Consider the following 118,371-nt stretch of genomic DNA (forward strand, 5'->3'; position numbering starts at 1 on the left):
GCTCCTGGGCCCTAGTGCTCATCTGTCAGGACTCAGGATGTCCATCCCAAGAGACTTGTGAGCAGGATGCAGGGGAAAAACGCCAGCAAGCAGCAGGGCCCCGAAGGGCTGCTCTGGGGGCGCTTATTGCCTCACTGTGCTGGCTCACTGGGCTCCCACCCACTCACTGGGGGGGGCACAGCAGCTCCCTCACCCTCGTGTGGCCCCCACTTTGAGTTGGTTATGGGGTGAGGTGGGAGGGCTTGTGACTCAGCTGGAGCTAATCAGGGCAAAACTGTGTCCTTCAGCCACCAGCATGGCCTGGGATTGCCTGCATGGCCTCAACACTGCCATCCTCCTCCTCACCCCATGAGTAGGGCATCATCTGGGAGTATTTTAAGGATGGGGCAAAAAGCGAACGAGTCTTGGACAGGCATTGGAGAGCAATGGTTGAGGGGCATGTGGCTGCTTGGGTGGACATGAGATATGAACGTGGGGCCATCTCCTTCCCTTCCAGTCTTGGAGTCCCAAGGGCTGTTGAGGGGTTTCCCAGAGCGTCCTTCTCCAAAGCCACTCACATGGAATGAGTCCAACTGGCTCATGGGCAGCACTAGGGCTGTGGGCAGGAGGTGCTGCAGTCCCTGCCCGAGGCTGTGCCTGCATTTGGGGTTACCCATGGAGGACCTGCTGGATGTGTGGTGATGGGAGTCCCAGGTGTGAATGGCAGGATTCCTGCCCCGGGGCCTGTGCCTACCCTAATAGCTCTCAATACGGACAAGCTGTAAACACTTAGTGTCTTCTCCCTCAGCTAAAATCACCCTCAATGATGTCCTTCTCTGGAGAACGGCCGCAGGCTTTCTGCTCTAGCTCATCCATGGCTCCCCATCTTGAAAGATAACCCCTGCCCCCCCCCACCCCCAGCGGCTGGCCCCAAGGGCCACCGCTCTCCTGATATGTCTGTTTAGAGGAGGAGACCAATACCTTTTAATTTTCAGGAGAAATCCCGTGGCATGGTGGCACCTGCTCAACCAAAAGCCCTTCACTTCTCATCACCTTCCCTGTTCCTGGTGGTGATGGTCTCCCACCTGGAATAAGGTGGGGGATTCTGCTTTCCTGGGTGTGTTCCTCTGTGTGCTTGGAAGTGATGAGAACTCGGACACAGACAATTGTTGGGAGATATCAAAACAAAACACTTAGAAACCCAAGCAATCCCCTGCCTTGCAAAAAACATCCCATCAACCATCCAACCACCAACCAACAAAGTAGTCCTTCAAACCAAACTCCGTCTCTTTCTCTAAAATCCATGATTAAAACCTGGTACAAACAGGTGAATATAGATATATATATATATATTTTTAGTAGATGTAGTATTGTGGGTTTTTTTCTCCTCTCTCTTTCTCATTATACAGCAAACATTGCAAATATAGAAATTTTCTCTGTACAATTAACGACTTCGGTTTACAATGCAATGTGTGGTAAAACCTCTCAGTGAGTGAAAATGTGAACGGGCCTTCAACCGGGTGAAAGTCTAAACTGGAAGACTCCGTTTGCAAAAACAGCCCAAAGGATGGATCTCCTTCTGGTCTCTTTTTGGGTTTTGTTGCTGTTTTTGTTGCTGTTGATTTTGGAAGGGAAGGAAGGAAGAACACAAACTGTTCACAAAGAATCCACAAAATCACGGAATAGGGACTCATGCAATGTAATATTGGGAAACGCCAGACCTCAGCTCTCTGCCCGCTCTTTCACTTTCTTTTTATATTCAATTTTTTCTTTTTTTCTTATTTTTTTAAAAAATCAAAATGAAACAAAACTTTTTTTTTCACTCCACAGTTTGTTTGTTTTGTAAAGTTTGTGTTCAAATTTGGTGCGTGTCTCACCAAAGTGAGGACATTTTAATATCTCGCTTTATATATTATCTAGAATATTTATAGATTTTCATAATTTGTTCTCTTTTTATTTTTATTGATTCTTTTTTTTAAATTTTATTTTGTTTCAAAGATAGTCTGAATAAAAATAGCTGCTGCGGATTTCTTTTGGTCCAGTTAGTGTGTTAAGTCACGAGTAGTGTGAGGACTCAGGACTTTTGCTGGGCAGAGACGCCCTTCCAGTAGTCTAAGATGTCGTGAAGATCCTCATCTTTGGCAAACTGGACCTTTTTGCGTAGGGCATGGCCGGCTGCCATATACTCCTCCTCATCTTTGTGCCGCTTGCGATTGAGTTTGAAGCGCTCCCAGATGCTGTGCGATGGTTTGCAGGTGTACTCTGGGCTGGAGGTGTAGCTCAGGTTGTGATACTGAGGCGAGAGCTGGGAATAGGCCAGGTCTCTGGGGCGAGGACGGGTCAGAGGCTCCAGGATGGAGGGCTTTCGCCCAGCCATGCTGTCGTGCTGCTCGCCTTGGTGCGAGCTGGGATATGAGTGCCGGTGTTCGCTGTACTGCCGGATCTTCTCTGCCTCTGCCCGCAGGATGGCCGCAGCCGGTGTCACAGTGAGGATGGTGTCGGTGGTGGGGGACGTCTTCTCGATGTATTTGGCTTCTGATTTGTGGCCCGATCCCTCAGAGCGGTAGGACCTGGGGCTCCGTATGGAGCCACTGGAAGAGGTGCTGGAGCGTTTGGGGGCTGCCTCCATGCTGTGGTGTCGCTGGAGAGGGTGGTTGTAGCTTTCCTTGTAGACGGGGGAGAGGAATCCATGCTTGCTGGGGATCTGCTCTGATAAGAGCACCAGCTGAGGCTCCACCGTGGAGACTGCCCCCGATTTCACCCCTTGGAAAGAGGTGGACTCAGATTTCAAGGCATCGATGCAGTTGTTGATGATCTGGTTCACCTTGTCCACCTCCTTGGCAATGGTGGAGATCTCAGCCACAGAGCTCTGGGTGTCCGGTGGCAGGGACAGCTCGCAGTCTCGCCTCTCAGGCTGCTCGCCCGTCCTCACCTCCATGTAGTTGCCCTTAGTGGCCTTGGGGGTCTCGCTGCTGTCAATCAGCTTGTACTGCTCGACCTCACCAGCAGAAGGCAGGTAGGGGATGCGGGTGACCGTCTCCCCACCCAGCATCTGTCCCTGGGACAACTGGGTGATGCTGGTTGTCTCCATTTCTGGCCCGTATTTCAGCTCGATGATGGTCTTCTTCATGCTGCTGGCAGCCTTTTTGTGCTTCTCCTCCTGCTGGCGCCTTTTCCGGAGACAGTAATACACAACGCCCAGGACAATCACCATGCCAAAGAGACAGCCCAGGATTGTCATGATATAATGAGTGGCAGTGGAAGGGGTGGGGACCGGCTCCTTGCGGCTGGGTCTGGTGGGTGTGATGGTGACGCAGGTGTGGTTGTACTTGGAGTATTGGTGGACAGAGACTACACAGTAGGTGTAATCTCTTTGTGCTACTAGGTTGCTCACGGTGATGTTCTCCTCCTTCTTCCTGAGCTTGGTGATCATGGAGGAGAAGCCGTTTTCAAACTGGGAGAGGATGTACATCTTGCTGAAGGGGTAGGGGATCTGCACGGTGAGGACAGCTGAGTTGTGGTTGAGGTGCTTCACCTGGATGTTGGGGCGCACCTCCATTTCGCTGATGGGCGTGAAGAGGGAGAACTGCGGAGTCGTGCCGTCACCAGAGGAGCACTCCTCCTCGGAGCAGGGGCTTTCGGAGGGCACGGTGGTCACCTGGTACCTGGGAGGGATAAAACGAGGGATCACAGTGTAGGAGCCACCAGTGCAAAGGGAAGAGAGCATGCTCAGAGCATTGCGGTAGCCAGTCCGGCCTTGGCCTAGCAAATAGTAGCCCGTGTAGTCAGGTGGGGAGTCGCACTGCATCCGGTCATACGTGCGTGTCATGTTGGTGAAAGCCTCCAGCCATTGCAGGAAGCCGAGGAGCTCGCAGGAGCAGTAGAAGGGGTTACTGTAGAGTTCACAGACAGAGAGCTTGTTTAGGCCCCGAAAAGTGTTGCTGTCGAGTCTCTGGATCCTGTTCATGGACAGGTCAATGTTCACTATGTTGGGGCACTCCCAGAAGGCATTGGGGGTGACGGACTCAATGAGGTTGGCCTGGAGATAGAGGTACTCCAGCTTCCCCAGGCCCCGGAGGATGCCCTCGGTGAGGTTCCTCAGTCGGTTGTAACCCAGCTGCAGCACCTGGAGGTTGAACTGTCCTGAAAAGGCACCGTCCTCGATGTAGGAGATCTCGTTCTTTGTCAGGTTGAGGTATGTCAGGTTGCCGAAGCGGCTGAGCGAGGCGTACTGCACGCTCTTGATCTTGTTGTCATTCAGCCGCAAGTCCACGATGGTGCTGTTGATCTGCTGGGGGATGGACTCATAGGGGGGCTGGTTCTGGCTGCAGATGGCCAACCAGACAAAGCCCTTGTCCCCCTCGATGAGCCAGCAGTCTGCTCGCACCCCGCTGGCGTGCAGGAGGGAGACGGCTGCCACGCACATGCAGAGGGCTGACGTCGCGGCCCACCGGCGACCTGCCATCTGGAAGGGCGGCGCGGAGAAGGGGTTCCTGGTCTGCTGGAAGCGGGGAGCGGGACGGGGGCCGGGAAGACGTGGGCTAGTGCTTCTTCGGCAGCTTCGCTCGCCTCTCCCTTCTCCTCATGGCTTGGAGACGGGGGGGAAGCGTCTGTGGAGAGAAAGGACCTCGGTGCCCACGGTACTCGGCAGCCACCGGCCAGGGGCTACTACCAAGGCCTGGGTGGCTGAGGCTGGTCCCACATCACCAGGGCTCTGGCATCTCGGGGAGGGAGTCATGAAGTTCGGTGCCTGTGTGGAGGAGTCCCTCTGGCTTAGAGACAAGCCTTCCTCTCACTTCTTATAGTACATCTCCTCGTTTTCTTTTTGCTGCCCATCGTGACACTGGTCCCCATCTCCACACGCTTCCGTGGGCCTGTCCCTTCTCAGTCCCTTGGCTCACCTGCTTAAAACAAAACACAAGCACAAACTGAACACCACAGAAAGGCACTTAGCACTTAGGGGCGTTGGAGATGCATCCAACTGCCCTCTTAATGTTAGGTGTTCGCCTTCTAGCTCTGGCCACCAGCTCTCAAGGAGCCAATTAAACCTCAACTTTAATTGGGTGCTGCCACCAGTGGCACTTGGCAGCACAAGGGAAGGTGGTCATTGACTGCGGAGGTCATTGACTGCGGAGGTCATCCTCTGAGTTTGTTGTCCAGCATCACGTTATACGCAGATGAGAGACCAACGCACATCCAAGGCATCATTTGTCTGACCTATTTACGTGTCTACCTTAGCAGGGGAGGAGTGATGCCCCAGAAGTGTCTGTTCCTCTCTGCTGAGAGCAGATGAAGTCTAGACAACTCACTCTGATGTAGATTTGATGCTGCAGTGTTTTGCTGAGGGGAATCCTAACTGTCTCCTGTGCTGGTGTGCACAGCAGCAGTGCCCACAGAAGGGGATGCAGGTTGAGGACACCGTGTCTCTCTGACTGCATTGCTGCCTGGCATCTAGGATAAAGCCCAGCATCGAGCTCTCATCCTGTTTCTGGGAACCTGAGCAGCAGTTCCAGGGCACTCTCTGACTGCAAAACACGCTAGCATGACTGTCCACCATCTGACGTCCTTGTCTGGGGCTGGGTCTTGCTGCTTGTCTCCAAGACCTCTCTCTCCCTCTTGGGTGAAATGATGCAGAGGTGGGGAAGAACCTCCAACCTTTCAGTGGTGTAACAAGAGTATTTGCAGAAGATGGGACAAGATCTTCCCTCCACAGCCAGAAGCAACTGTTTGAACACCAGGAAGTCTTCACCAGACACAAACCTATGGTGCTGCCAGCAACCTCACTTCCCGCAGAAAAATTCTCATTCCTGGTTTACATTTTCCATTATTTTTCCTGCATTTTTGACTTAATATAAATATCCATGGACAGCCCTTCTACTTCTTTTGTAATTTCTCAGGGAAACAGGAAGGCGAACATAGAGAGGAGGGAACTGCATGAGCCTCAGCATCTCCTGGGTCATACTTTTTCACAAGATGTTGCAAATATCATCCATGGACATCTCTGCTGCAAAACAGCTCTCTGGGCTGGTAGGACAGATGCAGTGAGGTGTTGTAGCAGAGATGGAGTTGCCGACAAATGGGGAAAAAACATCATGGCCTACCTAGAAAAATCCTTCTTGGGATTTTGTTGGGAACAGGAGCTCTGATTGTCTCCCTTGTCCCAGGGCAGACTGTAGGAGGCAGGGAAGACACCACCAGTACTCCTTGAAAACACAACTGGTAGGAACTGGAGGTTTCTTGGGCATCCATGAAGGAGACAGGGGCACATCTTACATCTAAATTGCCTTTCATTGGATCTGCAAAATAGTATAAATCCAGAAATTGGTTTCCAAACCATTCCCCAGTGCCCAGGCAGTGAAGGGACTGTGCTTGGTGCTGCATGCCCGAAAATTGTGTGAGGCTGATTGTCAAGGGGTGTTTAGATGCAGATGCCATACCCTCACCCTGTCCTGAAGAAACCATGTTCTTTTCCACCCACAGTACCAGGCAATGAAGCAGACCATGTTTCACTGCAGAGATTGCTGTTAACCATCCACAGTTTATACCTCAGTAAACAGGCCAGTAATAATCAGCAGCAAAACAGTTTATTTGTTCTTCCTGCATTGTGTACAATGAGTCTATTCCCTGGTGGTCTAGCTGGGTTTCTATTACATGAATAACAAGATCTGCTCTCACGTCAGCTCCCTGCACATGAGACTCTCCAGCCACCTTGTCCTCCAGCAGACACCCCACCAGCTGCTCGGGGAGGTGAGGCTGTGGGGGAAAACAACAGGCAGACACTCAGTGCCCCCCCAGAAGGCAGGGTGTGCACTACACCCTTCTGGAAGACTGTACTGCCTGCAGCAGCTGTGCAGTCACACATGGTGGGATGTTCTGGCCCTAAGGCGATGCTTCTGTCGAGCCCTGCCTGGTACTTGCAGGTCTTTGCCTCCCCAGCGAATGGTGCTGTCCTAGCCCAGCTACGTATGGCAGAAAGCTCAACAAAACCAGATTTTCAAAAGTTTAGTCTAGAAGTGGAGCTTGGTGGAAGAGATGCTGAGGGTAAGGCAGCTGAATCTCACCTCTCCTCTTTCCTGGGGGTAGAAACCTGGACTTTAGCATGCTTTTACGTTGCTGTTCCAGCTGAAGCCCTCATAGCACCACAGTGATACTGATACTGTAGGTAACCCTGTTGTGGGGAACTGTACCTGCTGCACTGGCAGGAGCACATTTATAAGGATGTGCTGTCCCTGCCCTGGGATGCTTTGCCAGGACCTGGCAGCCCATTTTGGCGTAGCTGAATCCTTGGAGCCAGTGAGGAAGGGAAGAGGGACTGTGCTCCCTGGGGCACTGCATATGAATGTCCCCCCTTACCATCCCCCCAGCTGGTGGGGAGGCACGGGCTGCAGTGCCATGCTGAAAGACGTCTGTCTGCTGCTACATCCCTCCTGGCACTGGGCAACTCAATTAACCTCGCTGTGCTCCAGCCTCCTCTCCAGTACCATGAGATAATGATAGTGCTTCAGAGGGCTGTGGGAGACAAGGAAAATGCCCTGAGCACCTCTTGTTAGGATGAAAATCCCAGCACACGCGTTGTGCTGCAGGTGGGGACTTTCTCCCCTTCCAGCTGCAGGCTGGGCTCTAGATGTGCCTGCTTTCCTCTGCCACAGGGACCAGCCTGGTCTCCAGCCCGGTCTCCAGCCCTCAGCCTGCCTCCCGTGGAGGTGCACATGGCCTCTAAGGGTGTGGGAGAAGGGTCGTCCTGGCCTGCAGAGCCATAAGCAATGGCTTGCCCCGGTTGTCCCTTTGGGATGGCACAGAGGGTGCTTTCCTTGCCTGCTGCCCTGCAGTGCCTGCCCTTGGTGTGACCATCTCCCCGTCTTCTTCCATGGGCTTGTGCATTATGGGGACCTCCCACAGGCAGGGGAAGCCCTGCCAAACTGAGACAGCACAGGCAGCAGGGAGTGATGCATCTTGGCATACTCTCTTTAGCAGGCACTTATTCTGTCTCCTCTAACTCCCATTTTGACCTAACTATCCTCTCTGGGCAAACCTGTGGTTGGGATTGCTCTGCAGAGTCAAACTAGCCTTTTTCTGGCACAGGAAGGTTTCTTGTCACTCCTCCCTGGGGAGGCTGTGGGCTGCAGCCTATGTCAAAGGGTGTTAGCTAGGGGAGTGGGACCATCCATGTGAGCAAAGAGCAGAGACAGACTCTCCACGGACCTTGCCAGGTTGATATCTGATAGCCTTCTCATCACCTGTGTCCCTCTCTCATCTAATTGGAGGTGTCAGGGATGAAGAAGAGCAATGGTAACTACTCAAACACGTTCAATAAGGCTCCTGCTGTGTGTTTTCTCTTTTTTCCTGTACATTGCCTATCAGATGAGTCCTTCCCAACAACAGAAAGGAGAAAAAGCATTTTATCAGCAGCCTGAGTTTAATTTCAGCTCATTAAAGCAAGCAATTTGCTGGTTTATTTGCTTTGCAAAGTGTGAATAAAATGACAGCATTAAAGAGACGTAAGAGAGGAAAGAGGGGCTAATCTCCCTCTTTATTAGATTGCCAGGACATGACTGCGGAGTGGAGGAGTGGGTCTTGTTTCTTTGCACAGTAGGCATAATTGTTCGTCTTGTTGGCTTCTGAAAGTCTTCTTCCCAGCATCACTCCGACACGGGTGCGCATGGGTGCGTGCCTGCGTGTGTGTGCTGCGACATCAGCCAAGCGCTGAGCATCCCACAAGGAAGGACATGAGCGGGGGCACTCACAGCAGCTCCCGACTCATCTCCCTGTAACGGCAGATAACAGACATGCAGGAGGTTTCTCCTCCCTCCCTTTTCTACCTTTTACCTCACCTCTAGTCTCCCTTTTCTGTTTGTTTCTGCTTCTGAAATCCCAGGTTTATTCTTGCGTGTTAGAAATAGAGCAGCCGGTCGGCCAAGGAGCCTTTGCTGTCCCTGACCTGCTGCAGCTGGGACGTGGCTCTGGAGGGGAGGGGAGAGACCTCCCTACCTCTTCCCCACAGGCTGAATAAAAATCAGTAAGAAAAGCTAGTGTTTTAACCCTCCTGCCTGACTGATTTGTCCTTACCCAGCTGTCCTGGCTTTATTTTCCTGGTAACCCACTGGCACACCACTTTTCCCAGTCCTCTGACCCTCCAGGGCTGCCTGGGGAAACCTGGGAACAAACCAGCTACAACTCCAATGTGAAAAACCACCAGGAAAGTGGAGATTTGGGGTTCTCCTTCGCTGGTTGAGAAAGAAGCTGAAGAGAGGCATGAAGATGGTGTGGAATAACAATAGCAACAATTTGAAATGATGAATTTAATCTCAATCAGAGGTGTCTTGAACCATAGCATCATGCTGAAGATGACAACAGGCCACGTCCATGGGGAGCCCATGGTACACACTGAGCACCTTGCAGGAAATATCATTCCTGCACAGTTACCTGTGCACTGCAGACGCTGCTGTACGTCCCTTTACTTCTGCTTTCACAAAGCAGCATGGTTTGAGATGTCAGGCTCATGTGGCTCACAGAGGCCAGCAAATGGGCAGCGGCAGCTCCCTCACTCCTTGATGCTCCTATGCATTACCTCTGATCTCCAGTATCCCTGCTGGAGCCCGGATCCATGCTTCGCCCTGCTAATCCTCAACCCTGACCTGTGATGTCCTCCCCTCCTACCTGTCCCCTCTTCACCAGCTCTGGTCCCCAGCAACAACCCAGCGGCAAAGAGGGACTGCTGTGATTTTGTGATGTGCACAAGGCTGCAGCTGGGTTTTGGAGCCCCACTTTGTCTTTTTCTTTCCACCTCCCTTGCTGTGGTTTTTCAGCCAGGACGAGGTTGCTGCTGCTCATCCAGTGCAGGCTGGCTGGGAAGTTTTTGCTTCTATCTCCCAACTAATGGCATCTCGGTAAATTAAACCAGAGCAGCAGATGCAAGAAAGCAAACAAAGCAGCCATGGGGGCTGGGTAGGTAAAGGGAGGGCAAGCTGGCCAGCACATGTAATAATATGCTGTCCTGGCACTCAATGCCTGATTTTGTTATTCTACTGAATGAGTTATTTCAAACTGTGGATTAGATTTACTGAGTGAAGGCAAGGAGCCAGATTAACATGCGCGTGTGTGTGTGCGTGCGTATACATGCACACACACTAGTGCTCCTCTCCTTGGCATTTCTGCATCTCCGTAACTTCATTCTCCCTAGCTGCTCCATCTCCTGCTGGCTGCACTTCAGCTTCTCTTAGACCCCTTTCACAGTTGCTTGGGCCATTTTACCAGTAAATGAAGGAGCCCCACTACACAGAGAGCCATACTGAGACGGGAGCAATACATTACAAATCAGAAATGTCTAGTCACCCAAAGAGGTGGGGAGATAAAACTTGGCTAACAGCCACCAAATTTTAAAATGAACCTCGGCTCTTCATTATATGTAAAATAATCCAAGGAGGCAGCTCCAAGATGGCAGAGAAAACATTTATCAGTGATGAAGTCTCCCCTAAATGGCTTGACGTCCATCCTGTATATGTCAGGTGGGGAAAGGAGGCTTCCAGGCAGGTTTTTTCTGCTCATTCGTATTCCTGGTGTTTGCTACATGCCTCCTGCCGGGTGATGTTGGTCAGAATCACAACCACGCTGAATAATAAAGATGCCCAGGCCTGTAAAATTCAAATTCATTTTGTATCCAGAGGTCCTGGTACTAATATTGCCTGCACAGACGGGGTTTAGGCAGCTTTATCTACATCCCAACCTTATTCCCAAATGCTTCACAGTGTTAGATAATAGAGTTCTCCAGCCAATTCTACTCTCTCTCCTGCTATTATTTATTATTTAAGAAAAATAGGCAAGGGAGAAGAGATACATTTTACCACTGAGGTTTGAAGAGAGATGAAGAATGAATGAAGCAGAGCGGTAAAAGGGGCTGAGCGAGAAGTGCCCAGTATCGCATACAGGATAGCTTTTACTGAGACCTTGGGACCAGGTGACAAGTAGCCATATGGGAGGGATGGGGAGGATATCACTTTTCTGGGGTAGGCTGGGAGAAAACAAACAGAAATTACACGCTTGGTCTCTATACAGGGGCATTACTATTACTGGCGTAATGACACTTGGGGGCTCTATGCAGAGCTAGGGCCAATGTTTCTCTCCTTGGGTTGTTCCTATCAAGGGGAATGCAAGTCAGCAGAGATCAAGACACTGATGGCTCTGCAGTGTCCACAGACTGGCTGATGGATCATTTTGCAGCCTCTTTGCAGGAGGCATGGGCCTGTCTGCAGACCAGTGGCTGGATGAATGTCAGTCTGAGGAGCCTAAAATGCACCTGGTTGCCAAGACCCTGAAGACACTAATGACCCTGATCAGCCTCACCTGGGGCCTCCATTCACACCCTCTGCCCACAGGCTCCAGAACTCCATATAAGCTCAGCCCTGAGTCTCCAGCCTCCTTCCTGAGCTTTGTTGTTGGGGTCCTGCCTTCAGGATAGACCTCAGACCTCTGTGGTAGGTGGCTTATCTTCTGGATGGATCCCTCAGACATGACCTGTAACTTGTGTCTGGTGCTGCTCCTGGCCCCATCTCCTTTTGCTCCTGGCTGGGCTCCTTGGATGGACCCTGGCTATGGCTCACCTCTTGCCTTGCCTGGGGCTGTCAATGGACCCTGTTGCCAGCACCTTGCCTGCTGCGTTCCTGTGCTGGGAGACCACCACCCTTGGTGGGGAGGGACCCCCCTGAGCTGAGGTCACCCCTGGCTCCTGCATGCCTTCCCTTTGAGCAGCCAGCCCCTGCTGCTGCCTGACATGGACTGCCAGAGGAGGCAGCTTACTCTGCGGCTGGTCACGTGGGGAGTTCACCAGTAAAATGGTTTTCTAATGTAAAATGCACTTTCTGGAAAATTAGTCCTTTAGCTGGAAAGCTGTCATCTTTCTTGGAAGTTGAGATTCAGGCTAGTTTAGTTGTGAACTTGCGGGTGCTGTAGTGAACGGCTGGAACAAACACATTTGCACCAACATTTTTAAGAACATTTTTGTTCTATGGCAAAATAAATTCTGGGTTAAAATGACAATATTTTCCAGACAGGTTACCTCTTGGGATTTCAGGAAATATAGATATTCTGCTTTTCACTTGGCTGCAGTCTGAAGTCATTTACATCCATCTCGTGCTGCTTAGCTTCCAGGGTCTATCGAGATGACAACCCTATTGCACACTGCTGTGGGCCACTGAGCAAAATTCTCCACTGAGTTTAAGTAAATGCATAAATGATCTTCCTGGTGAAGAACCCCTTAAGCTCAGCTGGGTTATCTGTGCATTAAACGGCCCCCTGAAATATCATCATGGGCAGATAGGAAATGTCAGCTCCAGCCCAGGACAGTGCAGCTGAGCCCTCAAAGAGCCAAGGAGAGCAATTAGAGGGGCAGTCAGAGCAAGGTGAAAAGGAAAAAGATTTTAGGGGATGTAGAGAGCGAAGAGCTCTGATCAGGTACAATACTAGTAATAAGAAAAGCGTGTTTCTGTGGGAGAAAGCCTCTCTAATATTTACTTGATGGGGTTCTTAGAAATAATCAGCCTGAATCACAGCTCCATTATGGATGGTTATACTGACGTTAGGCTGGGGGAAAGCAGAGGTCTGGTGTGGAAGCAGGACTCCCATTTTCCCCCTGCAAATAGTGCTGAAGATCAAAGCATGTTTTTCCAGCACTGATACAATGGAGGAAGCCAGCGCCATGCTGGGAAGCAAAGCTGCCGGTGTTCCTCAGCATTGACAATCTGAACTGTGCCTTCTCTCTGCTGCATTGTCATCCTCCCTCAGATCTTTGCTGCTATTTGGAAGAGAGTTTTACTGCTTTCATTCATTAATTTATTTTTGCAGGAGGCCTGCATAACCCTTTGCTTCCCAGATGGGAAAATCCGCTTCTATGGAGAATGAAACCTGGGGGTGGATCCATGAAATGGTAAGCTTTGTTAAAAATTACTTTGAGGTGCAAGTGTTTTGTTGGGATTTTTTATGGTCCTGTTTTCGAAAGGACTCTTCCCTCTCTGCCCCACTCTTTCCCGGTGGAGGGGTCTCAAGTTAGAAGGTGTGGGGGTCTCCAGTACCTCAGTTGCAGTTTCCATGTAGGCTGTACTGGCGAGTGTCGGCAGACAAGAAAATACATTGCACACGTAGGACCTCGTGGTAATGGTCTGCTGTGATCTCCAGGTAGGCAAAAATGAATTCACCTTTTTGTCAGAAGTGTCCTGCACACAGGACTTGCTGTGGCTGTGCTGTAGGCAAATACCTTTGCTAACCTCTTACTGACTCATTCACCTTCAAAGGTGGTCCTGCTTCCCTGGCTGGAGGTGACTTCCAGGTATTTCTTCCAACCTAAATTATTTTGTGAATTTTAATGATCTAGCTCTTCTCCTCTGGAGCTAAGCAGCCCCTTTCAGGCTGAACCCTCTGGCTCTCCACTTTTTGAAGGGGGTTTCAGCCCAGACACAGCATGTCTGGCAAGCCCCAGTGCCCTACAGGCCTAATTTTAGCTCAGTGCTGCAGGCTGGCTTCTTGTCATGGGTCAGGAGAAGGTTAATGATCGTCTGGGCAGCTCTCCAAAACCAATCTAATGTTTATTCAGGATAACAGCATTGCAGAGGAAACCAAGCATGACCACCTTCCATGCACAGCTTACCCAGCATGGCCCTGCTCTTGCACGCAGCTCTGCTGGAGGAGCTCAGCTCTGTGTGCTCCTGGAGGAGGGACCCTCTTCTCCTTCCCTAGGTCAAGGCAGATCCTCTGCCACACTTCCAACCCTGCCCATGCCCTGACCTCTTAACCTGAACAGATGCTGTATTTCTACAGGGAAACACTTTAGAAGTCTGTGGGTCTGTTGCTTCAGCAGGAGAAATAAATGCTCGGCTTTCCTGCTAAAATTTTATAGGACACCCATGGGCCAAATACCCATACTCCAAATAAATGTCCATCCCACAAGTACCCTTGTTGGCCTCTGTGAAGGGAGGGTGCTCAGCCTCACTGCACCCTCCAGGTCCCTGCAGTGCTAGGAGGAGCTGAGGGGGGTGGGATGGTGGTGGCTTGGTGGGCTTGGATGTTGCAGGTCTATGCTTCAGCTGGGTCTGGGATGGGAGTGAGAGGATGAAGGGCTGGTGCAGATTAGCATGTGAGGCTGCAGAGGGACGCAAGATAGCGGTGACTGTACCCTCTGGCAGAGGGCAGAGCCCATAAGATGGTTGTGGTAGGTGTTTATTCACCTCAGCTCCTTTCAACAGCTTAATTTCAGCCATGAACTTACAGCCTGTTCCTCCCATCAGCGCAGCCCCTGCCATGCCTTTGACACCACATGAATGGCCATGCAGTGGACTCATCCCAAGGATACCCTGCACCTGTAGGGAGGCGAGTACACTGCTTGCTTGGGGCTCCCCTTGGGGTCCCACAGGGCTCCATGAAGAGTTTGGCTCCAAGAAGAGCCTGAAAGTCTGAGACGTGTTGTGCTGAGGGAAATTACTCTCCTTCAGCAACAAGTACTCACAGACATACATGGCCAGCAGCAGAGCTTTTGCTGCTTCCCTTGGGGTCCAGAAAAATTGTACTGATAGCAAAAAGTGCTGTCTGAGAGAGCCCTGAGATGCTGGTACTGGCTTCACCAGCAACAATCCCAAAATAGCTGGTACTTGCTGGCTTCACAGGCATGCTCTGCGAGGCGTCATGAGAACACCTATTTAGTAGGGTATCTGGAGAGTCTGGGGAAGTGCTTTCTCCTAGCTGAAATGGTCAGGGAGTTGGCTGGGAAGCCAGGTAGTCATATTTGGGTGGAGCTGATATTAGTCTTATTTGATTGTTTACAGCATGGTTAATGTGGCTTCTAGATTTCTGAGCAGGTATCTTTACTATGTTAAATCCAAATGGAATAAAGATATGGCTCTGCTGCAGGCTTGGCTGGTTAAAGTGGGTGCCAGTCAGTGTTCCTCTCAAGGCTAGCTGATTTCCCACTGAAAATTGGGTGAAAAAATGCACTCGTGGGAATAAGCAAAGCCCATTCTTGCCCATAGAGGATGCTCAGCCACGGTTATGAGGGACCATTGGCTCTCTCCTCAATGGTGCCGGCAAGCCTAAAGCCCAACTAAATGGCCTTCCACCCAAAAAATGTGTGGGTGGAAGCAGAGAAGCTTGGAAAAATGGATCATGTACCTGCTAAGCTCTGTCCAAGATAAATTAGTTTTGTTTTGACACATGGTTAATGCTGAATTGCTGGTGGAAAAGCAGCTGTAGGAGCTACTGGTGTGTTAGCGAGGACTTGCCGCATGTCAAAGCCCTTCTTTAACATCATATCTGCTCCTCAGCAGAGTCTGTGGCCACTCTCCGGGCCAGTGTATTACCCTGCTTGTCCAGAGACCTCCAAAAGATATGGAGAGTGGCAAGAAAAACTTGCAAGTCCAAGACAAAAGCAGCAGGGAGCTATGCCAGGATTTGGATTGTCTGTCCTTTTCATAAACATTTCCTGTGGAGGTTACCCAAGTTGAAAAAGCAAGTGAACCCAGAACACCTACCCTCTCTGGAGGAATGGAGTTTATCGTTAATAATCTACTGCTAAAAGAGTAACATCTGTTTTGGACAAACTGTAATGAGATTTAAACCCCAGGTGGAGGGAGGACTTCACAGTAATAAATGACTTTCTGTATGTCTAAATAGTTTTAATTTTTTTCTGGCAGAAATAGCTGCTTTTCACCTCAGGCTTCTTTTTGCCAGCTCTTTTTGTTTAATGATTGCTATTAATTTCCAAGGTGGCAGATGGATTCTAGCCTGGTGTAGTCTGAAATGAGGAAAAACAGCCCATGAAGGTGCAAGCTTGCTGTGAAAGTGCACAGGTCACACGTGCTGGTGGGATGCCATGTGTGGGTGTTTGCTTTCCAGGGGAACTATTGCTTCTTGGTAGCTGCTCCCCACTCCTGGGATGTTTGAGCATCTCTCCCTCCAGTAGGAAAGAGAATTAACTTTTCTGGTCACTGCTAGTAGCTCTGCCTGTTCAGACCTTGATTTGACAAAGCTGCCGATTTTGGCAAGGCTTTGGGAGGAATTCAAAGCAGCACTTAAGTGCTTTGCTAAATCTAAGCTGAAGTGAGCTAGAGAGCAGCATGTGGTCTCCAGAACATGGGAAGGAGCTCCCTGCCCTGTCTGGCCAATGCCTGTGGCTGGGTGCTTGGGCATGAGACACAGACATATTTTCAGTGTTTTCCCTGTGTATTGTGGTTCTTTTTTTTCATAGTGTGGGATACTCCAAATAAGCAATCCTTCCCTATCATCTGGCTGTGGAGCAAGTGGCTGCTGTTGAACCCAGCACACCCTGCCACAAGCTCCTAGTGCCCAAAGCAGGACTTGATCCTGTCTGCCACCACCTCCTTCTCAAGTAGAAGCCCACTGAACAGCTAATCCCAATTAATGCTACAGTGTGCTGGGGTGCCCTCCTTTCTCCTTGCCCTGCCATGGAGCTTCTCTGGACTTTGCTCAGGATGCAGGTGTGAAGGTTACGTGGGTGGCCAGGTGAGAAGCTGGGTCCAGGAAATGAGGCTGATGGACCAGCATCACCAGCAGCGGTGCCCTGGCTGCCCCAAGACACGAGCATGGAAGAGGACAGGGGAAGGACGGAGAGTTTTTGTTGCCTGGGACTGAGTGAGCCCTGGGGATGGGAGGGAAGGGGGTAGAGATAGAAAGTGCAGCATCTCAGGTGATGCAGATAATCTCCTTTAATCTCCTGCTCAAAATAACCCAAAGTCAAGTAAAGGAGGGATTATATGGCCTAAGCCACTGTTATCGCTAGGGTGTAACAGACTTAGGTTGCATCCGAAGGGCTGCTGAGGAGGAAGAGGAGCTGCAGCAAATACTGGTCTGCTGGAAATGCCTCCCCAGTAAGGGTGGCTGGGTGGGCTGCGGACCCTCCTGGGGTAGCCCAAGGAGAGTAGGTGCTACAGGGTGGGCAGCTGCCGGCAGACTCAGGAGCCTGCACAGGGACCTGGTCCCAGGGGAGAGACTGTCTTAGATGCCCACTTGTCACCTTGGCATTACTGATGGGTTTATTCTTAGTGCAGGATCCAAAGTGCTTTATAGCCATTAATTATCCTAATGGGGAAGCAGTGACCATCAAACTCACTTTACAGATGAGAAACAGAGCCCACGAGGAGGTAAATGACACATCAGGGGCTGGGGCAGGGCTAGAGTGAGGTGGTCGGTCCCTGCCCTCCCAGCTCCCTCCAGTTTTACTGGGCCTCTTGCATCCTCTGGAATGCATGTTCGCAGCAGCCATGAGGCATGATGCTGAAGGCATCAGCTACCCTTTTCCAAAAAGCCGTACCAAGGCTTGGCTGCTGTGCTGCTGCCAGAGAAAACTGAATTGCAGAGCCCTATTCATCAGCTCTTGGCGATGCCCACAAGATAGCAGCAGCACGGAGATGATGCGAGGCGGGCTTGCAACAGGGAGGGAGCAGAGCATGTTCATTTTAATGAGCTTGTCCCTGCCTAAAGGAGAGAGAAAGCGAGAGGCCAACCTGGTTTAATAAACTCTAGCATGCAGATTTAATCAGATGGATCATTGTTCCCCTGCACAGGGATGAATATATTAAAAAAAATGATTCAAACTTTTTCCCTTTGTTTTTCATTTGTATTATGTACTATGGTGTGATAAAACATCCTGGGGCCAACTTGCAAGGCAACAAAAGAGGCTGTGAAGGAGAGCAAGATGTGAGTGAGTGCAGGCGCAGTGGGGAGGGAGGCTGCTGGTGGGCAGGGCTCGAAGTGAGGGCTGCGGCATCCTCAGCCCCACACCAAAACCCTGGGGAAGATGCAGCTCTGGGGTCTGACCTGCTGTCAGCTCCTTTTCAGGCCTCCAGCACCAAGCCTTGACAGTGCAGGAAGGTTGTGATCTGGGATGACTAATAGGAGTTGAAGTCCAGTGCACTAAAAGCTGTCCCTGGTCAAACTAGAGACCTCCGTCTCACTACAGGAATGTCTGTGCATGAGTGTATCCCTGTGCTCCTGCCCCATGGGGTAAGTGGGACTCACCCAGTCCCCTACATTCTGCAGGGACACCAGCTAGGGTGGCGTGTTGGTGGTGGTTTGGGGTTAGATGGCACTTGCCTTCAAGGGAATCATGCAACAGGACAAAGTTTCCTCTGGATTCTCTCCTCCTCACCAGGAGTCACTTCACCGCTGCCTCTCCATTGCACCATGTGCCAGGCAACTAGGAGTGGGGTCTCAGGTGCTGCTTGGTGGAGAATTATGTACAGAGAAATTAAATGTCTCTGGCTGCAAACTGTTGCGTGCACAGCAGCAAGGCAAGGGCTGTATGACATGAGGGAGCAGGGCTCTGCCACTGCTCACTGGCTGAGTGCCACATCAGTGTGCTACTGCCTGTCCCTGGGGGCAGTGGACACTGCAGCGAGGCATGGGAAGATGTTAATCCAGCACAGCGCGAAATGGGTCTACAGGCAGGATTGTATGAGTGCGTAACTCGGCAGCGCATGGCTCTGGGCTTGAAAGTCTCTTGCTATGTGGGTGTGAATAAAGCCAGCTTAGGCAAAACAGTCTCTTGTGCTAAGTCCTGGACAGACCACCTGGAGCTATGGTCAAGGACAGCCTTTAGGGGCCTCCGAGCTGCCTCTGTGAAATTCACCTCCTTTGCCCTGCCCAAGCTCATTGTCCTTGGCTTAGGCACAGGCTTAAGAACCTCCAGCCCTTGCTTTGCTCACTCTTTTCTGGCCCCTCAGGCTGCGTGCCACCCTGAGACGTGAGGAATTGGCTCTCCAAGGCTGGGACAGGGCAATCAGCTGGATTTTAATTGCTTTCCTCTAATATTAAAGCCAGAGCTGCCTAGCTGCATTGATGTATGGTGAGAAAGCCATCGGGAGGAGAGACAGCCTCCCTGGCAGGTTACAGGGTGACATTTGGCTAACGGCAGCCCAGAGGCATTTTTAGTGGGGGCTACAGGTCTTCCTGCCACGGAACAAGGCTGTGCCTGGCAGTTTGCAGCCCAGCCCTAGGACACAGGCTGGGTTTGTGGTGAGAACCCAGGAATTGCTCTCAGCTTGGTCCCCACCTTCCTTCAGGACTGATCACCCCCACCAGTGACCGTGGGGCAATGGTAGTGTTGGAGGAGGGGGAAACGGTGTGTCCTTCCTTTGGAAAGATTGCTCTAAATTGTGTCATTGACTCGTTCACGGAAAAGTCACTTATGGCCACTTGGTGTTAAACATCACAGACTTCGGCTTCTAACACACCCCCATGCTACTGCTTCATTACTTTATCCATTACTGTTCATAAACACTAATAAATAATTCTATTTTCATTCCTACCATGGTTTAAGTGGTCATTAATTGTGGTTTATATGCTGTCTTTGTGTATTTGTGTACGATAGCTTCTTCATGATTCCTTGATTAACTGTGATTGATTGTGTATTTTAAAATCAATTAAAAGTTTCAACACTAAAAGGTAGAGTCTTTAGCAGTAATGCTCCAAGACATTGGCATTTATAATGGAGCTATTATAGTGCTGGGATGCATTAGTGTGGCACGCTGTGATCTTTATTTTCCAGATCTATGCGGATACGTACGCACATGTGAGTGTGCATATGTCTGTGTCTCTTTTGTGTGATTTATATGGCTGGGAGAGGGTGTATGGTATGGGAAAGAAAGCTAGCTTCTCACAGGGTTGTTGGACCACATAGCGGGGCTGGCTTTTGTGAGCAGCCAGGTATCACCCGCTCCCTTCCCTAAGACACAAATGCAAGGGCTGGGTCCCAGGACCCCACAATTTCCTTGCTGGCCTGATAACACTCCGTATTAGTTTTCTGTTTGAAAAGAGGAGCTGGCTGCCAATACCCTCAGCTGAACGGGGCCACAAAGAGGGATGTGCGTCTTTCTGTGCTGCTGTTTTACCGAGTGTATCTGTGCCTTGGTGGGGTGGAGGTGGGGGATACATGGGAGGATAGAGGGGACTGTGAAGGCGTACGTTCATAGCGGTGCTGATACAATGCTGATATGATGCAGGAGGAGGGAGCAGGATGGCCACCACCTGGGCACAAGGGCATGTGCTGGAGCACATCTCTCTGCCCTACAGCATCATGCCTGTATTATATCAGTCCTCAGCTCCTCATGTTGCTGTTGTGCCGGGAAAATGTCTGTGACCAGCACCAGAACAGGAGGAAATGGGGTTAACGCAACTCTCTGTGCTTCTTGCCTTCCCTGTAAATCTGAACTCTGCATACCTCTGTGCACACCAGAGCATCTCTGCCCAAGCAACTTCTCCAGGCCCATGCAGTGGATTAGGGGTGAGAACACCACAGAACAGATTTTGTGCAGGTGCTCTGAGGGGGAGCAAAATCCCCAAGGAGCCAGTGGGAAATCGGGCCCTTGTAATCAATCCCCTGCTTGTCCCCGCATCCTCCTGGATATCTGGCTGCTGCAACAAGCAGGGCCCTCCCAGCCATCTGCCAGCTCGGACAGAGCATTCCTGCACGTTAATCTGCTCAGAGACGTCACCCAACCTTCACCTAGCTGCATGCTGCAAAAAATGCCTCGGTACCCCCAGTACAGCTGCTGGGAGCACCCGTTAGGGGAAATCACCAGTCTTGTTAGATGATGGGGGGACCATTTTGTGCAAGCCCTGGAATGGGATCACTCTGTCGTATTAACTCGCCTACTTGCATTGATGTTAATGAAATAAAGAAATATAATGGTTCCAGACTTTTAAACTTCTTATAGCTCGATTTGCATAATGGCCACTGCTACCCTGAACAGGAACCGATCTGTCGAAAAATATTGTTCTAGTACTCTATCATTCAGCTCAATGGAAGGCGCAGATTGGCCCACAGGGGCAGTTTTTTGCTGATGGAGTGGAGTTTGCCTAGTGCCGAACATAAAAAGCTAAAATTAGGATGCAATCCAATATTGTAAAAAAGAAATTGGTTAAAAGTTATAGATCAATAACTGTTAACGTGACTCTATTTTTCAGACAGATCATGTTTACTGCTGCTGGTGACGTGGAGGCAGGCGCCTTTGTGCTGGCTGAAGCAACTCCGTGGTTCCCCCTTGGAGGAGCCTGCAGCTGCCAGTCAAGGCTCAGCTGTCCTGAAGAACCCTGTGAACTTACTATGGTGCATGGAATTTCTTGTGGAAGTTTGTCCCCCTTTTCCCTGGACTATGAAGAGGTTGGTGAGAGCTGTACCCAGCACCTAGGGCTGGCTGCCAGCCCCGTCTCTGCCTTCCTGCATGACCCTTGCCACCAGGCTGTGAGCCCAAGGAGTGATGCCAGTGCTCTGGGAGCATCCCTGGAAGATAGATCATGTCTCACTCTTCAGTGTCCTGATCTCCACTCCTCGATGCCCTAGAGCAACCCTACTTGATGCCTACTTGATTACCTAGACCTCTGCTCTTCCATGCCCTAGATCGCTGTTCCTTGATTATCTAGATCTCTGCTCCTTGATTACTCACATCTTTTCTCCTCCATACCCTAGATCTCTCCTCCTTGATTACTCACATCTCGGCTCCTCTGTGCCCTAGATCTCTTCTCCTTGATTATCCAGATGTCTGTTCTTTGATGCCCTAGATTTCCACTCATCAGTGCCCTAGATCTCTGCCTGCCGCCAAGACTGCCTCTCCCAGCAGATGATTCCTGCAGTGCTTCCAGCTCTTCGAGAGCAACTGGATGCTTTCACCCCTGTGGGGAGCAAGGACTCAGCCTTGGCATGTGACTATCATATCTATAAAGTGAGGTAAGCATCCTTCCCCTTCACTGGGTGTATTTAAACCATGACGCCCACACGGCAGGGACTGTCTCTCTCCATCAGAGTGTGTTTGGGTGTACAGACCCGAATGCTCAGCTACGGTGAGGGGAACAGGGGAGCATGCAGGAGCGGGGAGCCAGCCGAGCATCACAAGCCAGCGTGACGATGGCCCTTCTGCCCCAGTGACCTTGGGCTCGCCTCCGACAGCTCATTACAGTCTGCCTTTGATCACTTGCCTCTCCCCTTCTCTGTACTTGGAATGCTGGAGAGCTTTCCTGACCGATATCATCAAAAAGGACATTTTTATTTCCAAAATATACAATGTAATTAGAACTGCGAAGGGAGAGAGCAGCCAGTCCATAAAAACACCCGCTCTGCGACAGTCTCTGTCCTGACTCTGCGGGAACTGGGGACAAAAGACTCCTGGTTTTCATGAGAACAGGGTGGTTTCCAAATATTGGAAATACCCCTCAGGTCCTAGCTAAAAAGAGGCTCTTCCACTGCGTGAGAAGGGTTTGGTGTGGAAATGCCCTCACCTGCAGTCAAATGTGCTTTGCTGAATTGGGACCCGTTGCAAGCATGGACTGAATAGCTGCAGCCAGCAACAGAGACCCTCATATCCCACCATCACCCACAGTCTTGCTAACACTCTCCCTGAATGGGGACCATTTACAGCTTTCCAGGGTCCTCTCCCTGCAGGAAGCTGGGCAGGTCCATCTCATGGCACGGGAGGCGCGGGTTTGCATCCAGCTGCGGGCTGTGGAGGGGGCTGCCTAACATGCCAAGGTCCAGCCGTTCCTCTCTCTGCAGCTGCCTCATGAAACAGCTGACGTCTTAAAAATTGATGGGGTTCATTTCCTGCCTCCGTGCACTTACTCGAAGCACCCGCTCTGCCATTACTAGAGATGTCCACATTAATTACTATCACAACCCAAGTACCTTTGCGTGCGCGCCCTTGCCTGGAGAGTCTGTCCCAGCAGTGACCTGCATTTCTCTCCCCTCGAGACCTTTCCCATAACTGGGATTTCCAATGCTGCTGCCTGCAGGAGAATATAGCTGATGCTGAGTTAGCCCCGGGGGAGGAGGACAGGCAATCAGATAGGTCTGCTGACAGGTTGTCTCTAGCCCAGGCTCAGAGGCTCACCTGGAGCATGGGGGTTTCCTTCTCCTCTTTCTCCCCTTGCCTCATTGAGCAGCAGAATTGGTCCTGCCCCATCTCTGGGGCTTGGGCTTTTCCACATTGCATCAGTGATTTAAATGTTCATGGGGAGCAAAAGGCTGATGCTATGGCTAGGTGGTGGAAGTGCTTCCCTGGGACTGTATGGAGTCCTTGCACTGAGTCCCTATAGGTCTGAGCCCCAGGGACCACCTTCAGGTTTCCACTAGTGAGCCTTTCTGAACAGAAACCTCTAGTTTCTAAGGAAAATAATCAAGTAATGGAAAAAAGCCCAGCTCACTCTAAACATAGCTTCTGGGGGGTGGGGACAGGCCATTCTGGTCTGCTTTTCAGTGCCCTGTGGAGTGCAGAAAATTAAAAATCTCATCTTTTTTGCATAAAATGCTGATTATCCAGTGTTAACTTAGACCGTGAAAGAACATGCATGAAAGAGATAAAGCACTAGAAATTACGAGGGAATGGGAGCCAGAAACTTAAAGGATCATCAGTAAAGCACCTTCAGCATGGACTGAATAGCACCCAACCTAGATATTGCACAGTCTAGTCAAAAGCCTGACCAAAAGTGTACTTCGAATGCATGAACACACCAAAATCAGGACCTGGACGAGATCAACAAGTACAAGAGAACACAACCTTCCTTCAGGATACTTCATTCCTGCCTTTTGCTGTTCACTTCAGAACCTCTTGGGAAACACCAAGCCTACAAAACAATCAGCAGCAGTTCTCTGGAAAAAAGTCTACAAATTATAGCGGGTCATGAGCTGAACATGAGGTATCAGTGTTGCATCAAGAGGCAGACAGTGCCCTGGGATATACAAGCTGCATTGTGGCCTAAAGACTCACAAAATCATCTTTCTTGTTCATTCATGGCTGGTGAGGTCTATGCTGGAGTAGATTCTGGTACTGGCAGCTTGTATCAAAAAGGAGGTGGCACTGCTGCAGGCAGCGCAGAGGAAACAGAATGATCAGAGGTCTACAAGACATGACCTACAAAGAAAGATTGAAAGAACTGGGTTATTTAGCCTAAAAGAGATGATGGAAGAAGAGATGTGATAACAGTCTTCAAGTGCTTAAAAGGCTGCTGCCACGGGGAAGAGAATAATCTGTTCTTTATGTCCATAGTGGACAGGACAAGAAATAATCGGCTTAAATTACAGCAAGAGAAATCAGGTTAGACATCAGGACAAAAACAGCTCGTGGAGCATGGCAGTGAGTTACCTGGGAGGTGGAGGGGCTCTGTCACTACAAACACACGAACGCTGTTTGGGGGCAGGTTGGAAAACATCCATGGGGGGGTGATGTGCTGGGGCAGGACTGCACCCTCTCCATGTCCCTGTGGTGCCTTCAATGTGATGCCTGCTGCTCTGGATGGTCCAAAGCGACACTGTCCCACAGCAATTGCTGCAGCGGGCTGGCTAACTCCCAGGCACCTCACTTTTTGATAGGAAAATCTGATTTTGTGGCAGACTGGGGACACAAAATTTTGGGTTATTTTTCTTGCAGCAAAGAAATTCTTCCAAATGGATATCCCCTCCCCGCCTCATCTCTTCCAGCCACTCTATTGCAACACAAAGTGAGGCATCCCAGCCACTCTGCACGGGCAAACTGAAATGACACCATCCAAATGAAACCTGTTTGATAATGTCCTTGCTGAAAACATCAATGAAATCAATCTCTCCCCTCCAAACAATTAGGTGGAACTGAATCACCAGTTTCTGAGTGAATAGACCTGCCTTGAGATGTTTTTCAGCCAGCTCAGACGATTGTTGCTACCTGAGAGGCAAAAAGAAAACACAAAAGGGCTCCTTCCAACCCAGGTGTGTCCCGGCTGGGCAGCAGCCAGTGTGCCAGCAGTGAGCATGGAGCATCCACCAGGATGTCCACGAGCAGCTCAATCCACTTCCACTCAGCAGCGCCTCCGCCACGCTGCTAAACATGCACCTATGGGCTAAAGGTTAAGAGATTCTGCATTCTCATGAGAAATTGTTATTTCCCCTGGATTCCAAGAGCAATCCTTTATTTTAAAACCTGCCTCCTAATTAATTTTATATTTACCCATAAAATCTTGGCCACGCTTTCTGAGAGTTGCAGTCTTTTGGAAAGGCCAAGTTTTAAATAGAGCTGACTCAGCAGAAGCTAGCTTGATTGAAGCAGTGCCTGTTGGAGTTTATACCACTCCTGGGCAGAACTGAAAACAAAGCAGCTGCAACTGGGCTCTCGCTGGTTTGGTTTTTTTTTCTCCACAGGCTCTTGGCTATGTGCAGCAAACCTTGCTGCTGAATTGCAGGGCTGGGGCTGGTCAAGTGGAGGAGAGCAGAAGGGAGCTGGAAGACTCCCTGCTGTGCACCCCATATTCTGTTGACTTAAAGTTTAATACAGCTGAGATGAAAATATATTAAAAAAAAAAAAAAAAGAAGAAAAAGGAAGAAATAATGAAAAAAAATTAAAACTCTGCAAGCAATTAATTTTCAGCCTCACTACCCAGCATCAGTCTCAAAGACAGGAGTGGGGATGCAACTAATACTTAGCTTATTAAAATATCACTCTGATTCCCCCCAGGATGCTCTGGGACAGGCAAGCCCTGCCCAAGGAAAGATTGTCCCAGCTCCCTCCCACACAGCAGGGGCATACTGGGACTTGGACTCATTTTAACACAGCCCACAGTGCTAAGCCTGCTTCTGCCTTTCTTTTCCTGTGTTGTGATCGCCTTAGTTGTTGTGCCTGTGGCGCAGCTTGGCTTCTGGACACGATGGCAGCATATCTTGTTTGTTCGTGTTCACAGGGCAGTGCTGCCCCAAGCAGCTCTTGCCTGGCAGATCAGTGTCTCCTCCACAGCACTAGAGCCTAGCCTTCATCCTCAGGCTCTCATCCTCATCCAAGAGCTGGAGCTGGATGGAGATGGGTCATGGAGGATGGCCAAGCTGTCCTGCCAATGTAGCATGGGGGGACTGCAGTGGGATCCTGTCCCGGGTGGACCAAGATTCCTTTATTTCAAGGAAAAAATCATTTTAGGCTCAAGGGAAAAACAGAAGAGTGCTGGAAGTTGACCATCTTCTCATACCCTGGAGAGTGTCTGCTTCTGATGTCCTCACTGTTATGAGGCGTTTGAGTGACTGCTGGGCTATGAAATATGACTTTTTGAATTGACAGCTCATGCCATGTACAAACAAAGCCCAAAAGACAGTCCAGAGCTGCTTAGCAGGAGCAGGCTGATAGCTAAGTACACAGCAGAAACCTAACGAGAACACCAGCACCTCCTAACTCCAGCTTCGTTCAGAAAGCCAAGAATACAGAAGTGAGTCAATTTGTGTCCGATGTCATAGTCAACATGCCAGTGGAGATGCCTAGAAGGAATAATACCATCAACTGGCAAGGTGGCAGCTGCATTCATCAGTGCAAACAAGAGCTGGTCATCCATAATCCAGCAGTATCGAAGACCAGTACTTCAGCTCCAATGTTATTTCCACCATTAAAGTATGGATAGGAACGCTTGAAATTTGTCAGCAGCCCCAACAGATGTGTCACTGCTGAGGGCCAACGCCAGACAGTGATCCTGGGGTATGAAATGCTATGAATTTATCTTAGCAAATGCTGAGAATCATCAGGGGATTCAAACCTCCTCAACCCCCAAGTCCTCTGGAGAAGGCAGCAAGCATGTTCCTGGGACGTGCATCAGTAACGATGATCAATGACCTGTTGAAGTGGAGCAGCCCCAAACCTGCACGTTGGGCACCCTCCCCCCGGGCTGGAGGTGGGGACCAGCCTGCACTAGGCAGCGATTTGGGGCCACCTCTAACACAAGCCGAAACGTGGTGCCTGGTGGGTTTGTGCCACAGAGACAACACACGGGACCCTGCTGTCTTCTCCTCTATGTGTGGGGTTTGCCTCCAACCCGCCGGCACGAGCATAAAACCACAAGGCAACCTGCCAGCTCCTGTCCTTCCCTTGGGAGCTGGGAAGGAGGGTGGGAAACATGCTGCAGGTCCCCAGTAACTCATGCCTGCTGCCGCCTTCTTGCGAGAGCACTCCATCAGCCGTGCCTGTCATTTGCCGATGGGGGTTCACCGCCACCGTGCCGATCCCTGCGAGAGATAGCATTATCTTCACCCTGCCACTCGCGCCGCTGCTGCTCTGTTTGCCAGGGAGTGATTTGTGCAGGGAGATAACTTCCCTCCAGGGTCACATCCTGCCTTCCCCTGTGCAAAGTGATGGGATTCCTGACTGTCACAGGGCTGTGATACCCAGGGAGAAGCACCGGGTGCAGGGTGGGGGGGTTGCCAGCCTCAGGGTGGTCCACAGTGCAGTGGCTGCAAGGAGAGAAGCAGTGAGTCCCCAGCAAGGACCCTCCTCTTATTTTCCCCTTCTCAGGGGGAAAAGGGTGATTTGAACCCCATAGGCCTCCGAGAGTTGCGCGGTGTTATTCATGTAGCAGCTAATGGAGCTCATTCAATCCGTAAAGATTTTAAGTCAGGGGTTTGATGTTAATTATGGACCAAAACATTTAATAGCCCGCTACACTTCCACGAGGCATTTTTTTAATTAAAAAATGATATATTGCACAAAAGGGGGAAAAAAGGGAGAGGAATAATTGAAGATTGTTTTATTCCAGAATGAGCCGAGGCAGGGAAGGCAGCGAGGAGCCGGCATGTCGGGGAACGTGATGGCAATGCCACAAGCCAGGAGCTGGTGGTGCAGGAAGCTGGGGAGGGAGCAGCCTCATCCTGCCAGGAGAAGGTGCCCAGGAAGGGGAGAACAGCCTGGACAGAGGCAGGTAGGTGGCCATCCAGGTTGGGCTTTTGGCCACTGCGTTGGCTTACCTCTACCTGTGGAATCATTTGCTTGTGCTGCAGAAGACTGTTTCACATCCCTTTCTGAATCTCTATCAGCTGTCTCTCAAGAAAAACGTCTAAACCCCCAGGGTGGAAATTAGTCTGGAATAGGTCAGGGATGAAAAAAACCCTGACATGTCTCGCTCTGATGCTACTCCATTTTTCATTCAATATTTAAAGACGTGTTTGAGCACGGGCAGGCCTGAGATGCATTCAAATAGCTGTGCAAAATGAAAGATCTTCAGCAGAGCAAACCAACACTTCCCCTGCCTTGGGCAGTGCCAGGCTGCTGGTGGTCCACAGGGCAGGGGGCAGCAAGAGAGAGCCCAGGAGGGAGCAGCTCCAGGTAGGAGGTTGTTATTTAGCTAACTCAAGACAGGAGGAAGAGAAGTGGGATGGAAACATGGCCCAAGGCTGCCCAGGTAAAGTTAGTGACTGCTTAAAATTAGAAGTAGCAGCAGTATGACCCCCAAGTCCCTGGCCATGGACGGACTTGTCCAAGTCCTCCTGCATCTCCAGCTCTGCGCCTTGCTGTTGTTCACTTCCCCCAACTCTACAATGGGAATAATGTTATTCTCTCCTCACAGGGTTTTGAGATGCTCAGTTACTATGGTGATGGGGCCATAAAAGTACCAAAGATAGCAAGAACAATAATAATATCAGACATGGTAGGAGCCAAATAATTGCATTTAGGGCACGCACACAACACAGAAGAGAGCCACCTCCATGCACCGCAGCTCTCAAACCCTGAAGACAAAACTTTTTGTTGTATCAGTGGGTTCACAGCCTACTTAAAGGGCTAATTTCCAATTCCTGCAACATCCACCCAAATGCGAGGAGAGGCCGCCAACAGCCACAGCTCCAGGACTGGTCCTATCTCTCCCCCATGCCAGCCAGGAAGAGGGGGGCCAACAGGACTGACGGCCCCTCGCCAATGCAGACATCAAATGTTCCTCGCACCAGTGCTGTAACACAAAGTCCCCACAGATGTTTGGCCACCGCATTGTTTGGCCAGCTGAGCGTTTTGCCGCCCAGAGAGGCGAGTGTGCCCAGCACAATGCTGCTGATGGCTTGCCTCTTTGTCTCTGCTGAGTGGAGTGCTCGCCTCATTATTTTTTTTAATTTATGGGGTTTTAATTGAAAAATGTATAACATCTGTGGCTGCTTAATAACACCTGTGTGCGACAAGGCTGCTTTTCAGCAGTGATTGTCACAGCGTTCTCATCTGGGCAACGCTGAGCCAGTGCTACGTGGCCTCCTCTGAACTGCTCAGGCAAGTATGATCCTTGGAGGGCACGTAATTAACAGGTGATGCACAGTAAGATGCTGTGAAAGAAATACGAGAAACATCCCTTCTTACAAGGGGAAAGCTTGGAGATGAGCAGGTGATGAGTTTGTAATGCCTTTTCTGTAGAAGTATGAAGAAATGCCTGCTGGCACGCACACGGAGAGCTGGGCTGCCGACTGAACTCTGGTGTTACGGCCAGAGGATGTGCAGAGGGGACAGCACTGTGGGCTGTGTTTGCACCCCAGTCCTTGCCAGGTCCCCAGCTGGTGGCTGCCCCCAGCTCTAGCCCAGGAGGTGCCTGCTTCCTGATGAGGGCACGGGCAAGGCTCACCCCCCCACGCCACACCAGCCCTTCCCGTGCCACCGGCAGTGACTTACTGCTCTGGTATTTGCTGAGCCCAGGGGGGCTGTTGGCAACAGGAATATAAACTGCCCTTCTGCCATTTACACAGCAGCTCTGTGACAGCTGCGGGGGCCCGCCGTGCGCACTCGTGCTCTAACAAACATTTGCATGTTTGCAGCATCCCAGCTGCGGGCTGGGAGGTGTCACCACTCGTGCTGCTGCACGAAGCACGGGGAGCACTGGCGTCGCAAGCCTGGGAGCTGTGGACCTTGCCACAACAAATGCAGAAGGCAGCAGGTACCCCTGGATGGCCGAAAGCCCAGAATCCTTCTCCATCATCATGAGGTCTGGTGCCCCAGCACTGCCCAGGTAATTTTTACCATGAGTAAGAGGATCCTTAAGCTCATTGCTGGTGTTGCCACCCAAATCCTCATGGTTTTGTCAGCCTTGAGTGCTGAGGCAGCTCCTAACAAAAGCTGCCTCCTTGCAGCATCTCCTGGGGCTTGCTGGTGCTGGCTGTAGCAGTTTGCCTGTTCAGAAAGCAGCCTGGGAGGCTTACAGCTCACAGCAGAGCTGGTGGTAGCGTGAGCGAGTGGGGGGCAGTGGGGCCACAGCTCCGGCTGTGCCCAGGCTGAGGTTTCTTACTTGCAGGAGCCTCCCTGCACAAAGCTGGAGGAGGTTTTATCCACTCCTCACAGCTCTGGGAAGCTCAGGCTGCTCTGAAATCCCTCTTCCCGCTGTGACTTGGTAAATAAATAAAATCCTGTTCCCTGCTGAGCTCAGTAGTGGAAACAGGGCTGCCAGGGCAGCAGACAACCAGCCTTCTCTGGGCTTCACCAGGGCTGGCGGGTAGAAAGCAGGGGCCAGCAGAATGGTTTGGCCAGGGAATAATGGAAACATTTCCATGTCCAGCCCTTTGTCACTGCAGCTTAGTAACACCCTCCATGTAACAGGGGGTATTTGAGCAGATCTCCTCCTTGCACATCTCCAGTGCAGCCCCTGCTGCTCTCCCCTTCAGCACAGTGAGCTTCAGCATCACACCCCCTCCCTCACTCAGGCGTTCAGGCTATGAATTCCCCTCATCTCTCAGAGTACATAAAAAAATCAATGTAATTATGCAGCAAATATTAATTATGGTAAAAAAATGCAATTGAGAAGGATTGATCTGGAGGAGGGCTGCAGCTAGCCACCAAATTACTGAAAACAAAGTCAGCGGGGCTGGTCCAAACAGCAAAGCAACCTTGGAGACACCTGGCTTCGCCATTTTAGTCTCTGGTTTCTTTTATTGTCTTTTCCAGCCTGTGGTAAGGCAAATAGAGGAGTGGATGAATTTGAATGTGTGTGTAGATGTACCCTGGTGCCCCTGGTCATGCTAGCCAAACCCTAAAGGTTTCGGCATGATCAGGCATGGAGTCACTGCAGAGACATCGGAGGGGTGGGTGGTGCAGACCCTTCTCAGATGGTACTGTAAGATACAGGAACAACTCAACCTGGTAATTTGCTCACTGCAAAGTCATGCTTGTCTCCATCTTCTTCCCCAGTCTTAGACCCTGAATAGGCTCTTTAGATATCTCCACGATGGACAGAAATGAAATTGTGGTTTGACAGCAGAAGAAACTCGGAGCAGAAGTGTGGCTGGGAGCATCTTGCCCAGGTATGTGAGGGACACAGCCAGCAGGACCCTGGGTGGGTGGTATGAACTTGGGACACTGGGGATGTAACCCCTGTGGGCCCCGGGAGGTTGGCCAAGACCTGGTATGGCTGGTAAGAGGACATGAAACAACAGGAAGCAAATTGCTTGTCTGAGCCTGGTAATCCCAAGAACATGGCTAATCCTGCTTGGGGTGCTGGTGAAACCTCATCCCTGCGGTGTGGGAGAAAGTGGGACAGATGCTTCTTCATTTGGTTTTGGAAGCCCTCCAGGGGACAGGGCTCCCACAGACCCTTTACAGCCTGCACCAGCTCTCAGCCAACCTTGCTTTTAGGAAGCTTCTCCTGAGCATTTAACCCGAGGCCTCTTGGCTGCAGTTTAAACCTATTACAGCTTGTCCAACCCTCAACCAATTGATGACTGTCATTTTTATAACTGCACGCTGGATGAATGCTACGCATCCCCTCACCTTCAGTCATCTCTATCCTTGGGCCCCAAACCAGCTCCTTCAGTCTATCTTCCCAGGACATGTTTTCCAAACTCTCCAAACCCCCTCAATTTGTCTGAATCTCTTAAAGTCTGATGCCGAAAACTGGAGAAATATATCTCCGGCTGATGCCTCGCTGCCACTAAACAAAGCCAAATAAATTACCTCGCTGTCTTCCATCTGAAACTGTTACTACATCTGCGGGCAAGATGTGCCTTTTCTTTCCCTTCCTAAAGCATCAGGTTATTGCCTGCTGCTGAGTTTTAGGGCTACTCTGCTGCTCCAGCCTTGGCCGCTCTCCTGCTGGCTTGCCAGTTCTTCCTCCTCTTATATCTGCGATTTTGATATTGCCTTCCTAAGTGAAACACTTTGCACTTGACTTTATTGAATTTCAGTATATTGATTTTGGGCCATTTCTCCAATTTATCAAGATCATTTTTCTCTGAGGAATCTTGCAGCAGCTTGTCTTGTGTCTACTCTGTTGACAAAAGGTCTTTAGTCCTCAGGGCTACCAAGCCAGGACTTTGCATTAGTCCTTAAAATAGTCGGAAAGAACCACATGGGAGGCATGGGGACAGTGGAGGATGGAGGTGGCAGGCTGGCCCACACAGAAATGGCCCCATGCTGCCATCTCAGCCAGGCAAGGTGCAGAAATGACAGAAGGTGACAGAATATGATGGAAATGTTAACGGGTCCCCCTGAGGGTGAGAGCAAGGATACCTGCTGAGAGATGCTGGGACCCTGCTGCAGCCCCAAGGTCAGCCCTGGAGCCGGGGGGTTGGAGGGGAGGTGAAAACAGGGATTTAATGCTCCCTCTTTCTTTTTAGGCCAGCGCATGATGAGCTGCCCTGTTCCCACCTGGGGGCTCGCCAGCAGACCAGGAGAAGCCCTGCAGCATCAGACATTGATGGCACTATTTGGGGACAACAAAAGCTGGACTGTGACGAAGACAGAAATCCACCCTGGTGTGTACAAATCAGGTCAGATGGTTTTGTTGTTATTATTGTTGCCCAAAGGTTGAGTGCTCCCCTGTTTAAGGCAGAGAAAGAGGCTTGAGCCACTGCTTGTCCCAGGGTGGAAGGAGCAGAAGCACAAGGCTTTGGAGGAGCCTTATGGACCTACACCTATTCTCCCATGGCACTTTTCTCCCTTTGCTTCTCCCATGAGCTTGCCAGCAGCACCTTCCCCTGTCTCCTCCTCCTGCCCCCTAGGGCAAGCTGACATTCAGGCAACAATTACCCAGGAATTTCCTAGAAAACTTTGCAAAAAAACCACCTCCTGCAGAACTGCCTCCTGCTAAGTCCCCATTCTTCCACAGGGAGCTGGGGAAACAGCTGAGCTTCACCTGCAGGCATAGCAGGAAGGCTGGGGAAAGCCTTAGGAAAGAGAGATGCAAACAAACCTGGGGAGGGGGCAAAGCAGAGGCATAATGGAGAAGCTGGAGCAGCTTGAGAGATGGCAGTGAAAACAGTTTCCTTGGGAAAAGGCTGGCAAGCCTCTACTGGTAAAAGGACAGCAAGGGAGAGATGGGAGAGCTCCTCTGGGTGTGGAGACCATGGGGAGAGAAGAGCAAGGTTCAGGTGAAGCTCTGGCAGCCATAGGGGCTCACCTTGGTCCTTGACATGGTAATGATGCAGACATACACGTGTGATGAGCCCCGATCTGCACACACTTTAAAATCTAAGTAGCTTATGAATAAGTCATAATGTCTTATTCCCAGTGCCATAATCTATATTTAATTAAGAAAATAACTAAACGGTGGCAGTAAATGGGGTTGTGTGGAGAAATGGAGACAGAAACACTATCAGATAAGCTGCAGTAAGGAGAACAAATGGCAGCCTCAGCATGGCAGAGGCAGCAGAGCCGTGGGCTCCAGCTTGGCTGTGAACTCAAGGCAACCTGGCCTGCAGAAGACCTGTCTATAGCAAAGTCTGCCACAGGCAGCTTCTTTGGTCAACAGATGAGCTGCAAGTTGGCCAACAGTGACTGGTTCATTCACATGCAAGTGTGAATTTTCCCTCCTGTTCAGTCCTGGTGGTGATGCTGGACTGTGCATAGAAAGCAATGCACCAACGTGCCAAAGCCGCCCATGCCCTACATGGGAAAATTCAACAGCACCCAAAGCAGCACCTTCAACACTGCTACAAGCTGTCTGGTGCCTGCTTCTTATGACATTTCTGTGCTAAAGCATCTTTGGCTGGGATGCTCCAAATGTCTTGCAATGGCAAATCAAAGCAAGCCCTGCAGCTGACTAGCACTCAGGGCTGGCACGCCAGAGCAATCCACGCTGTCAGACTGGAAGGTGCCATGCCAAGCCAGCACCCAAAGCATGTAGAGGCGTTCATATTACATATGCAAGAGTTTGTCAGACCAGGCCAGAACCCATGGCAGTCCTCTGATGGATCCCTTAATGTACCCCTGGGACCACTGTCCTTTTCACCATCACCTCGGTGCCCATGGGCACTAGCTACTTTTCAGAGGTCTTCGCCAACTTGCAGCCAGTGCCAGGCCAGAGACTGGAGTTTGGCTTTTCTCCTGGTCTCTGTGCTGAGAGCACTGTGGATGGTGCTGATGTCAGCTCTGATCAGCTCCTCTTTGGAGAAGAGAGAAGAGAGACAGCAGTGTGGCCATAGATAGCCCAAGGGCTCTGCACCTGTGTCCAGAGCCCTTCCAACACCACCAAAAGCACTTCCAGCTACAGCCTTTCCCACCTGGCATCTTCCATGAGTTCCCCAAAGCATTGCTGTAGCCTTGCTCCGTTAACCGTGTTTTGCTTATCATTTCATTCGTGGGGTCTGCAAGTGACAGATACCTCTCTGCTTCCTTGGATTGTCAGTAGTGGAACTTAGAACAAGTTTTAAAGGCTGGGTTAAGAAAAACAAAAAAAGTCTCAGTCCACATACTATATATTATAAAGAGACCATCTGGTTTTTAAATTGAAAAACAACAATAATCACTGCTAAGAGCCTGCTGAACAAAAGCAGCCTTATTACTACTGGGACAGATTCATTTTTACGAAAAGAACACAAATATTTTTCAAGCTGCTCCTGAGCTCCTGAAGTTGCTAACGTCCTGCTGCTTCCCCTCCTCTCTGTCCCAGGGAGCCCCAGGAGGCACAGAGCTGTGGCAGGGATGGGGAGCATCGGGTGGGCAGTGCAAAGCAGGGACAATCCCTTTGGCTGTGGGCAAGAGAGAGGGAAGTCCTGTGGGGGAGACCCAGCTAAGCCAGGCTGCAAAGCGTGAGAGGTGCTGTCTGGTTTTAATTGCTCTCTTTTCCTCTGACTGCTGTTTTATGGCAGGGTGACAGGAGGTCTGCAGAAGCCCATGGATTAGCCTGGGTGTAGCTGAGGAGTGGGGATGGGACAGGCTGTGTTGCAAGGGGCACAGCCATTCAGGTAAGCTTGTCTTTCAATTCCTATTAAGCAAAAGAAAAGCACAATTTCCAGAGAGGCCCTGGTGTGCACAGAGCCCACAGTGGGCACCTGCCACTGTGAAGGTACTGTGCTGAGCAGTATGGTCCGTGGGGGGCAGGTGTATGAGCTGCAGGGACTTCTTGGATTTGGATTATCACGGGGAGATAGCTAACTCCACCTCGCTGTCCCATCAGAGCTGACACACTGCCAATAACAAGGTCCAGAGATAGGCAATGGATGTGCTGGTAGCCCTGCAAAGCCTGGAAGTAGAGGGATGGGATCCCCAAAACTGCCTGCCTGCCACTCCTTGACCAGAACATGCAGGGAGATGGGTCTGCAGCAATTGCCATTGGGAGCAGGGTGCACCTCAGCAAGAGCATTGCCACCAGGTACCAGGGCTGGGAGAGTGCACAGCAGCGAAGCATGGGAATGGGATAACCATCACTCCTGCAGGGTGCTGCCCCTGAGGCAGGTTGCACTTAAGAGTGGTGGCCCTGCAGGAGCATCATCCTGGGCACCACAGGGAGTCCAAGGGCTGTCCGGGGGGTGCAGAGCAGGCTGAGTTCTTATACAGCACAAACATGGGAATGGAAAATGAAAGCAGCCCCATGCCAAGGTCCTGAGATCTTTATTTCCTCTCTTCCCAGGCCATAGTATGGTGAAATGCCCACAAGCCAAGTGCTGGCTGCTAAATCCAGTCTGCCACGTACTTTGGGAACAGCATGGCACCATGGAAATCACCAACAGGGTGCAAAGGTGGCCACCAACCCAGAGCCAGGAGCATGGCTTGAGCCGGTGGGAGACTGGAGCCAGTGGAGCTAACACTATCTTATCTGGGTTTCAGTCCCTGAATCCGAGGGCTGGACAGCATTACCCAGTACTGATGCAGAGCCAGCATCTGAGTGACTGCAGAAGAAACTCACACGTGCTGGATCTCTGCCTGGGCGCCGTTTCAGGCACGGCTGCCAGCAGGCTCATACAATTGGCCTGTCCTGTGTTATGATCAGAACAAGTGACGTGGGATTGACAGTGTCCCACAGCCCTGGTCACACCAGCAGTTACCCCGAGCACAGGGCTGGAGCAGCCATGCCTTGGAGATGGGGCTAAGATGGTCCTTCTCGCTGCCAGAGTCTGAGTGTGGCTGCAGGGGAGGAAGCACGGACTTGTAAGGTCAGTCTACCAAGTGCTGCTGGCTTCTCCATGTGGGAAGCTGTCTTTCTGAGTGCAAGTTCAAAAGATACAGGCAGCTAAGAAAGGTGCAACCTTGGAGAGGGAGGAGAAAGGAAAGGTACAAAAACAATTTAATAATGAATATATTATGTACACATGTCATGCCGCTTGCCTGCTGGCATGGATTAATATCCATAAATCAAAGAGGAAGGGACTGTTTTTAATGCTGGGGATGGATGCTGGTCCTCAGAAAATTGCTAAGGGGGCATTAATGAGGAGAGACATCTGGGAATGGCTCCAGGTGCATTGGCTGCATGCACGGGAAATTCTGCAGAACTGTTATCAGAATTTATTCCTGTGCTGTGGACGCATGCGGTCCATGATGAAAAAAGTGTGGGGGCCATGGGTCCCCATGTGAAGGCGTTGGTCAAGCTCAGGAGGAAGGTGTACAGTCCCTTGGTTCTCTGCTCCACATCTTCCTTTCTCCAAGCCTGGGCTTGCACATCAGGAAAGCTGCCCTCGACTTTTGACTTTGTTCAGCAAGAAGATCCACAACGGGCTAAGTGACCGGACAGTCTTGGCCCGTGAAAGCCAGGAGCCAAAACTAAGGTGGGGCATGCTGTAACATCCATGCTGCCTCTGCTGGGCATGCAGTCACCAGAGACAGGAGTCAGGGACAGTGTTATCTCACAGCCACCAGGATTGCCATGACACAGAGGATAGGGAGCCTCTTCCCACCGTTTAAATAAGCATTGGATCGGGCAGAGATAAGGCTAGCCCCTTGGTACTAGAAGGAGCCCTCCAGATGCAAAAGAAGGAGCTCTGATGTTACTTGGAAGGGACAGAGGCTGAAAGCGTGGAGCATCCCTCTGCAGCATTCCTGGAGCCCACCCTGAGGGTGGCTGGTGGGTATCTGAGCAAGGGGCAATTGCCCTGCTGAACAGGCACAAGCCCCAGCACATTAATCAGTTTGCCCTCCTCAGCATGATTCCCCTGCAGCAGCCCAAGGCCCCTGCCAGGATACCAGAGGGACGTTAAACTCAGTGGAGATGGCACAATGCAACCCCTCACATCCCGGGGAAGGCTCCGCATGGCGGGGGCTGCTGTTGGGAAGGGGTGGGGGGGTCACTTCTGCTGTCAGGATTTTTTCCAAAGGAGAGGGAATTGAGTGCCAGGATTTCATTAATCACATTTCATGTGCATTTTAAAAACCCATACAATCTTCACTTTTTAAGAACATCGCCCTCGCCTTCTCCTCTCCCACCCGCCCTGTAATCTGGCATTGGTGGCCTCTTGTGCCTGATCTCCCTCTGCCCTTCTCGGGACCACCTCCTTCCACTCACACTGACCCATTTTAGCCATCAGATTTACAGCCAAGTGGCTCACCCGTGGGAAGAGGCTGGATTCACAGAATAAATTTGCAGAGCCAGGGAGGCAGACGGGGACAAGTGAGCAGAAACAGTCTCTCCAGGAGAGAGATACCCACACCCGGTTGCGTGGGGAGTGATGAGAAACCTGTCAGGGAGACAACTGGGAGCAAAGGATGCTAAGAAAGCATACATTCACAGTGTGAATGGATTAGAGGGGAAAAGAAAACAGAGCATGGAAGAGGGGAGCACAGGGCAGCAGGAGGGAAGCCCACCAGTCAGCCAAGGAAACAAACCCCATCATGGCACGGCTGCTATTTTTCAGGTTGCACTGCAAAGAAAACGTGATTTAGGAGAAAGCTTGGTCCTAGCAGGGGGAAATGTGCTGCCAGGAGCGTGACAACGGACATGGGTAGGGCAGGACAGGGAGCAGGTGAGTTGCTGGCTTGGAGGACGGAAGGGGGAAGCTTGGAGGCTCTCAAAGGCTGCAGGGACTGAGCCGTGCAGAAGGAAAGGAGGACTGGAGGAGGCTGAGCATTTGGAGACGCCCCAGCATTTCAGGGCTTACTTGAAGTGAACAGCCAGCTCCTTCAAGGTTCACATCTCATCTGATGGAACAGCCTCAGCTCCTGAGAGTGGAGCAGAAGTAACTGCTGTCCCAGGGTCCCGGTGGAGGAATGGAAACCCCAAGCAAGAGATCCAGAGGGTTGCTACAAGCAAACCCATGTGGTAACACAAGAAAGCCATGCTGGGGCTGAGCTCACAGGCAGACAAGCTTAGCCCTCGGAGAGCAGGGAATTGCTGTCTGTCTGTGTCTCTCCCTGTTTTCCCTGATTTTATTGTGTTTTGTTTAATTGAATCACACACACACATGCACACAAAGCACTTGTGGTGTAAAGTCTGTAAGGAAATGAGCAGCAAATTAACGTTCCAGGAGGAGTGATGCCGAGCAAACACATGACACTCGGCACAAGCCGCAAGCAGGAGGGGAGTGAAGCAGCAGGAGGAAAGGGAGAAAGAGGAGAAACCTGCAGAGAGGGAAGAAGGAGCTGCATGAGGGTTTTCCAGGGGGGAAATGCAGCTCAAAAGAAGCAGAACAAGGGAAAGAGGAAAACCAGAGAGAAGGGAGACAGCAGCAGAGATGATGCTGGTGTTACCTGTGAGGTCACTGTGCCCAAACTCCCTGGTCCCTGTGCAGAGCAGTTCAGAGCAGGGGAAGAGGAAGCTCCCACAGCTCAGGGCTGGGGGACAGCTGCGCTGAAGGGACAAAGTCCCAGGGGTCCTTCTCTGCTCCAGGGTTCTGCTGCCCAAATACAAACAAAACACCCCTCTGGACACAGCACATTAGTCCACCCAGGCCTCAGTCGTGAGCTGCTCAGCCTCTCTTGGCATGGCAGTTGTGCCCCTCTCTCAGCCCACAGCCCAGCTAGGACCCCTGCTCCCCTTCCTCTTGTGATGACTGGTGTACCTGCAACTCTATGCAAGATGCTTGTCCTCAGGAAAATATCAGATACTGAGGAATGATGGACATAGAGGGTGAGACCGTGATGTGCTGGGGGATGTGCTCCAGCACTCCTCATCCCCAAGGAGCAGCACCCCAATGCACCATCCAAACCCTGGATGACCGGTGCAGCCCTCAGCCGAGGCAGAGGTGGAAGACCAGCAATCTCCTCCACTGTGACCGCAGTGCAGAGGGCAGGGATGCCAGAGGGGAAGGAGCATCTCCAGGACAGAGGGCTGACTGTGCGGAAAGGCAGCTCTCTGGCCTCTCCTCACCTCGCAGCTCACCCCACGCAGGAGATGCTGGGAGGTCGTGCAACACTGGTCAGCCACTCCAGGAGATGAGATGCTCTTCAGCGCTGGAGAAGTGCAGTTAAAGGACGTAAGCATCCTGCCCAGGCTTGCTGTGACAGGCCTCACATGTGTTTAGTCACATCCAGGTATGAAGCCACTCTGGAAACCAAGACATTTATTCAAAGGAGCAGTAGCATTGCACACACATCTCCCTGTGTGAAGGAGAACTTCAAAACAGCTGACAGTCACAGAGCCCAGCAGTAACCTTTGGCTAATTAGCTGTCTTTATTTCCTTGCAGTTTATTTTTACACTTCTTGGGCTCTGAAATGCATTTGCTGTAATGTCATAAAGGTTGTGGTAAATATAAAGCTTCCTAGCAATAACTATATCCACCCCGCTGGGCTTTTGGGACTGATAGCTACAGCTTGCCTTGGGACAGGCGGGCTGACAACGCGCTGCTGAGGTTTTTGTCTTGCACAGGACTTATGGAGACTGCACTGGTGGCAATGACAAAGGCTCCTGGGGCAAAGCAGGTACCTCTATCTCCTAAGGTCAAATCACAGATGAACAGGAAAGACGGAGGGACAAGGAAGCCTGCAGGATGCAAAGCCATGATCCAGCTCAGGAAGCAAGAGGTAAGGTCAGGGAAAGTGGGCAACTAGAAAGGTGGGAGTGATGCTGAACTCGCAGAGGAGCAGGTGGGCTCCATTCTAAGCATTAATTAAATCTTCAGCTGGAGCTGCTGTCCAGAGAGCCTCCCTGCTCCTGGGCAGAGGAAAAGGGAGCTGGGAAAGATGCTGTTGTCAGATCTCAACCAAGAAGGGATGCGATAGCCCCAGGCCCCGTTGGGGTAGATGACTGTGCTTATGGAAGTGGGTCACTCTGCTCTCCACCCCACCTACGCTTGAAACAAGCCTGTGTTTCATGCACCACTGCACAGCGCCACAGCCTCCCAGTGACCCTTGTCAGATGGTGGGGACTGTCACTGGCTGGGACCTGACCTCCCAGGGCTCCCCTAGCAAAACTGACCCCACAGCTGCTGGAGGAGCTCACAGCCCCCGCTGACACCCCCTCCTTGGTCCCAGGAGCTTCCCACTTTTCACACACTAGAGCAGGTTTGCATGTCAGCGCTGACGACTTCCATTTGGGCAAGGTGTTGGGGTTAAGCTGAGGGTGACCACAGCCTGAGCTATTCCTGCTTCTCTCCATAGAGGCACACAGCCCACGCTGCCGGCAGCTTGCAGAGCATCTGCCTCCCACTGCCTCCTGCGGGTCCAGACCCAGCGCTGGGCAGAGGCGTGAGACCAGGCTGAGCGGCACTGTCAGGAAACGCAAAGGGTAAGAAAACAGCTTCATTATCTCTGAGCTGTGATCTCCAGCACAAACCACTCAATATGTGGCTCCCCCTGGACTGTGCACAGAGATCAGTGAAACCAGAGAAGACACCATTGCATTAATGATCAGAAATGAAGCAACACTCCTCTGTCCCCAGATCAGTGCTACACTGGTGAGGAGACCTCTGAGTACCTGCAGATGGGTGACTGGCACCCAGTGCTTCAAACAGCCTTCACCCCTTGGCTGCTGCTCCACCTGCCTGGCTGGGTGTAAGTCTTAGGACTGCCCCGGGTACCAGTCGGGAGAACTCGGTGCCAATTAAAATCCAGGCTGCCGTATCCTTTGAACTGCAGGGAAACAAAGCCTGTGAATTCAACCCTTCTCTTTTTTTTTTCTCCCAAATGATGTCAGGAGTTGAAGAGACAGAACAGCACTGAGTGCAATTGTTAAAAGCTGCTGGCTATTTCAGCGTGCTGCTTGAACTCCACCAGCGCAGGCTGTGCAGAGTTGGTAGCCCAGCCGCTTAGCTCCAGATCTTTAATTTTAAGGGTCAAATCATTAAGAATGGTCTCAGTGAATTTAATAGGAAGTTAACCTTTGCCTCAGCTATGTAAAATCAACAAGAAATTCCCAGCTGACCATAGTGATATGCTGTCCCACCTCCAAGCCAAAGCATCCCTTCCTATAAGTCAAACTCATGTATTTTCATTTTTAAACCCACTCTTACAATTAAAGCTTACGCTGCCTGATCAGAACCAAAATGCCTCAGATGACTGGCAAGAAGACAAAAGGCTTGATCTGGGGCCTGACATCAGCCTGAGCCCCCCCACTTCTGCTGAGTCTCAGGTATTTCAGGACCGAGCTCTCTGCTGGGATGATACACCTGCATCTTTGCAGCGCAAGGCACAGCACGGCTCCGTTCAGCCCCTCGGTGTGCAGCCAGTGGGGCCCTGACCGCACCAGCACATCTCTTTGGCTAACACGCAAGCACCTTCAAAGCCCTTTGCAGCTCCCTGTACCCACAACCTGCACCTGAGTTGTTTTAAAACACAAATAGCACGGGCACAGTTTCAAAGCATCTTACCAACCATAAGGCTTGTGAGCGGAGCAAGGCACTTCGTTACTTAGTCTTAAAACCACACACAGAGATGATGGTGAGCGATAAGCAGTAAAGGTTTCAGTGACAAGGAAGGAGTTATAGTTCCAAGCAGGTAAGGAGGGACCTGCAGCACTGAGCCCTCACCTCTACCAGCTCTTTTATTCCCCATCCCCATACACCTCAGACACCTGTGGGGGACAGCTGTGTAATCATCTGAGCTCTCTGGCTTGGCCAGAGCCATGGCATGATGCAGGGATCCTTTAAAGGAGTTGGTACCATTCAGGAAGGAAAGGTCCTGAGCTCATAGGTCATGCATATATACGTGCGTATACATTATTTATACCCTCCACATGACAGCTGCTGGCTGTATCTACAGACTCTTTCCACTGACGCCTCTCTCTGAGTCATGGCTGCGTAAAGCTCCTTGACAGACCTGGAGGATGAGAGATGTGGTAAAATCCCAAACATGAGTATTGCATCAAAGGTACAGTGATTATCAGAGTGCAGATAAATAACAGCTTCCTCACAATTCTGGGGGCGGAGGGAGAGCTAGGGCTGTCTAACCAGCCTCTTGGAGCTTTCATCCCAGGGGGTGGTAGTAGCACGGGACCCAGACCCAGGGACAGAGTGTGTCTGTGCTTGTGGCTCCAGGGCCAGTCCCAGCTGCTCCACTGAGGTGTGCCGAGGGTGTCTGTCCATGCTGTTGGCAAAGGAGCTGGGAAGCTCGATGAGGAGCTGGCAGGTAGACTTGAGTGGGATTTCTTCTGCATGGAGAGCTCTGACAGTCCTCCACATGTGCCTGGCTGCGTAAGTGTCTTCATTTGGCTGATACTCAGGAGAAAGCCTCATGTGAGACTTTCAGAGGATGTTGCACACAAATGGTGGGAGATTGCCCCACATAACCTTATGGATGGGCTGTGGTGAGCCAAAGCCCATGGCCCTGTGCAGTGCAAAGTGAAGAGGGGTGGCTGGGACAGTACCAGCAACCTGTCCTGCCACTGCATCTCCCCTCTCCTGATGGTTTTCATTCTCTCATTATCATCTTCTTTATTTTCCCCAGGACTTTCCCCTGCTCTGAAACTGCTGCTGTGTCAGCTGCGCAAGATGCGGGAAGGATACGTGAGCATCCTAATGGATACAACAGACACTTTCCAACAGCAGGTACCCTGTGCTGCAATCGGCATTCACATTTACAGCCACTATTTCAACCAGTCCTTGAGGCCGGACAGGAGGTTTTCCACCCATACGATGCTGGAGCCCAGCTCTGGGGGATAGCTGCAACCCCAAAGAACCAGCGCCCATGTACAACCCTGCCCAGCACCATTAGGCTCCGAGGCCTTGGCAGCAGCACGGGGTAAAAGCTGCCCCATCCTACCCCCCCTCCACTCTGTGAATAGCTGCAGAAGCAAGACATTGGGGAAGATCGTTACTTTCAGAGTGGGTTCACTAGCAGGGAAATGTGCTCCTTCCAACCCCACCTCTCTACATTGTCAGTGACTCCCCACCACCACCCCGTATTACATTTTATTCTAAAAGTGCAAAGCAATTTCCATTGAGGGTAGGGACACTGAAGCACAGAGAAAGAGGAGAATAATATCTTATCTTTCTTTAATCCCTACTATCCCAAAGGATCCCGGTGCCATTTGCTTTACTTTCTATATGTATGCACAGTTAATTAGCATTACCACAGAACTGCAGGTATTCAGACTTAGTAGAGGGAATATCTTGTAATAGGAGGGTAAGCAAATTGTTTCTGCTGTTTCTATTACAGCCAACTTTGATTATCCAGGGTAATGGGATAACAGGGACAAAGCAAAAACATGGATAACATGAAACCTATGCAAATTAAGCTAGAAAAAAAGTGATGCTGAGAGTAATGGAGGAAAGAAAGGTCAGCGATACTGATTTAAGGAGCATGGGAGATCCCTGTGCTAGCACTGCCCTAAGCTCATAAATTCATACATGCCGGTACCTGGGCATAGTAGTTACAGAGCAAATCTATAGGGTCTGTCACTATGCAGGGGAAGCGGAGACATCCCCTGCACAGCAAAGCCAAGCTGCAGCAAAGGGAGGCGAATTGCATTAAAGCCGAGCATTTCCAAGCCTCCATGTGAGGGATTTGTCATTAAAATGAGTAAGATTTGGGCACTCAACCCACCTCCTCCCTACATGAACAGGAAGGAGCCCAATTTAAAGGTCAGAGTCTTAATGGCTTTCATTGTGTATATACCAGGATAAATCCTCTCCAAACAGAAATCCAGCACCTGCTTGGTGAGCCACAGCCACTGAAGGAGCACGACAAGAGCATCCATAGCTGAGGAGGTATAGGTATACAGATAGGTATAGCTTCTCCAAAGGGGAAGCTGAGAGTAGAGCTGACTCCAACCGCATCTCCTGATAATTATGGCCCAAGCTGAGGAAGGAAAGAGCACTTGAGTTCCTCTGTAGTCCCCCGTCTCGGCAAAGACCGGATTCACTCTGCTCTGCCAAAGGGGATTTTCAAATCCTCAGCACCAATATCGTGGAGGCAGCTCTGAAAAATCACTGGTGGTGGGTGGATAAAAAGGGCACCAGTGGAGATGAGACAGAAAGAAGACAGGGAGGAATCTTTGAGGAAGACGAACCTTCTTAATAGGTTTTATTGATTTAACCCAAAGAGAGAACAGTAGGGGGAAATTTATGCCATTTAAATGCAAACCAGCAATAAAAATAATCATTAGAGTCATAATCTCAATCTGTTAGCATTTTATGTAGAAATGAGCTTAATGGGAAATATTTTCCATGTAAACTATTTGCATTTACTTAATACGAGTGAGCCTCTTAAATATAACTCAATCATTATCACAGACTTTTTTTTAAGGGGTTGTTTGCAGCCCCTGGTTCTTTGAAATGCCTGATGATTTCACAGCCTGACTTGGAGAAGCTGCTGACCCACCCCAGCTGTGGCCCGGTACCCATATCCCTGTGGATATTCCTGTTTCCATACTGGAAATACATGCAGATTTCGATGGCAGTTAGAAACCATCACTCTTCGCCCAAATGGTGCTGAGATTTCATGACCAGCCATGAGGGCTGCATCGCCCACTCAGATCTTGGGGCCTTTAATTCAGGAAAAGTAACTTTAAAGCGTGTTTCCAGGCCCTTCATCTTCCAAAAGAAGTGCGAACCACCTGACAATCTTTCTTAGCTTTCCCTCTTGTAAAAGAGGAGGAAAATGTGGGCTTTTCCCTTTGTGGAGGAGCTGCAGGGCTGGCAGTGAAGACGCCAAACCTGCAGCCTGGGCAGGATGCCCTTGCCCAGCGCAGGAGGGGGAACTGGACCTGTCCGCCGGCTTCCCAGAAGGAGCTTTTCTGGCCAGGATCAGCCCCCATGGGGACACGGCACTGCCCACGTGCAGGTGGTCAGGGGAGGTCACCGTCCCTGTGACTCCCACGCCACGCACATCTCGGCCACAAAGAAAGAAATAAATACCCTCATCTGCCTGGGGGCACCTTTTAATCTTCTTGCTAGATTTTCATACACTAGTCCGGAGTCTCAGCTGGGCCAGGAGTGATCTCATTTAGCATTCCATTCACAGGGCTCTGCTAAACCCAAGCTGCTATTTCATGCCACGTGCTGATAGGGGCTAGAGCCACCCTCCTTCATGGCACCAGGGGGGTCCCACCACCCTGCAGCAGCCCATACCCAGCCCCAGCGGGGAAAACACCCCATGGAGGTGGCCACCCACACCAGCATCCCCAGTGCTGGGAAGCTCCCAAGCCCCTTGCAGACCCGCTGGTGGCTGGATGCTTGCAGGTGGTGGTTGCTGGAGCAGCGGCTCTCCAGGAGCCAGGCAGCTGCCAGGGTCCCCTGCCAGGGGCTGCATTGGCTGAAGCCACCGCAGCTCCTGGAGCGGGTCTGGCCCTGCATCCACAGCCTGAGGAGCTGATCCAGCCCCCAGATCATCGCCAGGTCTCCAAATGCGCACGGAACCTCATGCTGGGTGGGTAATTCAGGCTCGCAAGGGGGTTATTAAAATCCGTTCAAAGCTAATGTCAGCCATTTCAGTGTTAATGTCAGTGGCTGAGAGGCACAGCAGGAGCCGGGGGAGAAGGACTTTGATTTCCCCACTTTAATTTCCAGGCGGGGTGGGCTTGGCGGGCAGTGGTGGGAGATGGGGAACAGCAGCAGCAGGTGGGAGCGTGTGGTGCCACATCTCACGCCACAGATGTGTGGGATCCACAGTTTGATCCCATCATCCAAACATCTCACTCTGTGTTTTACTTGACAGCATCTATCTCTTGCTGAGTGTTTCAGAGGCACGTTAGCTGCCAGGATCCCAGCAGGTGAGTCTGGCTGGAGCACTCAGCTCCAGCGCAGCAGCTGGAAAGGGGATGACGGTGCTGCTCTGCACTGGGCTTCATCGCGTCTGGCAGGTGGGACCGGGCATCACACCCAGGCACTTCCCATCAGCTGCATTTTGGAGTTCAAACCTCTTCCCCCAACTTCAGCCTTGGGTCTGTGCTGACTCACAACCCCTTGGAGCCGCTGGGGATGAAAGCAGGGCTGGAATTTGCTCATGTTGGTCAGGTGAGTCCAAACCAGCTCCTGGATTTTGAAAAAAGCCAGGTAATTTCAGGATGTGGTTACCATCATGCAGGCTAAGTTAAGAGTAATCAGAGCTTCGGGCTATAAGCCGATTCTCTGCGAGTCTCAGGAAGGAATTAGCCCCATCTCCTTCGCCCTGTGCCACCCAGCAGCGTTTGCACACATGGACACACACCTGGCAAGAGGCTGAGCCATGGGGACACGCGCGTCCCAATGCTTGCTGGAGACAGGGTGACAAGGACCCTGTGCAGGCACTGCAGAGGTCCCATGGGCAGAAGAAGAGGCATGCAGAACAAAGAAAATCTGCTCTGACCATGGGCTGCAGGGCAGTTATTGCCCTACCTCCTTGCACAGGCACGGCAGTGCTGGGACTTTTGAGGTGTCTTTCCCTGGGAGGTTCCCACCCTGTTTCTCCCCTGGTTTTGGCATGTTTGCAGCAGGGATTCCTCCACACTGGCTGAGAAATGCATCATTGCAGTCTCTTAATAACTCGTCCTGGCTGAAAGCTTCTCCTTGTCTGCAAATACTATGTGTATAACAGTGGCCTCATTTCATACTATGGAAGAGCATCAGATGCAGCCAAACTTACTGAAGATGGCTTAAATGATCCAGTTTTGACATGTCGTTATGTAGTCTAAAGATTTCATTGAGTTTTTAGGTTAGAAGGCACTGTAACTGTAGTCTGACCTCCTAGACAGGGAATTTTACCCAGTGATTTAAAGCAAATCTGACCATTAAGCTCCATCCTTCTGACAGGCAAAAATTAGCCTGGTTCATAAGCAAGAGGGGTGGCTGCTGAAGGCAGATTGGTCACAAGTCACAAGGCCAAAATATTGACCAGCATCTCTGAAGGGCAGCAGGTCCTGGCTGATGATACTGCCACAAACTGGGTTGTTTTGCTTTAGTTTGTCTGATTTGTGAAATGAAGTAACAAAACAGTTCTGAGGTCAAAGCTAGCATTCAAAAGCAATACTGGTACTGCTGTTGGCACCTATAAAAGTGCTGCTACTCAAAAATCAACAGTATCAGAGAAAAATGAAAGTCTAGTGGTTGCTAGCGCTGGGCCAGATGGGTCGCTGAGGATGACAGGAGATGTGTCCCATGACAGGAGATGTCCCCCATCCCATGTCCCTGCCCTGCTGCCCCGGTGCTGGGGTGGCTGGGGGAGAGGGACCAGGGAGGTGGGAAGGAGCTGCGTCTCCCTGTGGCCAGCATCTCTTGCCATGTGGCAGGTTACCAAGCAGCTGAGAGTGGGCAACGATTTCTTTCGCCAATTTTCTAATTTATGAAATAAGCAAGAAAATAAATCAAGCTGACAGTCACCCAGGTGGTTTTGAGCCTGGGCTCCTCACAATCGCCTTGTTCTTCCAGCCCATTTTATAACAGGGTTATAACCTGAGGACACGGCAATAACTCCTGCTATAATCTTTTCTTTACTAACGACACTTAGCAGATGGAGTCATTTAGAGGTGCTCACGTTTAAATGAGTGGCTTGCCCTGAAAGGGACAGAGCTGGGGCTGCTGGCAAGGTTTTCGGGATCATTAGCCTAGAAAATGCTTAGCAGGGGAAGCAGTTGGCAGGCAGATTTCACGGACATGGCACCGTTGTCCTCTGCCAGCAAAATTACAAGGCTGAAATCCTGGAGCTGGATGGGGCCAAACTGTTCACAGCAAACAGTTTAATTGATGAATGAAGTGAATTGCCCAGGAGATGATTTTTAGTCATCTGCTTATTGCATGAAGCCGCTTGGAGAAGGGTTCATACAGTCAGGTGTAACCAGCGACCTGCCCACAGCAGGGATGGCTGGCCAGGGCTCCCCATCATGTGGACCTTCACCAGAGTCACCTGGGCATCTGCTGCCTGTATGAGCAAGACAGTGCCGCGAGCACAGCTAGCTCCAGGCTTGCCAATCCAAAGATGTTATGCTTCCCTACAAATGTTACTGCTCTTAAGCCTTCATGGGTAGACCAGTGACGGGACCACACAGAAGATCTCAGCACTGGCTGTTTGAGAGGAAGCCTACACAACGTAAAGGACGGCACCAAACTGAACAGCAACACCTACTTTTCAGCTTCTGCAAGAAATTCAGCAGCAATCTCAGAGGACTCTCCTCCCTAGCTCCCTGACCCCTGCACAATGTTGCACAGGCCACCTTCATAAGCTCCTTTCATTTAGTCTAATAAAGTAAATTAGCTCTGCAGCTCTTCCAAGGAGAATAGCCATGAAAATGTACATTGAGAAGAATGCCTGTAACCCTTGAAAATAACTCTTGCTTGTGAAAAGGCTTCTGAGAAATTAATAGAAGGGACAATAATTACCAAAGAAAGGGGAAATATTGTTCATGCTGTCTGGGCAGCATTTGACCCAGCCCTTGCAGAGGCTGGGGAGAAGAAGGAGGAAGGAGGCAGGGAGCTGAGACATTAATGGCAATCTTTGTTCTGTGGGGAGCAATATCTCACAGTGTCCACAGCGACCAATCCCAAATTATTCAGCCTAATAGTTGTCAAAACAAACTCTTATTCCACTCCTTTGTGGCAGGCATGAAGCTTTCTCTGCAAGTCCCATTTTACATCTTTGGTAACTCAGTGCTGGATGGTATAACACTCAATTGTGAAAACCCTGCAGGAGCCTTTGATGCAAGCGTCTTCGAGAGGAAGGGCTTATCAGCTCAAATAACACGACTGTCTTTTATCCTTTGTGTCCCAAGCCTGCTGTTTTGGCACTTATATTTGTAATTCATTGCCTAGCTCTGGGTCTGGATCCATCAGGACAGGCAACACTGTCTATCTATCTGTCTGCATTGCTGAGATATTTGTGCCTGCCCCGAGGGACCTGAGCATCTAAGCTCTGCTTATCTTCAATGATGCTTAGGTTCCTAATTGGTTAAAAGTCACTTTGGAAAGGGGGTCTTAAGAGCTGTAGACTTGTAGATGCTTTCAAAATGACTACCCCCAGGCCAGGCTGTCCATCTTTCCCTCCCTCAAATCAAGGACTGTATCCTCTTGGTCCCATCTGGCCTCCAGAGATGCCTGTGTAGCTCCAGCACCTCTGTCCCTCCCTTCCAGACCAACGCCAGCCTGCAGAGCTGCACTCCTTTCACCAGCACTACATTTTCTTCAAAAATGGACAAATGAGGTGGAAGAAGAAAAGGTGAAAACATGATAATAGCTGTGGGAAAAGGCCGCTGAGGTAGACTTGACAATGCTGGAAATGGAGGCTTGGAGAAAAGTTTTTCTCCAAAAATTACTCTTTTCAATCTCAACAGCACACTGAAGAGAAGTTTAAGCACACTTTTTAACACCTTTTGTACTCAAATTCCAAATTCACCTGTCTACCCAAGCAATAACAGAAATAATCTTTTTTTATCCAGCTGCACATTTTGCTATAGAAATTTGTTTCCATTAAACTATTCCCTTTTGTCCTCTTAAAAAGCATATTTTAAATAATAACAGTGTAAAAAAAAATTATATACTACCCAAAAAACTCAGCCCTGTCGACTGTGCACTTTTATACAAAAGTTATCTCTTTCTTTTGAAGGATTGATGAAAACCCTTTTCATAATGTCAAGGTGGAGATGAGAAAGAGGGAGAAAATTCCTGAGTGCCCAGCACAGCTAGCCATTTCAACAGGAAACACAGGGCAAGCTCTGGTCTTAGAAAACTAAGTCACAGCACCAACATGAACCTGATGTTCTCTTTCTGCTTTGTAAAATACAATTTTGTAGAAGCTGAGGTGGAGGCACACATTGTGCTTCTCATCTGGGGGGAAAAAAAGAAGCATTTTTTCCATATTCCTTAAACCTTAACAGGGGATATTCCTTAAAACTTAACAGAAGGTATTCCCTAAATCTTAACAGAAGAATGGGAATTCAATCTTAAAAAAATAAAATTAAAAATTATAACCATGATATCTTTCACTGCTACCACACTTCCAGGAGTGCAGCAGCCCCAGCTCAGCCATTCAGGGCTTCCCCAGGAAGGTCCACACTTGGCCAGTGCTAGAGAAGAGGTCCACCAGTAAATCACCCCAGGAGCAGCAATGTGAGAAACACAACCCTGGATCGCTGTCCATGTCCGCACCAGCCTCTTCCCTCTTGGAAATGAATGCCATGAGGCTCCCCTTCGCAATCAACTCCTGGGGAAGATGCCCAGGTACTTAAACCCTCCCCGGAGAGTTTCCATCCACACCATCCCTGCTGGCTCTCTCCCGTGGCCAGCTGTCTCACACCAGCTACTTGTCTCACTCTGGAGATGCAATCGCTAAGGTCACTCCTTACCTTTGTGCCTGTGTGTCACTGCTGGTTCTTGCTACGGTCATGAATGTCTCCTAGCAGTTGTCTGCAGGGGCTGGGAGGCACACGGGGCGCAGCATTCAGGATCCCGCAAGGTGGTCACCAAGCCCAGTATTTGAACTGCAAGGGAAAAAAGAACACATGAGAGATCAGGGGGTGTGAAAGATGGACGGCTTGATTAACGTGAAACCATCCCAGGGACAGTGCAGCTACTCAAGTCACGGATCAGGCACAGAGATGTAGGGACAGACATAAACGAGAAGAAGTCCAAGGGGAGGTCCAAATGAGATCAGCTGCTCGGCATAGTAACTAAAAGGGAAAAGAAATCCACCCGCCAGCAGCGGAGGGACCATAAGAAATGCTGGAAGGAGACCTGGGACTGAAGTAAGAAGAATGGGACAAATGCCAGATGGGGCCTGAAGGAGATGCAGGGAAGATGGATAGCTCTGGGCACGCACGGGGCAGGCGGTACCAGACAGACACTAACGCAGAGCTCCTGGAGGAGTGTCACCCAGCACGGACAGATTTTAATGAGCTTAATAATCATCCTTACTCCTGGGGACTGGTCTCATAAATGTGGATTTAAATCTTCAGTGTGATTTTATTGTCCTATATATATATTCCAACCCCCTCTCTGTTTTCCTTTTACTTTGGGATGCCTGGCTGGCCAGGGCTCTCTGTGCTTACCACTGCTGTCAAGCTCCTGCTCACCTGTGATGCAAGACAACCAGTATAGCAAGAAGAAGTGACACTGAACGTAACAGTACTCATCTTTGTGATATTCAGTGTCTTGTTTTATTATCATCAACATAATAACAATAATAACAATAGTAGTGACAACAATTTTATTATTCCTCCTGCTGGTAATATTCAGACGTGACTGAAGAGGTATTTCAGAAAGACGACACAAATCCAGTGCAAGATCCAGGACAACAGGGCAGTTAATTAAATGTCAGAGTGATGGACAGAGCTGAGACAAGCCTGGAACAGTATCAGAGAGCTGGACAACCTGTGACAAGTGCAGGGAGATGGATGGATCTAGGACACATCCCAGACCTCTCCCTCAGCGGAGGCAGAACCCTCCTACCTACACGCATCTTTAAACACAACATTGCTCCCTGCTCTGTCGCTGTTTCATTGACTTATGCAGGTGAGGAAATTTTCTGGAGAAAGCTGCCTTCCAAGCCGTATCACCGATCACAGTCTGATCCAGTGACATTTTATTACCTCCAAATGGTGCAAAGGAAATAAAGAGCCCCATTGAAAATGACAGCATCTTAAATGTGGTTTTAAACCAGCGTATGCGTGAACTCACAGCAGGTAGGATTTTTTTTCGAAAAAGATTTCTTCTCCTTTTTCCAAACTAGACATACACAAGAGAGGCAAGCAGAGGACAGTGAACAGGGAGAGAGAATGGCAGCTGGAGGGTGTTGCAAAACTCTTAAGAATAAATATTACAGAACGAAAGCAAGCCTGTGACACACTGGGCAATCTGTACGTCATCGGGAGAGCGGAGAGCATAATAGAGTAATCAATCAGGTAGACGAGGGTGAGAAGTGTCACGGGGAGGCAATAGGTAGTTGGAGGTCAGTTATGAAATATAATCTCTAAATTGGAAGAAGGACAGTAGCACAAGAACAATGACAGGTATTTGAATGCAGGTAGGCGAACATCAGATTGGTGATTTCCAGGAGAGCGAATGTCAGATGAGAATATTATGGGGGTAAGAAAAAATAACCTGGTATTTTAGAGATGGGCACATATTCTGTAAAGTGAAAGGCTGAACTGGCAAGACTTTAAAGTGTAGCTCCATTTCAGAAAATGCTGTTGAAAGTCAGACAGTGGGGCTCCCTGTTGCTTGTTCCTCTGAGTTTCCAGACAAAGTTTGTCAGGTTAGAAGCAAAACAAGTGATGCTTTTCCTAAGCGTAAGTCCTGCAAATACCACTTGGGATCTGAAAGCCAAGCCAGATCCTTTCCAGTTTGTGCTTTCTCATCAGTGATCCTGGCACACGTAATCTCTAATCTAGTTAGTTAAAATGCAGGGAAGTTGCACGTTGCTATGCATGATAAGATGGGGATTCTGCAGGTGAATTTAATTATTCCTTCTACAGGGAAAGTGGGAGTCAATAACGCACAACTCACTCTTCATTAGCTATCTGGGCTGCACAGTGACAAGAAGCCAGGCAGCATCATTTACTTCTCTTGCTAAGCTAAGCAGGTATAGTACTATTACACCCAAAGAAAAGCTTGACTTAACATCAGGTTGTTTCTACTGACACTTTTCTGACCTTAACTGCATATTACAAAGGATCACACAGTCCCTCTAACAACAGCTAGACCCAAGCAATTAGAGCTGAATGAACAATTTGTAATGAATAATCGGTTTGGCAAACTTCACCTCATTTTATGCTCAGGAAATGTTCACACGCAGATTGCAAAGTTCTCACATTTCTTTGTTAATGGAAATAACTTGCCATTTTTTCCCCTGAGCAAACAGCACCGTAACAGTTCATTGAAAACAATCTATATTCCAAACATAGGCTGCGCTGATGGGTTATGCCGGCCACGTGGTGCTGTTTCAGCTTCTCCATTGGGTGAGGGACCGGAGCAGCTCTAAGAATTGCAAATCATGACTGTTACTTCTCTCATTTGAAATCCCCTTTTGCCGAACCTATCAGCGTTAGAGCACATTCACTGGACCGAATATCAGCCATGGATACGGGCAATGTGGGAACAGAGTCAGCTGTGGCCCCTCTGCAGCTGATGGAGAGGGCCAGGTATGTTCAGAGGCCACTGGGAAGGTGGACACCAAGGACATGCTGGAGAACCTGGAGACCTTAGGATGAAAAGCCTGACTCCCTTAAACCTTGTGCTTAACAGTCCATGTCCTGCACTGGCTGGGGCGGGCCAGATCCTGCAGAGAAAGGGGCACCCATCTGTACCCCAGCCAAGGGGACTCTGCCTGCGTGGGGCTGGACCAAGGGCCAGCAGCTGCCCTGCCTGGCTGCTAATGAAGCCCAGAACAATGTGTGCTCTAACGGGCTGAGACACGCAGGGAGATAAGTGAGCACAGGACAATAAATCAGGTTTTCAAAAGAGAGCATATTAGGAGATCAATGGGACAGATATTAGACCAAAGGAGCAAGCACCAGAGACAGGAGCGATTCTGTTCCTCCTCCTTCCCCTCGTTGCTAAGGTGTTGGGTGGTTTTTTTCCCATTTAATAACATCCTCGTTGTTTTTAAATGAGCAGCAAAGCCAGTGGGTTCCACGTGGCATTAGCAATGTGTTTGTAAAAGGGAAAGTGACTGGCTCCTAGCAGGATTTGATAAAAGCCTCTCCAAGCTCTGAGTGATTTACAGCTCGGGAAAACAAACACGGACTGATACAAATGCAGCAAGAGGCAAAGACGGCACCGACATCCAGGTACACTCAATTACCAATTCATCAGCCCGAGTGAACTTGAAGGGCTTTTCAAACTCTACACGGCTCTAAATTAAAGGAAATCCTTAGATGGATAGCATTCTGCGATAGGGGGAGAAGAAGACTAATTTGTTCATCTCCAGCTCAGGAGCCCTTGTCTTTTGTGGGCAAAGGGGGCGGCTGGCAGCTCCCACTCCCCACGTGAGACCAGGGAAAGGACCAAATGTCAAGATGAGTTTTGCGTGCAGCTGCAAAGCTGCCGGCACACACCTTTCCCTCCCCACCATGCCATGCCCCAGTCCCCAGACAGCCTTTCTTTCCTGTCTCTACTAGAAACTCCACTTTTGCCTGCCCTGGAGGTATTTATGGCAAAGCTGTGAAAATAACCGATTTTTTGGATCATTGGCTGAAATTAAAAAAATGGACAGAAAAAAATCACTGCACAGTGACCCCAAATTGGAATTGCCCAGGCTCTCCACGGCAAAATATATATAGAAAAAAAATATATATCTACAGTCAACCAATTGTTTAATTCAATCTGAAACTAACTCATGGGGAATGTCATTTTTCCCTCCATCCCCTGCCTAGAAACCCATTTTTTCACAAGAAGAGATGATTTACAGCTTCCCAGCTCCACGCTCCAGCAGCACTGACACCGATGTAGTGTTTGATATCTTCCCCCATCGCATGAAGCTCTTCAGCGGCTGGGGATGGGGCCCTTCAGTGCTATTGTGATAAAACCTCAGAGGCAGCTGGGGGTAGCAGCAGCATCACAGGAACAGAGGGAGTCCAGCCGCCAAAAGACTGCGAGAAACTCTTTGTTAATTGTTCATGCAGAAAGTGTTTTCATTTCAGTGTCTAATTGATATCTTGGGGAAAAAGCATCTTTGGAAAAGACAGCACATCCTCCCCAGCCGCTGCCTGTGCATGCTCAGGCGAGGCACCCCACGCTGCCTGTGCTGGTGGAGTGATTTGCTGTCCCCAGCGCTGCAGTGCTGCCCCCGTCCCCCTGCCCCATGTCCTCATCCCACAGGTCTGGAAAGCTGAACCAGCAGGAGAGCCCTGGGGCGGCTGGGAGGGAGGGTGCTGAGCTCAGCCACCTCTCAGACCTTTGCTAGAGAGGAAACTTTGGAGAGTTTTGCACTGAAAGATGCCCGTTCATCAGCACGGAGAAATGTGTCAGCCTCCAGTCTTCACTCAGGGGTAGGGACTGCCCACATCCCTACAGGAGCTTCCAGCACCATCCCCCCTCCTGCCAGGAGCATCAAGCCCTTAATTTTCCACTGGATATCAGTCCTCCTCCCTCCTCTTTCCTTAGGCCTCCTCCAAAGACAGCAGCCATCGCTCACACATACAGCTCCAAGGCTAGCTCTGAACTATTTAAAAGCACAGCAGGTATTTTAATTTTTCACGTCAAGCACACCTTGCTTGCTAACAACTTGCTGAAGCAGTCACAGCCAGCACAGGGCAGGGAAGAGCCCTGCCAATGGCCTGGCCTCGGGGCAAAGCTTGGGGCTGCAAAAACAGCCATGACCAGCTGTTGTCACCAAGGGCATGGGGACACTTGGGTGACGAGCACCCTGGCAGATCTGCCTAGCTCCATGCACAACCACTTGCGCACCCCATCCATCATCCAGCCACCTGCCCAGCATACCCTGCCGCCACCGGTACAGCACCTCGTGTGCTCCAGGCCTGGGGTATCTGCCGAATGGTCTGTTATTACTGCGGGCTGCTGTGGCCTGTGCTGATAGATTAGCTCTCATAATATTTTAAGGGCGCTGGAATTACCAAGATGCAAGGAAATAGAGGGATGCTCATACAGCGCAGCTGGGCAGCTTCAGACCAAGACAATAGCAGGGATGGCGCAATTCTTTACTGCCTTGAGCTGCTCCCAGGGTTATGTGCGAAGAGCTGCTTTGGAAATCAAGTCCTTGCCACCATGCAGCAATGTCTCTGCTTGCTTCTTCCTTCCCAGTACCATCAGAAATATTTGCTGCAATAGCATCTGCTCGTCTGACCCACATCCCTCCCTGAGGCCTGGCACTGGGGGCTTGAGGCAGAACAAGCTCATCTTTTGCAAGGGGAAATAGGTGCAGAAAGAAGGATGGTGTCCCACCTTCACGGCTGGAAGAAAACCAGCTTGTTTTCAAGGGAGCCAGGCTCGCACCAGGCTCACAGAGGCTGTTCTCAGCTCCAGAGCGCAGGCGTGGGGCAAAGACAGGCATCCCACCTGCAGAAGAATCAGGCTGTGGGGTCCTTCACTTTGACCCCACTGAGTCCCAATTAAATGAGAGCTCAGGATTTCTAGCTGAGGTTGTTCCTTTCCCTTGGAGGTTGCTCTTGGTTATTTCTGACATTAAGTGGCTCTTCTTCCCTGCCTTTGCTCACCATTGCCTCACTGTAAATTTGGAGGAATTCCAAGAATATTCAGGATCTGCTTTCCCCCACCTCTATGCGAGCAAGAGCCTCATCACGCGTAACCCTGAGCTACAGGGCTCTTCTCTAGCAGTAACACCCCATGGGCAAAGCCTGCGAGCAGAGAGTGCCCCGCAAAAACACGTCCCCTGGTTGCAGAGCTGGGGTCCTCAAGCCTCCTGGACCGTCAGAGTCAGTCCCTCTCTTTTTAACCTATGTGCTTTTTAATGCTAATTTCCACCACATGCCCAGTTCGAAGCCCTAATAATGAACAACTGCTTTCTTCCTTTCCTTCTGATTTCATATTCATGAGTCAGGGTTTCCTGGCACTAAACATAAATGCTAAACGGAAATCGCTGCACAGTGACATGTCTGTGTAGCTTCACTGTCCATTTATTTGCCTTTTCAAAGAGCTGCTGTGTTAAGCAAACATCTCTGCCTGGATCCTATCTGGAGGAGTTTGTCTGGTACGGCATGGTGCCTGCCGGGGTGGGGGAAGCGACTCCGTGTGATGGTGTTTCATAGCTCTGATTTCGCTTCAGGGTATTTCTTGTACAATAGCTTGAGCTTGGTGAATACCTCAACCTTTTCTTAAACATTTGCTTGAATCTTGGCAGGCTGCATTCAGAGCTGACACAGGGAGGACCGAAGCAGGGAAGTCCCAGAGAGAAATACATCCAGTGCTTTGGCTTGGACCCCACCGAGGGCTCCTGCAGGCAACTGGGGGCAGGTGTCTTGGCAGGGGAGCCAAAGAGACACCTGTAACAGCACTGGGCAAATCATTTTTTCTGGCAACTAGGCAATTCACACACATATGCAAAAAAACCCAAAAAAATTTCTAGATTCATCTAAACTTACTGTCTTCTCCCAAAAAAGAGGGACAAAAGAAATCTTAAAAAAATGAATGTTTTCTGTTACCCATAATGGTCAAAATGTTTCAGTTTTTTCCTTGAAGACTCTGCTTCCATGTTGAACTGAATTTTGTAAAACAGCAAGGGCAAAAAGTAATCTCAAAGCAAAAATCAAAGGAATTAAATCTTCATGTATTCCAAGGTAAACAGAGAAGTTCTCTGCAGAGCCACTGAAGATGAGTAGTCTCTCCTTCTTCTATCTTGCCTGGGATGGAAACTTTAGACACACAAACTGTCACCCTGAAGTCCCCTCTCCAACAGCCCATCCCGCCCGTAGAGCAACACATCTGCTCACCTCTGCTGATGAACCATGTTGTCCTATTGGAGACATCATCATCCTCACCTATCTGCTCTGCAATCAAACAGGGACAGATATCACCACCCTGGGAGCAAAGATAACTACCTGGGGCTGAAGCTGGGGTTTGGTGGCCTCCACTCACTGTCTGGTCTCTTCAAGGAAACACCAGCTGAAGGTGGCTTTGCTCTAAGACATGCACTGGAAAGGGGAACAGCTGATGTTCAAGCGCCCTGGGCTGCTCTGCAGGTTTTGCTCCTCCAGTGGTCATCTCTATGGGGCAAGGTGAGCAGCGAGGAGCTGCAATGGTGGATACAGCAGCTCTTTGCTTGTCCAATGTGAGCGGCTTTACCACCTCTCAGCTGCCTCCACTGCAGCCTCCTTCAGGGCTCCACGGATGCACTGCAGCTCTTCATGGTCTTGTTACTCTTGCCTTCTCCCATTCCTCCTGCAGTCACCCATCGCCTTTCCCTGCCTGCCTTTCCCCAAATGCTTTAACAAATAAGCTCATAGGGAAGGCAAGAGAGGCGTCAGAGATGAATTTCAGACCATTGGAAATGAACTCACTAACGTGAGTGCCTGCAACTACCAGCTGAAGAGTTGTGCTCTTGCTCGTGGAGGACATGCTGCATGGCATGTGTTCAATCAAAGTAATCAATGGGGACCACACTTTTAATATTATCTACATGGAACAGACTTATTGTGAGGAAATTATGCAGCAATATTTAATGGTGCCAATGATTCAGCAAGTAATAGAAAGAAATATTCCTCAAACCATCACCAGCTTCTCATGGATAACTCCCAGATGGGACTGAGGGTAAAAACCCTTTCACTAAAAAGCTATTCAGTTATGGTAAAACTGCCATATGTGTCTCACTGAGACAGAAGAAGACTGATTGTCAAAAGTGACTTCAGCTTGAAAGCTGCAGGGAAATCAGAAAGCTACTTCGCATTTGAACAGGAGCTTTGAAATCTGTCTTTAGGGACCTGAAAGCATAGCTAGATCTCACACAGCTGAAGGTGTCTTGCAGCTGGGTGTCTAGGTTTAGGTAATTGTCTAGACTCCTTTTATCATCAGTGAACAGAGAGATGCACACCAACCCCCAGAGAGTGATTCATTCTTCCTGTCTTAGACATCTATTTTTGGATGGGATGAATTACATTCTGGAGGTGTTGAACTTTCTCTACCGACTACGGAGGAGTCTAGATGATGAACTTAACCTAGACACTCAACCTTTATATTGCTAAAACAGGCAGTGCTTGACTGGTGAGAGCAACCAACGTTGTGGCAATCCACTGTCATAGCAATGGTAAACTGGGAGCTCTTGGCCAACACCTACAGCCATCAGACACAAGGGCAGCAGTTCTCTCTGCAGGAAGGAGATGGAGGAGGAGAAACCCTCTCTCCTCATCACAAGCACACACTGTGGTAATCTCAATATTTAACTAAGACCTGAGGACACTCTGGTGCCTGCTCATCTCACCTAATACACTTAAGACTCGCAAAAGGTACAGATTACATCCAATCCCTTCCAAAGCGTGGCATGAAAGTTGTAATTTTGCAAGCAGGGACTGGTGTCTCAGCTGAGGGTAGCCTTTCAAAAAGATCAAGCCTTTTATTGAGCTGGGGGCTTCCCGAGATTAGCAATCCCAAACTTCCAAAAATCAACAATTTACTTCCGAAAAATCAGCTGTATCCTTGTACCCATCCTCCTGGTTTTGAGCAGCCATGTTTTGCAGTTTTAAGGGTCGGTTGCAACCTTGGGAGCTATTTTTATACAAAAGGCTCCACGTCTTGGTTTTGCCATAGTCCAGGGTCAATGCTACTAACCTACACTGCAAAAATAATCCTCCTGTCTTCTGGGGGGCTTCTCTTCCAGAAACCAAGGAGATTATTACTGCCATGACTTCAGTGGGGGCCAATTTCAGTCCTCTCAGAAGAGCAAGATCCACACACCTCTTGGAGCCATCACGCCCAAACCCCTCCAGCTTCCACTCCTGCAAAATCCCATGGGCCAGGTTATCTGTGCAAAACCCGGGACTGGAGATCCAGGAACTCTATGGGAAAGCCAGAGACTGAAACTTCAATGATCAACATGAGTAAACCAAAGAGAAATAGGGAAATAAATGGAAGGAGAAGTTACCAGAGGAAGGCCAGGTTGCCATCTATAAACAGCCTTCCAAGGGAGATGTTTGCAACCGGTTCTGAGTGGGGCAGCTAAATCACGAATAGCGTGTCAGGACCCTTACCCAAAGCCAACAAACATGCAGGAAGAGTGGGAATATAATTCCTGAGGCTAAAGACAAATATGGAGGATTTTTTAACTACCCAGAGCTGTGAGCTTTAATTCACAAGGAGAAAGACTCGTGCTCTTTCCTGGGGCGTACTACTGCCAGAAGCAAAATGCAGCTGACAACAAAAAGCCGATGGCTGGAAGCCAAGGGGTTCCTTAGCAGGCAGGGAAACGCCTTAGAGACCTTGGTTCTCCATACCAATTGGCTTAAGGCCTCTCAAAAAAAAACCTAACAGTGGGGTTTTTTTTCCTGACTCAACTGGAAAATCAAAGACGGATCATACTTATTTAAGGGGATGTTCACGGTGCTCATGGGAATGTGTTCAAGATGAGGTTGAGCAAGACCTTCCGTTCATGGCGTGATACCAAAGGTATTGTAGATACATGAGGTGTGCATCTATCTGTCTAGGAACATACACACATGCATGACGCATGGCTTCTTAGAGCCTAGTGATATAAATTAAGACTCCTGTGAATGAAACAGATTTGCTTCATGGTATGACAGTCCAGCAGGACGGGTACAGCACTGACGGCTTGCTTTCTCCTTTTTGGCTTGGTTTCTCTTTTTCTGCCTGCTTCAGCCACTGAGTTACCTGGGACAAGTTTCTACAGCTGTGCCTCAATTTTCCTGTATTTAAAAGCAGGCTATTGTGACTGTGAGGTGTTGGAGATGTCTGAAGGAAAGACACCGCATGAGAGATTTTTCTATTTTAAACCATCAAAAGTGCTAGCCAAATGCTAGTTCTTAAATACAGCTGGTGAGTATATAAGGAAAATTGATTTCTGCAGGAGACTACATCATTTAACTGAAAAGTCAATAATCATCTTCCATACTAGCGTTTAAATATTTGATCGAAAACATTCAGATAACAGTATATTTTTGGTTCAGACTGTTCACTGGAAAGCAGGGAAAACACAGCATTAGACTCAGGATTAAATACTATGTTGACAGAGAACACAAATGTCAGTATGACCATCTTAGAAAAGATATTTTAGAATATGTAAAATTAAATGACTCAGGATTACTCATGATAACTTACAAGAAGCAGTGAAAGCTCTTATTTCAGGAAAATTATTCTAATTGCTAGCAATGTAAAGAAATAGAGTGATAGAAAAAAATGCCTCCCTTGATAAAGAAACACAAAGACCTCAGGCTCCAAAGATGAACACTGTAAACCAAAAGTAAGACAGAACACTAAGAAGTCCAACAGAAATCTCAATACATAATCAAAGGAAAAGGCAAAATCACAAATAAAAATGTCCAAAGGAGACTTCCATGAAAAGGGCAGTAAGATACAAGAGTTTGGCTTGCCTTCTTACAAGGGAGTCCATATATATGAACAAAAATATGGAATTTTTTCATAACAAACGCAAAATTATTTTGATAAGATGATGAAGCTCAGTCAGGGAAAAAGATAAAAAACCAAAAAGCCCAACACTACAGTATCAAACCAATAGTCAAAGGCCTAAAATAACATTTCATTCCTAGCAAAGAGAATCACCAGCTAGCTCTACAGTCAGGCACTCCTGGTCAGACGGTTTTCCACTTTCCTACCAGAAAGTTGCATTTCAGCAAAACTGAAATTTCTCCTGGCATGAAGTAACTCTGGTAAAATCACATTTTAAAAGAATTAGGAATGTTTTGATAAATCAAGCATTTAATTTTGAAGACTTCAGGAGAATTTTGCATTTCTGTTTTAATCACATAATACAATCTTCAAACAGTCATATCTAAATGACGTTAAATTAACGTGAAATATATTTTAATATAACTTCATATTCCATCCAGAATCTAAATGAACGTCAAAGTCTTATAATTTCCTGCAAGACACAAATTCTTCTATCACCTCATTGCTAAATTTTCAGGTTTTCCAGGCATCTATTCCAGAACTTGTTCTGAAACATAAGGAAAAGGTAAGACTCTTGAAAACCATGAGGTACATTGTTGTTTTCTAACATGAACCAAAGGGAATTCTACAAGGAACCATAACTGCAGCCCAAATATCAGACCAAAATACGCGCATAAGGACTGTAGTCTGTTAAAACACCCTCGCTGCACAGTGAACTGCATTCACCCAACCTAGGTGAAGAAATAGGAATTTAAAAATACTTCTGGGTACAGAAAAAGCATCTGACTGTGTAGAGTGGCCATTCCTTGTGAACCTTCCTTTTTTTGTCTGTTTGATTTATATTTAGAAATGCTATAAATATCTCCTATGTAATCAAATGAAATAATGTTTTGATAGATGATTCATTCATTTAATCTCCCCAAAAGAAAGGCTGCAGATAAGACTGTTTTCACTGCATCTGTTCATCTGGCAGAAGAAAATAATTTCAATGAAAATGTTGCAAAACCCAACCCCTTCTACCCAGATGCTATATTTCCATGTTTCTGATGCCATCCTGCCTGCAACCATTTTTTTAGATTTACATGAATTAACTAGTGTAGGACAGATACCAGACTACAAAGTAAGTATTCAAAAAAGTAATGGTTGCTTTTGATGATGACTTTGGAAGCTCAAACAAAAGCTGTAATCTCTTGTCCATATATAAAAATAAACATTATGGGATGGGTTTAATACACCTAAAAGTTTCATCCCATAGGGTGCTTTTATCTAAGTTTCAGAACAAAACTGCAATCTAGAACAAAGTATGCAGGTTCCAACTAGGCAGATAATGCAGCATGTGGATGAACATATTTCTTGCTGATTTCTACTAATTCTGTGGGTTACTTCTGCAACTATCCAAAATCTCTTTGGCAGTTAGAAAAAAGTGCAACCATAACTTTACGGGCTTTTTTTTAATAATAAAACTCATTGAGCCAAGCATAGTTCTTCACAGCTGTTTTTAGAGCAAACTAGCATTAAGCTTCAAGTAAAAGTACTGACCAGAAGAAAAATAGATATATGGGATGGAAGTTAGGAATAATTTGCATTGAATCCAAACTGGAGACTCTTTCAACCTCCATAGGTCTTTTCACAACTGAGTTTAAAGAATCAACCACCAAGAAAAATCTGTAGTGTAAGATAACACCATAAGGTAATGCCCTATTCTGTGCTCACCTGCACCAAATTGAGTTAATTGTAGTGATGCAAAGTTTGTACAATGTATAGAGCAAGGGAAAACTAACCCTTTTGGTCTCAGGGAACGGGTGAAAGATGCAACATAATAAAATTTTCCACAATTATGACCCTCCTGTTTTTTTCTAAAGCACCTGACTATTAGGAAAACAGCCTAGAAGATTACACAAAGTACTTGGGATTTATATGGTAATAACAATTGTATGGTGTAGCCAGGGAGTAGGATTACCTATGATCTAATGAGCTGAAAAGGCAGGTTCTAACTCTGCAAAAGTCTGATGGCAAATTTAAAGTCTCCTGGAGCATGGTGGCAAGCAGGAGAGCAAAAGAAAAAAATATTTGTCAGTGGTTTCAGCATGACTGTTTTACAGCATCAAGTCCTTACTGCTCTCAAGATTTTTATAGGCTTCACATCAAGAAACAGATAATAAAAGACAAAAATCAGGAAAACGATTAAAATTAGTTACAGTGAGAGGGTCCTTTTTGCCTGTGCCCCTTGTAATGCAACTATACACCAAACAAAATTATATTGCACTAAAACAGATGAACAGGAGAATTCTGCTGCCATCAGGCAAAAGCCATAGGTAAAGTCCTGGCAAGGTCTGAATTTAAAAACAAGCCATCAAGATAAAAGCAATTGCTTTTCAAACGGACAGGCGAAAAGGGATTGATATAATATGATCAAGTAGCTATTGCATGTAATTTGATGGCAAGTCTGTATAAAATTTAATATAGCGTCTATTGTGCCTCTTCCAGATTCTGGTCTTGATGTGACTGGCACGTGAGTAGTGCTGGAGAAACTGCAGTGGGTAAAGGAGCTTCCAACGTGTAATTTGGTTTAGTCCTAAAATACAGACATATTGTCAGGAAATAGTAACTGTTACCAAAATACTGCTGGAATGAAAAATGCTGTGTTCTTTCCACTGGAAATAATCTTGGGACAAGAAGATACCAAAATAGCCAACAGTAAAACACAAAGTCCTTGTCAGGAGAACATGCCCTGACTCGGCAAAACAGGTAAATAGGTGCTTGTGTTAAGGGAGTTCTGCCCAGTTGAAATCACTTGTGTGTTACAATTTTAGGCATGTTTATGCCCCCTTGAAATCAGTTGGATGCTAAACTGGGTTGTGGTAGGGATCCTCCACGTTCCCATGGTAGGCTGGAAGCTATGGCACCAAGTATGGGGAAAACAGAGAGCTGAGAGGGTAATTCATCTGAAAAAAAAAGGCTGAAGAGCTGTAAAACTCTGCAACGCCTTTTTGCTGCAAAATACACAGCAAGACAGGAGTGGAGAAATGGATCATTTAAGATGGGACTGAACAGACTTGTATTCTGCTAGTCTGCAGAGTTGATAACCCATGGGATGCTTTGGGTCTTTGCCTTGTCCTGGTGCCAGCAGAAGGGACCAGTTCCTCTCTGGGCTCTCCTAAACACAGCAAACCCAAGTGTAGGGGCAGGATTTAAGGAATCAATTCCACTCCAACCCATGAGCATGTGTAGCCTTGACATAACTTAAAGGTCCCCTGTCTTGTGTCGTTCAGATCTCAACTTCCACTGATGGCCTCCCTAAGAAGACCATGGATGGAGGCCAGTGCGAGGTGTGTAGCAACCCTCATGCCTGAAGGCAGCGGTTTGTGACCCTTCCCCACACAAACGGAGAACTGCTCCCACCGTGAGTCTTAGATCCAAGGACAGGTCATTAAATATTTACTTCAAAATCTAGATTTTCATTTTCAGCTGTTTGATCTTTTCTTTTTTTTCCTCTTTACTCATTCTTGAGTATTTAGTCCCATCCCACAGCTCCTGAGTAGATGTGTTAAAAATAAAATAACAACCAGGGGTGGGATTTTCCAAAGCACTCAGCATTGCCTGACTCTGTTCTCTTTGAAGTCAGCAGGAGTTTTATTATCAACTTCAATGGGAGCGGTTAAGCCCATGCTACACATTGTGAACGTGCATATTCATGAAGCAAGCAGAATTTGCTAATGGAACATGGATTCAAAGGGCTGATAAGATTTTAGTGAAAAAGCTACTTGAAAAGAAAAAAAAAACCCAAAACAAACAAAAAAACCCCAAACCAACAAGTAGTTCCAGAGCACTTGAATGATGAAATCCTGCTTTTCTTGAGCTTGATTGACTTGGGTGCCCGAGAAGGTGCGTGTGCTGATTGAAGTCCTTCCTGTGGGTGGGGTGCTGAGATGTGAGCTCTCTCCCAGATGGATTCGCCGGCATCAAATAAAAGCTCAGCACAACATGGCAGCTTTTTCCTCAGTAGAAGTAGGGCAGCTCTCTTCTACCTCTGCCTGTCTGCTCAAACCTTGAGGGAACTTGCTATTTTTGAGACTGTTACCCTCCATCAAATTTGGCTGGAGTTGGATAATACACTTAAAAGTTGCCAGGCATATACACGCAGGTATGCACCCGCTCCACGTGAGCATGAAATCCACGTTTTTGCAGGCAGTCATGTTAAGGCCTCTCAGAATCAAGTTTTGAGGGAGTGAAAAAGATGGATTCAGAGCAGCTGATCAGAGAGATGAACCACGATCCTCTGAGAATCTCAGCTACAGAGAAGGTGCTAAGAGAAGGGCTACTCTTGAGGAAAGAGGATGAAGACAAGAATATGGTCCTTGAGAGTATTTAGGAAAATGGCTGCTGAGATAAGTGTACATTCCAGCTAAGAAATTGCCATATATAAATGTGACAAATTTGCCCAAAGTACTCAAAATGCCTAAAAAAATACAGCATTTTAAGGATGCAGAGTTTTTGAGGAACAGAGGCACTGTACTTCTGGAAAGCCAGGCCACTTCCATTCTGGAAAGCCAAAGCATCTTTGCCTGCACAAAGAAAACGAAGGGAAGCTGCAACAGCGACTGGTCCCTTTGGCATCTGGGCTAAAGCAGCCCAAGAGGAAGACAGAGCGAGCTGGATCGGTCCCCAGACCCCTTTCATATGAGAATCCAGACTCTCAGGAACAAAGCCTGGCAACGGACCTTCCCTGCCAAGAGCAGCCCACTGCCAGCCCAGGTGCTCACATGCACTGTCACTGCCTTTGGCACCAGGGATGTCCAGAGAAGAGGTTCAATTCTCTTTCCACTCTACAATTTCCACACCGCTGACAACTCAGAAAACAATTCAAGAGGGAATTCAAAGGATCTGTTGAAATTTCAACGAGGAAATCTGAGTGAGTGAGCATATGTAAATAGAAAGAATGAGTAGCACATAATTACATCAAATTGTTACTTAGCAAGGGAAGTAAATAACCCAAAATATGCAGAGCAAAAAATGGCGATGAATTAGAACTAATTACTTAAGGCTAATTAAAATAAGAATGGCTTGAATTGAAATATGTTAATAGCATTGAACCTGCCACCTATGAGGGAATTTAAATAAAAATTGTAATGCTTCAACCTTCACCTGATGGGAGTGGGAAGTTGGGATTTGGAGCTCATGGCCGCTTTGAGGGTATTGACCACAGCAATGCGTTATTTATCGTTAAGCTTGGAATGGACTGGAATTTTCTGGTGGGTGCAGGTCTCCTGGTCACAGGCATAAAGAGGTTTTCTTGGATGATGGATATGAAGTGGAGAAAATACTGCAACGGGCAAAACCTAAATCCCTCAAAGACAGCTAGATCTGGGGTACCTCCCCATGCCAGGAAGCACTATGGTTGAAGAGAGTGAAAGAGAGGCACAAAATAATGAGATCATGAAGAAAGAAGGAGGGAATAAGAGAGACTGAAGGAGCAAGTGGGAATGAAGTAGATACAGAAAGTCTAGAGCCATGACAAATCATAACCAGATTCAATTACACAAGCCCACTGGGCTACGACATCTGCCAAAGGTCACTGGATTCCTGTCTTTGCAATTAAGAAACAAGCGGCTTCGTTGGTTGCACCCCATGGCCCAGCTGTCTGGTGCAGGTGTCCAGGGGCCAGCGGCATCACTCGCGGCTGTAAGTACCTGCACCAAGAGCAGGGCACTAACAAGCAAGTCCAGAGAGCATGGACAGCCCCATTTAGGAGACGAATGTGTCTGAGCCATGCACCAACTCCTAGCATTTAACTAGCACACCAAAGTGCTCCCATGCCAGCAACTCCTGCCCTGCCAGTGGGCAGAGGGGAAACCTCAAAAAGCAGGAAAGCCTGGTTCAGCATCTTCTTGCCATACAGCAGCCAGGTCACAGGGCCCAGCTTGGGCTTCACCACCACCCTGTGTAGGCTTGTGCTCCAACCCATCCTCAGCTGCAACCACTAATCCCAGTAGACTCAGATCCATGCTGCGCATGGACTCACCCGGTTCCATGGCAGCATCTGCATGTGGAGAAATCCTGGACTCCTACTTGCCACAAGGAGTGAGTTCCCTGGCTGTCCACCATGCTCTGGGGCTCACCTCTGAGCGCTGAGCTGGGCATGAGGCTCTCCCTGCTCCTCCAGGAGCTGAGCTCTTAGCTGTGTTTACCACCTCACTCTTTTCAGTTCACCTGGGCCACACTGGAGGTGAAAACCTCTTACCCCTTTGCCACCCTGAGATTCACATGAAACCCATAAGCTCCATGTCCCAGCATACTGTGTGGACACAGGGACCATGAAGGGGATGGAAGATGAGATACAGGAGAGATGCAGCCTTTCTAATTTCATGCCAATTCCTGGGCTGGCTTTTGAGCCAACTGAACGGAAAGCTGGTGCCAGGCTTGCTGCCGGCTGATGAATCCAATTGGATTCATCTTGGAGCTGTGCATCTGAGAAAGCACTTAAGCCCAAGCAGGGCTGGGCTCTCCCCAGAGGGTATGGGATGCTGTGAAACATCAGCAGAGGTGCTGCAGTCACAGATGCCCTGCCCTGTCTGTAACAGCCTTCTCAGCATGGACCAGGGGCCAAGACTGGGGCTGCAAAAGCCACCTGACAGCATCCACAGACTGACTGCCTAAGTCCTGCACTGGTGATGGTAGCAAGCCTGGGATTGATTTCCTGAACTATAGGTGGTGATCTACCGGTGACCACCTCCTCAGAGCATAATTTGTACCAAATGCCAGCCAGGACAGGTGACAGTGGGACACACCTTTGGAACACATCACGGTACTGAGTAGCAGGGCTCTGCTCTGAGCACGCCAGCAGGGCAGATCCATACCAGGGTTTCTCCAGCCTCCCGCAGAGATAAAAATTTACCTCCTAGAAAAACAGAGTTCAGACTCGCCACTCCTCCTGTCCATGGAGGAGCTGTGGCAAACTGGGAACAGGTCCCTGTGAGCCTGCTGCCAAGGTCCCAACATCCCCATGGCTGCCCTGCCTGACCCTTCACCTTCCAAGGAGGGAAGCCCTGACATGGTGAGGATGCTGCCTCGGCAGACACAAGCAGTCAGCTGAAAGACATTTCCTCTTTGTTTCTCTACTCGGTGTAATGAATCCTGCCTCCCACTCAGATCTGCGAAGTAAGAGGAGTTATTGTGAGTAATCCCCACTTCGGCATCTTCTGCTGTAATCGCACAGAAAGCACATTAGTGATTTTTTTTTTTCTAGGACAAGGAGAAATTCATCAAACTGCAATCCAGGGAGAGCACACACAAGAGAGAGAAAGCCAACAACAACACACACGTACCCTGCAAAAATCCCAAAGTTGACATTTACATTTCAAACACTTGTAACAGCTAAACAAATAACAGTAATTATATTATTTGCATACTTTGTTAAATAATTGTTTGTTAGGTAAAGGGAGCCTCTGTGTGTGTGCACCAGGAGTGGATGCTCGAAGTCTGGGCAGGCAGAAGAGCTGCTTCTTCCCTTCCCAGGTGCCCTGTTTGCTTCACAAAATGGTGACAAGTGACCCAAAGCACAGGCCAGTACGTGGGGTGTGCTGATATACAGGACACGGAGGTATGGGGGCAGGAGGCCCTTGGCTCTAAGGATGACTGTGAGAGGCACTCGTGCTGCCCAGGAGCTGCATCACCTCCCTGAGTGCACCAGCAAGCTTATCGCTCCAGACATGAACACCAGCACTTGCCAAGGTGAAGCTCCCGTGCTCTGAGCAAGAATTTGGGACTGCAGAATGGGCCGTCCCCAAAGAGAGCTGCAGAAGAAAGCAGGGGAAGGCAGAAAAGCTGGATGGAGCCTTTTGGCAGCTCTCAGAGGGAAGGTCCCCCCTTGCAGCACCACAGGCTGAACACCCCTCTGACAACGACGCCTGACTCAGAGCCCACTGACAGCCTCGTGGCTGGCAATTTCCCTTTGCTCCTGCAAAAGCATCTCAGCTTTTATCCCTTCCTGCTCAGCTCCTTCGGCAGACAGCTAATTGAAGGGTTTTTCTTTCATTTCTAGTACAGAAAGCCCAGTAAATGCCTTTTAATCTGCCCAGCTTTCCCCGTGATTGGCTCTGTTTATCCTCTTGCCACTCCTATCCCTTTTTTTTTTTTTTTTTAAATAGACTTGAAGTACGCAAACTGATGGAGAGAGGAGAAGCCTTCTGCCTTGCCTCACATGGTCAGAAAAGGTGGAGCAGAGCCAGAGCCACTGCATCTTTTCACACCTGGCTGGAACCAGGTCAGGCAGCTAATGCGTTTCTCAGGCTCAGTGGCTACTTGTTGGAGACACACGAATGCTGCTCGGCTGTTTGAATGCTGGAGGCTGGGAGAAGAAATTCCAGCAAGAGACATATGTGTCAGAAGGCAGAGAGGGATGTGATGCCAGGAAAACAAAAAATGACATGCGCATGGAGAGCACTGCTTTGTGCCATGAAAGGAGACATAGATTTAATAAAGGCTTTATGACTTTCAAACTGTCCCTCACAGCCTCAGTTAAGGGAGGAGATTTCATTAACCCTGAGAGCGAGTGCTCGTGCCCTGCCAATGGATGAAATTCCAGCTCCAGACGTTAAAACTGTCCATGTGGGTCCATTAGCCTGGGAGCAGAACCGTGCTAATTCTGCATCCCACATCCCAAGTTTGTTTCCCCAACCAACAGCAGGAAAGTCACAGTCCCAAGGAGGAACCCAGACACGCGCTGGCTGTGATCTGTGCAGCTCGCATTTTCACGTGTACAACTAAGGGCATCCCATGGGGCTGGGGAAGAGAAATCCTCCAAAATAACATTTCTCCCCTCAGAACATTTTCACTGGAAACATTTATATTTACCCTTCAGCCAAAACTTATTCCTGATATTTTATTTTTTTCCTGTAAGTTGAAAGAACATTTTCCAGTTCAACTCTAGTTCTTTCAAGTAGAAAGTAGAAATGTTCGGTGTTCTTTAATGACTCCTTTCTCCTTTCTCTCCCACTACCCTGCTTTTTACTTAGAGTTAAAAAAAAAAGGAAATGAAGGAAGGAAAACTAAGAAAATCAGAGAGAACTTTTTTTCCATTAGTTTCAAATAACTTGAAACAACTTTTTTTTCTTTTTCTTTTTTTTCAAAAAAAGTGATTTTGAAGGATGCAAAAGCTTTATGCAAACCTTTTTATGTAGGTCCAAAGATCTTTTTCCCAGGATAAAAAAAAAAAGAAAAAGCCACAACCAAACAAAAAACCTTAATGTGTGCAAAACAATGTAGACCAGCTCTAAAAATAAGTTTTGCCCCAACTGACCATGCCTTGGTGTCACCTTCTCCTGCCTCGAGCACCCTGCTTTCCTCTCCTGCCTTTCCAGCCTGCAGCTGAAGCGTGCACAAGGCACACTGTGTGTACTGCACAACCAGGGCTACGCTAAGGTCCACAAAGGTTTACACTCACTTTGCACAAGTGCAAACGCCTTCTCTCCACGAATACATCCTCCATCATGCAGTCCTGCTGCCCTGCATCTCTTAATGAAGGCAGGACTCCGGGGCCAGGTGAGAAATCTCAGCATCCTACCCACATGCTGATACATCACCCCTGGCTTGCAGGAAAAAAATGATCCTTTGTGCTAGACACCGATCCAATTTAGCCAGTCAAATGAGAGACGCTCATTAAAAAAGTAATGAGCAACCGAGGCAATTTTTTTTTTAAAGCTTTTTGATTAGGTAGACTTGCTGGGGAATGCTGCACACAGCATGAGGTAACGTTCCCGTGAAGGCAGCAGTGGTTAGGGAGGAGGTGGGCTGCCAGGGAGAGGGAGTCAGAGCCTAGTTCCTCGGGATGGCTGAGCGCTTTGCTGACCGAAGGGGAGCGAGATGCAGCCACGGTGTGACAGCATGACCATGTCTGTGCCTGCACACCGCCTCGAGTCAGAGCTCTGGGATGCCGTCATCCCAGTTCGGTGCAGCAAGGGAGCCTGAGCTGACAAAAACACGTGTAGCAGCTCCAGGAGCTGAGAAGGGACGCGCCTGCAGGTCACCACAGCAGCTCCGACGCTGCAAAGAGCGGTGTCAGCTTCAAGCAGGGCTAAAAGGGTTCTCCCCTCCACTCTGCTCCAGCACCATCACCTCGAGGGAGGTTTGACAATGTGAGCAGGGTCAAGGCAGGAGTCAGAGCTGTCCCCACAGCATCGTGGGAGAGGCTGGCACGTGTCAGCCAGGGCAGAGCTGGAAGCCTCAGAAAGTATGCTTGGTTTAGGAGAAAAAGGCAAAAAATCAGAGAGAAAAGAAGTGCAATCCCTGCCTGCCTTTAAATAAAATAAAAAAAAGTTCATGGAAATGGACAAATTTTGCTTCAAAAGATATTTAACACTTCATTTTGCTTCATCCCTTTTGAATACTTCTTATAAAACACAAAGGCTTTAAACAAAAGGTCATTAAGAGATAAAGAATTGAAGTCCTTGTGAGAATGAAAAGAGAAGGGATCTTGACATTTTTAACTGGGTTTTTTTTCCCCTTTTTTCCAAAATGAAAATTAATCAACATTGATTTGATTTCACACACAAAAGCCCATTTTGTGGAAGTGGCATTTGCTGACAGAGAGCTGTTTGGACAAGAAAATTCCAGCCAGAGGAGCACAGAATACACTGCACACCATTAGGGTACACAAGCTGCAAGGGCACCAGTCTCCCAGGGTTCGTAATAAATCCTGTCCTTTTTCTGGGTCAAGAAACTCATAGCTGTCTGGAGGTTATGCTAACATGCCAGGGCCTGGGGACTGATGTCGAGATCTGAGGAATTCCTGTTGCCTGGAATAGAAACAATGAAATTGTTCCAAGACACCATTTATTCCCAGGTGCCTGTGAGCTGTCATTTCTGGGGAAGATGAACAATTTGAGAGGATCTAATACCTTCAGAAATAATTCAGGAAGACAGAATTCATTCAGCTCCCCTGGCCAATAATCAATGGGACTCATGAGAGTCAGAGGAGGACAGAGGGGATCCGACCACCAGCTCTCCCAAACCAGGTGAGCTTGTGCAGTCATGCAGGGGGCGAAGATAAAGGTTTTGAGCAGCTCTGCCTGGAAGAACACGCGTGGTCCTTAGGGGCTGGGTGGGAGCAGTGAGGACCAAGGGATACAGTCACCAGGGGGCTGGCAGCTGCAGGCTGGCAGCAGGATGCTGCTCTGCCAGCGTATTAAGGACCAGCCTAGTCCTCTTGCCTTGAGCCTTGTGCTACTCTAGCATCCCAGTTCTCCCAACAAATGCCCGTTTTATCATGCCTCCTTTCACCTGTCCGTCAGTTCTAGTCTAAGGACTTGATAAGGACTAACAGAGACTGCTCTATCTGGGAACAAGCAAGCGATGCTATGAACAGCAGAGGTGCAGAGAATGGCCCCTTAGATATTTGTCAAATAGCTGTGAGTCATCCTGAATGTGCCACAGCCTTTACGTGTGATGAAGGGTCAGAGGTGGGACAGGGAAGGGACAGCACGGAAAGAAGCTACCTGCTTCCCAATGTGACATGACGACACATTAAGCCCAGGTACCAGAACCAGTCCTGCACCCCTACAGCACTGCCCTGGCTGTGCGCAGCATCCCTCCTGGCTTGCATTCACTTCCCTACATATAGCACTGCAAAGCACCTCAGGTCCCTCTGTGTATGTCAGGGAGCAGAGAAAATGGCAAGGGAAAGGCAAACAAAGTGAACAGGAAAAGCATAACAAAAACAGGGGAAAGTCTTCCCACACTACTCCGTGCTTTCAAGTAAATGAGGCTAATTAACTAACTGCCTAAATTATTAGGGCTATTTTTACCCTTGTATGAAGGCTTGGCATTACTGCCAATTCCTTAAAACTCAGCACCGAACTCTCAACTTATCAGAAGGTTAATGAAGCAAAGCCCCTGGCGTGGGGAGCCGGAGGGCAGAGCAGCTGCTGGGCCAGGGCTGGGGCTCAGGTGGGTGCTGCTGCTGCAGGGAAGGAGTATCTGCAGCAGAACAGCCCCGGCCGGGTGATGCTGTTTAACACAGAAGTTCAGTTTTATTTGCTGAAACCTCACCTGCAGCTGAATCTGACTCCCAGTAAAAGATTTCTTCTACAGCTAAGCACCCCCCTCTGCTCCACCAGCTTCCCACTGTAGCCAAGGTGATAGAAGCTGATTTGGAGGAAGAATTTCACACCCAGGCAAGAGAAGGGGAAGAGTGATGCTAACGGTGTGTCAACACGCCAGTCCTGGCAGTGACTGCCGCTCTCATGGGCAGACCCAGAGTAACCTTGGACAACCAGGCAGGAAGCACAGATAGTGCACAACTCAGTATCAGCAGCAAAACCTGCTTGAAAATGCTTTTTGGCCACCAGGGATGTGCAACTAAGCCACCATTGACCCATCTAGCTTGGGGCAAGCTGGTAAAGGTGGGGATGTGGCTGCAAGTGGGGACTTTGGGTCTGCACCTGAAGGAGGATGGAGCTTGCTGGGGATGGTTTTAACAGCTGGTTTGGGAGTTGGCTGGGATTTTAATCTACAGAGTTCGCTATCATTGACAGCACTGCAGTGGAGTTCTCACACCTCAGCACTGTCAGCTCCGGTCTCCTGAACCAGCTAGTAGTAAAGAACCCCCCTCCCAGGGCTGGCTGGAGCCCCTGCTCCTCCTGGAGAAGCCACAGGGCTCTGCGAGCCCCAGCACCGGGCACCCACGTCTGCCCAAGGAAACAAGCACTTTTCAAGCCTGGTTTCCCCGCTGCTGCCTTGGGGAGCAAGTTCAACCCTGCGTGTGCTGCTTCCAGAACTAATTGGGCTTTGCTGTGCTAGTGACGCCTGGTGTCTCCATGCTTATGAAATGGGCTGCAGCCAACTAACCAAAGCATGTGTGTCTTTCTCCCAGTGGGGAGTTAAAAGCAATGTTGTTTCTGACAGAGCAGCTAGTGGGACTCTCCAGATGTATTTACCAAGATGCACCTGTTGCTCCTTCCACTGGGGACACCAGTCACTGTAGAACAGTCACCGCCGCTTTGTACACCAGCCCTGAAAATCTCTGGAATGAGATACATTCTTTGCAAATAGGGAACTGATGCTACATGACCTATACATACAAAGTCATCTCTTCATCACACGCACACAAGTGTCTCCTTCCCAAATTATCCAGACCGTCCTCCACAAATGGAAAGTGCTAATCCATCTGCTGTAACCTCCCAACTGACCACACACACCATCCCAGGCACGCAGCCTCCATTCAGGCAGGAATCCAAGGCGGCAGAAGCTCCCTTGGTTTTCTTGGGTTTTGAGGGATTTTTTTCCCAAAAGAAAATTAGATGTTTTCTCCTCTTCAGCTACATGCCAACATCTTAGGTCCCTAGTGGAAATTTCAGTTAACTCCATTAAAATCCCCCAGTCATTCCTGCTGAAGAGTAAGTCCCCTCAGGAGCAAGAAGATTGATAGACTCCTTTTCTGTAATAAACCTCACTTATCAGCTGTAATGAGCTGACTGACATTTCAAGCCTGGCTCTTCTCTCAACACACAAGTACACAACAGTTTGGGGTGGCAAGTCTCTTCCAGGCACGTCACTGAGGAGCTGGGCAAGTGACAGTCCTCTGTCCTTTGGATGCACGAATGAGCTCTCCTCTGAGTTATGTCTAAGAATCTCTGTACCATTGGACCAGCCATGGCTTAGTGGGGCTGAGTCCTGGAGATCTCCTCACAGCCTCTCTGGCCACCTGTTCTGGTGCTGTATCACACTCTTGGTGTACATCTCTTTCCAAATTCCTGACCTGAACCTCCCAAGCTGCTTTTGTGCCCATTGCCCCCATTAGGCTGCTGCCACTATTGAGAAGAGTTTGGCTCTATCAACTTTGCAAGCTCTGTCCAAGCAGCTGTAGTTATTTGATGCTGCCCTTCAAACGTGGATCCTGCTGGCCATCAGGATGCAGAGTCTTTGGATGCCCTGAAACACTGGTCTGAAACTGCTGGTGAAGGGAATATCAGCACCACATTAAACTATAAAGTAAGCCACAGACTTCTTCAGGCCAGTTTCTGCCCAGGCACTCGTCCCTCCAACGGGGTTCCTTGACCCTTCACAACTGTTTTGGTAGGGATCAGTAAGATGATGAAGGTGGACCAGATGGCAACCACTGCTGTACTTAGCAATGCTTGAAGGACACCTCACAACTCAGCTAGCAAGGTAATATGTCTTACCACAACCTTTTGATATCTTTCTTTTCTATCCACAGACTCTTTTCCCCACACGCTGGCCATCTTATTTGCTGAAGACCCTGTCTCGTGGGGGGCTGGCCAGCTTTTGCTGATGAAAAATGTCATTTTTTGAGGTTTCTCTAATCCAAAGTGGAATCTCTGCTAGATCAGGCTCTTTTCTCTTAAAAAAGACGAATAATTTCAACTATTTTGCCAGTGGAGCACAGGGAACCACTGTCCCAAAGTTTTGTGAATAAGAAACAGAGATTAGGGTCCCTGGGGTGATTTGGCAGGAATCTCCACCACTATTCAGGGGCCTTCCTGTGTGTGAAACGGAAAGAGCAATGCTGCCCTGTAGCTCCCTGTTTGCAACGTACTTAGAAATTCTTGAATACCTGGCACTAGACATGCTGTATTATCTCCTACCTCACCTCCTGCATCTAAAGCTGGCGGCCTGGCAAAGGGAATCATTCCAGATTTGTGCTGTCCAGAAAACAGCCTGGCAGGAAGATCTGCAAGTCATGTCTCCCCACTCCATGCCATCTCCTACCCCATTGCTCAGTAACCCACTAGAGATGATGAAACCTGGGCTCTCCATCCTAGGATTAGTTGGCAGCCCCAGTCCAGGAACTCACTGCCTGCTGCCAGCTCCAAGGGCTGCTCACTGCCTACTGCCATCACATTCGATGTCCCCCCCAAGACACCACGACCTCAGCCACTACTGCAGAGAAACCACACCCAGTGCTGCCCATTCCCCACATGCCTAGGGACCAGCAGGGAGACTGGGTGACTCTGGGGACACAAGAGAAATCACTCCTTCTGCAATATTTGCAATATAGGAGAATAACCTGGTTTCTTTATCCCTCCCATCCCCAAGCCCACATCGCAGTGGAGACAGAGAGGACTTCAGGACACTGCTCTTTCCTTGTTGCCCTATGGCAGGTCCTGATGGAGGTGTTGGAGCAAAAGGAGGAAAGGTCTGATTCCATTTACCAAGTGCCTCTCCCCAGCACAGATGCAAGTCAGATGCAATTTCCCAGTGTTGCCTTCTGCATATTTCACCCACTGACAGATTTGCATATATTTGAATACAATACAAAGCTGCAGACACTATCAAAAGAGTTTAGAGAGGAAAGGGCAGGAGAACTTTGTCCTTTTTCTTTAGGCTTATGAAAGATGGCACTCTGAGAGCTCAGAGAAGGGGCATTGCCAGGCAGGAGCTGTGCCAGACCCTCAGCTGAGCAAGCACTGCTTGGTGGGACAGACAGGAGGCAAGGGAGGCTTCAGCAGCTGAGTCCAAGCATCTGAGATGCTCAGGGCAGCCACTGGCACCGGTGATGCTGGGGTACAGCATTTAGTAACCTCAACCCCTGCCAGTACCACCTGAGAGAGCAGGCTGTCAGCTCCAAACTTACACACAGCATCTCTCCAGAGATAGGAAAAACCCCTTGGATAATGCAACGCTTTCATGGGAATGCCCCACTGGTGAAAGAGGGCATTCCCCAGGAGGTCCCTGCACAGACACAGGTAGGTAACACAAACCTTTAACACACGCTCAATAAAAAGCAGCACTGTGCTAGATGATTCAATCCCCCATGTACCTGTGGGAAGTGGGGAATACATCCTGCTCACCAGAGCTGTGAAACGTATTCACCTGTTGCAGGAATTAATCCTTCTTTTACTAACAGAGAGTGGCAGAGCTGTGCACACAGAAATCCTGTCTGAAATGAATCCCTGATAAAGAGGAAGCCAAGTTAAAAGGTGAGTTTTACTGCCTGCCAAGGCTTTAGGTTTTTAAAGGGTTTCTTGTAGAATTACTGTATTAGCAGGCTATTATGGGCATAGATATCAAACTGCTATGCACAGCAAGAAAAAGCATGGAATTTTTGAGATGGGCAAGAAACGCATGGAAAAAATGAGGCAGAAGAGGGCAAGAGGGGGAGAGAGAAGAAGCAGTGATGTGCAGAGGGGAGGGAGGCAGATAAATTATGGAGGAGATAGTGGAAAGGGGGTGAAGAAGAAAGCAACGAGCAGTAGGGTAAGGAGAAAAGAGAAAGATAAAAAGAGGAGGAGAAAGGGAAAGAAGAGATAAATGAGGGCAAAGACCAACTCATCATTTCGCAATTCCACCCCGGTGGAGAGGAAAATTGATGTCTGGAGCTTTTTTATGGCCAACCTCCTGGGCACGGGACAAAAGACAAGTTATTACCCAACCCCAGGTCAGGTCTGTAGCCTGCCAACTGCTTAGACACATTCAGAGAGCCCATGAGAGCTGTAAATCAAGGGGGCCAAAGAGATCACAGAGAGGCTGGGACCAGGCACAGAGCAGCAGCGAGCTCAGCAAATGCAATATAATCACAGGAGAGGTGCGAGCCCCGGAGCAACACAGGCTGACAAAGAGCGCCCAGCCCTAAAGGGCTCTGCTCATCTCTCCTTCACACCATTCCTAAGGACAGCGCTCCCCCAGAGATGCAAGTCCCCCTGCACTTCCTCCTGATTTCTCTTCCCATTGATTTTGAGGCTCTGAATACCATTTATTTTTGCTTGCTTGATTCACTCATTCATTGAATAAAGGCATCATCACTATTATTATTATTATCCCCGTCATCGGGCTCCTCATCACACATTATATTATTTGCATTGCAGAGCTGGAAGATTTCAGGTTGAGGCAGGAAATTTGTGTGAGTTGTTATTACTGCAATCAGATGAAGTGAGAATTGGATCGGCAAAGGCTGCCAGAGCGCAGCTCTCCCAGCAGGACACAGCGGCTCTGCCCAATCCGGGGAAGCTGCCATTTTACTGCGCGGGGCCCGCCAGCAATTTCAGACTTGCCTTCGCTGTCCCATCCCTCCCTTCCATCCCACCACCCCACTCCGCTGGCTACCAGCAGAGAACGAGGAAACGCATCGGTACAGGAGGGCAAGGAATCAGAAAAGACTTGGCGAGATTGCACATTTTCTGCCTTGCTGATGGTATTTATTAGACAACAGAAAATAGCTATTTTACCATCTGCCTTGTAAAAAAAAAAAAAATCCTCATTAAATTAATGGAATGTGCAGCTGCCGAACAGAGTGTTCCTCTCCCTGCTGCCTCCCCAGCAGCCCAGCACTTGCTGGAGCAGGGAATCAGGCTGCCAAAAGTAGCTGAGGCTAACTCAGGCTGGTGCGGTGGGAGAGGACGGACAGATGGACGGCCAGCCTCCTGCTCCTCCCCGTCCCCAGGCTCTGGCCAGGGGACCTATGGGTGCCCTCACACGGGGCGCAAGGGCTGCCTTGCTCGCTGTGTTACGGAGCAGAGGGCTCATCCCCTCCCTGCATGGTCTCTGCTTGTGAAGGGCACTGGACAAGTCTGCTCAGCAGGGTGTAAATGTCTCCTTTTGCCTAAGCAGAACGTGATCCAGACATCAGGTTGCGGAGGTCAGAGCTGCCCAGTGCCCTATGCTGAGCATGGTGGGATTTGGCAGCAAGTCAAGTCCTAATTTCCATGTCTCTGCCACCTCAATCAACATGAGCTAGTCAATGCACCTCTATCATCCCCCTCTACATGCCAAAGTTTGATCTGAGCTGGTGCTTGCCCTGTGGAGGTGTTCAGCTGACATCTCAAAACTAAGAAAGTCTCAAGACTGGCTGACTGCATAGCCCAGAGCAGCTCCTACACACAAGTCTTTATTTTGGCTGAGAACAGACCAAAAATCATGAACAGAATCCTTTCTCAATCCCAGCAAGACAGGAACATCATAAACCAAAGGTCCTGGATGATTTTAATGATGTTAATGGAGCCAGGAAAACAGCAGCAGTTTAATACCAGTGTTACCAATTCATTTCTACTTGGCACTGAAGAGGACTTAAGGGTTTTAAGTGAACCTTTTCTTCTGACATCTGGTGGAGCATGAGTATTTGATGGAGGAATAGTTGCCAAAGTCCCGTATTACCTGTGGCTTTGGGGAGCCGGTCCACCAGTTTGCATCACCAAGGTCTCCCAGAGGTACCAGATACCACAACACACTGCCTTAGCTAATATACTCATTGCCTTACCACCTCATCACACCTGAAAAGTGATGTCTAGGACTGCTTTGGGTCCAGCAGTTTTCCTAAGGAAATTAAGCCCTTTGTTAGATGTCTCAGCACTGACGATGCTTCAGCATCTCTGCAATATAATCCACATCTAATCCCTACTTGCATTTTCTGCTGCTAACCCCTCTGCTAATGCCAGGGAGTTCCCAGTGCCTGCATTGCTCCCCTGAAGCAATGGTCCTCTCCTCCTATTCCTAGGAGGCTTTTCTATATATATACTTTTCACCTAAACTAGTTTTTACCTATCTTTTGCAGGAAACTTGCTCGTTTAGCAGCTACAAAGCAGTTGGGGAAAGCTGACCCTGGGAGACAGGTCTGGCTGCAGGGAAATTGTTTCCATTGTGTCCGTGGGGGAAGCAGGAGATGGCCTCTTAAATTCCAGCCCGCAAAGGAAAGTTACAGGACTACAGCATGTCGAATCACTTCATGCCGAAATAAATCCTGACATAATAAGTCCTAATACAGCCAAAGAAACTATTACAGTCAGTCACAAGAATAATCCACGCTGAGAATCGGTGAAAATGCCTCTCCCCAGTGGAATAACATGGCTCCAGAGGCTCAGTTCCAGTCAAAGACGATAATTTCATGTTTACCCAACAGATGAGGGCAGCTCCAAAAGGCAAACGTTTGTTGCCAAAAACACTCCGCTGAAGTGGGATTTTGCCACCTCCCATCAAAGACTTGCTTTTTAAACCAATGAGCAGGAAGAAAAGGGAAGACCATGAAAGACAGAGATCAAATCAAAGTCCAGAAGGATGTCAAGGCTGTCTCTTACACCATTGCCTTCAGTCCTATCAATCCTTCATTAGCGGCAGTAAGGGCATAACGCCAACCTAAATGCTTCACAAGCACAGATTTCCCAGGTTTCAGAGGTTAATGGCAAAACGTCTCCCAGACTTTGCCTCCACTGCCAGATCTGTAGGCAGAACTGTGTCTGCAAGTCACTGACCTCCTCTGCGGCACCAGCTGTTGTCTGTACAGGGCTGTGGGGGTGCTTGCACGCGTGGATCCCAGCCACGCGGTGCACACACGCTGCCTCGGCCACTCTCGGTGGTGCCACTCTCCCAGCAGACCTGCTGGACAGGGCCACGGGGCTGCTGACCCTCCTCGTGGAGTGGCTCACAGGGTCATCTTAGAAAGCAAGTTAGCCAAAAAGATGTGGCAGAGTAGCAAAAACACAGGGACAGGCATTTTTTTTCCTTGAAAAACCATTTGCTTTCTTAGAGAAAAAATCTATCGTCCATTTAAAAAAAAAAAAAACAAAACAAAACCCAAACAGTTCCTTTAATTAAACCTTGAAGAGAATTTTGATAAAAACACTGACATTTTGCAAAGTTGCCCTTGGACAAATCATAAGCATTGAAAGCTCTGAGACACGGACACGGTGGAAGCACCTCTGCGCATGCCAGGGCGTTCGGGAAGGACATCCATCTTCCTGCAGTCAGGTGTGCCAGCAGTTCTGTGATGGTCCTCATGCGTCTGTCCTTCCCATACCCACGTGAGATGTACGTGGCACGTGGGGCTGTGGCAGGCCGGGGAGACAGCCAAGAGAAGGTCGCAGGGTTGCACAGAGTTAGAAGAAAACACTGCGTGCGTGTCGCAGCACTGTGCATGCTCGGCTCGGCAGTCAGCGAGGAGGGACTTTGTGCCTGTATGTCTCCTGGTGCTTGCACCTGATCTTCATCTCCTGATGCAGACACAGAACTGCATCACTTCACAAAACTCAGGACACACTTTTACAGCTGGCTGGGGTCAGGGTCGCTGGCTGGGACAGCGAGAGGTGAAGCACTGCTCTGAAATTTCATGTAACTCATTCATTCCAGGGGGATCTGTGGAGCCACAGGTTGATGCAGTGCCCACAGTTCTCTGACACCTCCAACGCTCAGGTCCTTGCACAAAGGGATGCTTCCACCTCGTGAGCCAGAAATGCTGGTGTTCAGGCTTTCTCCTGCTAATGAACATTTTTATACATCACCTCTCACTCAAGGTCTCAGCTGCAGACAGCAGCCCTTCTGTAGGCCCGTGGCCACCTGCAATCATCCATGGAGGAAAATGGAAGAGACAGTTGGTGAAGGACCTCATCACCCCGGTCTGCACAGGGCTGATGCACAGGTGAGAAGACATCATTTTTTAACACCATGGGTCTCATCTCAGCATCATCTTCCTGTCACTCCATGCCCCTGCTTCTCCGGTATGTAGGGGAGCACTGGGTTCACACTAACAAATCTGAGCGTCCCCAGATGATTAAAGGAAGCACTGCCTTTTACATCGCTCTGACTGGGGTTGATAGCTCTGTAGAGTTGGACACTTGGCTCTAATGAGGTGTGAAAATCTCCCTGCTGTGGCCAGTCATTGCCAGCTGTGGAAAATAAGGAGAAAGGTGGAGAGGGAAAAAAAAAAAGAAAAAAACACCACCAAAACTAAAAAGCAACCTTCTCCAGCAGGAGTCCCTGGTCCTTCCAGGGCTTCGCTGACTGCCTCCATGTGGCTGGGAGAGGCAGCCCTGCTTCACAGTGCCAGCAGGGATGCGGGTGTGTGGCACTGGTGGCTTTTCAGTGGCAGCAGATGAATCAGGGTCCCGCTCCAGTGCGGGTCAGCATGACCAAAGCAGCCGAGCAGTGTTGGAAGCTTGCTCCCGGACAGGGAACACCTGCAGGTTTCACGATGGGCTCCATCCTGGCTCTGTCTGGTCCCACCAATATTGTTGTGTTGGTGTTGGAGGGGTATTATCCGAGACCGGGGTGTTGCAGTGTGCACAGTCTGCCCGGCACAGCCGTGCTCCTGGAGCATCGCTCAAGGCCACGACTCCTCCAAGCGAGACACCTGCAGTGAGCTGGGTGGCAGACCCAGCCCCGGGGTGGCGCAGAACACACCAGCACCCCCAGCACAGCAGCTTCACTGCAAGTCCTGTGGGCACGGGAAGAAGGATCTGAGCAAGCAAACCATGCTGCCCCTGATGCACAGGGACCGCTGGCTGACACCTCTTCAGATTAGTCCCCATGGCTGTCGCTGACAGGGGACCAGCCGTCAGCCCTCTGCACAGTGGCGATGTGAGCCCAGCCAGCTCGTTCACTGCCACCTTTCCCCGCCACCTTCCCCCGCTGCTAACCTCCTAATGAGACCCAAATTCAAAGCAAATCTCGGCATGCACAGTCCAGTCCTTCCCCTCCGGAGAAGTTTGCTTTTCAGAGGCTCTGCTGGCTGAGGTTCGCTGTTCTGCGGCAGAGGGGAATGGCCGGGTGGGCTTCGAGATGAAGGATGCGTTTCCTCACGCTCGGATGGGGCTGAACAGATGCACAGGGGGAGGCCAGGCACTGGCCGGAGGCATCCTGCAGTGAGTGACCCTCAATGTGACATTGATGGCTCTTAATTCTTAAGCCTGCTTTGGAAGGATTTCAGTAGATCCTATTTAATCACTGCAGCCTCTTCATCTCCCCTGTCTCAGCTCGGGGTAGCATTACGTGTTCTCCTCCACCAGCTACCTCCAAGAACTGGCCACCCTCCTCTTCCTCCACAGGTCCCCGATACAGCAACCACCACCCAGCCCTTCAGCCGCCGAAGCCACAGCCGCCCTCGGCTTGTTTATTAATGCACAGCTCAAACAGCATCTGCTTAATTTCCCCTGCCCTGGTCCACAGGAGGACTCCATCTCTCGCTAACAAAGGGCACAGCTTCCTGCAGGTGTGCTCCCAGCTCCCCACAACCGGGCTGTGCCATGCATAGCATTAAATATTTAAGCACTTGTCAAAATGTTGTAACGATTTTTTTGTCTTGTTCCATTAGCTCCATTTCCAAAGGCCACCACTGGAACTACTGAACATTTATTTCTATTGAATCCAGCTTAGAAGTTATGATCTGAGAAACAGGGAGACAGGACAGTATGTTCTGCGGTGCCTGCTTTTCCCCACCACCGCTCAGCTGAGACACGTCGGCCTTTGAAATATCATTTTTATTCCTACCTTAGAAAACCTAAAATAAAAAGATTGATTCTTCCACCTGCTTGATTTGCTTCTGCTGGCTAAATAAGGTACATAAATATCAGTCAGATGGCTTCCCCATGTAAGTTTTGGGGCCGTTGGTTTAAATGCCTTGCGCAGTTTGTGGTACCAGCCGTGTGAGCTGGATTTCCTCCCCAGGTGCAAAATAGTGTGTTGTTATTACGTGATTTTCCTGTTGCTAGAGAGGTGCACACATTCATCTTCCTCCCTCGCTGTCTGTGCATGAACAGCATCTTATTATGCTAATACTATGAGTATTAGACAAAAGGCACTGAAGAAAGCCAATGGAGACAGCAGTTTGGACTGGGGGTAAAGCATGGGGGGGTGGGCTGCAGGGGCTTATGTCCCCCAGATTTGCTTTAGGTTCACAGTTATCACTGAGAGGTGCAGAGCCAGAGGGAGTTGCATGGGGTAGGGGACAGCCATGGCCCCCAGGGACACTGGGGACATGCCCAATGCACCAGCCCTTGGCCACGGGATCCCGCAGCAGGGCCACTGCAGGATCCCACAGCAGGGCCCCGCAAGCAAACCCCAAGTTTGCACAAGGGAGCTGGGCTTGCTACGGGCCGGGGGATGGGACTGCTGGTGGCAGCCCCATGGTCACACCAGGCTTCCTTCCTTTGGGATAAAAAAAGGGAAATCTAAAGCATTCTTAAAGACTTCCCCGCGTTTTAATTCCTCTCTATTTAAAGGCATGTGAAAGCCCAAGAGTTCCAGCTCTGCCGCCTGCGCCTGGATGCTCCAAAGTTGTAATCCCCACTAGTGACATCACGGGCTGTTGCCATGGGGATGTCACAAACTCAGCGCTGTGGCTTCACCATGGCGGGGATGGGCAGCAAGGGAGGCAGCGCTTCCCAACCACCAGTGTCTCCGGTAATTAGCAAACTGGCACGGAAAACGAGGATGAAGCACAAGATAGGAACATAAAACCATTTTGTAAGTATGATCTATTGGAAAGTATTCCCTCATGAGAAAGTGCCTCCTTAATGGATCCTGCACTCTTAAGTAAACCACGAAAGGCACAGAATAAAATAGAAATTATAGTGATTTGTTTTATTGGGCATTTCATTGAGTAATTAAGAGGATAATTAGGAGAAGGAACATTAAAAGGCGTTACGCTCAGCCCTTGTCTTGCTCCAGGGGAGCAAGCTACTGAATGTGCAGCATCATCCCATGTTTCCCTGTGCTAACACAGGGTTCCCTGGGGTGAAGGAGGCACACATGGACATGCTGCAGCACAATGGGTCACACGTAGGACGGGAGGGGATGAAAAAGCATCTCCCCCGTGGGCTGGCAGGACGCCGGAGCTCTCCCAAGAAATGCAGGGTGGGAATGGCAGGTTGCAGGGAGCAAACCCCATCTTCACAGCATCTCTTGGCATGTGATGTCAGGCATTGATGCTTGTGCATCCTGTGTTTCAGTGCAAGGCAGGCTAAAGGGAGAAACGTAAACCAGCCCTAGCTGCAGAGGAGCTCTGGGGAGAGCTCACCACTGTGAAATGTGCTGATGAAGCACCACGGCCAAGGCAGAAGTGGCAAAAAGCTCAGCACGATGGTTACCCTGTGCCAAGAGAGTCACTCTGTCATCTGCCCCCCTTTTAACACCTATGCCCCATTTTGCCTCCTGACCTTTTTCTGGGCAAAATATGTATAAAAGCACCTGTATAACTAATCCAGATCCAGACAGGACGCAACACGTCTCCCAGAGCCCTCAGCAGTCACAACTCTAAGCCACTTCTCTGAGATACCCAGCATCTCCCATAGGCAAGGAAACCTCACTGCTGGCCGACACATCCATGAAACAAAGACCCACTCAAGCAACAAAAGCTGCAGCTCCTTTCCAACCATCAGCACATCTCACTCCACCCCATTTACCCACGGCATGGCCATGCTCCAGCACAGATGTCAGGATACCAGGTCCCACTACTGCAGCCCACACGACATGCTGGGGACCTCAGTGCTCACACACTGCCATCCCCTAAGAGACCCCAGGTGAAAGCCAGCCCCAGTGAGAGCAATCTGCCCACTGCAAGCCCCAGATGGTTGCTGCAGGGAGCAAACACAAGCACGGCGATGGGGAAACGCAAACTGGAGTGATGGACACCATGAAAAGAAAGGACTTTACTGAAAGCAGTCCCGTTGGACTTGCTTTTGTAAACACTGACATGATAGATTGGCTAATTCACATTATGGCCTCAAACCACTCGCTCAGGGGACAAAATAAGCAACCAACCAACCCAGATAAATGAGAAACCCCAACCTGCAGCATGGCAGTGCTGACCAGTTGCCAAGAATTAAGTAGCTCTTAGGTCCTTGCTTGCTCCAGGACCACATATTTAGGAAAGCACATCATCTTACATGCAGGAAAAGGCTGGCTTGTTTTAAACTGGCCTCTGTGGATAGAAAACCTTTTTTTCTCCCTAGGGTAATGGATGTGATGGCTATAATCCAGTTGCCATGCTGGGCCAGTGTTTCAGGGACAGTGGCTTGTCAGCGTTGAGCCCAAAGTGTCCGGCAACTATCAGAAAATCCATGTTCAGAAAGTCAGCAGCCTTCCCTTTCCCTGTCCTGGGAACCACTGCTCCTCTCCATCCTCCCCTGACCGGGCGAAGCAACCCCCATCCCCTTCAAAGCAAAGTAAAACTGGCTTTTTGTCTCATTGCTGGCCCTTTTTTTATTGCATTTTGCATATTGCAACAAGAGCAGCTTGTTGTGAGACCCGAGCGCTCGGCACAGCCCTAAAACAAGGCTCCTGTTTGAAGTGCACGGATTGAGGCTGGACTAAGAAAGCCCAGGAGTGTCTAGCTCTGCCCCTACACTAAAAAGGCTGCTCAGCAGCAGCAGCCAACACAGCTTCATGCTGCTCAGCCCTTCGCACAATCCCTAAGAAACCAGTACAGTGGAGGGGAAGCGGTGATTTCATATGCAATGTTGGACTTGACCCGGGGAGTGGGTAATCGCCAAGCATGTGCTCTGCTTTCCGATGCCGCTGCAGGGAGGAGAGCAGAGCTGCCTCGTCACCAGAGCACCCAGCGCTGCCCTAACCCTGCCATCATCGAGAGGAGCTGGACAATTAACTTCCACAGGAGCAGCTTAAAACCAACACCAAATGCAAGCCAAAAAACCACTGTTAACCACCTCTACCCTGTCAGGCAGAGCAGATGGAGCCCAGAGCTGCCTGGGTGCAGGTCCCAGGTAGACAACTTATCTGTGCCTTGAGACAAGTTTAGAGAATCGCTTCTGAATTTCCTGCTTGCAGACACCTTATTCACCCCCTCTAGTCAATGCAACAAGCAGGTTTAGTGCAACGCAAACGGGGAACAGAGGATAAAACAAAATACCAGCCCATACCTGAAGGTGCATCCTTCCTTTCTCACCAAGCAGTGGGGAGGACGTTGCTGTCTCTCGGTAATTTTCCAACATCCTGTGTTGCAGGTAGATTTATGCACTGATCAGAGTTGGAGCTGTTAATAAAAAAGCGCAAAGAAAAGGGATTTTACTGTGAAGGCTGCTTTTCTTACAGCTTTTCATTATCATGACTTTCTCTTTTTTTAATCTGTTCTTTCTGTGATTGACCATGTTTGGGGTTCAAAGCTTTAAAAATAAACCGCGGATCTTCTTTCATCTACTATGCATGAGAGAGTCAGAATCGTTATGTGGCTTAAATGGGTATTTTGGGAGGGACCCCAGACCAAGCCGTTCCTACTTGAACCAGGAGCCAGAGGGATGAAGCTAATTTGCAAATAATGTTACATGCTGGTTTTACTTGAACTCAAGGGAAAAGGCTGCAGTGGCTACTTGTCATTCTTTGTGAGAAATTGAAAAAAATGGAAATTGAGTTCACTAGTAAAAAAAATACATCTATATTTAAAAAAAAAAAAAAAAAAAAGTGTTCTGCAGCAAACCAATTTCTCCTGCACCAGGGGAATGTCCCAGAACTGCAATGAAGCCATGCCTCAGCATGTACCACTGCTGCTGCCTGGGTGCTGGGGACAAACAGCCTGGCTGCCCTTTTCCCGAGAGCAGATCTTTAACTCGGAAAGCTGCGAGCATTTCTCCAGCTCAACTTGAACCATTTCTTCCTTACGCAGTTCACAAGACAACTTTCCCCTTCAGCATCGCAAATGCCTTCCCCCAGGAGGGGGCAGCTCCGGTATCTGCAGCGCGGCATCTTTACAGTGAATTGCCTATCGATGACTTTGTGGCTAATACATACAATGAGAAGCAGAGGAGCTAATATAATGTAATTTTCCATGTTTACTGCATTATTACAGTGGTTGAATCTGCTGATTAGTTCCTATTTTTCTTGCCATCTCTTCCTGAGCATCCCTTTCATTTTTGCCCTGCTTATCTGCATACAGAGTCATTTATCCGTACGGCTGGTGTAACAGCAAGCAGGGCCAAAGCTATCATTCCTCCTCCCTTTCAAATTTAATCTTGCAGACCTCAATCTTTGTGATACCGCTATTATTTTGTCCATATCTGATCTAACAGGAACCAGCCATTATTTTTTGCCTTAAAAAAAAAGAAAAACAGAGAAAACTAATCCGAGCAAAAGATAATGATGGCTGTGGCACTAATGATCCCTGGCGTACCTCCTCGCAATGAATCTGGTGCTAAAACAGGCCGTTTGTTTCCCTTCCCTCTACATAACTGCAGGACTGACCCCTCACGCACAGGCAGCTCCCCACCAATAAACAGCATTGCCCTCATCTCCCGGGGGATTCATTGCACTGCCAACTATCTCAGCAGTCCTCCTTATTGTCTTAACTTATTTACCCAAATAGTGGAAAAACAACTCAAGTGGAGCCGGACGCTCTCCAACAACATGACTGCAACCGGCTTCTTCAGTTTTGTTTCCCTACAAGCTAGAAAAGCCTCTTCCTCCCATGGTTATTAATTGAAAAGGGCGGGGGGGAGATTTCCTGCAATCTGAACAGAAAGTCCTCCTCATTACTGTTCCTTGAAGATCACGGCAAGACATTTTGCCCCCTGGCTTCCCTAATGCTCCCCATCTCCCAGCTCTGAGCAGAATATCGCACCGGCTGGAGACCATCACTGAAGCATCAAGCCAAGCCGTTCTGCATGTGCCAACCACATCAGCCAGTAGGGATTTACTTGGGAGAGATGAGGAGACAAATTGAGGAATCCCTCTCCTCCCTTTCCCTGCACCCCAAACAGCCAGAAGTTTTTCAAGCAGCAGATGTGCCTGCCCAGCCTCCTCACTGCACATCCCCAGTCTGCACCATCACTCTGTGGTTTCCATCTGCGCTGTGCTCTTCACCCCTGCCTGCAGCCCAGAGACCTTCACATGCCCTCTCCTTCCCCCAGGAATATTACAAATAAATCACGGGGCCACATCCAGCTCTTGGTCGGTGCTGCAGGTGGGGACTTGGAGATGCTTCAAAGGCAGACAGCACCAGCAGGGCACAGGACCCTGCCTGTCCCCTGCACCAGGAAGGATTTACACAGGCAAGACCTGTGGAAACCAAACCGAGCCCTTCCCCACATCCCCTGCCGAATGGATCTGGTTTGGGGAACGCCTTGCTCACAGCGACATGGAGCTCCCAGCTGCCCAAGCTGTAGCACTGCAGAAACCTGAGCATTTCTTGGTCTAGATACAACATAGCATGTATTATAGTTATTATTAATGAAAGATTAAATGTTATAAAAAGCATTATTAAATTTAAAGCTAATAATCATCAGCTGTCCCTCACTTCACCCTGCAAGCCTGAGAGCTATAATGAAAGAGCAAATTCCAGTTCAGAGCATCTTTAACAGAGGCTGCCGTGATCCAGAGCCCAGCTCCGCAGCTCAGAGCCACAGGCATTTTCTAGGACGAGTGAGGAACCTCAAAGATCTTCTAATGTGAATGACCATAAAAAGCCAGAAATGGCAGAAAAATAACTCTCTGTTACTCTTGCCTTTGGAAAGGACTCACGTCAGTCTCCCAGCTCCGCAACAACAAGTTGTTTTCTTGTGTCCCAGCCTGCACTCATATCATCACCCCAAGAGCTCAGGTTTGCACAGTGACCTGTGTCACAGCAGTCATTAGATGGTGATAACCCACTTTATTACCAAGAAAAAGTCCACATTTCCAGAAGTGTTCTTTGCCCTCGTCCTCCTTGGGAAAATGCAGCTCTTTACAGTCTCATGGGAGCACGAGCCAAACAAAACGGACCCTTCACAAAGGAGTTCTCATGGGACAGGACTGTGACCCTGTGACCAGGTAACACTCATCTCACCTCCCAAAAGCAGCATCTGCTCCCATCAGAGGCGCTCGATCAGCACCAGGGGAGACCAGGAGCAGGGCTGTTTCTGCCCTGAATCCTCCAGCATCTCAGCAGGACAAGCAGAACAGGCAGCCACCCGCCCGGAGCACAATTCTGATATCTGGGACCAACAACCAGGACCAAGACCTGTGTTTAAAGACTGTACCAGCCTCAGGACCGAGACCTGTGCTTCAGCACCTGCCTGCCCACCGATACTGCTGTGAGCCACACCAATACGAGATGCTGCAGAGCAAGAAGGCGACAAGGAGCACTTTCTTTGCTTCCCCAGGTCTTTCTGAGCATGCAAAGACCTGGATCTTCACCTGAAGGCTAATTCTCACCCTCCTTCGGCCCAGTTTTTTGTAGTTTTTCTACAATCCAGAATACATTTGAGCAATCAGCACAACATTTAGTGAGAAAATCGTATGCTACATTTCCACTTGGCACAACTTTGAAATGGTTAAGCCGTTAAGCCCTGAAAGGGAAGTTTGAAGAATACAGTGGAAAAAAAAGAAGCCAAAACCAAAAATAAACCAACAGTGGCAAAATTAGAGCATGACATAAAGGAACTGTTTGAATGGATCCCTTCTCCCAGAGAAACGGTGCATGCTGGCTGCTGCTTCCCCGTGTCAGGATCTCCACAGTTGTGTAGTGCTTGGACTTTCATTACGACAGCAGGGAAAATAACAAACTCAAAGTCAACATTAGCACTAGCACACAAGAGAGGGAGAAAGTTTTCCTAAGATGGCATCAAACCTCTTACAAGCTTGTCTAAACCACAGCCACATTGCCCCCGAGGCCCCCTTTGCCCATCTCATTCTCCCCCAGCAAGGGGGATGCTACCAGGGCAGGAAGGTGTTGCTTGTGCAAGGACTGGCAACGGTCCAGGCTGGGGAGAGGCCATGGCAGGCACCACAGAAATGCTTGTGTATCCACATTTTCCAGATAAACCCTTCCAAAGAGAAGCAAATCCTGCCTCAGTCTGCAGCTTAGCTTCACGCAACACAACCCCAGGGATGCTGGTCCCTCTAAGGACAGCCAGGCTCTGCCCAGGGCATTCAGCGGGACACGGAGGACTCCCCACCTTCACTCCAACCGACCTGCTTTGTACAATGCAGTGACAGCTGTGCAGCCCCTACGTCCCCTGTGTCACTCAAAGATCCCTCTTGAATTATGCATTGCTTTGCTGCTGCGCGCGCTGACTTGGTGACTTACTTACACCGCCAGCTACTGGGCTGAAGGACACCGCTCCAATGACAACCATTTTATATTGATTTTTGTCATAAAATGCGATGCAATGCTGAATCAAAAGACCTCCCAGAATCCATACATGTGACAATGTCCCACTACAACTGTGACACAAAACATTAAGGTAATGACAGTGCCAATGGCATTCCTACCTGCTGCTTTTAGGTCCACCCAACCCAGTGCAGCTGAGAGAAACAAGGGCTCTTTTCCTCCCACTCCAGCCTTCCCTGGGTGGCTGCAGAGCGTTTGCTATTCTTGCAACAGGGTGCTCTCTCCTGGGAGGGCTTGGATCAGAGATACCCAGGTTAGGTCACCCACAGAGGTAACAGTGGGAAAAACCTTGTTCCCCAGCATACTCGCATCTGTGCACATCTCTGCAGAGGTCAAACACACTCCTGATCAGGGCATCTCCTGTCCAGTTCTGTACATTAACCCAGCTTCAGCTGGGCATGATAAAGACAAATAAACAGCCAGAGACAGCCTTTCCTCCATCCCCTAAAACTTCTCCAGCTCAGGTCCTCCCCCTGTCTTTCTGAAGTGCCAGAGGATCTTGCACTGGGTCCACATAGCCACAGGATGAAACCCGTGACCTGTACCCCCAAATACCTCCAATCCCCCAGGGAGGCAGAGACCTAAGCACCCAACCCATCATCTACATTCATCCTAGGAGCAGTTTTAAGACTCACCTAGACAAAGTCAACACCAGCCTGATACACCACTGGCAAAAGTCCTGCTTCAAGAAGAAAACTGGACTGAGGAATTTCAGAGCTCCCTTGTGCCAGCATTTCCGAGTCCCACCTTGTGATCTCCCCTCCTGGATTCACCCTCCTCCACAATCTTGAAATTGCAATTCCTCTGAAAAGCTCTAAGTGGCTATAAGGGAAGAATCTCATATCTGAAGCATTGACAAAACCCTGGGATTTAATTTTTATTGCAAAACCAAAGCCCCCCACCCCCCGCCCATGGCCCTTCCCTAACGACAAACAGCATCTCTGTAGCTGCCGATTGCTCCTGAATTGCAGCAGAGTTACAAACAGGTTGCGAGATGAGGTAGAGCACGCGGTGACCTGCAGAGGACTTGGGCTAAGAAAACAGCATGATAAATAATTACTTTATTGCAAGTCAAGGGGCAGCATTTCCACAATGAGAAGAACTTTGTGCTGGTTTTTATATCGCAAATCCCTTCCACAGTGCTGTCTCAAGGAGCCCTTGCTCCTCATCCCTCAGGGATGAAGACATTCAGGCACCCCCAGCCTCCATTGAGGAACCAGGCTGGCAGGATACAGCTCAGCAGCCTCATCCCAGGGCACTATTTCTACTTCAGGCAGGGGGAATAATTCTTCTGGATAACGTGGGTAACAGCGCAGTCCTGCTCATTGTCAGGGATGCACCCAGCCTCCACTGACTAGTGTGCACTCCAAAATCCCTTTTGTTATTTCAACCTTCCTCCATCCCATTTCCAAGTAAGCTACTGGGGTTCATGGGAGGCTGGAGCTGGATCTTTAGATGTCGTACAGCTCACAGAATAATGCCTAAACAAGCACACACCTCCTCCTTCCTTCATCCGAAGTGCCATGTTATCAAGCACTGAGTCTCTTTAAAGAAATTACTGTGCAAGTGTCCCTACTGCAGCACAGCAAAATAAATGAACACAGGGTGGAAATAAATCAGTATCTATGGAGGAGGTCTCCTGCCCATGGGCACTTCAGGGAGAGTATGGATATTTTTCCACATTGGCAGCCTGATGACTTTCGATGCAATACATGACTTCATGACAAAAGATGCCGAGAAGGTGCCGGAGGAAGAAGGGAAACTGTTTTTCCCTTCCTTTTGATTTACACATGGTTCTGCTGGCACTGGCTCCTGGACATGTATTTCTCCATGCTCAGCTACTGCTGAGCATGATAATACAGAAGCACAGGCCCAGGAATTCACTGTCTGCGGGCTGTACTGTAGATCAGCAGCGTGATGAGAAAAAGGCTTATTAGCATTGCCATCATTTGGTATTTGCAGCGGGATGCCAAGAGTACAGAACGGCCATGGTAAAAAGCATCCCATTTAACCTTCACACCACACACCATCCTGAAAACATTACCCATCACAGGCCTGGCGTCAAACCCTCCCCACCAGCCCCCCATGCCAACCCACGATGGAGAGGCAATTGAAAGCGGCTCTCAGGTGCCCGGAGCATGGGGCCAGGGCAAGCTCACAGCACCCAGCACTGTGCCCAAGGTTGCTGACACTGCTCAAGCCACCATTAGCCAAAAGCAGCCCTTTGGCTGCTCTCAAGCACATCAAGTGTTCAGTCCTCAGCTAAGGAGCTGGGGAACACCAGGAGAGGCTGGAAGACAAGCAGTTGTGTTATCACGCATTCACCATCAGGAATGAGAGCACAACTCAACACATGTGTCCTCCCTTGGCTTCAAGGCCACCAATGCATTGACATTCCCAGCTGATTCAGGGCTCTTACTTGCACTTTGATCCCAGCCATGGCCAGGAGCTCTGTGAAGGCTTTCCAAGCAAACCCAGGAGTTCCTCTAGGACTGGCAGCATTGGTTTTCATCTGTGCAATCCTTTGTGGATGCTCCTAGAGCAGAGCATGGGAGAGTGATGGAGAGATTTTAGCTATTTATGAATTAGAAGAGTGGTTTACATTTTAAACGGGAAGATAGAGGAGATTTTGCTCAGAATAAGGGCTTTTTTTCCTTTAGTTTTTTCTAAATTGCTTTCCTAATCATTAGTACTTCTTGCCACGATGAACAACCAGGCAATTCCATCATGTTACCTTGGACATATGATGGCAGGCAGCTAATGCAATTGGTCATAAATCATGTCCCTTTCAATCTCCATTATATAGGAAGAGCAAATTTATTATGATGCATGTGTCATTACACACCAATGCTTTTCCATTATCATATAACTAGATACCCCCAAGGTTCATAATTTGCAGTATAATAGTAATTTTTAAAGAACCATTGGTAATCAATAGCCCTCAGCATCCCTGTCAGGATCATTTGCAAAACAAATAACAACACTGATCTCAAACAACTTTACAGGAGGGATATTTAATCCCAATGAACTGCATTATATGATGGATAAGCGAGGAATCCTAGACTATGTATCATGTATTTTCCTTGGATTAAATATCACTTCAATCAATGTTGCTACCAGCTGTACAATGCCACCTGTGTTTTCACTAAGTAATGCTGAAGTATTGTCTTACAAATAGACATCAGCTACGTGCCAGGCACCAGAACCACGTGGCAGCTCCATGGGGTGCGAGGAGGAGGACAAGGCAGAGGGCAGAGCAGCAAGTTAGCCGGCAGGATGCTGCACGCGGAGCACACAGCAGCAGGTGAAGCTGGGGGCAGAGGGCTGCCAGGGACCCCATGAACTGCGGTAGCAGGCATTTACCGCAGCCACGACAGTGGCCCGTGGGTGGGCGAGCAGGGGCGGCGCTCAGCCCCATGCTTGTGGGGCTCGAGCCCCAGCGGGCTGGGCACAGCAGAGGTGATGCTCTCTCCTGGACTGGGTTTGCTCGGCAGAGCTCACTGAGGCAGGGCCCTGCCCTCGTTACCAAAACATCCAGTTCAGCCTCCACAACGAAATCAAATCACCAGCAGAAGGAGGTGCTGGTTTCAGCCGCCTGTCGATACAGAGCTTGGGTTTAACCGAGTTACCGTTTATAACTCTACAAAAGCGCTAGGTAGTATCATTTAAAAAGAGGTTCAGCCGTCTGCCTCATTAGCTAACAGACAGACCTTACAGACAACAAACAGAAGCTCGATTTACTTATTGCTTCTCCTTTTCCTGCAGCATGCACTGCCCCAGGCTGTAATTGGAAAGGCAGCTTTGTCCCGACCATCCCTGCCCTGGCTGCGGTCAGCCTGTCTCACGTCCATCTGCATCCCAGGCTGTGACAACTTTTAATGGAGCTTTTACATGCAAAAACTGAGACAGAAGCAGCTGACCCAGCAGGATCCCGTGCAACCAGCGCATGGAGAGGCACTGATGGGGACAGCGCCGACCCCAGACGCTGGCACGTCCCCACGCTCACCTGGCTGTGCTGCAGCCTGCAAGACACGGCAGGCGGCATCCAGCCCAGGGCTCCCTAACGAACACCTCCAAAGTCAGATTAAAGACAGGCACGACGTCTGTGCTTCAGCAACCTCGTTATCGGGGAGCCTGAGTTACCTGTTGCATGGCTGAGAGCCGGCCAGCACCTGCCTCTCTCCTTATGGATGGCTTTCCAAGGCATGAAATCCACATTTAAATTTTCTACACAAGTTTCTGCCTCTTCGGAGCTCTCCGGCAGAACCGTATCTCACTACTTGCAGCTGGAGGCACCTTTAGCAAAATCTTCAGCTCCCAGTGATGTGGAAAAATTCATGCATTTCTCTCCTCAAGTAAGCGCAGATCTGGCATTCACAGCACTTCCCAGCGATAAGCCCTGAATCACTCATCACTAGAAACCCCGCACTTTGGTACCGACGGACAGATCGGGATAAAAAAAAAAACCACAACACACACCCTTGGACCTTAACTAAACATTTTAGCTGCTGGAGATTACAGAATCCTATTTAGCGATATCAGAGAGCATTTTCCACAGAGGAAACATCTTCAACCTGGTTACAGGAAACCAGGAAAATTAAATATTTGGGGAGGAAGAAGAAACTCCACAGAGTTTTGCTTCCTTCGGTTCATTTTTAGAGACAAACATGTTTTAGAAATGGGATTAGTTGAGGCACCCTGGCACCCCTTCCCACTCGGTGGCAACTCAACTGGTCTGCACACTCCTGCAAGCTCCTGGGCTGCCCCAAGGAAAATGCCATTAAAGAAAATACAGCTATTTTTAAAGTAGAAGGACAAATTCTCCTCCCAGTTACACCAGTGACCTCGTGACTCTCCACAAGGCTGGGCAGGCACAGCTCTCACTTGGGGTTATTTTGAGCATCCTCCAGGGTCACCAAGCACCCAGCAGATAGTAAGTGCAGAGAAGCAGAATGAGACCCTCACCCTTAGATAGTCAGACCCAACCTGTTAAAACGCTGACAATTTTCACCGACTAGAGGGTGAAATGAATCCCCTGTTAAAATAAAACACTTTTAATCAAAACCCTTCAGCCAGCCTGGATCTGGAGGGGGCACAGCCACCTCCCCCCGTACAAGCCCACGCCGAGCAGGGGTGGCACCCCTGTTGCCATGCCTGCTCAAGCACTACAACACAACGCATGCAGTACAAGCTCGTTCAGGGCTCTTCCACAGATGAAATATTTAAATATTTTATATATTGCAATCCCTTTTAGTTTAAATCAGATGGAATTGCTATAAACTGACTTGCTCTCCCCATCACTTTTTTTTTTTTTACCTTCTACCTGCAGTTTCATCAGGCTGTCATCCAGCACGAGCTTAGAGCTTCATGAGTACAACCCATGCTGGCAAATAGATGGAGACCTCTCAGAAAGCTCAGATGCTGCACAGTGATGAGGAAGCACCTTTTGCTCCCTCTTGAACAAGCATCAGGGCTGCGGCGTGGCTGAAGGGATATCACAAATCAAAAGCGATGCAGAGCCTGGACTTTCCCCAGCTGGATTTGCCCGGCTGGGATGAGCACTGCCTGCCTTGCCATGCCACCCAACCTGTCGGCATCACCCGCTTTGGGAGCTGCTGCTCTCACCCCCAAGGCAGCAGCCGCATTTTAGCTGCCATTAACACCAGTAAAAGCAAGACACAGGGCAAGTTCTGGAAGATAGGATGTGTCTGAGCATATGGGCAGAGAATTACACGTTGGTCACAACACAAAACCTCCCAGAGCATCAGGCTGGGAGGAATTTCCCAGCTCATGTGGTCCAGGGGAGATGCTACTGCAACACTCAGGCTTTCACCCAACTGCCATGCCCAGCTCTAGAGCATCCCAAGAGGCTGCACACAGGCAGCAGCTTCATTAGCAAACTCAACGGACAATGAATGATCAAAGCAACCAGCAATTCCACCCAAATTCACCCCCATGTTCTCACCCTGGAGGCCAGCAGACCCAACACTACTACCCGTGGTGCAAGGGAAGAGAGGACACATCCGCAGGCAGGGAGGGAAGGTCTGTCCCTTGGACTGCAGAAGCCTAAAGATGGAAAACGCTTACAGCTGCGTATGCATCCATATGCATAAGAGAACAGGCCCTGATCCAGCACACGCTTACGTCAATCTGCCGTCACCAAGATTTAGGAGAACATTTAAAATTAAGCAAAAATTTCCTTGCGCTGCAAAACTAAGGACAAAGAAGGGAAATAAGTCTCATGGTGGAAGCAGAAGCAGGTGTCACAGCACTTGGTCCCAGCACAGGCTCCAGCACCAACACCCCAGGTAACCCTGGGCATGTCACTTCACCTCCGAGTTTTACCCACCAAATGCTGCTGCTGGCTCTCCAGGCACAGCTCCCCTTACAGCTGTAAAAGGCTCTCCGATGGTCACAAAAAACCTCATCAGCTTTGAAGGCTGTTTCCCATCTGGTCCCCATTGCCAGCCCTTTACACACTGTTTGCAGAAGAGCAGGTCACCTGTTACTCAGCAGCTCCAAGGAACCCCACAAGCCCTGGCTCTGAGGAGCTGCTTATAATCTAAATCACAGAAGATAGTCAGGATTTACAACAACACTTCCGATTTTGCCTGCTGAAAATAAAGACACCAGCACTTCAAAATAAATGGGGAGAAGAGCAAGATCAATGAGTGAAACACTTATTTCCCAACCCAGTCTAATTAAAATGCAGTATATTACTCCGTTCACCATCACAAGTAAGACTTCCAGTGCTAAAGGGAGTGCATTATCCTAAAGGCTATACTATATAACATGATCATGGTTTATGGCTGTTTTGTTAGTAAGATAGGGACTGGAAAGGACAAAAAAAAAAAAAAAAAAATCAGAGCAGGAACTAGTAATTCTTCATTGAAAGAGGGTAGGGAAAGCCATGCAGAAAGTTTCAGGCTTTTACTTTAAGCCAACGTGGAATTAGAACCGAGTTCACAACTGGAAAGGATTTTCATAGAGAAGAGGACTTCTCTGTGAAAGTGAAGTATGGGAAGCTCAAGATTAAAAAACTGACCCACGGAGCAAACACGGCAAACTTCTCTGAACTTTGATGGGGTAGTGGTGTTTGCTTTGCTTGTAAGCATTACGGTTGGACTTGATCTTAAGGGTCTTTCCCAGCCTAAATGATTCTATGATTTCTTGGGGAGCTTTAAGAATTGCATCCCACAGATTTATTTCCCCTCCTCTCTTTAAAGGTAAAGCAGTGACACAAACTCCACAGCCCAATCTCTGCACCTTTGTGAACTGGGACAGCTGTTGAAATATGTTGATTTATTGAAGTTTTCCATTTACTCCTCTGCGGTGGATGTTCTCCAGAAGCAGCTGCATTACTCCTGTGCCTACACTTCGGCATTTCCCTAGACAAGTAGGAGCCAGACCAAGTGAGCAACACGGGGTGGGCTCAGCCAGGTGCCCATCCCCACCATGCACCCACCCAGCCCGTTTGCACCCTGCAGTTACAGTCCTGCCTGCCTAGCAGAGCTGGGTGACGCACAGCTCAGCCCCACTGCCACCTCAGCATCCAGCTCTGCTGCACACTTTGCAAAGCAGTCTCTTCCTGACATGGGCCAGGTCCTTGCAGCTTCTACGGACAGGGGCTCAAACCCAGCCAGCACAGAAGATCAATGGTGCCTTAAAACACCAGAGGTAGGTTTGAACTCCTGGATTTTAAACAGAAAGCCGCTTCCAGCAGCTCTCCATCCCCTTGGGCCACACGCCAGACCTTGCAATTCACTGCTCAGCATTGCCTTCCCAGGAGAAGGCAGCTGGAAGTGACATTACTGCAGTGCCTCCCTCCATCCCCAGGAGTTAATCGGTTCAGTGACACCAGCAGTCACATCCTTGGTCCTGCAGGCCCTGATGGATGCCCTGTCTGCCACACTCACTACATCTACTCACAGCATTTGTACCTGCTGCACCCTGAGCAGGGGCAGAACCAGCATGAGGGTTACAGGGTTTATTTCCAAGCCACTTCCTGGGGCAGGAGTAAAGCAGAAGCAGGTATTTTTCAGATGTTCAAAACCTTTTTTTAAAAAAAAAAATTAATCATTGCCTTCTTTTGCACTGCTTTAACAACTTGACTCTTTTTGCACTGAGAGCTCAGAAGGGTGGGTGGGAAATGCCTCTTCAGTGCTGCTCCACACACTACTACTTCTATTCAAGCAGGGCTGGGCACAAACTTCTCAGCACAGTGATGAAAAGAAACTGCTTCAATTCCTCAGCTGTCCCAGGATTTTTTCTTGTGATCAGACTGACCAGCCACCCAGCCTGGAGAGGGAAGAGTTAATAGTGTCACAAGATAAGCACTTGGGCCATGCAATTACCATCTCTGGCTAGAATACCTTGGTGAACCACCAGCAATAACGGGTCTAGCACTGAGCTGAAGTCAAGACATTTATCCCTTGACAATGCTCTATTGCAACAACTTTATTTTGATGATACCAGATGATTAACGCTTACAGCTGCTGTCATTTCCTTTGATAGATTTTGGGGCTGTGGAGTGACATTTGCTCAATGCATCGTTCTTGAAAAGCTGCACTCATCGTAGCGGAGAGAGCGCTGCTCCATGCGCCCAGCCATCAGCAACCAGGCTTTCCGCAAGCTGCGGGTGACCAGGAGAGTGACTCTGTGGATGCTCACGGAAAGCCTTGCCTGGCAAAGGCTGCGGGGCAAGAGCAATGTGCCAACGTTGTAAGAAATGGCAAGAGTTCATCTTATCCAGTGGAAAGGGAAGAGACTGTTGGTTACAAACTCACACCGCGAGCCACAGCAGACTGTGCTGTTTTGCCACAAACACACTGGAAGATCAGATCCCAAGCTGAGACTCTCCAAGGCTGAGTTACAGCCGTACCAAGCTCTCACAACTGCTCTTGAGGCCAAAAAGCATCCAAAATCAGATCGATCAATCAGTGAAACAATGGACAAATGCCTTAACAACAGCATTCGCTAAAAGAAAAAAAAAAAACCACAACAAACCCACCAAACAGCTTGGAAACCTTAATTTTAACCTCTGCACCTCCAGGTTCCCCCCACCCGTAACATGAGGACAAGAATCATCTACCTCAGCCGGCTGCTGCAAGGTTTTCCTAATCAATCAGCTCATTAATTCATGCAAAGCATTAGATAAACAGCAGATGGATGGCTTTACACAGTAGTCTTTTCTACAGTGAAATATTTCTACTTAATTCTCTGCCCACAGCTGCCTGCCCACTCCCCTCTCCGTGGCACAGCGCGATCCAGGCTCACGTACGGACACCCACCAGGTCTGGAGCAGCGGGGGCTCCCCTAGACCCCAACAGCACCCACAGCCACATGGGATTCCCTGGCTGGAGACACAGATCTTACAGATTTGATTTTCATCTCGTCATATTTAAAAGCTGTCTCGGGAGCGTAATGATTTTAAATTCACTCACCGCCACAGTCAATCAATGGAGCGGCGGCGGCTGCTAGTGCCTGGCTAGCGGGCAGTGATGAATGGGGCTTTCGAGGCTGCATCTCTCGCCTCCGAGCGAGAGGAGAGCGTGGGCAGAGGGTGGGGAAGAGAAGCAAAGCCAGAAAAGGGAACCAAAAGGAAGAGACAGGGCAAAGGGTAGGAAAGCCCAGCCTGCTCACTGCAAACTGGGGACAGGCGTTTATCTGCTTCTGCAAGGCACGGCTTGGAGGGAGCAGCCTTGGCTTGCGTTAGTCTCCCTGATCGGTTATCATCCTATATCTTAAATAAACCAGCTAATACATTTATTATAAGTCAGCATTAACCCCAAACCTGGCTTGTGCAGAGGACAAGAGCCCCAGCTGCCAGCCTCCACCTCCCACGTGCCCCTGACCCAGCTTTCCTTTCCAGGAGGAGCTGAAGAGCAAACACCCGAACACCACTCTCAAGAGCATGTCTGCCCCCAGGACAAAGCGATAAAGGGCACAGCGCTGCCCCTCAGCTCTTCCCATGCAGAAGCAGCTGGACATGAGCCCCACTGGGTGACACTCAGCACCCTGTGCCACCCCATCCCTGGGCAGCTTCAGGTGCCAGCAGCAGAGGAGCAGCCCTGTGTGCTCACAGCCACCACGGGGGGACAGGGAGCACCTGTCTCTGCGACTACTGTCAGTTTCCAGGAGGGAAAAAAACAAATGCAGGCAAAAATCCCCCTGCTGGGGGAACCCAAGGGGCCTAATCCTGCTCATCACCCTGCTCTACCGAGAAAGGATGCTGCTCAGCATTTGAAAGGAGCCACTTCACATCTGGGCTCTGTTTCTCTTTCTTTCTCCAATTACAGGGTCAGGTCAGTGCTATGCAGTCTGTGACCATAAAAATATTCATAATATGGAAAACTGTTATTACCAAAGAAGCTGTAGTTTGTGGTGTGAGCATCACAGCTGAGTGCTATGAGTCTCAGAGTGGGGAAAGAGTCAAAAAATGAAAACCACCACACCAGCAAAATAAAAGTAGAAGGCAATAAAAGTAAATTAATGATGTTGCTCCAATTTGAGCAAACACTAATTAAGAATGGGTAATTGAATTAAGGCATTATTTAGAAACCCAAACAACTCCTGAGCTGGGTTATAAATACATTATAGGGTTCCTGTGACATCACATATCTCTCATACCTTACTACCCACAATTTATTTTAATGTCACCAGATTCTCCAGATTTATTTAAGTCCTCATCACTCACCATTGTTTTGCATTTACCCTATATATCTATATCCTCTCCCCTCCATTCCACACCCCCAAGTGCTCCATATGAGGCGGTGATGACCATTTGGTAAGTCAAACCTGTGTAATTAGCTCAGCTCATCAACCACTCCCCCCCCCCCCCCCCCCATGCCCAGTAGCCACAGGTCTGGGTCTAATTTGTTTACAGCCTGGAAAAATATCAAATAACTCATTAGAAAACAAATCCATCCTCTAGAAATACATTTTTTTTCTACAGCTCCAAGTGTTGGTTTGCTCCACGTTACACTGGGAAAGGCACTGCACAAGCAGGATCTAAGCCTGGCCCAGAACAGGTCAAAAAACCAGCATCATCACACTCTGGAAATAGAGGAAAACAGCATCTCAAGCAAAAGGAAAAGAGAAGAAAAAAAAAAAAAAAAAGTCAGCCCCTCTAAGGTTTCACAGCAAATGTTTGTACCTGTGAAAGGTCCTGAGATACTGCATTTGCAGCTGGGACAGTGCTTTGGGTATTTAGCAAGAGGCTTTACATACATTATTCTTCCCTCCTCCTGAGCCCTTTGCAGCGAGGCTTACAGTTCTTACCACACCTGCATTTTTAGGAAAAGACACAAATACACCAAAAGGGAAGAAAGGAAATGTTTAAAACCACTAAAGACGCTTGTAAGGAAAGCAGCATGAGAAAACAACATGGACAAATCCAAGTTCACACACATATATAGCTCTAGGAAAGTGAAAAAAGCAGCAGTGTTGAAGTGCTTTGTGCTGAGGTATGAGCATATACTGTAGCAAAATGTACATGCTGTTTATAAAACCTACTGGAAAACTTTTCCCTAAAATATGCCGTATAAAGTATAAAACTTTATTATCTCTGCCTGTCCATTTTACAAATATATAAACAAACAAGTTGCCAAATCTGCCTGCAGTTTAACTCCATTAAATCCAATGAATGAGTTTGGCCCACAAAAAACTCCGCACTTACTGTAATAAAGCTAAAAGCTGACAGCTGATACAGTAAAACACATACATTTCCATAGACTTATTCCTGCTGATTTAAAAATATGAGCGAGCTACAGGGAATGCCCTTGTCCAGCTCCTAAAGAAATGCTGAAATGGTGGAGGGAAAAAACCCTAAAGCCGGGAGTTTTCTTCTTCAGTTCCCCCCAACCACAAAGGGGAGAGGGCTGGGGGGAAGACGGTGGGGTTGTGTTTATTTGGCTTTTCCCACTGAGAGCCCTGACTGCATACAACACGTGTTTGAACAAAACACCTTGGTCCCCAAGTTGGGCAGGACCCGATCCAGCAGGAGCGGGGGTCACAGATCTGAACCCCATCCTGGGACACCTGCTTCTCCCCCACTGGTCCCCAGAAGGGAGAACGCGCTCAGGCTCCTGGGGCAGGGGACACAGGATGCTCTGCTCCCCAAGGCAGCTGGCCACAAGTCCATTTTCAGGGCATTTTCCTCGTGGTCAGTGGTTCTCCAGCCACTGGGTCATCTTGAACTATACCTTGAACCTTACATTGCATGGGGGACCATGCCAGGCAGTACAGAACCTGGACCCAAGTGACAGATTGTAAGCTTCCCCTGACTGACAGGGGATTTTCTTTCTGTTGAAGTTTTGGGGTTTTTTTAATGCACACAGCTGTCATAACCACACCAACTCCCATCTCCACCACCTCAACCTCCTGCCATGCCCCTCCAACTCCCTTACCTGGGCTGATGCGCACACTGCACCCTCAGGGCCACCTCCTCCAGACCCTCCTGCCCCAGCTCCTTGTGGTACATGGAGGCTCCAGGTATCCCTCACCTGGAGCTAACTCTCACAGCCTCTTAGATATTAATTATTATTTGCTTCTTTTATGGGGACATCTCAGGGACCCAGATGACTCTTGTGCTAGGGGTTGTACATAACATTCAACACTCCAGCAGCCAAAATACAGCTCACGTACCATTTCATGCTCTTCCTCCTTTTTCTCCGCACCAAACCAGTGCTCTCACAGGGGTGCAGCAGACACTGGACCATAGCACAGGATCTCCACTCCAGTCCCTCTACCCCAAGGTCCCCACAACCCTACTGCTTTCATAGCTCCGTCTCCTGCCTCACCCACAGCTTGAAGCCATGCATGGCACTGTAGCTGTCCCGCTAAGCCCACCCAGGTCCTCTCCTCCCCACCAGCCTCCTCTGGGCCCAGTTTGCTGGTGACCATCACACCACCATCTCACCACACCCAGACACTCAGCCCCAGTGCTGTCCTGCCAGGCTCACTCAGACTCTCCCCAGGCCCTGAGTCCACAACACACAAAAAATCCAGCAACCATACCGGGTCATGCAAAACACCACCCAAGGCTGTGCCCCCAGCTCATACTCCCTTACAACCCTGCAGCAGCTTTCCTGCCCTCCACCTCAAAGCCTTACTGATGACTCCACCAGCTGCCTCCCCACAGCCCCATCACAAACAGCTCACAAAGGCACGTAGAGCAAGCCCCCAGCCTCACATCCTCCCCTCCTAAGACTACTCACTGTCCTGCAGCAGCTCCTTAAATCCCTCTGCTCCACCCAGCTTCCCAGTGCCCTTTGCTGAGAAAACATGTAAACCTAGGCTTTTGCTACACCTGGAGTTAACAACAATTTGCAGCTGAGTGCCAATGCTGCGGGTGTTGCTGTGCTGCTGTGGCTTTTCTTGGTGTGAAATCCCAGCCCTGGAGCAGCCTGCAGGGAAACTCCACCCGGACCAGCACGGCTGGGATGCGCCTGGCTGCTGTCTCCCATATCCCTCTGGGACACAGGGCTTCACTGATGTAACCCGCTTGCTTGTCCCCAGCACGCGTGCATGGGGGAAAATACGCATCAGAAAAAAAATGCCCAAGGATGGTGTTGAGACTGTTCAAACCAGCGGGACAACACTGAGCTCTCCAGGGCAGGGACCACGCATCCTGCCCATGCCACAGCTTCTCCATCCTCAGCGCTACATTCAGAGCCCGACTCAGAAACCTCCAAAGCACCGGCCACATCCTTCTGTTTGCATCCATTGTGCAATCCTATATTTAGCATATGATGGGAGAACTGAAATAAATAATACATAGCTCATAACAGTAAACCTTGCACCTCGAACAAGCCAAAAGCCTGACCTTTCATAGTTAAGCCGTCCTGGTGAGAGGTTAGATCTTGTGTTTTCTGATCATCAAACAGGAAAGCATTAGCCAGACAGGGAGAACAAGCTCTTATCTAGACCTGATTTCTTTCCCCTCCAGGGGATCCTGTAGGATATTTCAGTTCTTGCTTGCTCGCTGTATGACTCTTCCCTCCCCCAGTTGCTTAAAATCAGCCAAATTCACAATCTAATCTGGCCGGGAGTCAAAGGGGAGAAAAATCAAGTCCTAATGCAGTGACTACTTTGAATGGGGAATTGAAGCCAATCAGAAAGGCATTATTGATCCCTGCTCAGAGCACCTCGGTCAGGGAGAGGAAGGCTGCGGGCAGCCGCAGAGCTGCCCACTACAGCCAGCCAGAGCTGCCCTGCCAGGCCTGCAGCTCTCCCAGCGCTCGCCCGGGCCGGCAGCCGGCCCTGTCCCGCAAAATTCCCTGCCCGTGCTTGCAGGCAGGGAGAGCACACACCACCCCTGTGCCAGCACCGGCGAGCACCCACGGAGTCCACTAGCCCAGGGCATACACGTGTGTGCAGGAGCGTGACCCGTGTGCTAGCTACCGCGGCACATCGGTGCACAAACACTTCTAGCGTGCATGGCTTTGGAGTGGACCCATCTGCAAGAGCAAGGCTGCTACATCAAGGCTGTGCATGCATGCATGTGTGCACAGCAAGGCTACACATATTTAAGCAGTGCTAGTGCGGGGCAGCTCTGCACAAGAGCCAAAGTGCAGGCTGCAGGGCTGGGAAGGGGGTGTGCATGTGTGTGCATGTCCCCCCGCAGCTGCCCCTAACCCGCAGGCAGGGTCCCTGCAGTGGGCAGGGGAAGGTAGCGGGGTGGCTCACTCCAGGCAGCGGGGCAGGTGTGGCAGAGGACCGGGAGCAGCCAGCCGAGGTTGGGCTCAGCTCTGGGCATCCCTGGGTGACATCCCGATGCTCTGGCCCGCGATAGCGCTGGCTACACGCTCCTCTGCCTTATGTAACCGCGGCAGGGATGTAGCAGCAAAGGGGGGACAGAGATGCGGGAGGGAGAGGGGCTGCCCACCGCCCCCCTCCCAAAGCAAAGGGGGCCGCAGGCGAAGCTGGATGCTCCCGGTAGGGTAAATCCTGCCGCCAGGCCGAGGCGGCTGCGTTGGCAGCGGGTGGGCTGGGCCGGGCTCGGGGCCGCCCGATGCGGGGCAGGTCCGGTGCCGGTGCCGGTCCCCGCCGGGGAGCCCAGGGCCAGGCACGGTCCCCGCCGCGGCAGCGCCCAGCACCGGCCGGCCGGCTGCTCCCTGCCCGGGGAGGGGTCTCAGACCGGAGCCCCCCCCCGGAGCCAGCGGGACGCGGGGCGGCAGTACCGGGGGGGGAGTCCCGGGAAGTTTGGGGAATCCTACATTTTGCAAGGAGGCAGGAAGGAAACGCCTCCCCTAAAAATTAAAAAAACAAACCAAAGCCACGCGGGGTGCCGGTAGCTCCTCTCCCCCCCGCTCGGGCTGTGCCCCCCAACCTGCCAGCCCGGGCACCGCGGAGCCGTGCGGCCGCCGGCACCTCCTTACCTGCCGGCGTCACGTCTGCTGCTGCCTGCCCTGCTCCAGCTCTTCCTCCTCTTCTCCTCCCTCCTCCTCCTCCTCTCTCCCTCTCCCTGCTGCTTGGGGCTCTTTATGGAGATTCATTCATTCATGCCTTCCCATCGGTCCCTCAGCGTTTCCCTGCCTCCCGGAGGCAGACCGTGTGACGCCTCGCCCCTTTCCAGCCACTTTCTGCTGTCACAGAGCGGCGCTGCCCCAGCTCGGAGCGGTGGCCAGGCTGGGACACGCGTGGGCAGCGCGGGGCCGTGGGAGCGTTCCCCAGCGTGGGGTGGGGGGAGTGGGCACGGCACAGAGCCGCCCCGGGGGAGTACAGGCGGTCTTTGGCGCCCGTCACCAGGGCGTCGGGTCGCCCCCGGGGCTTTCCACGCTGCCCTTCGCCCGCCCCGTCCCACGCCACGCCGCTGCCCCACGGCCGCTCGCTCCCTGCCGGCCCCACCGAGAGCGGCTGCCGCGGAGGGCGCGGGAGGGGGGGGGAGGGGGCGCATCCCCACTCCGGCCCCCGGGCAACCCTCGTCCCCTTTTTCCTTCTCTGCTCTGCCCCCCATCCCCCCGATCAACGCGTCCTTCCTCCCCCTCCCGCTGCCTCCGCAACAGCGGCAGGACCGCATCCCGCCCCGCATCCCGCCCCGCCGGGCGCTGCCCCATCCGCGCCGTTTACAAAAGCGCTGACTCAAGCTGGGAGAGGAGCGGCCGAGCCCGGCGCGGGGAGCCAGGGCTCCCGGCCAGCCCTGCACGGGTACTCCCGGCACGGGTACCCCCCGCACGGGGAGGGCGCCCCCATCCCGGGGGCCGCTCGCTCCTCCCGGTCCCCGGGCAAAGTTCAGCCCTGCCCAGACGGGGGTCCCTCCCTGCCCAGCGCTGCCTGCCCTCCCTCTGCACTTTGGGCGGGGGGGCGCTGGGGACACGCTCCTGGCCCCCACCGACACCCCCCCCGCTGCCCATTGCCCCTCGCTGCCTGCACTCCCCGCCAGGCCGGGGCAAACCCGGGGGATCTGGGGCGGGGTAAGCCCTGCAAGGTGCTAGGCAGCACGGCGGGAGGTGCTGAGGGGGGTGTTATTTTAGGTGCTAAACTTGAGGAGGGGTACCTACTCTCTGCACAGGCACGGGGCAACGCTTTCCAGCCAGGCAGGGCGGAAAAATCCGCTTTTTCCCTTAAAGACATGGTCGGAAATAAGAAGAGCGGCATCTGGGTTTGGGCGCTGCCGGAGCCTTCAGAGCGACAAACCGGTAATTTGGGCTGAAACCCCTTAAAAATACTCCCCGGAGGGCCCCGCCCGCCCCCCGCCGTGCCGTGCCGTGCCGTGCCGTGCCGTGCCGCTTCCACAGGCGGTGCCACCCCCTTTGCAACATTGCCATCAATTTCTATTAACGATCGCTTTATTCACCGCTGCAAACTTCTAAATATTTAATACCGTGCAAACCGGCACAGAAACGCACGGAGCCGCCGGGAGGAGGCGAGTCCTCGGCTGGGGAGGGCGTAAGCGGCTGCCTCCGGCTGAGGCCGGCGGCCCCGCTGCCTCTGCCCCCGGGGGAGCCTGTTGATATCGTGCCCCCCCCCTCCCCCCCTTCCCCTCCCTCCGCTGGGCTTTCCCAGGGCTGCAAGTCACTGCCTGGACATGGGCAGCATCGCGGTCCCCCCGGGCTGCCCGGCCCGGGGAAGGCAGGGATGAGCGGGGATGCGGAGGTTGCTGGCCGGGAAGAGCTGGAGGAGGACAGCAGGGTGCGGGGCGGGGGAGGTGACACACCCCGACAGGCCAGTATGTCCCCCAGCACCGGGGCGCTGCTGCCGGCCGGGTCCCGCCGCGCACGGAGCATCTCCGCTCTACACCGAGCGGGACGGGGGCTGGGGGCCGCCGGGGGCTGGGCTGGGTGGAGGGGTTCTGAGGGGGGGGGGGGCTGCCCCTCACAGCCCTGGCATCCCCGGACACAAAGGCACGGCCCTGCCGGCAACGTCAGGCAGAACTCAGGTGGGGGGCGGTCCTGCACAGGGACCCCTCAAGAAGAAAGGGGGGAGCATCCCAGCCAGACGCCGGGGAGCGGACGGGACACCCCTCCTCTCGCCGCCCCGCGGACCCCCATCCCCGGCCGAACTTCATTAAGGTGCAATCAAGAAAACTGGCAACTCCGGCCGCGGTTTAACACCGGCTCCGCCAACCGGCGGGTGCCCCGGTCCTCTGGGCTCAGCCCGAATTTGGGAACTGAGAGGGAACTTCAGAGCAACATCTGTCATAATAATTAAAACTCCACACACACACACCGGGCAGAAACACGCTCCCGTGTCCCCCCGTGCCCCCTTTTTTTTAAACAAACAAACAAACAAACAAGCAAGCGAAAGCGGCTCAAACTCACAGGCAGGCACCTGCCCCCCCGCCTCCCCCCAGCACAGGGGGCCCGGGGACCGGCCCCCGGGTGGATGCGATGCCCCCCCCACCGGAGCACGGACACCCCCGCCTCCAGCTACGGCCGCCCTCCTCCACTAATTTTCTTTAATTAAAGCTCTATGTGCGGCACGTTTCGTGAGGACAGAAATAGCCGCTGAAGGAGCACATGTGGGGAGGCAGGTCCACGCTGCCGGCGTGGGAATGCGGGGGGGAACAGAGCCCGGGCGCGGCTCGGCCACAGCCCCCACTCCAAAGCCGGGGCCGCCGGGGTTATTTGGGGTGGTGGGTGCGCTCCGTGTGGCGGGGAGGGGATGCGGCCCGGAGCCCCCTGTCCCCGGGGGGACGCTGCTGCCGCCCGCGGCGCTGCCTCTTCCCCCGGAGCACCGGGGCTTCCCGCAGGCAACAGTTGCGGCGCCGGCGGCACGCAGGGGCTCTCCCGGGGGCAGGGGGCTCCGGCCCGGGCGCAGCCCGCGGGCGGCGGGGAGACCCCGGGAGACCCAGGGCGTGGGGAACCCCCGTGGGCAGAGGCGGAACACGGGCCGGGCGGCCGGCGGGGCTCCCCCTGCTCCGCGCCCCCAAGCCGGGGAGAGCCGCTCTGGGCCCGACCTGCCCCCTCGGGGGCAAGGGGGACCGGGAGCGGCTCCAGCCGAGACCGAGGACTCCCCGGCCGCGCAGGGGACGGCGCCCCGCTGCCCCCGCCGTCCTCTCCCACCGAAGCCCCAACCTGAGCCGCCGCCGCTAAAAGTTTGGCGACACGGAGCGGCCACGGGCCCTGCGCGGGGCTCCGGGGCTCGCCGGGCAGCGGCGGGGGGACCCCGGGTGCGGGGCAGGGGCGGGGGGGCTCAGCCCGGGGCGGGGGCCGGGCGGGCTGCGGCGGGGGCTGCGGGCGCACCTACCTGCTCCGGCGGCGGCCCCCGGCGCTCGGCGGCGCGCCCAGCCCCGAGGCGCGGTGATGGGCGGCGGGCGCACCCGCGGCTGCGGCTCCCCGCGCCCTCCCAGGCGGGCGGGCCGGGGGCAGGAGGCGGGCAGGGAAACGCAGCCGGAGCCGAGCAAATCCCGACGCTGGAGCCGGCCTCCGAGAAGAGAAGGGCTGCAGCTCCTCACTGCGTCAGGCGGAGAGCCCTGCCCGTGCAGGCGGCGCCGGGCAGCGCTGCCAGGCCCGGGGGGCTGCCATCGGCACGGCACGGCTCGGCTCGGCACGGCTGGGATGGGCTCGGCGCGGCGCGGCTCGGCGGGGATGAGCTCGGCTCGGCTGGGATGGGCTCGGTTCGGCGCGGCGCGGTGCGGTGCGGGCGGCTCGGGGTGCGGGCCGGGCGTCTCGGTGCGGTGCGGCTCGGCTCGGCTCGGCCTAGAACGGCCCGGTTCGTCTCGGTGCAGCTTGGCTAGGCTCGGCACAGCACGGCACGGCTCGGTTGAGCCTGGCTCGCCCGGGTTTGATGCGACCCGGCTGGGTCCGGCCGCGCTGTCACGGCACTGAACGATAAGCGGCTTGGCCGGGAGAGCCGGGCTGGCACGGGGGAGAGGGGGGGCGGGTGTGCGTGTGTGAGACACCGCGTTTGACACTTGCATGTGTGACACTGTGCATGTGTGTGACACTGTGCGTGTGAGACACTGTGACACTTGCATGTGTGACACTGTGTGACACTGTATGTGTGTGACACTGTGACACCGTGACACCCTGTGTGTGTGTGTGGCACTGACACCACGTGTGTGTGTGTGTGTGTGACAGTGACACCTTGTGAGAGTGGGGGGCATGTTGGTGTCTAAAGGTGTGAGTGTGCTTGTCAGGGACATCTGTGTGCGTATGACACTGTGCTGTGTGTGTGGTGACACCCTGGGGGGTGCCGGGGTGAGTGTGTTGGGGTGTGTGTCTGTATGGGGGGGGGGGGTACCCACGCGTGTGTGGGTGTGACAGGCCACGGGGGGAGCACAGGAGCCTGCGTGTGCCTGTATTTATGCACATGTGTCTCTGTCAGCCCATGTGAACACCTCTGTCCCCATGTGTGCATGACAGCCCTCCACCCCACCCCTCACCCCAAGCCTGAACCTCTGTGGGTCAGACTGGGCCCAGCTGGGCAGCACCAGGTGGCACTGGGAGCATGGGGGCTGGGGTGAGGCCCGATGGGGCTGGGCCAGGACCCCCATCTGCAGCCCCCCAGGAGCCGCAGCCCCCCAGGATCTGCAGCCCCCATGCTCAGCCCTCACCAGCCATCCTCCTGCCCCAGACCACTCCTCACCTGACCCAGAGACAGACATCCCACCTCCCCATTTCTGTTGAAAAATTTTTTTTCATGCTGTTTTAGCAACACCACACACGACTTCAGAGTGATTAAAGGGTGGCTGGCACTGAGCCGGCCCTGGAGCTGAAATGCTCTCCTACCTCCCCAGGCACTGTCATCCGTGGCAAGGACTGGCCAGTGTGTTTCATGGGGTGGCCCAAGGTGTCTCACGCTGTCTCCAAAACCATCTTCGAGTCTGCGAGTCCCTTTTACAGCCCTGCAAGGAGATGGCAGGGGAGACAGAGAAGGTGGGGTGCAGGAGAGAAATTTCACTGCTTTCAGTTTAATACCAACACCACCACCACAGCCAAAAAACCTGAAGCGTGGCGTAATAGAGCTGGGAGACAGCCTGGGAACAGGCGAGCCATGGCCCCTCTCCAAACGGCAGCTGGGAACCTGGCGTGATGCTCCGCTGCGTTAGACACACAGCCCCAGGGAAGTGCGGGTGGGAATGCAGGGGACACCCCTGTGATGGAGAGGGCAGTGCAGGGGCAAGGGCTCCCACATCCTCTGCTCCACAGCCCGGGTCTGGCCCCCGACCACAGCTGGGGAGGCTGCGGGTCTTGATCTCTGTGCAAGCTGGTTGCTCTGGGGTTCTTAATGTTCCTCTTCCCCTTTCTCACCACCACCTGGGCTCATGCCCTTGGAGCATAGGAGACCCCTCCCTCCCTGGAGCAAGGATATCCCATTTCTCCCTTGTCCTGTAGGATACCCTGAAGTCAAGAAGTTCCTGTTGAAGTTGCTTTGGATTAATAAATGCAGAGGCAGTGACGTGAAATAGGCAGGGGTCTGCCATGAGGATGGCTCTGGGGTCAAATGTCTTCCTGGGGAGACTGGAGGTAAGAGGTCCTATCCCTACCCTGCTTTGCTGGGGAAGGCTCTTGCTCCCAGGGCTTCTATCAGTGAGCTGTCACATCTCCCAGGACACTGAAAGGACACCACCAGGTCCCTCCTATTTTCAGAGGCAGTTTTTCCAGGGTGCAGCACCTCCTTGGTGCCATACAGCCCCCGGGACAGCCAGAAGCACTGCCGGTTCATGCCAGCCCCGGAGCTGGAGCTGGCCCCTGGCAGCTGAAGAAGAATCGCCCAGATGGGACAGGGATGCCACCGATGCTGTGCTCCATTGCAGGTCTTCACTCACGGAGATCAGCAGTGAGGAGAGGGATGGTTTGCAAAAGGCTCTCTGCAAATTTGCTGCCTGTTGTCACACAGCCCCCAACTCCCCAGGGCTGCTTTGGGAGAGGCAGCCTTCCAAAGCATCAAGCCTCACCCACGGATGAAGGACAGGCTTTAAAGCAGCATCATTCCTACCAGCTGCCAGGCCAATGGGAGGGGGGAAGACCTGGTGTAATAAAACAACTTTGCAAACTAAGATAAATTAATAAAAGAAGTACTTCTGAGCGAGCTGTTCCAGTTCTTCTGGGAGGAAGTGATGCAGCCCAGCCTCTGGCCCTATATTTAGTAAAAATCTAAACCAGACATTGGTAATATTATTAAAGACAGGAAGGAGTAAAAGAAGACATAGCCTTGCTGGGATGACTGCTCTATTTACGCAAGACGGCAGGAGGAGTGCTGTGAGAAAGGTGTCTCGGGTCAGGAGAGCCTTTGCAGGTCCTTCCCCTCGACCAGCAGATGAAGACGTCTGACACAGCAGGTTCGAGCAGTCCTAACCCACTTTAACGAGTGGTACAGGAGGGAGAGGCGGTTCATCAAACATCGGCCGCTTCTCCCAACACGGTGGAGGTGGTGCAGGAACAAGAGCTCTTCTGCTGCCTTTTGTAGCAACACCTGGAAGGGAAATGCTGGCCAAGGGACAGAGTATTGGCTGGGCAGTGCTCCATTTGTCTGTGCAGAACAGGAAGGAGTTAAGTTAGATAAGGACATCAAAGGCTTTGGAATGTGGTGTGACCTTGGGTGAGTGACATCCCTCCTGGCCTTGCTCAGGGCAGGGACCGAGTGGTCCCACACACAGCCCACACAGCAGCAGGGCTCGACTGTGGATCCTCTTTGTGTCACAGTGATTGTAACAACCTGGTGCCCTCCGAGAGAGGAAAGCGCTTCCCAAAATAGGGGAGTCCAGAGGGAAAGGTGGCAACATGACAGCCTCGTGGCTGCCTCTGTGCAGAGTCTGGGGGAGAGTCTGATGGGACAAGGGATGGAGGTCTGGGATCCTTTGCTCAGTTATACCATTCTTCTCCCCACAAAAGCAATGGCTTCAAGTGTCTTAAAAACCACAAGTGCCTGAACCCCCACAGTGAGACCTGTAACAGCAACAACCCGCTGTGCACTGAGGGCACAAGTCCAACCAGCCTCACTCCACCCAGGACTCAACACGTGCCGTGACAGGGTGCGTTCTCCAGCAAAAAGGAAGAATGATCCTGGCAGGAATAGCATAGTCTTCCCCTTTTCACATCCCTACAAGATAGGCTGGTGTTCCCCAGCTTGGAGAGCAAGTAGATCTGCCCCACCACTGAGTCACCTTCCAGCAATACGAGGGGATGCTGCCATGTGGTTCCTGGCAATGCACCAGTGTGGCTGTGGGTGACTCGCTGTCCGAGGGACAGTTTTTTGCAGCCTGAGATGCTTCTTTGCTGTGGTTGTCAAATCCTATCTAAAAATCATCAGACTAATTAGAAAACAAAAAATGACATTTTATGGGCTGTTAGTGCTGTAAGTGGACTAAGGCCTTATGGTATTTAAAGAATGCTTGGAAAACAACTGCAATATTTACATCTGGGAAAGGCTTACCAGGCTGAGGCAGAAGCTGCATTTCAGAACATTTTTGTTTAACATACTCAGCCTGGTGATGACACATATTACTGCACATCATTACCCCAATTTTTCAGGGTGTTAATACCGCATCCATTGCAAATCATAGCTGCTGTAGAATTGGCAGCTTGGACATGTTTTTATAGATTCCCATTTGTCCTGATTTTCTTTTTAATTTTTGTCTTTGAAACTTTGAAGAAGTCAATTTTACCTCAGCAAAAGGTATCAGCCCTGAGGACAGGGGACTTCTGCCCGCCCACAGCCCAGGTGCAGAGTGGTTGTGCATCACAAATTGCTCTGCTTAGGGCCGGTGGAGACATCCAGGCCTGGCTTGGTCTCTATATCTACCTTCACTTGCTGGTCCTGGCAGCTAAAGTGATGTCCACAGGGATGGTGGAGTTGTCATGCAGACACTCGACTGCTCAACCACCTCTCAAAGTGGAGACGCTTCCCTACACCATGTACTGCTTGTATTGACCATCAAAGTTTGAAAATTGGCTTGATTTGGTCCTGCTTCTCCTCCTTGATGCTGATCGCTACCTCCCTACCATGCTTGCATCCCTGTGGAGCATAAGGAATCCTACAGCTATGACTTCAGATTCAGTGCAGTGAAGGCTGGGTGTCCTTCACAAAGCCTCCAGGGGACTCATCCCACTGTTGATGGTTTCTTTTGGCCCCTCTGGATAGCCTGACGCGCTATTGTAGTGCAGATTACATAGCGCCTTCCACCTGAGGACCTCCAAGTGAGTAAACACAGTGAATAATTCATAATGAGTAATTTCTTTAAAGATTTTTGTCTCTTTTTTTTTTCTCTCTCATAAACACATTGTCCACGAAGGGAATGAGAAATTCTCCAGGGCACTTGTTCAGTGTTACTCACAAGTCTCTTTGGTGAGTAACTCTCAGTGTGTGGAGTCTGCCATCAAGTCTTCCAGTTGTAATTTGGGTCATGGCCCAACAAAACACACATTTCAAACCATGTGTCCCAGGGCAACATCCAAAATCCACTCTGTGTATTTAGCCACCTCCAGATACCAGTGGATGGAGAGAAAAGACTTGTCTCTGCCCTTCTTGGCACTGCACAAACCCAAGACATTGTGACACCCATATTTACAAGTGGCCACTGATTTGGGGGTCTCATTTAAGACATTAAAGGCATGCCACTGGCACCCAAGGTTTAGTCTCCTTCAGGGTAGTGATACAGGTGAGTCAGCCTGGGTCTTGAGGTCATCACAGCAAAACCCTCCCTTTGTTGCTGTGCCTTCAGTTCTCCTATGCTCCTGGTGTCCACCTGAAGGCATCTCCAGTGACCCTTTGCTTGAGGAGTCTCACCTTGTCACGCATGAGGGGCCTCATCTGTCCCTCAAAAGGCAAGGCTAGCTCAAGGCTTGTCAGTGGCGCTGGCCAAACCAAGTGACGCTATTCCAGGGCTGTCATTGAGATGAACCTACTCAGCTTTGCCAAAGCCATCCCTGAAGCTGATCCCCAGCAAGAAAGGTTGACAGGGAGCACACGCCTGCCTTGGAGACATGTAGATGCAGCATGACTTTCTTTTTATTTACAGAGCATCAGATTGCACATTCCCTAAGAGCTCTGATTCATCCCTCCCAAACCCTAGAACAAATACTCCAAAATGAGTCTACAGCATGGGGACAGGCTTTGTTCAGTGCTATGAAAGAGAGCAGGTAAAGTCATTACCCTCACTTTGCATAGCAAAAATGATATGCATAAAGCTGCATAGAACAACCCTGCAAAGCTCAAAGGAAACAAATGGGCGACTTGCACCATGAATTTCAATGGGACTTTGTGCCGCCAGGATAATAGCCAGTGAGACAGTGAAATATTGCACAGAGAGACATTGGGCAGTAAAAACAAGTTCGACTTGCTAATGCGGTTGAATATCCCGCAATACCGCACAGGGGGAGATTGCAGAGCAATTGCGCAGGGGCACGTGGAGCAGCCTGAGAGATAACGGAGCACATTTGGGTACAGGACAGGAATGATTTGGGATGGTAGCTGGGGGGTGGAGGAGGTCTTTTAAACACAGGGAATTACCCTGTGGCTTCTCACTGGAGTTGCCTCCCCCCACCCTGGCTCGAAGAGCTATTTATCCAGCTTGTCTTAGAGGCAGCACCTGATTTGCAGGGAGGTCTCCAGTCAATTTTTCACACAGGTTAGCTACAGCCCTTGGAGCACCCGACCTGCTGGAGGCCAGCAGTGGCTGCAGGATGGAGATCTGTAGCCAAGTTTCTTATTATTATTCCCAGCAACCACCTTCACACCAGTCCCTGGCTGCTGAACAGAGCCCTGCCTCAGGTTCCTGCTGTGCTGTGGTCCCAAGCAGGACAGAGAAAGGAGAGTCTGCAGGAGAAGGAGCTGGCACCAGGGAGCCCCCGGCCAGGGCTGTAGCATCCAATGCAGCATCCCAGCTTCATGGGGGTGGTACCCCAAAGCATCTCAGCCTCCTGCGAGCTCCCTGCTCCCCCTGCCATCCTTGGTGGGATGGCCTGCAAGCCATGCGCTCAGCAAAATCTCTAAATATTGGCCAAGGAAAATCATCCTCCCATTGACACCCAGAGAAAAGGAGGCTTCCACTTAACTGGATAACTCACCCGAGGCTGGATCAGAGTAAATTAGCATCCTTTAAATTAAAGAGCTTTAAACAGAATGTTCTCCCCAAACTGCCACTATATCCATTTCAATAGTTACAGCAAACACTTTGCAAGTAGACCCAGAGGAAGAGGAAGGAGGAGGGAGAAAGCCAAGGCAGAGAGGATGGGTGATGCTCTGATGCAGCAGCAAGGGGGCCGGGAGATGTCTGTTTGCACCAGGAGCAGCCGCTCTGTTACAGAGGCAAAGATATTAAAGCAAGCAATTCCCTAAAGCACTCTAAACTTTTATAGATTGCTGATGGTGAAAGCAGTAAATGAAAGGACACCTTTGAGTGAGCACTCATGTATTAAACAGTCTTGGAGGCTGCCCCCGTGCAAAATAGAGTATGTCTTTCAAGGCTGTGTAACTCCACAGCAGATAGAACAGATGAGGGCTGCTAAATCCAGACAGGGAAACCTCACCAGGACCTTCAAGCTGCATTGTGAAGATGTCCACAACAAGGGCAAATGGCAGTGCAATAGTCTGCCACCGTGGAGACTGGCTACTGGTTCCTGTGTGTGGCCACCTGACTATTTAAGGGTCAGTTGTGTTTTGGGTCAAAGGGACATGGGGAGAAAGAAGAGAACAGCTGAGATGTGTAGGCAAAGCTACAACACAGGACTGGTTTGGTTACAGCTGTGGCCACTTAAACTCTTTGGCTCTGAAAAGCGGAAAAAACTAAGATGCACTAAAGCAGTGGACAAACTGGAAATTGAGGTGAGAATCCATCTATCCAACACAGCAAATCTGGGATTAATGACACCATCTCAGCTTCCTCTCTCGTTTTAAGGCTGACCGGAGATCCAGGAGACCATGAGCATATTCAGGAAGAGATTTGGAAATGGGTTCAGAATGAGTCATGCGGTGCATCTCCTTTTCCCCAGGATCCTGGGAGCAGAGACCTCTGAGTCCTTCCTCTTTTTCCTCTGACTCCAGGCAGGCTGAGAGCAGCCTTGAAAGAAGAGTGTGGGGAGCAACTCTCGTCCCCCCGCACCAACCCGCAGTGCCAGGACTGCGAAGGCAGCGCTGGGGTAATTTCCCTTTTATTGACACAACGTTCAAAATAGCACAGCACGTGGGGCCGCTGACTCAGAGGTACCCAGGTAAGGAAGGAGCCGCCGGGGAGGCTGCAAAGCTGCAAGCAGATCCCATGACAAGACCCAGCTGCACAGTAACTACAGCCATCCAAAACAGCATTTGTCTCCACTGAGATTCACAAACCCCTTGGGAAGGGAAGGACCTGCTATTCTGCAATGCCGTCAGATCCTGGGGGAATATTTTGCTCAGAGAATGGGAGTTCAGAGGATTTCTGCAGCTTCCCCTCCCAGTCTCAATTTACCTCGCTGAATTAAAAGCAGTGTGGGCTGGAAACAACGTTAAAAGGGAAAAGGAGACAGAAAAATCATGCTGAGTGTATTGTTCTGGATAAATAAGACATAGGCAGGTTGTGGAAGGTAGCTAAACCCATCCCACAAATGGTCTTCTCCTGCCAGGAAGATGTGACAAAAATAATTACTTGGACTATACATAATTATGGTGCTGCTTTGAGGAGCTGCCTGCCCTTGGCAATGTTAAGGGAGCCTTCGCCTGGTATCGGTTAATGACTTTAACCACTAGCCTGTTAATGTCCTGACCCACTACACAGGCTGGGATGTAGCGAGTGATGTAGCTGGGCACCCATCTCTGTGTCTGCCCACCCCAAGGGGCGAGAACCACGTGCTTGTTGCAGGAGAAATGCTCTCAGTTGCCATTCCCAGCTGCACCAGCGCCTGGAGATGGATGAACCCCAGTGTAATCCTGCATGAAAATCTCCGATTGAGAGATGCGCGT

At 50.3% G+C, this 118,371-nt stretch overlaps 1 protein-coding gene across 3 annotated transcripts; it reads right to left on the bottom strand.

Moving 5' to 3' along the window:
• Positions 1–1,307: 1,307 nt before the first annotated feature.
• On the bottom strand, positions 1,308–110,335 carry ELFN1 (extracellular leucine rich repeat and fibronectin type III domain containing 1). Of its 3 annotated transcripts, none has more exons than XM_055709851.1 (4): positions 109,738–110,335; positions 86,828–86,940; positions 50,531–50,665; positions 1,308–4,883 (listed from the first exon to the last, which is right to left on the bottom strand). In XM_055709851.1, the coding sequence occupies exon 4, from the start codon at positions 4,442–4,444 to the stop codon at positions 2,054–2,056; it is 2,391 nt and encodes a 796-aa protein (XP_055565826.1). In that variant the 5' UTR covers positions 4,445–4,883; positions 50,531–50,665; positions 86,828–86,940; positions 109,738–110,335; the 3' UTR covers positions 1,308–2,053. The 3 variants fall into 3 exon arrangements, with proteins under 3 accessions (XP_055565826.1, XP_055565828.1, XP_055565829.1); XM_055709853.1 differs by lacking the exon at positions 109,738–110,335 and adding an exon at positions 106,428–106,896 and having other exon boundaries at positions 1,308–4,880; XM_055709854.1 differs by lacking the exon at positions 109,738–110,335 and adding an exon at positions 100,491–100,661.
• Positions 110,336–118,371: the final 8,036 nt, after the last annotated feature.

This window comes from Falco cherrug, chromosome 4 (genome assembly GCF_023634085.1).
Source record: "Falco cherrug isolate bFalChe1 chromosome 4, bFalChe1.pri, whole genome shotgun sequence".
Classification (NCBI taxonomy): Eukaryota; Metazoa; Chordata; class Aves; order Falconiformes; family Falconidae; genus Falco; species Falco cherrug.

Bases quoted from the DNA above. Each gene is read 5' to 3' on its own strand.
- ELFN1 (XM_055709851.1), bottom strand. From the start codon at position 4,444: ATGGCAGGTCGCCGGTGGGCCGCGACGTCAGCCCTCTGCATGTGCGTG.